The sequence below is a fragment of the Spea bombifrons genome, chromosome 2, assembly GCF_027358695.1.
Source record: "Spea bombifrons isolate aSpeBom1 chromosome 2, aSpeBom1.2.pri, whole genome shotgun sequence".
Classification (NCBI taxonomy): Eukaryota; Metazoa; Chordata; class Amphibia; order Anura; family Pelobatidae; genus Spea; species Spea bombifrons.
In genome coordinates, this window is record NC_071088.1 from 114931823 (window position 1) to 115069378 (window position 137556).

Genomic DNA, 137556 nt, shown 5'->3' on the forward strand with positions numbered 1-137556 from the left:
GGCTACTTTGCATCTCTTGGCACTGGAAACCTGCAGCGTGTGGGAGGCAAGATGGATTCACTGAAGTCTGGAGTAGGAGAAAACGTCATGTCGTCTGTGAAGAAGCTGAAGCTTGGGCATCATTGAACCTTCCAACAGGACAAAGATCACAAACACACATCAAATTCCACCAGGGCTTGGTTGCAGAAGAAGTCCTAGAATATTCTACAGTGGCCATCACAGTCACCTGACTTGAACCCGTAGTAAATCTCTGGTGGGATTTGAAGAAGGAGGTTGCAGCTTACAAACCTAAGAATTTTACTGAGCTGGAGGCCATTGCCCATGAAGAATAGGCTAAGATTCCTTAGGAATGCTGCCAGAAGCTGCTGTCTTGTATGCATCTCGTTTGCAGCAGGTCATGAAAGCAGAAGGGTGATCAGCTAGTTACTAAAGATGCTTGCCAGTAAAGGGGTTGAATAATTTTGAGACTGGAGAAGTCATTATAGGTTGCATTTTCAGATGAATTTGGGGAAGCATTGGGGAAACATTCATTCTGTGTAGCTATTTCAATTGCTTTTGTTTGATTTGTTCATTGCAAACAGCTGAAAGTCTGTACATTTTGACAATAAACCTGATTTGCATTGGGAGTTGAATCATTTCGATTGTAATTGTGAAGTACAATGAATCGGTGGCAAGCTTCCATCTTATGTCCATAAGATCAACTAAACATTTACATTAGAACTAGCATGTATGTTTAGTTTCTATTTTTTATGATTGTCGGTCTCCCTGTCCTTCCCTTTGGTTTACCATGCCTCATTGCCATCTGAATTTGCCTTGGCATCTGTACCATTGGACCAGGCCTATAAATCATTCAGGCATGGCATGCACTTATCCTTGTTTTTGCACTGGATGCCTACTACTGCAACCCCTCTCCACACTGTACTCCCACTCACAACACCAGACCCCCCCATTGTAAGGGATTGAGTTAGAGAATGAGATGGTATGAGAGTGAGTGAGAGAGGAAGTAAGAGTGGAGAGGAGTTTGTATGTATATATGTATGTTAAAGTGACTGTGTATTTGTGTGGGTATTAGTATGAATGTTTATGTGTAAGTATGTGTGTTAACATGAATATGTTAGAGGGAGTATTAGAATTAGTGTGTGTTAGTATGAGAGTGTGTAATTGAAGCGTTAACATTAAGGGTACCATAACTAGGCCCAGATTATGGGGGCACCTGTATCAGTAAGCCTAAGGGGTTAAGGGGATGGTAGGATGGCCTGCCCTCTATGACAGGATTGGAGTTGGTTAGTCAGTTACTTTGATGGTAGTGGTAATAAAGAAGGTTACTTAAGGAGGGTCCCTACATTGTATGCCATCCTTCCAATTTATTTTACCTTGGTTGTTTCCCCTCCCTTCCGGTTTTTCTAGGTGATACCACTGTCTAGGTTCAGTGAGAATTTGGGCCTAGAGCAGGGGGTAGCGCTATGCTAAGAACAGTAGCCGAGGGGCTATAGTGCACGGTCTCCTCATGGGGAGGGGACCCTAAAGAGTTATGTGGGTCATGGCGCAACCGTGCTAGGAGGACTTCGGCTGGTGGTTTACCTAACATCGGTATACACTGGTATGGGACGCCTAGGCCAATTCTAGCAGGATCCTGCTGAAGGTTTAATAGTACATGTTCTTGTGTGTTGTGTTGGTACAAAGAAGTGTGTTTTGGTTCATGATAACTTATTTTTTGTCTGTTACAGTGTGTTTTGGAAATAAACGCTGTGGCCTCTTCGAACGTCAACTCTGTGCAGTGTCTTTACTGGGGTTATGGTGATATTTAGCTTGAGGGCAACCCAGGTAGATGATGCCTGAGTCATGTGTAAGTGTAATTAGGCTTGTGTACATCTGTTATAGTGTGTGTTAGCGTGACTGTGTGAGAGAAAATGTGTGAATGTAAGGGGTCAACAGGGCCACTTGGCTTTACCTATCCACCAGCCCATAAGGCGCCAGCCTTCCCCTGAGAATAAATTGATTAATTTTAAAATTCTTCCGTAAGGCTAGGTTTCCACTTGGGTTTTTGTCCTGCATTATTGTCTTGATGAAAAACGTCAGGAGTTTTTTCTGGCATTTTAGCCTTTATGTGGAAATTGCTTTTTTTGACCTTAGGCAGTTTTTCCAGCCTTTACACGTTGGAATTTTCACCCAGCTAAAAGGGATTAGGATAAATGGCAAGTATCTGCCCCCTCCTGATGTCATTTCCTTGGTAGAGTTCTAATTAAACACGCCTGTGTTTGTAAGGCATGCTTTATTCCGAATGTCTGCTCCTCTAGGAAGATTGGCCCCAAATGATGGTGCAAATTGTTTGCTGTTGCTTTTGGCACGCAGGATCCAGTCGGGTATGTTTGTTTGTAATGGCATGTTTGTTCCAAATGGTGTAAAATTCAATATGAACTTTGTTTTGTGTGAAACTGTTTGTTTCCAGCCTATTTCTCGTAGGACACACAGATACTGGGTCCATCCTCTGCATTGTAACTGTGGAAAAAAACGTCATAAAAAATGCCAAGGCAAAACCCACATGGCTTTTTCATGGCGTTTTTTCTCTCCCATAGACTTCTATTGGAGAAAAACGCCAAGATTTCCTTGCAATGTTAACATGCTGCGATATTGAAAAACAACAAAGAGGACTGAAAAAACGCCAAACAGAAAAACGCCAAGTGGATATAGCATTGTGCGATTTCCTATTGAAGAACAGCTAACTAAAAAAACACTGTGTGGCTGAATTGGCGTTAGTATGGGCGTTTTTAGCAAAAAAAAACCCAAGTGGAAACCTAGCCTAATGCAGAAAAGGGGCTGTGGTCTGAACAAAAAATTACCAATATGGCCACTCTATTTATCTTCCTAATAATAGGATGGAACGCACGGCATCATGCATGTGTAGAAGAAAGGCGGTGCAGCTGGAGATGGAGATCAGTCACTAGTAGTGAAGGAGCAGCGTTTCTGGTGAAATACCGCGTTTCTGGTGAAATACCCGTCACATACTGATAAACAGGATCCTGTGAAATTGTAATTTTATCCTAATAAAAGTGAAACACCATAAATAAAACAGAAATGTTGTTTTCTTATGCTTTTAAAGCAATTCTTACGCTTAAAAATGTACTTAAACAAAGTTACAGGATCTACACAAATTAGCCCAGATATCTGTTCTGAAGCCCATTGCCAACCGGAGTTCCCCCCATAATCCCAGAGTTCGGGTTGAACCTGATTGCTTTTAATCTCTGTACAAGGAGACAAAACATGTATTTCATTTATTTCAAAATAAACCCTAGTCTATTTGTATAATTGCAAGTGCCATTACCTTAAACTGCCCCTAAATATTATTTTATTAATTTATTTCCCCGATAAAAATAATCCACAAAAGATCCATTTCTCTTCATAGTGCAGTTTACGCCTTTTGCTAAAATTTAGCAAACCTCCTCAAGTTTACATTTAAAAATATTTTAGGAAATTTTGTGGCATTCCCAATTCATTTTTTAATATTTAACCCTAATGTATCAGTTTGTCTCTGTCAATTTGAGTCGTGTCATCCCTAGAATATATGTATTGTAAGAAGATAATAATAATTACCATTTCATTATATACATCAGAGTCCATTTGCATTATATGTTAAAAAAACCCAACCATCCTCAGGTTATGAAAATACCACACATTTCCTAGAAATGAGGCCGGCTGAGGATGATGGGAGTGGAATTCCACAGTTGCCTGCAATTGCCCTGATGCTAAAGCCCCTTTCCCAAACCCTAGGTGGGCACTAAGCTTTTTTTTGTTGTCGCCCCACTCCTCCCTTTGCTGGTCACTTTCACATCTCCCGCCCCGCTCCCACGTGAATAGAGCACGTCAGGTCCCTCCAGATCCTCACCCAGCTGCAGATGCGCAGCACAGGCTGAGCTCCCATCCCAGCTCGCAAACACACTCTCTCTCTACAATAAAAAGAATAATGTTTTATTTAACATGCCATACCGGAAGAAGAAGCCATATTTATCCAGCCCTCACTTCATAGCCATCCATTTCTGCCTGTGCTGAATGCAATAATAAATAAAGACCCACAGACCTACATGTATGTATATATTTTTATGGCTAGTGCGTGTTAAGAATGCATCCCTGGAGCATGCAAGCGGCGAATGGTAAGACATCTTATTGTATTCCAACCTCTTAAACCTCTAATGCATGCAGATAGAACATTGCATGGATTCCATTCATTTATGTCAAATATAAGTGGAATGTTAGATGTCAGTTGATTTTGTTGCATGATCATCTTTCATTGTTCCAGCACTGCTGTGACATCTGCTATATATATATTATATATATATTATATGTGTGTGTGTGTGTGTGTGTATATATAGATATATATAATTATATTATATTTATAATTATGAGATGTATTTGTGTTGCAGTCAGGTGGCTGCCCAGCAGGAGCCTTGTCTGATCTGGTGGCAGTGCAGGTCCATTGGATAGGTCTGGAGTGGATGGATGGGAAGACAGAGCAGGTTGGGGATGCTGAAAGCTGAGACAAAAGAAGGAGCCTTGTGTGTTTCATCCGAAGGAAAGAGAGAGGAAGCAAGGGGGAGGGAAGACAGAGAAAACGACAGCTGGAAGAAAACCATCTCCTTATCCATATTTTTGCCTTTTTTATTACATTGGATTATAAGCAACTGCATTTTTACTTTTTTGCCTTTTTTTTGCCTTATTTTAATTTTTTTTTTTTAAGGGAGAGGAGGGGTGATGTCTGCTGATTTTTCAGAATTGCTATTTTTTTTGTTCTTTATTCTTCACCTGGGAGCTTATAAAGCTGCACTCTTTCCCTGATAGGATGGGCAGTGAGATATCATTATCCCAGGCAGCCAGGTCTCTTCCTCTTCCTGCATCCATGTTAATTGCATTCTTGTGATCATGTGTATTTAACCCTTGGTGTCCAGATGCATCCCTTCTGGATTAGAAGCAGAAAATCACAGCACACACTTTATGGGGTTTGAATTGCTTCTTGGCCTTAATGTTGCAGGTTTATTGATTCTGCACTTATAAATGCATGTGAGGTTATCTTGAGCCCAATTTAAGTCCTTGTCACTTGATCCTCTTATAGTGTCTGTCTTGTCTGCAGAGCATTTTCCTCCTGGTTTGGAAGGTTTTTTGGGTGCGCCTTACTGTTCAATTATCAGAACCTTTAGATGAGAAGAATTGCACTCAGCTAACTCCATGCAGTGCAGCCCTCATTTTGGCATACAGGGCTACTCAAAGGTGACAAGACGCTTAACCTCACTGGGTCACCTGGGGCCTGAGTCCATGCCTCTGCTGCTGGGATCTGCCTGGCTTTGCACTGGATCCATCCAGACCCCCGGACCTCCGGCTGGTGAATGATGTTTAAGTATAGGCTACGCATGTTCTTCAATGAACTGAAAGTTCTGGTGTTGACCCGTTCCGGTCGAAGTGAGCCGGAGCCGGGCCAGGCCATGCGGGGTTTAGGAGTGGGGGGCTGCGGATGGCCTCCCTTTGCAGACTGTTCCTCAAGAGATGATGAGGAGGAATATTATGGGGCTGAGCCCAGACCCCGCAACCTTGGGCTAGAAGAGAAGGATAGTCGTCTTGGGGCTGCGCTGGACGCCGTGTCCCTTGGAAGCAGCATTGACAGCGGCATGAGGACCCCTCAGTGCAGGATCTGCTTCCAGGGTCCTGAACAGGTGAGACCACAACATGGCTTTATCCCTTTATGGTCAGTTTTATGTTTCGTTAAATGGCTCACGCAAGGGAGTCACTTGAGGTAAAAGGGTCTAGGGGAGATCATGTTAGGTAAGCCTAGAGCCTTAGGATATTTGCCATGTATCTAGAAGATAGCATGGATTGCGTTCTTCAGATATAGAATCCATTCTGGCATGTCAAGGCTATACCAGGGTTGAGATATAAAGGATTTTGGCTATAATTTCATGTCACAATATGTGTCATCTGACAACAGGAATGTCATGTTTTTATTATTTTCATCTGTGAAGTAGTATAATCATTGTATCAGCTAAAAACTACTGATTGTTCTAGAGCGCTTGGATCAGCTGACAAAATTATATCATGGGGGAAAAAACAATCAATGTTTCAATATTAAGTGATTTTAGAAATGTTTTTTAAAGCGGTCATAAATCATGGGATCCTATATCAGCGTTAGTAGAATTATATGGAAATGATGTTGGTGTCTGATTTAAAGTAACCTGAAGTTGTTTTTTTTTTTGTTTGTTTGGACTTGGATTGTGCAGTCATAGTCATCTCGCTAAAAATCCATGTTAGAGATACCAGTAAAACTAGTATTTTGAGGGATATGTGGAATTTTTAGATGGCTTCTTCCTTTAGGACTCGGATGTTGCCGTTATTTCCCATTAATTTTAAAACCTAACGTACTATGTAGTTTTGCACAATAACAAATAATTCAAACATAATTTTGGACACAGGGAGCTGGATTTTTGAAATCTGTGACATATTTAGTAGGGTATACATTTTTCAAATGTCTTCTAGGATTCTCATAGAATTTTCTTTAGGTGTGAACTGCTGGTGCTACATTTATCACAGTTAATAAAATTCATCCCTAATGTTGGTAATTGTAGGCAGCTGATCTGCTTCAGCGATAAATGCTATTGATTTAGGAATATTTAATGCTCGATCAAGTTGTAGTGCTTCAGTGTATTAAGTTGTATTGCTTACTTGGGGTTTAAAGGGACAGTTTAATGTCCCTAACAGCACCAGTAAAGAAGAATGACTATTGAAATGCTTTAAGAGTATGCATTTTTTTTTTAAAAAAACTGTAAATATATATATATATATATATATTGTGCATGAATTACTTAAGATTGAAGCTGCAGCTACAGAGGTGAAGCTGCCTTCCTACCAGTGTAGTCCAGTGAAATCACTTTCCACGCGTGTGCATGGTGGTCTGAAAAGACCGCCATCTGCAGACTTTGTTGGGCCAGCGCTGGAGCTGCCTGGTGGTAAGTATATCATGTGCAAGGAGAGGTTTAGCCAAACACATCTCCTGCATTGAAAATAACTGGAGACGAGGAATGGGGCAAATACATATGGGGTATTCAACAGAATACAAGGGGGCACCACTTAAAGGGACCTCTCAGCTTTGTCTCCTTAACGATCTAGTGATTTCTCGCACGAAGAGGTGTCCAAAATGTTTGGATTTCTCCAGTCCCAATGTAATTGATTGACTAACATTGTACATTAGTGAAGGACTTGTTCTGAAAACCTGTTCCCTTTGTTGCCCTTATGTGCTGGCAATGGAACCCCTACTGTGCCGTAACTTGCTAGATTCCTTTATGCAATATTTCATATCTCCTGCAGTTTACTGTGCAAAATAATTGTGTTTTGGAACATTCTATGAGATAGTACTTCTGGAATCCGGGTCTCATAACTTGAGAATCATTACAATTCTTGTTTAAATGGTATAAGACCTTTTTGTGGATGTTGACTAATAATTCAATTTACAAAACTGTGTAAGTATATTGAAATGAAAATTAATTGAAGGTCAAATGTTTGTTTTTGGAAACAGTTTATCAATGTATTAAATGTATTTTAGGGTGAACAGATGGCTCCTTTAACCAGGAACACAATGTATAATTCAGGAAAGCACTAAATATAGCATACGAAAACTGTCTATATATTGTGATTTTGTTGTCTTCACCAGAGACACAAAACAAAAGACAAGGAAGTAGCTCTAAAAAGATAAAAATTGAGTGCTCTGACCCTGATGAAGCTTAACTTCTAATTACAATATTCAAGAATGCTAGAAAGTGATATATATCATCGAGGATTCCTAGCATTTTAATGTACTAATAGCTAAAAGCTTTTATCAGGGTTAGGGGAGTTCATTTTTGTTTGTTTGAATACCAGATATAATACTTTATAAACAGTAAAGGATTAAAAAAACATTGGAACATCTTATAGACCAGCTTGTTATGGGTCTGGAAATTAATGCTATATAACATTTAACATGAGGTTGTTAACATTATTATTAAGTAGTCCATAATAACAATCTAACCTGAAGGTCATTCTAGGTATCTGACCTGAAGGCCATGCTAGATATCTAACCTAGAGGCCTTGCTAGGTATCTGAACTAGAGGCCATAGTAGGTATCTGACCTAGAGGCCATGCTAGGTATCTGACCTAGAGGCCATGCTAGGTATCTGACCGAGAGGCCATGCTAGGTATCTGACCTAGAGGCCATGCTAGGTATCTGACCTAGAGGCCATGCTGGGTATCTGACCTAGAGGCCATGCTAGGTATCTGACCTAGAGGCCATGCTAGGTATCTAACCTAGAGGCTGTGCTAGATATCTAACCTAGAGGCCGTGCTAGGTATCTAAACTAGAGGCCATGCTAGGTATCTAAGCTAGAGGCCATGCTAGGTATCTGACCTATGAACACCATACTAGATGTGTGGCATGGAGGCTATGTTATCTCACCTGGGCACCATGCTAGTTATCCTATTCGGAGATGATATTTGATATCCCACCGAGAGGCAACGGTAGGTATCAAACTTGGAAGCCACAATAGGCATCTAACCTGATGGGTATACTAGCTATATAATCTGATAAGATCATGCTAGTTATCTCACTTCCAGGCCATGCTAGCTGTCTCACCTGGAGGCTATGCTAACCATCTCATGTGAAGGCTAGATCTTGGTATCAAACATAGAGGCCATGCCAAGTATGAAATCTGGAGGCTTTGCAAGGTATTTAACCTTTTTTTTTTTTTTTTTTTTTAAATATTCTTAAACTTCATCCATTTTCTACATGTAGGAAATACAATACAGACACAATATTTTATTTCTAGAGTATAACGTTGTGTGAGCAGGTTTACAAATTAGTTACAAATTACACATTTGAAGAGGTGAATTCAGACGCTAATGTGGGATACATGCTTGGAACCACCTACAGCTTAACAATAACATACACCAGACTAATAATGGCACTTTATCACTTAGTGTTTTGACACTAAAGAATTGTTTTTTCCCATGGAATCTTGTGACTGTTTATCATTCAAGTAAACTGTATTTATGTTTATTTACCAGTTACTGGAAGATTAGCGGATCTGACTTCCAGTTTCCCACTGAGCACAATCCAGTTTCCAAGAGGTTGTGAATGATAATCTCTTAACAAGCACAATTGTGCAAAAAACATCTACCAAAAAATGTAGATAGCAATGGAGTGGTTTTTTTTTCTTTCTAATTTTGGTAACGTTGGCTGACAATGAAGCTTGCTGGCAAGTGACAGGAAACATGAATCATGCTTTTAGAGGGAGGTCTAATGCATGCATGTTTATGGAATCATTACCTCACACTTCAACGGAGGTTGAATTAAAGGCTTGATTCTGTAATTTACAGGCACTGCTCTTTATTGATATTATCTTTAATTTACAGTATACTGTATATCACCGACAGTGTCGTCCGTACATTAAAATAGAGGGAATATACGATTCCATGTTTTAACAGAGACATGAGTTAAGCTTGCTAGAACTTACCTTACCTAAAAGATAAATCTCCAAAGTTATGCACTCTAATTTGCTAGGAAATAGCCAAGTTAACTACTATAATTCACATTGGGTTTTTACAGCTCAAATGTATGTATACATTGAATCAATACTGGTCATATCAGATTCTTTCTTCTACCTTTCATAATTAAGTCTTATTAATAAATTTTAGCAGGACCTCTCTTCTGAAGTTGATATCAATACATTATAAACACACCGATACCCAGCCAAAGTTTAAGAAAATACAATTAAAAATTTAAATGTTAAGGGGCTAAAAGCTATACAAGATTTTTTAATTAAATTAATTTTTGAATATTTTTTTATAAAAAAAAGTGCTCGTATTTTTCTGTTGTGATGTATTTCGTCGTATTTAGGGTCGCAAGTTTTAAACGTCTGTCCAATCCTTGCATATTAATGAGAAGAATACATGTATAGAGGATCTCCAAGGCTGTAAGAAATCTGTTCTAGATCATGTCTAAAACATTGTTAGAATATCAATATGGGATAAAAAGCAATGTACACAGAGAGCATGTTACAACTTCCTATTTGGTCTGAATTCCAATAATGGATGAGGGTAAATTAAGAATACATTTTCATGAATTACCCTGTATATGCCTTTAGTTGGGGAATCTTTTTATGTAAGAGCTGATAAATATAATATCTTAAAAACACGACATTAAATAAAAATAACAGTGATAGATGGTTTTCAGCGCTCAATTCCAGTATGTTTCCCATTTAATACTAATCGTATATCCTTTTTTATTTGTTTTTGAGGACTATGTCTAAATCAAGGCTTGACAAATCCCAGAAGCAAGAGAGCTATGTCTCCTGAAAAGCAGTAATGCTGGTGCCAGGATTTTGGAGTTGTTTATAGAGAATTATATCCACACACTGCTTTCCTGGCTCCAAAGTAATTTGATAAAGTTTGCTCCGAAATATGCCTGCCTTACTGCTAATTTTAACAAACCTAAATAAACTTTAACTGGCCCGCAGAACAAATAAAAATGGTGCAAAGGTACTCTAGAATTAACATTTAAAAATATTTCTTATACAGATCATTATTTGGTGGTACATCTGTCCGTCTCTGAGAATAAGAGAATCAAGTGAAATAAAAATATTAAAATCAAGTTTATTAAAGCTAGATTGTGCTTGAGAGAGGCAAAGAACACGATTACACGCCGCTATGTGTGGGGTGATGATGTCATAATCCAGAACTCTGCCTCTTAAGGATGTCAGGCACAGCGTGTTATGAATGCTGCACTGGCTTTGCTGACGGACTCTGGAGATCCTCCTCGAAACCATCCCAATAAATAAATTCCAATATTTAACAATAGCCGTGAAATGAATGTCGAATCTCTCCGGTTTCTTCAAATATGTAAGGAATCCCTCCTAGGCTCAGGGTTTTCTACCATCCCACTATTCAATCAGCTAGTAAACAGACAAACTGTTAAAATAAATCCACTGTACAAATTGTAATTAAAACATAACACAGTTCTAAAAACATATGGTGACAAATGTCCCAATGTTTCTGCCAACTGCATGAGTGTAGGTATCTGTTATTTCCATAAAAAAAAAAAAAACCTTATGTACTTCCATCTACGGATGACTCATAAAGCTACCAAAGAGAAGCATGTTGTATTTTCTCTGCTTTCCCTATTTTACCCCTGGTGTCCTTAATTTCCCAGCTATTAATTTATCAGCTATGAAGATATCTACACAGTCAGTCGTTCGATATAGGTAGTCCTGTTGACTTCTCACTTACACCATGCCCTCAAAGCTTAATTTATGTTGATTTATATAATGGAGGACTTATATTGTCTTGCAAATAATGTGGTTTTTGACTGCTTACAGCAATACTGCTCCTTGTAATTTAGCTGCAAAAGCATCACAACACTGCTTTGCCATGCGTTATTTTGCAGCGGTTAAAGAGACAGTTTAGTGTCCCTGACACTCTCGCTATAGAAGAATGCAAATTAAGATGCTCAGTGAGGACTTTAGTACACATTCTTCCAAGATGAAACATGAAATAAAAATAAAGCCCGTATCTGACCTAGAAATCGCAGTTCTGCTGCAACATCTGCCCTCCCTCTCCATAGCCTGGAATGTCTGGCCTCTGATTGGCTGTTTAAAGCAGTCCGTTAGTGGCAGGGAAGTGTGGCCAACACATCTTCTGCAGGGCTTTAACTGGGGTGCGTGGAAAAGGACAAATGTATATGGTGGCCACACAGCTATCATATTCATTAAATATGATAGCTGATGACTAGAATACCCCTTTTACTATGTAAAACAGTGCATTACAGAGTTTTTATATAATTAGCAACAGTCTAGTACTCAAAATTGTATTATTTTTGTTAATGCATGTCCGAGTTCATTTCACATGGATCCGTTTTACTTTATGTAGTTTGTTCCTTGCAGTCTTTGGTTATTGGGGTTAGCAAATAAGACTTCTGTCTCATCTGGGTCCTCTCCCAACTGCGTTTACTTGAACCAGGAATTGTACTGACAATGCTTCCAGCAAAATGGAATTCAATATGCATTTAACTTGGAAAGAAGGCTCTTTTAATTAAACATGTCATGATAAAGACCTGTGCAGGTCAATTTTTTGGCATGTAGTTATTTTTTTTTTCATATTTGACTGCATTGGAAATACACGTTAGATATTAGGTGCATTGAAAGTCGAAAATCCAGTCCTTCCTCTCCCTTACTGCCCGCAGCAGTAAATTATTACACAAATAAATCTACCCCGACCACATTTTCTCAAGTTGTTCAGGACAGATCTTCATATCTTCATATCTCTTAGAAATATATAAAATATAAATCTATCATCATCTCAACGGAAGGAGGTTTGTTTCCAATTTCTTGCTATAGTGTATAAGTAAGGGCTCCTATAAATATATGCACAATCCTTTTCCTGGACCCCTTTGGCGCTTCGGAAGGGAACATTCCAAGCAGCGCGGTCTACACAGCCTTTGGGTGACCGATGTCTAGAACATTAATAATGACACAAACATTTGCCCCCAAATCTGATGGTTTGATGCAACTCCACCGAACATGCAACATGGATAATATACACCCACAACCCTGAGGGAACTTTTCAGCCAATTGGACCGGAACGTTGCATCGGTATAGAAGTTTACTACAAATTTCCAGATGGCTCATAGTTTTTTGTTCATTCTGGGACCTCGACCTTATAGTTGTGTTAATTTTTTTTTTTTAAATGGAGAGTTCATTTATGAAAGTTGATTTTTGTGTGATAATTTGAGGAACCTGCAGGTATTTCTCACTGAGCTGCACCACAACTTTGTTTTTCTTTGTTATTCATAGGTATTTGCTCCAAATTGTTGCCTATAATTAGAAGCGAATGTTTTTTTTTCCCCAAGGAGGTATCCCAAACGTCTGACGAGACAATGTAGCTAAAAAGTGTTATTAGGTATTTAGTGTTTAGATGCATATTGGGATTATAACGTAGAGTCTTCAGGATGGTTCCCTGGTCACTTTGAGGTATAGCATAAAAGGACTAACAGCCCAGACTATATTCTTCATATCAGTTTGGTCTAAAAGTGAATGTTATATATCTTGTTTGAAATGTATTGTATTCCCATATATTTTTTTCAACCTATAATGTTCTCTCCAAGTATGCATTGGAGGCTAGTACCACAAGCTGGTGAGGCCAAGCTTCTAAGTCATGCCTATGATCTTACATGACTAATCCAACTGGCTTCTACATGAGTATTTATTGGTATGGACTCCAGATAATTTATGGAAAAATAAACATTTTATCACCTTAATCATAAATAGGACTCTTAATAAGATGATACAATTGCCTTTTCATGAGTGGGCTGAATGAGATTGTGAGAGAAAATCTCTAGGACAAAGAAGTGTGCAACAATAAGGACAAAAAATAATATATTAATTAACAAGAAAAATAGAGATAACGATGTAATGGTTTAATTCACGTTTAGACCAATTTGATTTTTTTAGTTCCAGGGGAGCCAGAAACTTCTATATCAATAACAGCTGGCAAGCTTCTATGATATTAAAGAGGTTGTCACTCTCAATTCATTAGAATTTTATTATTTTGTTGTGTGAGGTAAATTAGGTTTCTGGCAACATATTTAGTTCACTGTAGATGAGTTTAAAAATAGCTTTCATGCCCAGCCATATTTCATGTTACAAACAAAGAGATTGGATGAGGCTGACCCAATAGTAATCAATGGTAACCTTGATTGATATTTACAGGGGCGTTTTGGTCAAATGCCCGCTTTAATTATACACGCCAAAATTAGTTCTTGCTAATAGATAGATGGATAGATAGACATGTAAAGTTTTTCCTTGATTTATCTGCATTTGATTAGAACCACCCTTTCCACTCCAGGCACCTTACTGCATATATATATATATATATATATATATATATATATATACTACAGACTGAACGTGTTGGCGCCCCTGACCAAACTGCAAACCAGATTTACCTGTTCTAGATTCAATCAGACCTTACAGGTTTAAAATTGTGGCCCTTCGGGTGCAGACTTCCTGATCTAATTTGCTATTTAATTTTGGTTTGTCGGTAAACACCGAATACTCCACAAGCCCTTAAGCAGCCCAAACTCTCACATATCGGGTCTCACGCGCAGCCAACCTCAAAGTCATAGAAATAGGGAATTATGTCTTTAGAAAACAGCAGGATGATGCTTGGGGCAAATATTAGTAGTGCTGATACAAGCAGACTGAGCTGAAGCGTTGAGTATTGAATTTAACAAACAAACCGTGCAATTAATTTGCCTGTTTCCTTGATCTTTTTTTTTTTTTTTTTTTTTTTTAACTGATTTTAACAATTTCTATACCAGACTGACTAAATTGAAATGTCAAGTTGGCTTTTTTGCGAAAATGGCTTAGGGCAAAAAAATATCCTTGACTGGTATTGTCTTTGTCCAGTTGGAGTGAATTTTGAGACGTCACAACATCTGTTCTGTCCTTTCTGTTCTGAAATACAGAGTTTAAGGATGCTTTGTGATTTACTGCAGTGTAACGTCACACCATATCAATACTATTAAATGTTAGCCACATAACAAAAGAGCCCAGGTATCTCCATTTCACAGGCTAAGTTTGATAACAAGTCAGGGTAACAATCCATTCTACTCAATATTTTTGTTATTTCCGTTTAAAGAATAAAGTCCAGGGATTCTCAACTTCTGATCTAGGGGTATAGTCACTAACAACAGAGTCTGTACGATTGTTGAATGTTACTGCCAGGCGTTATAAAAGAGCATTTATACCGTTCCTGCAGAAGAATCTTGGTGGGGTTGGCCATTTGGAGTGTGTAGTGATATCAAGTAGTTGAAACATTTGATGGAATCCCAAAAATCCTGAAAGCTATCCTTTGCTTCCTAAGGGGGAAGGAGACTTTAAAGAATCCCCCAAAAAATAGCACATGGGATATTTTCTGTATGCTGCAGGCCGTGGGCGCAGTGAATAATTGTTGATGCCCAGTTCCAAAAATGCTCAGGCATTTCCACTAAAATAAGTGGACTGTTGTGATTGTCTCACCTGCTAGAAAAGTTCTATTTCATTTTTGCAAGTGCTTAACCCCAGAATCAGGTACAACCATTCCCTTGCTTTCTGGAAATACATCTTATGGTGTTGGTGAAGATGATGAAGGTGGATGGGGCTATTGTGTGCTTATGGAGTTGTTTTGTACTCAAGTCAGGACCACACCAAGCACGTCAGTAGTCGCAGTGCAATTGATCCGTTTTCAATAAATTTCCTATATTGTGGCTTGCTGGGAGTAAAAGTGTGGAATGGAAATCCTTAATTCTCCATGTTCAGTACCTTGGACAGTGGAAAAATAATAAATACATGAAATAAGTGTAATCCCTGCTGCCTTGTTATGCTTATGAATAACAAACATATTCTGCAGGTTATAAGGTTATCGAACCTTTGTTTTTTGGTGGTTGTACAGATATATGCTTTTGAAACTAAACTACACTTGGCTTTGAAAGGGCTTTGAAAGGCTGTCACATAAAAGGATGGGTGCTACTATCCTAATCCAAAATTAATCAGATTCCCTTGAGTATGAATTTAACTGAAGAGAACAACAATATAAAACATTTATATTTTATGGCTGTACTGTTCATCTTGGGTTGTATCATTTGTGACTGTAAAAAGGAACACCTTCCCATCATAGCAGAATCTGTATGAGGATGTGGTAGCTGTAGCACATTGATGTGGCTGGTCCATTAGTCCACTGATGAATAAGGTCACAATTGCTTGGCAATACTTATATAAACTTAGATGGATTTACACGTATCTCACATAACCTGCATGCTTATTTGTGCTCCTGGTCATAGGACAGCCAAGTGTTTCCACTGTATAGAAATACCATTTGCAAGTACACATAGTCTTGTAACACTAGATTGTTTGGAGTCATTTGAGAACTTGGCACACTTTGCAATATGCCAGGTCGCAGGGTCTGATTACAATGTAAAATCTGATAGCATGGAGCAAGCGCATTTCTGAGTAGCAGGCAGAGCCTCTATTTAGAAACCACTCACAAAATAATTCAGACAAGTATATGTTTTGCCCGGCCAAACCAATATTGACTGCTACTTTCCATATTTTGGAGAGTTAACACAATCAGAATTGTATTGGCTGGGTTTTAGAAAAAGCCACAACTGAGTTTCTACTATATAAAAATATCCAATGTATTGATAATTCAAGAAACAGATATTCATTTACTTTGGAAAAATCATTTGTGTTTTCTGCATATGTTTGTTGTACATGGAACTTGCACTGTGCTTACTTTTCATTCTCTTTTTAACATTCTACATTTAGAACACTTATCAATACTATTTATTCCGTAGCAGAGAAATTGGAAATTATTCCATCGTAGTTTGATGTTGCCCAAGAGACATTTATACCACTATTATAATAGAGGACAAAAAAGTGGGTTTATTCAATCAATTCCCTAAATGGAAATCCAGGTCGGCAAGTTCACTTGTGTTTATTCCCATCAGAATATAAGATTGGTAAACTACGCTGCCATTACATGGCTGTCTGAACTGGTTTCTGTAACTGCAAAGTAGATCAGGGCTCTGTCAAATGTCTCTACTGGTTCTGCTTTCATCCCATTTAATGCATTGGTTCATGGACTCCTATGTATCTAGAGTTTCTAATCCCTAATTCATTAATTCAAGTTCTAGAATTGAAGATTTTTTAAGTCATCATACAGCTATTTAATTCAACCAGGATTAAGCAAATAATAATAATAATAATAATAATAATATATCATGGTTACTTGGTTACTTCTTTGATTTTTCATTAGACTTTACTATTTCGTTCTTACTACTGGTTTGGTTTTAAACTGTGGCGAAGACCGCAGACCTCCTTTAGACTACTCTTACAGTACCACCGACCCCAACCCGGGGTGTAGCCCAGGTCGTTTTAACACTGGCCGTAGTAGCCGTATCCAAGAATTACATATATATAACAGCCAAATTCTTTAGGCTCCAGGTCTCAAATAAACATATTCCATTATTTCACGGTTGAAAGGGGACATTGATGTAAGGGGTACCCAAATACCTCTATAACCAGCAGCTGGCTTTCGTTTTACTTTTAAAGATATTCCATATGGCCATCATTTTGTCCACGCTGGAAGGGTTAGGTTTTTGTGAAGTCCATCTTAAGTTAATAAAAAGTGTGATAAATCCCACGACACATTTGTTCATATGTCTTGAAAATTGTTGAATGACTAAAATTCATACACAGCATTTACATTAAAAAAAAAAAAATTACATTAATTAGCATAAGATATGTAATAGTTTACCATTGCAGAGAAAGCTTGATATACGTATAATTATGTTGTAGCGATATTTACTAATGCAAAAAAAATGTATGCTTAAATACATTAATAGTCTGGATAGTTAACAAACAGCCCTTGTTTTCTTCCCTTTCTGCCTTTTTCCCCCAACAACGTGCTTCACATATCAGCTAATGAATCATTCTCCATATGTGAAAAGTTGAGTCAATGGCAGGAACAGATTTGGATTCCTGTTAACCTCTTTATTGTAAGTCACACTGTTGCGTTGATTACTATATCATGAAACGTGAAGTCGGGTGCCTGGCAATCAATTGTAAAACAGAAAACAGCACAGGTCACTGCTTTAAAGCAAAATGCAGTTATGGGATTTATTTTATAAATTCTAACATTTTGAAAAGGAGCTGTCATATTTACAAAGTAAAAAAATGAGTGAAAAATTGAAAAAAAATCTCCAAATGCCTCCCAGTATAGATCATGAAAAAAAGAACCCTGGGCTGCCAACCTACCAAAAAGTATAAAACAATACATATAACACACCAGTGCATAAGGAAGCATTTTAGCTCCTTAATCTCTTTCAGATCTTTGTATGATGAGTATGAGTTTACTCTGGGAAGGTTGTTGAACACAAACGTCTGCATGAAAAGTGGTAGAATGACACTTGTCAAGTAAGCTGGGTTGTCTTTGCTTCAGAAACATACATTTTTGGTGGGCTGTTTTGAATTGTCTGAGTGAAATTAAGGCTACTGTCCCAGCCAGGGCCAAGGGGGGGGGTGACGAGGTGATCCTGACACATAAAGGCTAGCGGCTTAATGGCGACAGACGTGTTTTTATACTCACAAAGTGTGCGGCCACTCACACCACTTTTGAAAAAGGATGTGCGCTTTATAATATTTGCCTGGAAATATCAAGGATAGATGAGAATCCTACTCATACAAAGAGTTTTCACACCTAAGCCACGTAAATGAACCTATATCAAAAGGATTTTTTTTTTTTTTTTATTGTAGTACAAATGAGTCAAACTGAAGAATATATTATGTTATTTTTTCTCTAATGTTCACAACCTTTCTTAGCTTTTTTTTTTAACCAAACAATCACATTGGTTGCTGTTCTGTGATTTTGGGGTAAATCAGGCATTTTGACTACCAGACCAGACAAAAGGGACATATACTAAAAAAATACAAAATATAATTTTTGTGGTCACAATAAAGGGTTAATAATACATATCACCTGAATTCAGAATGAGTGTTTACTTTTTTCGATTTTTTTTTATATGAACTCATGTCCAACATGATTTCCGAAGGTCAGAGAATACATTTAGAAGCAGACAGGCTAATCAAGCAAAGTAGATTTATTTTTTATTACATAGTTTATGTGCAAAAGAATTATCTAGCCAGATCGACCTAAAATTCAAAAGATCAGCCACAATGTTCGCATGGTGGACAAAGGTGAGTACAGTGTTATTCCCCATTAAAGAGAATTTGTCAGTAAACTTATTTAAAAAACCATAGGTATTAAGCATGCGTTTGATGACGCCCCACAGATGCTCAGTAGGGTTTAGGTCTGGAGACATGCTTGGCCAGTCCTCAGCTTCTTTAGCAAGACAGTGGCAAGCAAGTTGGCATTCATGGTTCCCTCAATGAATTGGGGAGTGCCATTTCTGCAGTGTCGTCACATGAAAAGATATAATAAAATATTTACAAGAAAAAATGTGAGGGGTGCACTTACTTTTGTGAGATACTGCATTTATATATATCATCATTCTTTGTATTTACAGGGAGTTTTAGATTAGTACTGTGTCTTAGTATCCGTGTCTTTTCTTATTAAATAAATGATACATTTTTTAAAAGCCATAGGGAAGAGAAATGTAATTTGGCATTGTAAATTCTGTGTAATTCACAAACCAAAACATGTTACAATGTTAATGCAATTAATCCAATTGCTTGATATTCCCTGAACCTACACACAAGGTCCTCTTTTTTTTGTTTTGCTTGATTTGTTTTCTGTACTAGAAAACATCTGTTTTAATTGAGTAAAAAACAGAAATACCAGCTGGCTTTTTTGTAAATAGGGAACACAGACACATCTGTAGCTGTACATTGACCACCAGTGCCAGATAGTAGGCGCAAGGAACATAGCAGTGTTACACCAGATGTACGTTATAGAACATTGCGGCTCTGTATTGAGACCTGACACAATAGTTTTTGAACATGAATACTCAATTGTACAGTCAAGCCTCTGTGAAGAATGTATACATATTTGTTGATTTATTCAAGGTACTACAAGGTTAGCATCCTCCCTAAAGATTTTGTTAAGCAGAACAATTCAAAATGGAGGCCAGGAATAGCGAAGTGTCATCCAGCTTGGAGGTTGTTGCCCCAGGCACAAGTACAGATACTTTATTTGGTTTAATGAATGGGCAAGCCATGTGTACATTCATGATCCTCTATGGTGACTAGGGCTGCAACTAACAATTATTTTCATAATCGATTAGTTGGCCGATTTTATTTTTTCAATTAGTCGGATAAAAAAAAACTATGTGCAAATTTTTGGTTTATTTAAAATAATTTAATGAACAAAATGGGTGTTAAAAACAAACAGCAGAAAAAAAACCCTTAAAATTTACATTAACATGTGTCATTATATCTCACAATGGCATTTCTCTAAACACCTTCCTATTTACTGACATAAAAAAGCTACATTTTAAAGGTACAAGAACCCAAACATAATATTTCTCAAACTAGGTTTTAATACCTAAAAAGTTTTACTAGTAAATATTAATTCACAGGTAAACTATTTTTTTCATATTTAATAAAAACCATGATTGAGAAAAATGCATTTTTCTTTTTTATTTCCTTTTATTTTCCAACCTGCTCCAAGTTATGCACATCTGACCCCAGATATGCCACGCCACCCTCCCAGATATGCCTTATACCCCCAGCTATGCCTTATGCCCCCATATGCTGCTGTGCCCCTGATATGCCTTATAACCCTTGATATGCCACTCCCCCCAGATATGCTTTATACCCCCTATATGCCACTGTGCCACCTGATATGCCTTATATCCCCTATATATATATGCCTTAAATCCCTGATATGCCACTCTGCCCCTTAGATATGCCACATGCCCCCTCTGATATGCCACTCTGCCACCCCCAGACTTGCCCCCGTGCTCCAGACTCCCTGGTTTCTAGTCTCTCTGACAGCCGGTGTGATGCGTGTAGACAACCTCCGCTGCTGCCGGCACTTCCGCTGGGGACTTCTGTGGTGGAGAACCGGCATGACAAGACCTTCCGGTGCTCCATAATAGAAGCCCCTCGGAATAGCAGGCAGTAGCGGAGGTTGTCCGCGCGCATCGCGCAGACCCCCACGGCTGTCAGAGAGTAGGATCCAGGTCTCTTGCAGGGCTGCGGGGGGATCTGGATATTAGACTTAAGATCGATTAGTTGTTGCAGCCCTAATGGTGACTACATTAGTCCCCCCCCCAAGGATACATATATGTTTTACGCTTTGCTTACCAGCAGATGAAAAGTCCCCCCCCTGTTGTATGTAGGATGTATGACTTAATAATTTCCTCAGTGCGCATGCTTAATAAGGAATGGACCATAGGCATGCCTACCCTTACTGTGTTCCCTCACCCCAGTGATACCTGTCTTCAGCAGTCGGGTCCCATAATACCCCTGACCCTGCACACAATGTTAGGTTGTGGGGCAACGGAGGAATTCTGAAAAATAAAAGGTTTGGAGCCAGAGCTAAAAATCTAGAAGCCAAGGCTGGTTAGCTCCTTGAGCTCAGGACAGCTTCTTCATTTTGCCTCACATTGAAAATGACACTGGAATTTTTTCAGTGAGTTTACATATCCCAAACAGAGCAAGGCAGCAACATGTGCTTGTCAGCAAAATAGAAAATGTATATGTGTCCTAGAAAAAAGATCAATATAATCACCCCGCTATCCTTCCACAGACACCATACACACGTTCAGTTTTCTTCAGACACAGAAAGGAACATGCTGCATGACTTGTCTTATAATTAGTGCTGAGGAAGGTTAGATATACAGTATGGCGTCTATGGCAGGCACTTATATCATAAAAATATCATTGAAACTGCTGAACAGGTTTAATTTTTTTTTAGCACATTTTTTTTCTTGTTGTATTGATTAATGTAATTTTCTTTCAGCTGACAGACCCAGTTTAAGAAGAGCTCCATTAATAAACAAATATCGCATAGTCCATTAGCTGTGTCATTCAGGGCCCTCAGGCATTTATGTTTAATTGCAACAAATCGTTTTAAGTTTCGATACGTCTGACATCACATTGGTAAAGTTTGCCTGAACAAACAGAGTAAAAAAAATAGAGAAGTGAAATAATAAAAATGGAATATAAGCTTTACCTATACATCTGTCTCTCAGCTCTCTTTTTCATCGACTTATTATTACCATCCCCTGCTTTTTCAAAAATGAAAAATGACTTTTAGGCAAAATTGCCAAAAAAGTAATAGATGTAAAAAAAATCTAAAAAATTGATGTATGAAACGATATAAATATATGTAGTAGAGAAAGTATGATTTGCAGGATCCGCATTAACCCACATTATTGAAGAATATGGTGTGCTTTTTGGAAGCTGTTTGACATTAATGAGCTGTGGCTAAGTGACAGCTACAGGTATAACTTTACAGTATCCTTGATCTTTTCATCTTTCTTTACTCTTTCCAAAAAGCTTATCTTAAAGGGAAACTTTAACTAGTAAAACCAAACGGAATGTAAGACTGCCTTAAGAATTAAGACATCAATATATTGAACCTAATATATATATATATATATATATATTAATGTATAATTATATATTATCTCCTCATTAATTGTCTTTTTGTTATTTTTAAAATAGACCTGATACCATTATGGAATGGGAGTCACAAAAGCCGTAAATTTGCTCCATGGATACTTGTTTGAGTCTATAGAAATTCAGGGTTCTCTGGAGATAGGGCTGTAGATCAGTGTACGCTATGTAGTCACTTGTGTTCCCTGTCCTTTTAATCAATACAGATAAAAGAGTGTAATAACCACTAATAACCATCATGACAGCTAAGAGGACAATCCTGGCAACTTGTGAAAGTCTCCAACTACTTTAGTGAAAAGACATGTTGAAAGCAATAAATTCTATGTTGGCTCACATAAAATTTTCATGGAAACAGATTTGTGGAATGCTGGTAACAATAATCTTCAATACATCTTCAATAATTTGTGATACATGCAGTGTATACGGTAGATTTGGGGGATGATTTAAGTATAGATTGGTAAAATTGGCTTCTTGGTGTGTCTATTTAGAACACTGGCCTGTGGTTACTTGTGGTTCTGTTGATCTATACGCCTATGTCGATCAATACCAATATGAACCAGTGCTATTCTTAATCTTTTCAGCTTAGTTTAGATTGGAATCACCTGTTTTAGATGTATTTTCTGTGATGTCAAATATAAGGAGAAAGTGATGATATGAGATATAGATGACCTGTAAGAAACGTTTGACACTTTTATAACTAAGTACTGTTTTAAAACTTCAGTCTGCGTACTGTTGAATGCCCTCACAACTGCCAAGAATCAGATTTCGCCTCATTTATATTTTTGCCAGGAACACTTAACTGTCATGTGAAACAAAAGCAGGCACATATTGGTTGTTGCCATAGAAACTGAGAATGCTGTGTCTGTTTGTGTGATCTGACCTTCAGAAAAAGGCAAGACCTGGTAGGGTTTATTAGACTAACAAACTAGAGAATGAAATTAATATTTTGCCTAAGTAGATTAGCTCCTTTAACCATAAAAGAAAAAAATGTTAGAATTTCTGTATCATCTATATATCCCAAACCAAACACGTGCAAAGCAACTGAGATTGATATATAATTTAGAGGTACAAACATGGTCCTCCATAGTCCTAAAAAAGTGCAGGCTTCTCCTTATCTCATCACATACCATTGACTTATATGCACCTGTGCTAATAAAAGGGTGACCTTGGTCTTTGTGGACCTGAGTTGGGACCATTGACCTAATTTATTCACTTAATGTCACCAGAAAACTACAATCTTCATATTTAATCTAGTAAACGTCAACAAAAAAAGTAAAAGGCTTTGTGTCTATAAGCAAAGCCAATGTTTGTGTTATAGTATAACTGTCTTTGCTGATTCTGTTTACTTATGGACCTAGAACTAGGTCTTTATTATCGCCATGTCTTGCATTGAAGGAGTACACCGCTGCCGTTGCCAATCGTGACTACTGAAACGTGACACTCACTTTAATCTTTGTTTATCAGCAAAGCCCATCAGATTTCAATTGTATTGAGGCAACCAAAAACATACATTAAGGACATTAAGAGAAAATGTTAGACCTTTACTGAAAGGTCAGCATTTCAGGGGACAAGCCATTTCATCAGGTGCGGGAGTCAAGTTGACGTGTTCTCTGCAATCGTTCTGATATACGTACAGTGGTTTTCGATACATTTTGTCAGACTCCTGAAGGACTGTTTGTCTTCCATAAAATGAGAGAGATATTTTATAGGTGAATCACATTGTGTTAAGGATTAATGCCATTTTGCTCCTAGAAAAATAGACGTTTTGTGGAGAGATATAACACCTTCTATAGAATATATTGTCAAGCTTAGATCAAGTGGTTCTCTTTTGGCACAAACCTATTCCACTCGCATTGTGCTCTAACTCGTCCAAAAGAGAGACTGTGATACTGACCTATTTCTGTCTCATAAAAGAACTAAGACACAGACGTCATTGTCTTTCTCCTTTCAAAGGACTATGAGCAACCTACTTCTCTGATTCACATGCCAGAAAGTTGCATCGTTGATCGGATTTTTATTTTCTTGTGTGGCATTGTTAAGACTTGACACTGGCCTCATTTCCCTGTCTTTTCTGGAAAAAGTTTTTGAGTTCCTGACAAGATTCTCTTTATTAGCTCAAAGTTCTGTTCTGATTCCTTTCTCTTTATCATTGATATTTCAGCTTTTTTTTTCTGTAATCCCTTACATGCCATTGTTCTCTGTTCTTCTCGCCTGTCTCTCTCACTGAAGGCATTAGTTTGGCATGCGAACTATAAAGTAAGCAAGGAGACATCTCATGTGCTAATATTAATTGACACCCGGCTACATTTTACAGTTACATTGTCCTATATCCCAGAATGAATGGAGATAAGACACATGGCTGATAGTGTAAGGACAGCTTGAAGATGATAACGGGACTGAGGTGCCACAAAATGAATTAAAGATGATCCCTTATTTGAAGAACTATTACACTGAAGCTGATATAAATGAGATCCAAAAGGCTACTTATGTGTATAAGATTGCCAGAAAAGAAGTGTAATGATTATAATAATATGTTTGGTAAAATCAGATACCTTATACTTGATTTTCAGTAATGATTTTGTATCTTTTTGCAGCCTGATATCTGCATAATGTGTAAGAATTGTACATTTTTACAATAGTGTTTTACTATACTATGGTGTATTCACTATTGGAATAAATACAATATACAAACTTTAGTATCGAAGCTTACTAAATTACGCTGATCTACGGGAATTCAGAGGGTTTCACTCTCTCAAGTCTAGTCTTCAAGTATCTCTGAAATTGTACATTTTTTGTTTTTTTTTGCTCATTGGGTTGATTCCGTTACCAGCTCTGACAAATAAAATTGTTAAAGATGACTTCAAAGGCTGTGTTTGCTAGTGTATTGCAAACGTGCTCCAATTCCAAATGCCATAAAATTCCACTTCTTCTGCTAGATTTATAGTCCTAGAAAGCAATGCGAAGACCATTTGCCATTCTGTTGCAATTCCTCTGATAACCTGCAATAAATTGTTGCTTTTCTGTTGGTATTTTCAGAGCCATAAAATCCATGTCTCAAAATAAGTAACACTATCATGCTAAAAGCCAGACGTGAGTTAAAAACACAAAGGAATCATTCATGCCCCAACACAACTGCAATACAAAATAAAAGGTAATGTCACTGAAAGGTTGGTGGATAAGGGAAACGAATTTCCAACAGAAGCGCTAGTGGTTATTTACAGTGAGGAAATGTAAATATGCATGGGACAGGCATACGGTCATCTTAAACATAGGACAAGACCTGGTACCAAATGAGGTTTGAGGATTTTACAGAAAAAAATGGCAGATATGTCTTATCTACTCTAGGATTCCCTGTTTCTAACACACTGTAGATGCAATTCCAAGCCCCCCCGGTGCTCCCACGCACTTAAAATTACCACCTACTATCATCAAAATTGCATGCCATGCATTACCATTGTTCCAAACAACAAGCACGCTATAGAAATATGAAATAAAAAGAAATGTGTAATTATATATATATATATAGGTAATGTAAAAGCTTATTGATTAATACCAATCCAGCCAGTCTTGTGGATTACCAGTTTCTCCAATGCACTCCTCACTCCTCCTGTGCGTAAAGAATGGGATGTAACCCATTTACAGACACACCAATGATGAGTGCACATTAAGGCACATTGTAAGGCAAGTACTTTCATGTACATTGTTTACTTGTAAAAAATAAAAAAAGCGCTTACCTTAAAAGCTTTAAGCAGCCAGTAACTGGCGGGGAATGCACTCTTTCTGCACATGCACATGGGGGGGGGGTCTTTTGGAAATCTGACATGAGATTTCCTCTGACGACATTGAATGCTAATAAGTTTTCCTTACATTTTTTAAGTGCTAATACAAATTACTCTTTAATTAGCACCATTCAGAAAGTCACACACTTGACCTATAAATTACTCCATTACTCCATATTTAAGGACAGTCCCTCTTGTACCTAAATTATTCTGTGCTTCTTTCCTCCCATTGATGTCAAACCTTTCTAGGAGCTCACAATGTTCTGCAACCCCTAAATGCTGCAATAAAGTGGATAGAATATAAACAACAAAATGTGTTATGAATTCAGTTTTGTAAGTAAAACACAGTATTCTTCTGCTAAACGCCTTACCCAGTTACATAAATAGTTGGAAGGTCATAAAGCCACGTAAAGTGTCTCAATATTATTAGTAGCTCCCTTAGTTGCACCTCCACCCACACCTGGTGTCACTTATTGGCCATTTAGGATGTATATCTATTTAAAAAGACGTTCTTTTGGGTTTACTACAGGATTGACATTGTTAATCTGCCCTGCAGCTTCTAAAGCTACTTCATGAAACTCCAAACATTAAGTTGTGGATGGTTTTAATGTCTAAGTCTGCTCTGTATATGTGAATGCTTAATAGAACAGTTGTGATAGTTCTATATCTAATTCACAGGGCATGATATATATCTGCAGATTGCTGTAAGACATGGTTTTACGGAACATTAAACATATTGAGTTCCACATCAAACAGAGAGCCCAAACATTTATTCTTGGAACCATTTAATGGGGATTGGATCTACTTATACAGTGGGAAATAATGGCCACCTAATCATCTAAAGCTTTCCCAGAATCATCAGAATACAGTGATCACCAGAGAATCAGCCAAACACGGTGATCAGTCATGTGTTTAAGCAGCCCCCAGGAGCTACCTTGCGGGGTCAGCTGTCATCTCTAGATAGTACCAGGACATAGCTTTATATCCCTGCGCTGCCTCGTAAGGTTATGGAGTGTAGGGCAAGAGGTACTTTGCAGACATCTAAAGTGTAATTGGACTGTTTACCGGAAAAATCTCTCCCGCTGGCCCATGGAGGTGCGGGCTGTGCAATCTTCCACTGGTAAGGTGAGACAGGCGCTGACGTCTCAGAGACGTGCCACCCGAGGCTTAGTCATCCTAGTCTAAAAAATGTCACTGACAGTGATCATCATAAAATTAATCAACATAAATGTAATATGTGCTTTGCCAAAGAATGATACATTAGCATAAGACATTTGAGAGCTTTTAACTGTGTTCATCATTGCTTTGAAGGTTGCATATTATAGTATTCAATTTAATAGGCTTAAACCAAGGCATTTTCACTCAGCCTGCAATAAAAAGAGAAAAGAGAAGTAGTCAGCAACTTGGTTTACTCTCACTTTTATCCCTTGTGGGCCTGTGAGATCATATATCAGGCTTCTATTTAAAGAAATGATGCAGTTTCACGTTCAAGATGAAGAACTATGTGTATTATGCTATACTGGATGGTAGACCAGGCCACATACACGGTTATTCACTAATATAAAACAAACATCACTGGTTATAGCACAGTTTAGATTAACATGCTCAGCCCCTCATCCCCCCTACTAGCCACTTCCAACGTCATCTGCCCCCTCACCACATTTCAGCTACATGAGACCCTTTCCTGCTCTCCCCTATCTTGTTCTTTTGCTGCTGGCGTATGACCTCGTGTGACCCTACGCCAGTACACAATGTCACATGACCAGAGGGAACCCAAAAAACAGAATGCATAGTTTTGTGGGAAAAAAAGAAATCTCATTTCTGCTTTATGTGTCTGAATTCAGTGACAGAGTTCTTCTGATTTTGTGACCAATGTAATGGGTCAGTAATCTCTGGCGCTGAAGGGTAATTAATCTACAGCCTGGTCACTGAGGCGGGCAGTTGGGGAGATGAGAGCAAGTAAAGGAACTGAAGCAGCTTGCCCGTTGGGTCAGATTAAAACTACAAACAAAACAAATACCCCTTCATTGCCAAAGCAGCTCTCTGGCACTGCGTGGGTTAATGACTCTTACGTAAGGTCACTGCATTTGAGGGGTTGAGGTTGCGAATGGCGGGCTGAAGAGGGCAGGTGAGGGTGATGCGGGAGACTGAAGGGGCAATTTGGGATCAAGGGACATGGGGAGTCAGAGGGCAGATGTTGGGTGAAAGGGGGCAGCTGTGGTGGGTGAAGAGGACACTTAGGGGCTGAGGCACCTAAAGCAGCATTTAGGGGGCTGAAGCAATTGAAGAGGACAGTTGGGTGGTCAGGGGCAGATACGTGGCTGAAGCAGGTAGGTGAGGCTGAAGATGTGGGGGCTGAGGTGGCCGATGGGGAAATGGCACCAAGGTACCCGATGTCTGTGATCCGGCCCTGGTAGAGAGGCAGCAGCAGGCAGTGCAGACAGGTCTCCATGAGGTAAGAGGGAGAGGTGGAGGGAGGGGGAGCAGTGAATGTACGTGTTTACTGATCTATAAGATGATTACATATTTATAAGCCCTAATATATTTGCCTGCACAGCATATGCTAGAGTTTAAAGAAGTCGAGGTAAATAATATTTATTATTATGAATATGGTTTAATATGAAGCCTAATCGTTGGCAGGTACACCAAAACACAAAAAGAGGAATAATGGTTAAACATACAAGCATGAGTCTTTATGGTGCAAAATAACCCATGTCTTGAAGGGGTTAACCACGGTAGTGTACAATGTGGTGCAGCATTGAAAAAAGGTGAACTTTGAACAGCAGACCAGGGTAATATATGTAAATAATGTTTAAATGTCATCCAAGTCTATACCATGTTCTCCTTACGCCTTTTCTTGCGGTTCTATGACATTACTTGATACTATTTGAGTGAGATGGATGTCTTTCCTGTATATAACACACACAGTTTAAAATATGTTCTAATCATTAACCCAATTTTCAAGGCACACTGCAGTTAGGGGTTAGTGATCGCAGTGTTGTGTTCCAATACAAATATAAGCTAGACCATTGGTGAGCCTTGAAGACCACTTTTCTACTTTAAACACCTTTTCATATGCAATGCGTATAATAGATTGTAAGCTGGGACCCTCTTTCTGTACCAGTATGTTTTACTTCTGTACCAATATATCTTGCTATAGCCCTTCAAGGCCCCATGCTTGAAGTGTGGAGAACATTGCGAGGACTCTCCTTGGTGGCCTTATATTATTGTTAATTTTATATGTTATTGTTCAATTTCACTCTCTTCTTGTAATTAGCTATGAAATCTGCTGGTGCTCTAATTGTAAAATGTGATGTAATTAAAAGGAAGGTTTAAGTTGAGGCGGCAAAAAAAGTTGCTTCCATATGTTCTGACCCCTTCAGACTTCCATACTCAGTTTTTCCTTTCATTTTTTGGCTGTTTTTTGTATATTGTAAGAAATCAGCTCTCTTTATGTCATTTCAGTTCCCTTGATATAGATGCTCATTGCAGAATTTGAGATAACAGAGGTATAACGGTTTGATACAGCTATAAAACACTATCATTTTTTTAATTAAGATATGATTCAAAGGCTATATCTGCAGTTGCGTTAAGGGAATCGTGCTACACACCCACCGACCATATGGCTGTAAAATAAAATGCCACCATTCTCAAGTCCTCAACATGCAGCAGTCTCTTTGATTAAGTATGGATGTTATCATTATGCTAATTTACCCTGCATTTCAAAAAGATGAACTAAGAGTAAAAAAAAAAATAATCTAATTACAAGGCAGTCGCTCAAATGGCGTTGAAATAGGCCTCTAACCAAAGATCATGGGTGAATACCAGATATTATTCCTTTACATCTGTAAGTTATTCATTATCTACGTGTCATGCATGATTTTAACAAAACTGTAATTAAACAGAAAAGGGAAAATGTTATTACAAAGGGATTCCAATACAATATTGTACTGAGTATGTACATGTTGAACCATTCTCTGTGTTGGTACAGATGGTTTTGAACATAACATGTAGCAGCAACAAGTGGTGGTGTGACTAAGGGTCTCCAGCTGCTCCCAAGACCTACATTTAGAAGAATGCACAGTGCAAAGGAAGAGATATTATGAGGATCTTATCATTCTGCGGTAATTGGCTAGTTTTGGTCTACTCAATAATACCATTCTGCATACCAAGGAGTGGGGGGACCTTTCATCATACTGAGGTATAGACGTTATTGTATGTGACGAAAATGTAAAGTGTGCATTCTTTTTCCTCAGACCTGCTCAATGAATTAGACTTGTTTAGTCTGTTTAGATAAACACATCACAATCACCTCCAAACATACTGGTAATTACAAATGCCTTAGTCTGTAGATGTTCAGAAAATACTCATAGAAATATATGTATGCTATTGGAGGGGGCAGAAACGTGTCACCATTGTCAGTCCTGGAAGCAGGAAATCATAGCCATAGCCTTCAGAGAGTAGTGAGAAAGGAGCTAGAGAAACCAGTGTTACAGTTTCATGGTTGTTAATCACATAAACAAACAGACTTCCCTGATGCTGGTTCATTCAATGGCAGGCATGAGAGGCAAAAGGCAACCTAGTAGGTGTTCCTGTGACCATTTCCAAATGGCAGATCCTGTAGAGTGCCCCCTCAATTTCTAGACAGGGGAGCAGTATTTTTCATTGCCACTTGCTGCTCAAGTTCCAACTGCTCTTCACCCACATGACCTTCTAACTGGGGCTAGCCTCTATACACAACTAGCCTTCCCCTTTTATCACAGCCTAAACATGTATGTGCCTACTACAAGGAGCAAGAGCTCGGGTATGCCTAATGATCTTCATGGGCTCCAAAGGCTACAAATTTACATCAGAGTGCATTAGAGAGTGTCTTTTGCTACTGAAGCCCGGGTCATCTTTAGTTGGCATGGAATTACTTTTGGAAAAGAAGACACATTAAAGTGGCTGATGGGGGAGTTTGGGGATGGGTAAGAGAGGGGGAAGAGAAATGTGAAAGGAAGGGGGTGCAATAATTGTCTTTGTAGAAGACTGCATCAGAAGTGGACAATAGTGAAAGATGTTAGGAGGGAAAACAGAAAAGAAAGGGGGCCAGAAATGGACAAAGGGACCTAATAAACAACAAAGGGAATCCAGGGACAAAAATAGTATTTCCACTGAAAAAAACATAACTTGCTGGACCTACATATCCTTCACTTAACAGATGCAGATCCTCTGTACAAAAGCAATTACAAATTAATTAAACTAACAATTAAGCAAAAGTTAATGATAATCCATATTATCTGCAGTTAGTATTGCTTACAGCACTAGTATGTTTTTCCCCTCTTCGTTATGTTATTCCTTACCTTTGGTAAAAGCTAACTGGTATTTTCATAATTTAATCTGGCTTTTTAAAAATGATGTATATGAAGTTAAAAAGAATTCAGATATAGTATAGGCATTTAAGAAATCATAGGCTCTGGCGCGCAACCATTATCATAAATAGAGCCCCAGGAGTGCCAATACCACAGTACGTTGATTTTGCATTTTATGAGAAAAGTAAAACTTAAAATAATTCAGATACAAGATCACAGACATTGTGAATGTTTAGTCCTCTAGGAAAATGACCCTAGGCTGCTAGGATCAAATGCTTCAATGTTAGTTCCAAAATACCATTATAGCAAAAAGTGCCTCAGGCATATAGAAAATTCAGTTCTCTTATGCCTAAAGCGATGTTCCCTATAAGATGAGCAGCCCAGCATGGAAACCGTTACATGTCCTTATGTCCATACTGGGTGGTGGGCTTTTCTAAGTACTTTCATAAAGGTGATCTTACTTGAACTTGCCATCTAGCCTTGTGGGAGCAGGTATCTTCAGTTCATGTTCAAAATCTGCATGACTTTAAGTGGCTCATTTTATCGATTTTACCCCCCTTTTGTCTTAATTACTGATATAATTCCTTTTAGATTGTAAGCTCACATGCAGGGCCCTCAGAAGCTCGCCAATCTTGGCAAGAATTTTGCAAGTACCATAATGCTAGATGGCAAGCTCATGGGCAGGGTTCTCAGTGCCTGTTGTATCTGTTTGTGTAAAGGTGTATTTGTTATGTGTTTGTTAACTACCCCATATTTATATTTGTTAAGCATTGCAGAATATGTTAGATCTTCAGGACTAGAAATTGATTAGATATGTCACATCCTTTGTGACAAATCTCGGCTTCCCTGGGAGTAAATACATTTATATAGCTCCTGACTATTTAAATTGCCAAAGATGGATAAGAGGGAGGCAGTGCTTTATTGTGACTATTTACACGCTGTTGTGGCCCCCTCGATGTTTCTAAAAAAGCATACTGCATGTTCCTCATATAGTTTTATATACAAAAACATTTTCGGTTTAGTTTACTATTGAACACTAGATAGACTGAGCTTGTAGAAAAGATGGACACCGGGAGAGGAAAAGGGGAGAGGTGGATTTCAGTAAAAAAATCAGGGACTGTCCTTTCTAGTTAAGGACACCTGGATGGCATGCATTTAAAAAAATATCTCTAAAAACAACTACTTTCTGCAACTAATACGTAGTTTTCATAAACAAATATAGTTTGCAAATATTGAGTTTCTCTCAATTGTTTCATTGCATAATTGCTCACCTTGTAGAGTACATTGCCCATGGGGTATACCTTTGCTGTTTGCCTGGTGGATCAAAATGGGAGTTGTGTAGCTGACTACTACACTCAGAGGGGGGGGTCACTTTTTGGCCCAGGGGACAGGCAAAACCAAGTGGCCCCTTGCTCACCCTCTTAGTAACATACACACTAGCAGACATTTTCCATATACTAACACTAACATGTTCACACTCACATGCTAAAAACATATGTACACTCAAACACACATTTACACACTTCCTTCCTGGAAGCTTTTTCCTTCTGGAATGGCCTGGGAGGGCTTGGCCACCACTCCTCCAAAGTCTGTAAAACCAGGACAGAAAAGAGGGAGATTTCCTGTTTCTGTAGACTCATGGGACTGAATAAATCTTTCTATCACGAATAATAAATATTTGCATTTTGCTAATTAGACACGTATTTACACTTCCGTAGCCTGACTGAACTTCTACTGGAAATGTGGGGAAACGATTCACACAGAATTCCATAATAAATTAGCAAAAGCACATTTATAATGACTCACATGTGAAGTGTGTTAAAAACATGCATGGCACAGAGTGGGAACCAAATACTCAAATAGAAACAATAAATAGATTGTGTTAACCTCAATTGCGTCTTGGTACTAATTAGTCATCAGCAGAAAAGTGATACATTTCCACCGACATATAAAGAATAGTCAGCTGGAGAAATCATTATGCGTCGAGGCAAAGAGCATTGTACATGTTAATAAATCCTGAAAAGCGTATCCAAAACAAACGTAGGTGATACATAAAAGAAAGACTCAGGGCAGCTATCATGGTAAAGTCTTTGTTACACTAGACACCCAGGTGGTTTATGCTGAACTACAAGTAAAACACACAAAAAATAAAAGAAGGCATATGGTAGTAGTCCAAAATTTTCAAACAAATATGTAAATTGTACGACTGTGCATGGTGTTCAGAGTTCAGAGGTCATAGCATTGTCCCAAATGCCTTGGTATGTCCCTTTCAGCATATCAAGGCATTTTGGACAATACTATGCTTCGTTTGGGGAAGGCCCTTTTCTATTCCAGCATGAGGGTGCCCCAGTATAGAGGACTGCACTGGGAGACGGGTCCCGCGGGACCCGCCAAAAAACTTGCGGGCGGTCTTGCTGTGGCTGCGGGCGGGAGCGGCGGTCAGGCACTGTACCTGCGGGTCCCGGTAATCCCGCGCAGTCCCGCAAGGCTGCCTTCTTGCTGCTCCCTTACAGTGTCTCCTAGCTTGCTCCGCCCAGGAACAAAACTGAGTCACGTGCTGTGGCGTCACTTCCTGTGACTCCGCCTTGTTCCTGGGCGGAGCAAGAGAAGAGACGCCGTGAGGGAACAACTCGAGGGCAGCCGCGTGGGACTACGCGGGTAATCAGGTAAGGAGGCGGGCATGATTGGCCACAAATGTGGCGGGAGCGGGCGGGATTGGCCACAAATGTGGCGGGAGCGGAACACCCACATTGCGGGAGCGGGATTAAAATCCGCGGGAGCGGGCGGGAGCGGGATTAAAAAAGTAGTCCCGCGCAGGGCTCTACCCCAGTACACAAAGCAAGATCTATAAAGACATATAGATCTTGGTTGAGTTTTGTGTGGAAGAACTTGACTGTCCCGCACAGAGCCCTGACCTCAACCCCATCAAACTTTGGGATGAACTGGAACGGAGATTGCGAGCCAGATCTTCTCATCCAACATCAGTGCCTCAGTACCTCACAAATGCTCTACTGTATGAATGGGCAGAAATTCCCACATAAACACTCCAAAATCCATATAGTGTACGTATGCACCATTTTGCATGAGGCAAAATGCACAAAAGCGTAAAAAATAGTCCTGGATTTTACTTTTGACATCATTTGAGCTACTGTAAGTTCTTCAAATATGATTATGTGCTAGATTTCAACCTTTTACTCTGCATATGTGATGCTTTCATTAAAACCTAAAAAAGTGTGGCAGTTTTGACCTTCACATTTATAATCATATTTTTAGTCGTGTGTTTCTTCTTAGGTCCAGATGTACTGACCAATATCAAACACTTGACTGTGTTTGATGAGGGCTACCATTTATTCTGGCCTGGATTTCCTCATGAAAGCGGCATATTTTTACACACCTTTTGTTCATTAAAAATGCGCTAGTATTTTTTTAGATCTAAATCCTCATAAAAAAAGAGAAATACTTGTAACATGAAAAGTGTTTTTTTAATGCAATGGAGTTATTTCATTTTTACTATATTGTTTCACATAAATAAAATATCTGTAAAGTGACTGAATTTAGCTTTTAGGTCTTTACTACTATATAATAATGAGTTTATACAACCAGCCAACCGCTGTACATTTAATTTAGGGTGGCAAAAATCAGACCAAATATATATATTGTGACAGTGTGAACCCCAGGGAGATGATTAGCATGGCATCTGGGTACAGCTGCTATGCAGAGTATACATATGGGTCCCTGGGGTGGAGCAATTGGAGAGCAGGGTGGGCCAATGCTCCATTCCCCCATTCTGTGGAAACTCCATGCCGGGGTTTCCAGGAGGCAAGAAATCTGCAGGATCCGGTCCGGGATTTCTATGAGGCCGGCGTCAGGCCCAGGTGCTGGGCATTAAAAACCCCTGGAGCCTGATACTCAGGGAGACTGTTGGGGGAAGAGGAAGTTCCCTGTGCTCCCAGGGCAAGGAGAGGCCCTGAAGAAGACAATCCCTGAGCCAAGTGAGGCACTACCTGCCTGGACATTTTGTGTGCTGTCTGGGGGAGGTTTTCCAGAGCCTGGCGTAGCTGGGTCTGGCTGGGAGGTTGAGTTAGTGGGTGATTAGGCTGGTCAGTCTAGACCAGCATAGTTTAGTTAGAGAGGGCTCCAATTAGGAGCTAGGTTTTCTTTTTATGATTTGGTTTTTGGGGTTTGAGCAGTTAAAAATAAAGCACTGTTTTGCTTCAAACTATTGTTCCTGACTCTGATTGCCCTAGAGGACTGTGCTTAGGACCCCTAAAAGTGACATGTATGGCCCTCATGCTATAGGGTTTGTCACAATATATATATATATATATATATATATATATATTTATATATATATATATATATATATATATATATATATTTATATATATATATAAATATATATATATAAATATATATATATATAGCCTGTTGTTTTCCCAGACATTACTGAAGTATGTAATGGCCTTCATTATTTCACAGCTGCAAGTATGAATGAGGATGAGTCCAGCAAGATTGTCTTGTGAGAAGGGAAGTGTTTTGTTGGCCCTACACAATGGCTGGTTATGTCTGATTATCTCACCATATTAACTATCCATTATGCAGGGGCAGTTCACCCCCCAAAGCATAGTTATGGCCTTTAGGTAAAATGTTCTTGTCATCTACAACCTGCGGTTTAGTGGAGAAAGTTAGGATTAAAAGTGTCATTACTAAGGGTAGTGAGGCAGAGGAATTACCAGTGTGCTACATTGGTGGTACATATTGGACAAGCCAGCAAATACTGAAGTCCAACTCCTGGCTCAATTTAAGGGGACAATGTATACCAGAGCTGATCTTCATAAGACACCTTTCTCCCTTAGTGGGCAACTTTAGCTTGGTTCTTCTGCAGCTTTTGTGGAGCTGAGCCTGCGGTCTAGCTTGGCCATAGGTCATTCCGCACCATGGTTGGCTTGCCCAACCTCTAGTGAATCAGCAGATGACTGTTTTATTAGTACAGTATGTGCATTAGCAATTGAATACAGAAATGCTGAGATGGATTTTTGCACCCAGAATTTATCACTTGTATAAGACTTAAGTATTCAGACCTGGGGTTTATGTAACTCTGTAGTTAATTAAATCACCATCTTACATGACCTTGCTTTTTCTACTTGTGGGAGAACAGGTATAAAGTATATAGCCCATTTGTTTCAGTAATTATTCATTTCTTACATATTTTAAATCACCATCTGACATGACTTTACTCTTTAAGCCTGTGGGTTTTAAGCGTAAAACATTTTTTTTTCATTCATTTCTTATCGTTTTGAAAATAGTTGTATATTCTTTTGATGAGCATGCTTGTTATGCTAACTACATACTACTCTGTGAAATATAATGGATGGATGCATGTGCCTTTCTTGAAAAACAAGGAAAGTACAGCACAAAATGTATTGCATAAAATGTATAAAAGGTGACTGTTTTGCAATACGGCTCATACATAGCTATCCTAGAAACCCACAGGAAAAACTAATCCGAACAGTATGTTATTTTATGATGTTACAACCACCTCTTCTTTGGTTTTGCTGCGTAGTAAGAGAACATTCTGGTAAATTATGGTGGATTCATGAAACTGAAGAATCTGGCGCTCGTTCAACTAAAAATCCCAAGAATTAAACCAGTACATGTTTTATTCTGCAACATGGCTAGTGTGTTTGAGTAAAACGTTAAATACAGTAAAGTGCTTTAGGCTTCATGAATATGATTATACAACAGGTTGACGGTAGGTTTTCTTGTAATGCCGCCAACTGCAGAGACGTTCAGTTTTAATGGCAGGATTTACATAACAGAAATGCAGGTTGACAGTAAATTAGACTATGAATAGGCAGCCCAGGATTGTGACAATGGATTGTAGCCGTTCAGGGCCTCTCTGCTTGTATTACAAATTCAGCAAGCCTTCAAATTATATAGTATTTATTCACTAAAATATTCCCTTTCACTGATTTAATTGTCCTTTATTAATAGACAAGGTTGAAAGTGTTTCATGCAAGACTGGCACTGATATGAATTGGGCTTTACAGGTATTTGTTAGTGGCCCCATTGGCACCAGCAGGCTTCTGGGAAAATACTAGCGTTGGACTCCACAAAGGCACCACAAAGTTGGAAGCATACAGTTGTGTAAAATGTTCTTGTATTATGCTGTAGCATTAACAATACCGTTCATTGGAACTAAGAGGCTCAAACCCTGAAAAACAGCCCAAGACCATTATCCGTCCTCCATCAAACTACAGTCGCTCTTTGCATTCTGGTAGGTAGCGTTCTCCTGGTATGCACCGAGCCCAGATTCCAGATAGTGAAGCTTGATTCACCACTCCACATTTCCACTGCTCCAGAGTCCAGTGGTGATGTACTTTATACTACTCTGCCAACGCTTGGCACTGCATAGCGATTTTTGGCTTGTGTAAAATCCATTTCATGAAGCCCCCGACTGTGCGTTGCTTCCAGAGGCGGTTTGGAAATCTGCAGTGAGGACAGGCAATTTTTAAGTGTTCCAGCACTCATTAGCTCCACTCTGTAAGTGGTCTACCTCTTCGTTATTCCTAGATGCTTTCACTTCACAATAATAGCACAGTGGACAGGGGCAGATCTCAGAGGCATTAATTTCATGAACTGACTTATGGCGCAAGTGGCATCCTATGACAGTGCCCTGTATAAAGTCACTGAGCTCTTCAGTAAAACATCCAGTCTACTGCCAATGTTTGTCTATGGAGATGCCTGCCTATGTGCTTGATTTTGGTCATATTGTGTATATGTGACTTGTGACTGATGGTCAAAAACATTATGTATACATGCACACTACTATTCAAAACTTTGAGGCCGCTTGGCTGTTTTCATGGAAAACAAGGACATTCCTAGTTGTAATATAATTGCAAAATGGTTTTCCAAAGATCCATTAGCCTCTTAACAAACACAACTTGCCATTGGAACTCAGGAGTGATGGTTTCTGATAAAGGGCCTCTGTATGGTTATGAAGATATTCCATTAAAATCCACAGTTTCCAGCTACAATAGTCATTTACACCATTAACGTCTACCCTGTATTTCTGTGTTTCATGTTATTTTAATGAACAAAATTTGCTTCTCTTTCAAAAACAAGGACATTTCTAGGTGACCCCAAACCTTTGAACATGAATGTGTAAAGATAGAAAGATACATAGATAGATAATACATACTTTATGTTTAGCTGTATTACAGGGTAACTTCCACCAAATTATTTTGCTACTAATATCATATTAAAATGGTTTTCAAGATATAAAAAAGGTGCTTTCTGCTTTAACAGTGCTAGTTTTTACATAATATAACGTGTCCTAGCTGCATTATCTTAGACAAACACTCTGACTCTGTACAGTACTGCCATGTGGTTAACAATGAAATAGCTCGGTCTTAATCACCCAGACTGTGACACACTGACTAATGAAAGTCTGTAGAAGGTTTAATTAGATGAGCAGGACTTCATTAGCATTGCCATAAAGAGTTGGCTTATTGTGGTGTTTGAGTAGGGAAAGTCACCCACAACATCAAATGCCTGACAATAATGGCAGCCTGTAGGGGTGTAAATCAGTTTTTTGGAACAATAGGAAATCAAACCAAGGTTTTTTCAATGTTGACACATTGCTATATACAGCACTATATTTAATGCTCAAAGAAAACAATTTATTTTTCCATGAGACTTCCTTTACATAACTGATTTTCACGTTCACAGCTTGTTCATTGCTTCCATATAATCACTATTGTAATTTCCTTGACTTAATCTTGAAGGTAACTGACAGGTATGTTTAAAGGTATAGTTAGACTTTCTCAGCTGTTTGGAATTCTGACAGCCTTTGGAACCCTTTGTGCTGTAAGGCGTGAGACTTTACTGTTTCTTTAAATCATTTTTCTGTTTTTGCTTCGCTTTGAATAGTTGCATGTAAGCAGTTTACCCTCCTTACCAATTTCTAGAACGTCTTAATACAGAGCCAATGTCACACTCCATTGCTTTCGCTGACAATAAGGCAAAGTCCTCCCCACCACAGTGTGAATGACAAAAAATATATAGAATGAGTCCACAGGAACTGACCAAGATGTGAGTAAGATCTAAATAATATGTCAATGTGGTTTGTGTGATAATTCCAGTCTTATCTGGGTAGTGCACTTTCTATACAGTTTAAGATTAATAGGGTAATTTATCAACGTCTTGCAAATGTAATGGACGTACCAAACAGTAGGTGCAATGATTCTGCAGGTCTCCCTTAACCTAATACTGTTTGGCACTGCATACGGTTAAAGGGCAATGGTCAGTACTACGGAGAAAGATCTAAATTCGAGAACTGAAAGAATTGGCACATGACACAAGAACTGCATGGCAGCAAAGTTATAGCTAAAGTTATACCCCAATTTTGGAAATATGTTGTGTGTTGTGAGCTAGTTGTGAAGATAAGCCACCAGCCGTTTCATTTTGCTTGTTCTTTTGGGATTTTACAGAGGGTTTTCCAGGTAAGCCTTGGTTAGGTACTGAGTTGATAAATAGTAAGATAACCACTTGACAATATTATTGCACTTGAGAGGTTTTGAAGAGGAAACGTACATAAGCAGGTAGACAACTTAACTACTGGCCTCCTTGCAGAAGGATCTATAATATGTAGCAGACATGAAGTGGAACTGATACTTCTACCACTCTTCAGTAGTGCCCAAGAGATTTCCAGGAAAATAGTTTCAATGCTATGGAGTTATTGCTTAGATTTTTTCCGAAACTTACCATATGTTAATGGCGTCAGCAGTAACAGAGTTTAATAGTATCAACTATAATGGTTGCCTTTTTAAATGCTATATCAGATCCTAAATGTCCTAAGCGTGTTGCTAACCAGTCCAACTGGTTTTACAGTAATTACTTATCAGTGTTTATTTTTGCAGTACTGACTTGATAGATTGCTGCTTAAAGGGTATTACAAAAGTAACAGCAAAGGAAAATATCCAAACTATGTGTTATAACATAAAATTAATGTATCATGAAGCATATTTTAGTATATTGTACTTTTTAAACGTCTGCTGGTCATGTTGTCTGGTTTTATAGCAATTGTAAGTGCCAGGTTTATTATCTTTAAAAGTTGTATTGATTGGAAACCCTGCTTGTAGGAGTACATAATTACCTAGTTTCAGTAAATGTTGACACTGCGGCAGTATATATCCAGCCCTGTGGTTGGAATGACATGAGTTGGAACCATCACTGACATTGCTTTATGACATCCTTTTATTAAACCACTGTTTACTGATAAGGTTCCGTTTAAACCATGAACTACATTGTAATCACACTATAATTCATGTTTCATATACTGGAAAGTATGCAAGTAGAATAATGCATGGAGGCAGTTCATTTTAGGTTTTTTAGGTACACACATAAAAAATTACATTTACATTACAACTATTGTGTTTAAATAGAAGTGTGCCAGTCATTTAAATAATAACCAAGGGGTTTTTATAATAGAATTGTTGGAAGTGCATCTAGTATTTTGAAAAGTGCACGCCACTTGGCTAGGAAATGTACCAGAGAAACATTTGCTTATCTTAACCCCTTAAGGACAATGCGCGGTCCCTAAACCCATAGAAAACAATGCATTTTGAGGGCTTTGTCATTAAGGGGTTAATCTCCATGCCATCATACATTGCCCACAATAACACACACTACAAATCCATGTGCACAAGCACACAAGATGGGATGCCACTATGTACTGCAATTCAGTATGCTTTACCAAAAACAGTTTGCTTTTTACATGAAAAAAATAAAACATGGGCATAACCGCCCCTTTAATATTGCTTAAAAGCATCCACGGTGCTAATGGTGTCTTACAGTGCTTTATACTAGCACTATAAAGTGTTTGGAGATGAGCTTTGGAATTATATGCAAAACTGCCTTTGTTGAAACACAATGAGTTTGTCCTTAAAAAAATATGACAAGCTGATATTTTGCTGTTTGTCTCTGCGAGTCATATTGAGAATGAAGATATATACCAAAAAATATTCAGTATACATATTAAAAGGAGTTAGATAATATAACACAGCTACTATTCCCTGATGCTTTGTGGCCAGCGTTTCCCTGTATTGTAATGTTTGTGATAAATTGATACTGGTTTTATCTTTAGACGTCTCATACGCTATAACAGAAACAGAGAGATACAGTACAAGGCTATGTTCCATTTACCAACGATAATAGAATTCCGTATTTAAAATATACAGCCGAACAGAATATTGTTACAGATTAGATGTACTTTTCTTGGACAGACCAATAGAGTGTAGAAATTTCATGGTATTAGTCTAAATGGCAAAGGAGTCGGTTACATTACCTCTATTTGTAGAGCGCCAGCAGATTTCCTAGCGCTATTATAATGAGACAGTGAAAATGAACAATAACATTAAAATAGACAATATACAAGCTGACAATAAGATTCGCACATGCTAATACTGATACAGAAGGAGAAGCGGGGCCTGTAAATATATAGTACCCATTTGGTCAAACTAAGCCTGTTATTATCATGTGATGTAATATTTGTATAGTTGTTCATTTTCAAATATTACTTCCTTCCCCTAAACTAGCAAGTATAAATTGAATTCCAAGATGCTTGTTGTAAATCATAATTGTATTAGTTAACATAATATCGGAGGACATATTAAGAATGTCTAGCTTGACTGAAACATATTTGTTACCAAAAAGAGTATTAGTGTCATCTGAGCAAGAGATAACACTAAACAGCATTTACTGACGGAAGGCTGAGTATAGAAAAAATAGGTGGGAGGTGTAAATAAATGATTTCACTATATATATATATATATATATATATACATATAACCTTTATATATATATATATATATATATATATATATATACCTTTTTAGAGATCTATGCCATGTTGCTTACACTTTGCAATTTTTACAGACTGCACATGGGATTCAAAGTTTTAAAAGGGGGAGGCCTATTAGCCATAAAAGTGTTTGTGCGATTCTTAGCTGTAAATGCACTATAAATTTGCATTAGCAATTTTGTTAAAAAGAAAAAAAATAGAAATGAATTTCAACATGCAACAACAATAGCTTTCATTTTTTTTGTTCCATTTATAGAATAAGCTACAAAACTCAAAGTAATATAGAGTAATCCCCAGGGGCATGCTTATACACCCAGGCGCCCAGTAACCAAGGTATCCAAGGTAAAAAGGAGGTGGCAAGCTGCAGTGATGATGGGAGAGATGTGTCTGGGTGCAGTGACATATTCTGGACTAGGCCTACAACGGTAGGTCCAAGGGGACAACAGCCTCTTTGTTGCATTACGGGGTGTCTCAGGTTGCCTGCAACACCATTACTTAATGGGCTGGTTAAAAGGGAGGTCACTGATCTCCCCTGCCGCCCCATTAACATTGTGGAGTGCTGTTGTTTTGTTCCTTCTGCTCCTTTTAAGGTGGAGTGCTGGGATATGGCATCATAGTAAGGAAAGTGGCGTGGAGGGGTTAACAGGTGGTGCTAGCTCAATTTGAGCACTTACTAGACTTAAATGATGTCCCTTTCTAACCCCAAGGTAGTAAACTAACAAAACTAACAAAATAAACACAGGCTTCACCAACCTTTAGCATTCTCTTAGCTGTGCTGCTCCCAGCAGGTCGGATTTCATACTGGGTAACAACCCCAGGTGGAGCCTGGGATGTTAAGCAATTGCACCAGCAGATTAAGAGCAGGGGAGAGGGTAGAGGCTACGGAGGATTGTGGATCCTAACTACCTCTCCTCCACAACTCTCCCATACACTTTGTTACAGCGTGTATGGATTTTTGTGTATGGTGTTATGTATATATGTAGTGTAGTGTATGTATATATGCGTAAGTGTATGTTTGTGTGGGTATGGTGAACGAATGTTAAAGCATGTTTATGTATTATTTTATGTGCATGTTTTAGTTATTTACAGTAATACTGTACCCAGGCACCACTAACTCTAGCCTGGTAACCCCAGACTGTCAAAGACAGCAGTTGAGATGCATACTGGTATATTCTAAACACAGGCTATAGCAAACTGAAGGGTGAATGTAGTATTAGCGTGTCTTACAAACTGCTGCTTTCAATTTTCCAGGTCAGCTTCAAAGATAAAACAAAAGATTGGATTTTACACTTAGTGTGGTTCTAGTGCAGGGATTTTCCTTATGTTCTGCCCGATCTGTTCTTATTTAATATCTGCTGTCCATGGTCCTGAACTAAATGTTATCTAGTCATAATTATGTGGTCAAGACAATGTAGGTAAACAGTAGGTAAACACAGATGTTGGGCACACTTTATACATCAATGTGAGCAGACTGGTCAGATAGACATACGGACCCCAATATGTGTCTGAATGTGATCACTGAAGAGATAGGACTTCTATGTATTCTATTCCTTGTGAATAATTGAGGCTGCAGAAGGCAGGTGAATAAAATTGTACAGACTATGTCTAGAGCAGTGCGCTAGGAGACACAGTGAAAGTTCAATAAGCTCTGTAAGAAGAGGGGGTACATTACATGTATTCACACCTTCAAAAGACTTGAAAACCTCTAATGTTTCTTGTAAGAATACTGAAGCACATCAGAAGATTAGGAGGTTTTTAGCCAGAGTTTTTCCTTGATTCCCTTCCAATTTAATTTGCCGTTAACATTGTTTTGCTTACTGTGCTGTACAACAGTCCTTGAGCGATACTAACAAACTACAATTTTGGGATATTCAATGCTTGGTACAGGCATCTCAATTTAAAACTTCATGGCAAGGATACACCAAAGTCCTGGCCAGTTTGAGGTCCTCGAGGACTGGATTTGTGTCTACCTGACTTAAGGATACCATAAGCATGTTTTTCACTGTGTATATAGCAGCTTCGAGGTGTAATGGAGTATTGTATCCCTTAAACACCTGTGACTGGGTAAATATGTCACTTGCAGGAGTTAGGTAACTGAGAAATTACCTGTTCTGCAATGAATTGCGTTCCAAATTATTTACATCACTTCATCTTGCTGTCCAAATACTTTAGAATGGCAAGTAATACTCGTAGTTAATGGTCTGCATCAAAGTGAGGCACTTTAACATTCTCTTTTATAAATAAATCACTTGTACATGGGTTGTTTTCTGTCGTAGTCCACCAGTCACATTATTTTTTTTCTTTTATTATGTGAAACTTGATGTTTGTTCTATATAGTGGATTTGTGTTTGTCTTGGATGGTTGGCTTGTGCTACACACGAACAGATATTTCTGACTGAATACTGTTAAACCATTGGGTCTCAACGGAGCTAAACTTGTCCTCCTCCCTGCTTGAGGAACGACAGCAGAGTTTACGGTCAATAGGGCCACATCCTCTTAAGACATGTTTGGGTTCACGTCAGATTATTACAGGTTCTTTGAAACATCTGACACATTTTGCCAGACGTGGCTCTGGTTATACAGAACTTTGATTGCAGAACTTTTATTTCACATCCTCCATTTGGTACAAACATTAATAATAAATATTGTTAGCGTTTTTTAATAATTTGCCTTTTATGTGCTCTGTATAAATAAAAACACTAATAAACAAGAATAAGTTATTCCATATTAATAGGATGGCTTTCAGAATGACTCAGTATATGAAAAAGCTTCCAGGCACTATGGTCCATTAAGCAGATATTTACATAGTGCCTTTATTAGCCCTAACTGCATGTCGGCTTAATGTGCGCGGTGACAAGCAAAAAGAGTAATTAGTGTAAATATTTTATGCCTTTTGACGAGAAACACCGGTTGTGCTGTTGCATGGTGTTTGTTAAGATCTTGTATAGCTTGTTACTTGGCCACCGTAGTCACAGGGGAAGCGTAGTGGCTGAGCTGTGTGGAAAGTATGGCTCCTCCTTGCGCATTTCTCATAGGCTTGCATAGCAGGGCAAAGAGCTGTTGCCATGGGTATAATGTAAGAGTGGGTTTGGGAGGGAGAGGAGTGGAGTGGGTTTGGGAGGGAGGGGAGTGGAGCTGGTTTGGGAGGGAGAAGAGTGGAGTGGGTTTGAGAGGGAGGGGAGTAGGGAGGCTGGTGTGTGACAGCTGGGTTACTTTGTGTCAGTGGAAGCAGCTGACATGCGTGAGGTCTGCTGCAATAACTGGGATACTGTATGAGAGCTTTTGCATTGCATGTCAATTAGTGGGTATTTGTTGTGTGACGAGCGTAGCATTTGTTCAGGATTTAGCCAGCGCTTTACATATGCTGTGAATAATTGAAATAATAAGTCGGAACGATGATTGTATGATAAGGAATGCTTTATTGTGGCACCGGGGCAGTTATCAGTCTGCAGCTGGAATGACCAGTCCAGATCATGATCTGTGTGCTTGATACATTATATTTTACTGCAATTTATTATTATTAATAATATTAACTTTTATTTATATAGCGCCAACAGTATATGCAGCACTTCTAACAATACATACGGTATATTCAAGGGTATGATGAGATAGAATAGACAAACTGACTGCTTGGAAGACATTCATGATTGGCTCTAAAAGGGATATTGCATTTTTGTAAATTTTTACTGGTATATTTTTACATTTAATACATGGTTAGACACTTTGTTTAAATGAATGGTCAAAATTGTATTTTAACTTATAGGGGGTGCTTTACTGTGGTGCTGGTGCAGTTACCAGTCAAAATTGTGTTTTGGTTAATAGGGGTGCTTTATTGTGGTGCGGGGCGGTGTTATTTTATTTTTCAATGCATGTTGGAGTCCATTTTGAGTGGACTGCGGTGCATTTTACTGCATGCAAATTGGAGCATGCATACTTTCATTTTAGGAGTTAGAAACTGAGAATTAGTTTCATTTAAGTCCCGACAGCCACTACTGAAACCAGGAAGCATTAGTATGTAAATATCTCAGTAGCATTCTCATTGAAGTTCATGAGGCACCAACCAATCACATGTGTACTAACAAAACATCAGCGTTCAGATACTATACATGTGATTGGCTGCTGTTACCCACATTGATTTTAAATGGAGCTCAGCTGTCTTTGACCAGAATAGGAGTTTTGTACAAGAAGCATACAGCAGACAGAGGAGTTAAATGACAAAACATAATGTTTGTACTGATTTGTATGCATTAAAGTTATTAGCTTTTATGTAGCACCAACAATTTACTCAGCGCTTCTTACAATACATATATTCAAGGGGTATGACAAGACTAGAATAGACAGACTGAGACATTAGGTAAAGAGGGCCCTTCGTACTTCAGTATGCATTTAACATGTGCCTTAGCCATAAACACTACATACAGCAGAAAACCTTATTACTGTAACATAAAACTTAAAGGTACTGGATTATTTTAAAACAATATAAATGTGATTATTGAATATTGTTAAAATTGCAGGCATGTCGCAACAGCATTGTGCATGATATAGGGCCCTTCAGCTCCACGTATAACTAAAATACACAACACACTCATCACATAGGGCGAGGGAGAAAGTCCTTCATTGCATCTTCCTCACCAAGGCCAGGACGGGCTTGAAACAACATCCAGGCTGCAGGGAGGCGCGCTGGGCCCTCTCTGTTAACATACAGCTGCCTTGTTGCTATGCATTGTGTGGCAACAAAGAAGCACACATGCACGTGTCTAGTGCAGAGCTGCTACGCTGAAATAAAGCATTCATGTTGTGTACGCATTCTACATACTGAATGTTGGAATAGTAGACATGACATAAAATCCACACGAATGGTCTGTTCATATTAATTGTGTTTTGGGCTTATTAACTAATTTGTCTATTGTGGTTCCGCACGCTGCACAATGTCTTCATTTCAAGGGGCATTGTTAGTCTGACAGGTACAAAGACTATAGCATATACATGTTCTGCCATTGTAATACACAAAGACACTTTTACACGTATAAACTGAAGCTTACATTCTATTCTGACACTCTGGCATTGGAACACAATGGCACACCTGTGAATTGTGGCATTCAAACATATTACTAAACATTGTATCACTCTATACATAGCATTGACGTGCTAGCAGTGTTTGCAGACTTCTACACACACAGAACTCCTTGGTTGTCTGCAGTGAAGCGTCGGAGGAGTACAGAGCAGCCTGACTGCAGGGAAGAGGAATAGGAAGCTGGATTTTCCTCTGAGGCCACCGTAGGCCTTCTGCTTGCCAGCCATCTGCAGTATTGTAATCTGTTATTGCTTCCAGCAATTCATGGCGAGATCATTATGGATGACAAATCAACAGACCATAGCTGGTTTACAATATCCAAAGACAAATATAGTCAATTATCATGCATAGTTAATACTTCTCACTTACAGCATCTGTGGCTGTACCATTTAATCCACAGAAATGTTTTAAATCTGGTGGTAATCTTGCACTATGAATTTAGGAGATTGGGTTAATTTATATGTGTTTAGTGGCTTTTAAGCAGCACAGAGTTGTGTTGTTGTGGTGATGTTTATGCTGCCATCTCAGCTGGATTGCCAGTCACACAGTGATCATACACAGCATAGTTGCCTTTTCACTGTAGTCAGCTCCTTGGGCACTGTGATGAAATGTAATGTGTCACTAGATAATAATGTATGTGCTTGTGTCTCTTACACCTGCACTATTTTAAGGTCTCGTATTAAGCCATATTAATGCTAATAAATACTATTTATTGGGCATGTACCTGGACTTGTTTAAACTCTCTCATAGGCTGTGCAGCTGAATATGTCAGTGCTTATAAATATGTAATCATCTTATTGATTAGTACACATATACAACCATTATGGGGTCACATAACACGGGCATCAGGATACTTTACAAGGGGGGCAGTTTCCCGGGGCGTCAGGAAGTGAATTATAGTCTCCATTGGACCTGGTAATACACTAACATACACTTACACACTTTAACACCATAGAGTAACAAACACACACTAACATCTTATGTTTACAAACACTAGCACCTTACAGTAACACACACGTGGTAACATTCTACGTACTTGTACACACATGCTAACACCATACACACTGTACACTAATACACACACTCTAACACTATACACACTCATGCTAATGCCATACTGTAACATACACAACGCAAATACACACTAACGCCCCACTCTTATACACATGCACATACTATCCAACAACATACACTCCCACAAACACACTGGCTAACACTATGCATATATAAAATACACACTATTCACACATACTGACTCTGACACTATATACAGTTGCAATCAAAATCATTCAACCCTCGTTGCAAATCAGGTTTATTGTCAAAATCTCAGACGTTCAGCTATTTCCAATGAAGAAATCAAGCAAAAGCAATTCATATAGCTTCACCACGAATGCTTCATCTAGTTTCCACAAATTCAACTAAAAATGCAACTTATACTGACTTCTCCAGTCTCAAAATTATTTAACCCTCTGAGTAGAATCCCTCACAGCAGCACAAATATGCAAAACAGATGTTGTCTCATGCAAACCTGATGCAACTAATCAAGGGCTTGCAGCAAGACTTGGGGCAACAGGCACGGAGTTTTCAGTGAGCACAGTAAGGAGCATACTAAACACAGAAGGTTTCAATGTAAGAACTCCAAGACGTACACCAAGAAAAGTGTGCTCAAAATCATATAAATAAGCCACAGAAGTTTTGGGATTCTGTTCTGTGGAGCAATGAAACAAAACCGAAACTTTTCGACCTGATGGATCAGCAGCATGTCTGGAGGAAGAAGAATGAAGCATACACTGAAAAGAACACTCAGCCTACAGTTCAGCATTGTGGTGGCTCAGGGATGCTCCGGGGCTGCTTTGCATCCTCTGGCACTGTGTGAGTGTGAAGGCAAGATGGATTAATTGAAGTATCAGGAAATCCTAGGAGAAAACGTCATGCCGTCTGTAAGAAAGCTGAAGCTTGAGCATCATTGGATCCTCCAACAGGACACTGATTCCAGCAGAATTCCTGGAAGATCCTTCAGTGGCTATCACAGTCACCTGACTTGAACCCCATAGAAAATCTCTGGTGGGATTTGAAGAATGCAAACCCAAGAATATTACTGAACTGGAGGCCATTGCTCTTGAAGGATGGGCTGAGATACCTCAGGTGTCTTGCTATGCATCTCGTTTGCAGCAGGTCATAAAAGCGAAAGGGTCCTCTACTAAGTACTAAAGATGTTTGCCATGGAGGGGTTGAATAATTTTCAGACTGGAGAAGCCATTATAAGTTGCATTTTCAGTTGAATTTGGGGAAACCCTTTTTTTTTTTGAAGCATTCATTGTGTTGAGCTATTTCAATTTGTTTGATTTGTTCATTGCAAACAACTGAAAGATTGTACATTTTGACAATAAACCAGATTTGCAGTGGGGGTTGAATAATTTTGTTTGCAACTGTATTTACAATACAAATACAATATATGCCAGTATCTGTGAAATGTAATACCAAAATGTAAGAGATTAAAAAAATCAATGTAATGCTTCCAAGATGCAAAGGTGCAACACAATCAGAGCCTTCATACTCAACCAATGCAAGAAGACAAGCAAAAAATGCTTATGCAAATAGGAAAAAAACACAATACACAAGCTTTGTTTTTTGGAAAGTTCAAGTAGAACTTCTTCCTCTGTAAACACACATGCTTTACACGTTTCTCTGTTTTTCCTTTCTAACTCCCTAGATCCCTTCCGTCCACCTTCCTCTTTAAAAACTGAGTTGAAATATTTACCTAGACAGTTTGCTATATATTTAGCCCCATTTATATAACTCCCTTTATTTGCCTTTAATTAAATTGTTCCTTGGTGGCTACTCTAGAATTGTCATAAAACAATCCGAAAAAGCTTTAGGTAGTGGCCCAAATGCTTTAGATCAGACCAGCCCAGGGGATAATTGTTCTTTTGTCTACCTTGCCGATTCTGATCCGCCACCCGCTACATCTCTCTCCCATGTATATAATATTAATACAACAACAATTAAGCAAAACATTTCCTGGCAAATTCCTACAAAGAGGAACTTTTAAAATCTTTTTTTATACAGGGCCGGCCCTACAATGGAGCCGACTGGGGCAATTTTTTTTTAAGCGGAGGAGAGAGAGTGGTTTTCGCTTACCCGCTCGGCGCCGAGTGGTTTTCGCTTACCCGCTCGGCGCCTCTCTCTCTCCTCTGCGGCGAGTCTCCCTGTTCGGTCTCGGTGCCGGTTTGAAATGCCGAGCGCCGGAAGTGACGTCAATTTCCAGCGCTCAGCATTACAAGCCGGCACCGTGGCAGAGCAGGGAGACTCGCCGCAGGACTGTTTAAAGGTAAGTACCTTTAAACAGGGGGGGGGGGTTAGGGTAGATAATGGCGTCAGCGAAGTTTAAAATGCTGCCCCCCCGGCGTCGGCGAGGGGGGGCGGCATTTTAAACTTCGCCCCAGGCGGCATTAAGTCTTGGGCCGGCCCTGTTTTTATATGTGTCTACTTTTAATATTCAGCAAAAATTGCAAAACACTATTTGCAGAGTACTAGCCACTGGGCATTGAACTGTAGACATAATCAGAATTACTGTTACCATTTTGCAATGTATTAAGGCTACACTGAGAATTTGGTAAATGTTTCTACTTTGCTACTAATGGGTAGAATGTAATAGAATAAGTGCTTATCTAATTTAGTTAGCATATGCGCTAATTAGCAATCAGATAAGTAGAGGCGCTTATGTTATTTGGGAATACATCACATTTACATGTATTAAGTGCAACAGGGAAAAAATAGCTGAGCGTTCACCCTTTGAGTGCAGCACAGCCAATACTGGAACAAGACAGTAACAAGACATGCCACCTATATTCAGAAATATATCATGAATACCTGTTGGAAAACGAAATTACTGCGGAAAAGGAAAATCTGATTTAAACGCGTGTCATAGTTTTTTTCTTTAGCCCTTTTTTATCCACTTACTGGAACATCTGGAGTAGTACTCCAAGATCCTCCACAGTGTCAGCGAGAATATAGCCCAGGTGCGCTTTATTCTTGTCTTCTTTGTCTCCTATAAAAGCAGATATAAAAAACTAAAATAATGTAGCTTTCCCTGTCCTGCTACTACACCTTCTTCGAGTGAATTACAGGTCAAGAATTTGACTTCAAGCGACACGCCAGTGTCCCAGGGAGCCCCCTGAACAATGAATGCATATGAAAGTACGTTGTAGGTGCTTATGTATGCATTCATTTAACAAAAAAATTATAATAGCTTAGAAAGAAGCTACAGCTCCATATTAGTCCATGCACCGAAAAGGGAGTGCTTTCAATGCATGTGCACAGGGGTCTTGTAAGCAACCTCTGTGTAAAACTCACTGAGCTAGCATAGGCCACCTTTAACATTGATTGGACCCTGGTCAAACATTTGCTTGACCCCCCACTCCCTGGGATGCAATCACACCCTCCACGCAAAAAATCCTGCAAAAAAACCCAAAATACTTGTCGCTCTGACTCTACAGATTAGGAGGAGACCCACAGTGCGGTCTTCCCTCCTAGTGACCCTAGCGTGACTCCACATGAGACATCCTCATGCCACACACGCAAGAAAGGGGAGGGGGTCATAACTATTTAGACTGCCTAGCAAATGAATGTTGCAGTTCCCGGCAAGTGACCTGAAACCGATGTGCAAGTCGCAACCAGGGCCGGATTTAGGTGTTCAGGCACCCTTTGTGTGCCACCCCTGTAGTGTCCCCTCCCTAGTCACCACAAGAGTTCCTTTGTCCCCTCCTTAACTGTGCCGCACTTCCTCCCTCATATAGTTCAGGTATATATATATATATATGTATCAAACAAACACATGGAAACACAGCATTGCTGGTATAGATATATAGAAACCCTGAATTTGCAGTTATTAATAAATAACACATGAAACATGGCATTGCAGGTACAGAGCAACCAAATAACACAGAAATCCAGGCTTGCAGGTATAGGTCAAGTGAAAAATCACAAGCAAACACAGCATTGAAGGTATAGATCAAATAAATAATGCATTGAAACCCTAAATTGCTCAAGGGGCAGCTGCTTTCTGCCCCTAGGAATGATGGACCTGTGAGCGAGAACTGAATCTCACTGGCAGTAAGTATATCACATGCCAGGAGATGTGTTGAGCCAGAAGCATCTCCTGCAAAACAAAGCTATCATATGCATTAAACCAATGATTGACACATTTGGTTTAGGAGCCAGTCAAAAAAGGTAGCTTTTTTGTTTGCTCTCCAATCATGTTTTTAGTTTTATATGTTACACAACCTGGTGTACATGGTTTGTCAAGCTGTGCCATACACTAACATGCATTTACACACTCTAACACCATACAGTAATAGACACACACACTAATATCTTATTCTCACAGCTAACATTCTGCGCTCATGTACACACATGCTAACACCACTCGAGTACACACACTCATAGTCTGACTCAGCACTATAAATAAGCACACAAACACACTGACTCTGATACTACAGTATACACACACACACACAGTGATTCCAGCACTATACATATTTACACTGGCTCTAGTGTACATGTACATACATACAGCACACAGTAACTCTGACACTATAGTATACACACACTCACATACACTACTCCCCCTCTCCCCTGCCACGCTGCTATCTTCTGCCATCACAATTCAAGCACACTATGTTGGTGCTCCGTGAAGCGAGTGACGTGAGGCACCCAGCGAGGTGACATAGCATGCATTATGTGACCCCACTGGCCGTATCATGGCACTGGATTCATGATGGCAGCCCTGCAAAAGGGTTTGTCGAGCCCTGCATTAAAGTGTGTATGATGGCTGGACTGGTCCTTTCACGTTGGAATTTGGTAACATTATTATGGCAGTGCAAATAAGGAGAGGTTTTTCTATAATGCAAAACACCTGCTTTGTATCAGATTTTTTTTTAAATATTCTAAGCAGCGTCACTATTACCAAGCATGTGCTACAGAACTCCAAGACCTTTAAGTCTTTAAAAAAATGTTTTTGTATTCAGTTGGATGAACAAAATTGTTCACCATTTTAGGAGATATAGTATACAGTTGTGATACAAAGTGGTGTAAGAACTATGTATATATTGGTGCTAATAGATGGCTAGGTGTCCAGAGCCTACAATTTTCAGATGATTGAAAAATTGCGTAAGGCAGGGAGTGAATGGAACTGGATATTGAGTTGCAAGATGGTAGTTTGATTCAAGAAATGAGGTATCAGTGCTCAGATGTGTTCAAATCAAGATAGGAATAACAGGCTTTCTCTGTGCATTAGTTAAAGGAAAGCTTTTAAAGGGACACTCCAGCCTATATAACACGGTTTAAAGGGATACATTTTATTGCATGCAAATCACTGTGAGTATTTGTACTTGTATTAGTCTCCCTGCCTCCTATGTTCTGCTACCCTTGTATTGCCTTTATTTCGTCAACGTGCTCATCCTTCAACATGCTTTTTGCTTCTATCTTTATCTTTTGGTCTCTTCATGTCTGCCTCTTTGTTTCCATCCTCATCAGAAAGTGTTCAGCTCTCTTCTCACCCTCCTCCTCTCAAAGGTCCCCTGTAGCTTCTAGCTCACTGTTGAAACATGGTGCATGTCTGCTAGACAGACTGGCAGTGGCTCATCCAGCCGCCTATTAGTCAACTCTCGGGACCCGAATATATCACATGTTCTATGGTATACTGGGTGCGTTGTTGCTCTGTATTTCATAGCAGCCCTCTTTGCCAGTTAAATAAGGACATCTCAGTGAATAGATATTTTTGCAATAACCCAGACACAAGCCCGCGGGCTATATTTGTACCTGAGATATATTTGTGTATGATCTGTATTTGCTACTGAGAGGCAGCTAATCAATTACTGCAGCTCCTTGTTAGCAGCTTGTTATCTCACTGTCATTGCTGAAGGAAAAACAGATAGGAAGCTGCGATATGTAAGGCTATTCTGTCCTTTGATTACTTCCCATCATAGGAGTGGTAGTGATAGTAGAGGAATTAATGGGTACATCTTTCACTGCTCATTTTTTTGTATCTCTGCAACATCGAAGAGTTTTTCATCTTCTTTTATTCACTCCTTCTTCCCGTAGGGGGAGCTGTTGAGCCCATGCCGCTGTGATGGTTCAGTGAGATGCACACACCAACCCTGCCTAATACGATGGATAAGCGAGCGGGGGTCCTGGAGCTGCGAGCTGTGTTATTTCAAATACCATGTCCTAGCGATCAGCACTAAAAACCCCCTCCAGGTAAGTCGCCGGTACTGGTTGGCAGTGGTGACAAGCTGATTTGTTTTTGATTTGATTGACAGCCTTTCCTTTTCAGCAAATGTAGCTACAGAGTGGCCAATGCCCTATTGGGGCACATTTAATTGCACTTAACAGACCAGAAAACTGCACTTGGTGCAAGTGATCACAAACGGTAGGCAATATTAGGGTCCCTCCATCATGGAAAACAACAGTGATTATACTTGTCACATAAAAAGGCGTTGGACCTGATTTTACATGTAAACTTTATTAATAACTGGCAGCTGTACATCAGAACCTCAGACAACACAATGTATGCAGATGTTGGAAAGGCTAATACAATGATGGGATAAAGCTATCCTGAACCGAACAGAGACCAAGGACTGATTATTATTATTATTATTATTATTATTATTATTATTATTATTATCTTTTATTTAATTTACGCAGCGCTTAATACAATACATATATTCAAGGGGTATGACAAGACGAGAATAAGACAAACCGATACAAGCTTACAATCTTGAATAAGGTCTAAGTCTCTACATCAGGAAAAACGGACATACCAGTTGGGCCAAATGGTTCTTATCTGTTGTTAAATTCTATGTTATACTGTGTTGGGGACAGAGCCCTCTGGCAAGTTTTGTCATGTGTCTAGATGTATTATAGACAAATTATAGGCACATCTCTATTAAATAAATAATAATGATGCCTATTCAGCAACTTCACCATTTAAATGTAACTCTCCCTTAAAGGGATAAGACTGAGAGAAATAAACAAAGATTCAAATTAAGGTTGATTGTACAACATACAAAAATCTAGCGTTACTATAGTGTGATACAGAGACAGGGTAATGTATTTGCAATACTTTTACTAAATAGTGAAAGCTGTGAGACAATTGGTGACTCAGTCTTTGAAAGTGTAAATTTCAATGGAAAGTGTTTAAAAAAGCTTTTTGCAATTAACTATTACTGAAAATTCACATGAAACAAATAAAGAGCGTTATTAACTTATTTAAGTTTTTTTCTTTGGTACTAAGACAGTTGGCAGAAGCCTAATGTCTAACATACTGTATGCAACCTGGTGCTATCAAGGTGCACATGTTTTATGGACCCCCCAACCCAATATAAATCCATCTAGAGATTAGGAGGTCTGGATTTTAATGAGGTGACTACATTCAGAGAAGTTATGGAAAACACTCTCCTTTGTAAATATTGCATCCCATGTTGAAAAGCAGACAGTTTGATGCTTAATGTGTTACGGGGAGAATAGGGCCTTACAATCTGTTGGGAGGTTGAGAGGGAATGAGACAGAACATGACGGACTGCTTGGGTGTACAATTTCATTGTAGCAAGGATCATGTGTATGGGTCAGTGGCGTGGAGGTCCTGGGAGTAGTAGGAAGGTTGTGGTTGTGGGTTTAAGGAGGACAGCTTGTATGGTTCAACAAACAGGTGGGCTTTATTGTGCTCTTAAAGTTGGAATAAATAAGGTAGAGGCTGACAGAACAAGGTAGGGAATTCCAGAGGAAAGATACAGCAAGGGTGATATCTTGGATACACAAGTGGGAAGATGTGATAACACAAATAAGACATCTGGCCATTGACCGATACTGTTAATTTGCATCACTCCAGTAAAAGGCATATCCTAAAGTTTATCATTGGTCTGTAAAACATTTGATAGTTTAAAGCCATCCTTGACTTGATATATAAAATATTACCTTTCCTTAGTAATTTTGAGCTTTGCCATAGCAGTAAAAGTAACCTAAAGGTGGCCTAAAGCAGCACATAATTAGTGCATCATTCCTTGAATCAGAACCAACATTATCTCAGTTTAAATGTTCTGACATTCTGATTCAGCTGACAATATCTGAAGCATTTTCACGGTGTACATTCTGTAGTCAAAGTGCTTGCCATGTAATCAGCTGCTGACTCACCGTCTATGAATGTCTGTTCCATTAAAAAGCTAAAGGCTCAGAAAGTCCATTTAAAAAAACAACATAAAAGAAACATCAGAAAAAAACGAAAACATCATTTTCAGCTACAACTTTGAAGCAAATAATTGTGCTTTTAACAATAAAGTCATGTTTTAATTTTTAGCATTTTGATATGTAGAATTTACTCTTTTTGCGCCTGGGGGACTGGTAATACAAAGCTACCAACAATAGCACAGCTGCTTAACTGCGTTTTCAATCTTCCCAGTGATAAAGGTGTTAAAGCATTTTAAGACCAGATGTGAGGAGATTTGGCAATATGCCAAGAGCCATTTCTTCCTTCATGGTTTCAGAAATAAGTTGTAATTGGAAGTAAAAAAAATTACAAGGATAAGTATAAAAGAAGAAAAACATGATTTAGATTAAAAACGAATTCCAACGAATAAGTTATGTATTTTCGAATTGTTCCTTCAATCTTCAGACAATTTCATATTTTGTGCCTTCGTGATTGCATGAGGGATTTAATTTCCCTTTGAACTCTTGATATTCTGATTTGTTACATATTAGCATACTTTAGGAACTTTTTCTTACTTAAATGTAATAAAGATGTTATGACATTAAGCCAACAGGTGCCCTCTGCATAGTCCAGATAAAGTCCCCCCATTGAGTAGCCTGGGCATGCAGCTGTGGTTTCCAACAACTAGGGGGTCACAGTCTAACCCTATGGCCCAGCCATTGGCAGTTTATCCATGTAGACAACGACACCTTGGACAGTCATGAACCAAGCCACAAGGTGAATAGCCCTTGTAGCACACTCATACAATACAAGAGCACACTCATTGACCAGTCTCATCTACTGTTCCTGTACAGGAGGCTGCCAGGTACATCAACAAGCTTCGCTGAAAGGGACTATATGCAAATTGTTTAGACAAACAGGTATGACTGCACCTGGCCATTTAATACCTATAAGGCAAGAGTGAATATGAGATTCTGTTCTTTCAAGCCTGCAAACTACATGTAGTATTTATACTGACCCAGAAAGATAAAATATGAATTTAAGAAGACAAAAACATAAAAGGTAACAGATCTATGTGATCTGGTTTAAACATCATTTCCAAATATATGTTACTACTCATGGCGATATGAAGAAGTCAGCTGCTATAATACAGCATTGGGATTATACCTCATATAGTGATAGCATTTATAGGCACCATCTAGCAAGGGTATTAAAAAGACAGTTTAACCAAATAGTAAAAAAAGTAGCTTGGAGCACAAACACCATTCAAACATAAACAGCATGGATATCATGTAAAGGCTACACTAAGCTGATATAAGGTATGGATAGAACCCTAATGCTTTAATGGCAATGGCAAATAGTACTTATCTTTACAATGGTCACAACCTATTCATGAATAGATGTGCTGTCCAAGAGCCAGTGTATAAAAATCTTATGGTTATGTGATAGGAATAGTAATCTATTCAGGTTTAAGAATGTTTTTATCTCTCTTGACAGAAATTGCCTGTTGAAGTTTTATCAACAAAATAATTACAGAGCTCCAGCTGAAAGCAACTTTGATAATGATAATTGTTAAAGTAATTGTACCAGCAGAACCCACCTCAGAGGGCCATTTTTTTAATTTGTGTTCTTTCTCCTTTACAGGATGGGTATGATTCATGCTGTTTTGTTCTCTGTATTAAAGTCTTGTGAGTTGGCCATGGCCAGCGGAGTGGCTATAGCCCAGATAAATGATGTATATTTGTGTGTTTTCCGTTACAGTGGCAGGCCATTTCTTTGACTGTGATCGAGAAAGTCCAGATTGCAGCCATAATACTGGGCTCCCTTTTCCTCATCGCCAGCATATCCTGGTTAATTTGGTCTTCACTCAGCCCCTCGGCCAAGTGGCAGCGGCAAGACTTGCTTTTTCAAATCTGCTACGGGATGTATGGATTCATGGACATCGTCTGTATAGGTAAGCAGCAATTGCAAAACACTCAGGAAGCTCGTTGTACAATAAAGAGCTCAACTCCAGGTAGATATGTTTGTTGTTTGCTATTCCGAGCAAAAACTCTACTTGTAAGTGATTTTTAAATTTCCTAAAATAGAGTTGTTTAACTAAAGCATTGACCCACGAGAACCTTATATGAACATAACCAGATGCCATCATGTGCTCTAATGATAACATCAGACATATCACAAGTCATATGCTCATTGCCATGCTGACAAGATTACATCACAGATTATATCATAAATTACAATTACCAAAAAAAATTTTTTTTTTACTGTTATTTAGTTTTTGTAGTATCTTTCATGTTTTGTGTTACCTCCATACTAGAGATATCAATGCCAAAGCCGACAGTTTGTTCTTTAGATGAAATGTATGGGAGTTTTACTTCACTTAAGAGGGTGGTAGGTAAGAGACAAAACTGTTGATACAAATAGCAGCTGTGATCTTGTCCAGGTTAACATGATTATTCCCCTAAAAGTAAGTTACTCCTATTTTTATTATTAAAAAAAATGCAAAGCCATAACTATGTTTTCCCATGGCAACATTCATATACTTCCAATGACAAATTAAAATCATTTTCTACATCACTGCAATTAGAAACATTCAGGTCTAAAGGATATGTTAACGATGGGGCAGTTGTTCGAAAAGATTATTGGGGGACTAATACTTAATACACTGTGAGCAATTGCAAAACTGTTTTTGTCTAAGTGAATATGCTTCACTTGTGCCTATGTACTAACATACATGTTACATACATATGCACATTGTATAGTTTACTACACACTATGGAGTACTGTACACATTGTACAGGTTTACCTTGATGGTTAATATGCACTCCTCCTTCAGAAAGGCATAACTTAAAGCCATTTATATAAACTTCACTTGTATAATCACTCTTAAAACACTTCCAATGTACTGTGTAAATCAAATAGAATATGTTTGATCTACCATATACCTGACCAACAAGTTTCTTTGTATAGTATGAAGTCTTAGTTGGTCATTCAGGGCAACTCAGCTGAAGTTGATGAACTTTGGAGGGATCTTCAGAAGTGTAGATCCCCACAGGTCAGCTGAGGATGCAAGAACGCACACATAAAGCATCCATTTAACAATTCCATTGGATCTGTCTGCCTCAAAGAACACAGAAAGGATACTATGGTACCTCTTCTGCAGCTTTTTCACTGGGCTTAAAAAAAGACAACTGAGCTTATTGCATATAAGATGCTACGCAGAGAGATGTGAGGTGTTTATATATTAGCCGATCATGTTTTAGTATTAACACTGTATAAGTAACACATCTATTGTGCCCCCTGCTGCCCTCCTAGGTCCACTGTCATTACTGCCATTCACCTCTTAAGGGCATGCCAGGTACAGTGTTCTATGGACACCAAGCACCGTCCTCCATGGTGTATATGGGCTACCCAATAGAGAAATTTGCCCTGGGCTTTGTGGCAGAGAAGCTACAACTTCTCGACCTAAGCTAGGCTGCAACTCGGCCTGTACTAGTATTTGAACTTACATTATGAATACAATATGGGCATATCATAAACGCACCAACAATGTCACAGTTATGATTTTATATGTTTGGATAAAGGGCTTGCTAGTTTGTTGCCTGCATTGACAAGTCAACCATGATACAGCTACTGATATCATGAAATTATCCACGAAAGCAGTGGAATATTCTGAACTAGCCTCGCCTGACCTGGCAGCCTGCAGATACCATAATGTTCTTGTCTCCATTGTTAAGTAGTTTTCTGTTGCCATCAGCATCCAAGCTTTACATCCCCCTAGTGATGTGTGACATCATGCTTGATCATCACACATTTATCAGTTTAATGATTCAGAACTATCTGAAAATAACATGGCTCCCAGGACCTTTAAATCTACTTAAACACTAATTACTGTGTTAAAGTAGGGTTCAAAATGAAAACTTAAACACAGAGGGTAATATAAGATACTGCCCTTTCTAACAAATGTAAAGTATGAACAGATTACGAGTCAGAGACATCTAAATCTGCTCGCCGACCCTTCTGTAAAGAATGGTGGCCTTATCTGCAGAGAACCTTTGTTACTGTAATAATTAAAAAAGCTATTGCGGGAAATAAGCTACAAACCACATAACTGAAAGTCATACATCATTTTGTAATATACGGTATTAATAGTCACACCAAATTCTTTTAACAGAATAAATAGAACATTTTTTCACAGACTTCCAGTATGTAATAAAATAGAAATAAACACCCAATTTACTTGGTTTCCTTTTTGTGTGTTTAACTTTTAGTGATTATTAAATGTGAAGAAAATGGTGCGAATTATATTTATTTTTTTCCTTATAAGATAGGCTCTTTGTACAGCTTTCCCCCATATTGTATGGGCCTTTTATGTATAACAAAGCATGTCGGACGTCATTCCTGAATGTGAATTGAACACTTTGTCATTAGTATGTCAGGTTACTATTATTATAATACAACCGTATATTGTATTAAAAATGATAAGGAATTTAGATGTGGCTATAATTATGTCCTTATTTAAATTGCCTGGATCTGCCTTTATGATGTCAGTGTAGCTTATACATTTATATCGATTTGAGATTTTATACTAAGTTACGCAATTCCCCTTGTACCCTTAATTGCCTACTAAAATTAAAAAGCTTAACGGTGTTTGGGTTTCCATTTTTAATATTATTTGCTTACATTTGTGTCCATGTTTGGCAACACAGGTTTAATATTACTATATAGGGACATTTCCCAAACATTTAACTGTCAATTATCTAATAATTATAATTTTTTACATAGCACTTTTTCTGCATTTTTTAAAGCTACTTAATTTTCCCATTACTAATAATGAAAAACAGAGATAGAGATTAAAAAAAACCTGTCCCATGCCATAACTGTAGCCACACTACATACTAATAAATGTGTGCCATACTGGCAATTTTTAATATTGAAATATATTCGGGGGCTCAGAACATAGAGCTCAGGGGCCAAGCCTGGACAAGTGGCCCAGTAGTATAGAGGCTGAAATGTGATTTACCAGACCCAACCCCTAGAGACCTGTCCATTTTGTGAGTTGAATGCTCTTCTGATGGCAAATGTTAGTGAATTTCCAGGCCTTTTTTTTCTTGTGTAGACAATATTAATGTCTGTTGCATAATATAGATGGCTCTATTTGTGTTTTGTTTCCTTTGGAATGGTGACCACTCGTGCATCTCACCTGTCTCCTGCCCTATGTGATGGAAGGCATAAACAGTAGTAGAAAATTAAATCAAAATTCCCCTAGGTGGTATGTATGAGGTGAAGTCCATCTATTGCACTCTTTGAGATCCAGAAGGATGGACGATGAAACTCTGTGTCTGCCCCCTTGGCACTGCAAAGGATGCAACTCATAAATAATAGACGTTTGTTACTTTAGAAGCCATCCAGCGATGGTAAACAAAGCCATCGAGTCCTCATTTTCAACAAGAAGAAACGGGCCTTCCAAACATAAATAATATATGTAACGTATACATAATGAAAAACAAAACGACCAATAAATATAAATAAACCCAACAGAAATAGTTTAATTTGTGCGTGTGCGGAATCCTGCATATGCCTCTTTCCCCTGCTCCCAGCCGCTTGACTGTCAGCTCCAGCTCTGGTTCGACAAGGGTTATAGAGGGGCTATCCCCCCTCAGCCCAACCCACATAATTTAACTCCACCCAGTTATTAGGATGCAGATTAAATCACCAACACCACTATACACCCTAGGGATGCGGTAGATACATTTGCGGCACAGCTTAAAGGATACTGTCATTTTTTGTCTATTTAAAACAATACTAAATAGTGCTCCTGGGTTAAATGTGTGCTAAAGTGAATCATTCTAGGTCCAAAACAGTAATAGTATGGATAGACTGCCAAAATACACACACATACACATACATATACTGCCCTTACAAATACCTGCCCATACAGATATACGTACACGTTCAGGCTTGCACTGACACACAAACATACTGACTCACACTTGTCCTTGCAGCCACACACTTACTTACCCTTAGACACACATTCCCTAATATACAAACACACTCTTATCTCACTCCTTTCGCCCCATTTGTCTTCTTTCTCTTCCCTTTCTCACTGTCTCTTTCCTCATATCCTGGCACTCGGCATCAATTGCCTGCATGAATCGCAGTGCCTGGTACTAACACCGTCCCTCGTGGTTGCCGGGTGCAATGCGCCTCTCACACCTGCCTTAGCACGGCCCTGCCGACACCCTCAAACCCACAGTCGAGTCCTGAGGCACTGGAAGTACTGGAGCAATCTCCAAGATCCCTGGACTGTCCTGTGAAAAATGGAAACTACGATATGTTCACAGTAGAAAATACATTTACAAGCATACCCCACATTATTGTACACAATGGGTTCAGAGCATGAATGTAAACTGAAAATGTACTTAAAGTGAAGCACAACCCTTTTTCACTTATTAATGCATGTACAGCACTGCGATCATCAGGTCATTTCCACCACAAAACACACAAAAGACAAACTGATGTAATGGCATCATACTTGTATGTGTCCATTCTCACAATGTACATAAATAGAGGAATGGTTGTACTGTAAGTATGTACTTACTCGCAATTGTGCTTAAAGTGAAGGTACTTAAAGCAGGTTATGCCCGTATAGAGTAACAAGGATCCACACAATTCACATTGTCGTTCCTTCCACAAGAAATGTGTTTCTTCCATCTGTGATAGGAGTCATAGAGAAGAGGGAAATGTGGTATAGAGAATGTCACAACTTATTTGTCACTTGTGCAATTTTGTTGTCTACTAAAAACTTCCTCTTTTTATCCTTTAGCTATATTTTATATTTATTACAGGCTTATAGCTACTTTAGATATATATGTTTTAATATTCTTGATCCGTTATGGCCTGCAATCGCTGGAAGGAGTCATTTTTTTCCATTCTGACTCACATTTCTACTGAGGCTCATATCCTGTAGCCTCAGAGTATGACCTCTAGTAGCTGAACCTTTGCTTCCATGAAAAATGTTTCCCTTCTGTATATTCTTAAAAAAACCTTTTGTACTGAGATGCAAAAAGCACAATTCCTCTCCCATTCGTTTGAGGCTATTGATCAAATTATATAAAAACTCTTACTGCAAATGAGTATCCATTAAGTAAGATATCATACCTAGTGAACTACAGTCTACCAGGGAATTGTAGCACATCAACAGCGATAGCTCAACAGATTCCTGGCCTTTATCATAATCTGAGAAAAGAAAAAATGTCGGTGCGCTAAGCTAGTCACAGGCTCAAATAATACAAATGAGTAAAATGAGGCCTACCAAACAGGTGTAAGCATGCTGCAAGAAACAGTGTATTGGCTGTACAATGTATACAAGAAACAAAAACTTTATAAACTGCTTTGTGTGCCCACTATGTAGGAGGTGAGAGTAGGTTCTCACCCTATTGAGAGTGTGCCTTGACGTGGCGGGTGAGCTTAATTATGCTTTGGCCAATTCATATAACCAAAACCTCTCATTTACATTATGTTTATATATTTGTTGCCAACTTTATTAGGGTAAGAAGCGCAGACAGTTTTTGTTCCTTTATCATAATCTACCAGTTGATATATGATAAGATCATGGCGCGAACAAGGGAAGCAATTGTGCGTGTGCCAGGCTGCATGATCTCGGCACCAGTTTGGGTGTAAAAAGCATGAAATCCAGAGTCGTTCTGCTTGTTGTGTTCAAAAGAACACAAGAACCGAACAATATTTATCTTCAGCAGCATGCTATAGACAGTGTCTAGCGGTTATTATTGCTTAATGAAGTATGACAGTTGTAGTTCTCAGTGGATTTGGGAGACAGGTTTAAACATTTTAAACGACATGCACACTTTAAACGATGGCAGAATTCTTATAATAAATGTTAGCAGGCCCATAATACTGGGTAATGGAAATTGTTTTTAGCAATTAAAAAAACTAATGTTTTCGCTTTATTAGGTTAACAACTCCATTGCTCACTATCCTGGTATCTTCAGTGACAAGCTTTTAAACATTCTAGTGGTAAACACAACTTCATCGCATTTTACTGCATGCAAATCAGTGCACACTTTCCTATTTTACAGGAGTAAGAAAATGAGACGTCTGTCTCATTCCCACCCCTCATGGCTGTTTCTACTGAAGCTGGCAGCATACTCAAGGGAGGACAGTATACTGCCCTAAACAGTCTGGAACACATGGCCAAAGAAATAGATTTATAAATAATACAAAAATGAAAACATAGGTGCCCAAACACTTTGTACATCTCACAGTAGAAATATGAAAAAAAAATAAAAAAACCCCACAGAATTTCAAAAATAATAAAAAATAATGCACTATGTAAAGAAGCATTTTGCTCTCCTATAAAAAAAAATACCTGCCTGCGGCATATTATTTTATTCAGTTATATTATTATATTCAGGTGATGCTTCTTAACATAAATCAGTTTTTTTTCCATTAGTGGCTTGTGGAAGAAATCCAAAGTAAAATTGCAAACATTTAGCTTTTCTATTATTTGTTTCTGGTTTTTGACATATTGTTGATACAAAATGATAGACCTATACATACAAAGAGTATCAAAAGAGCCCTGTCTGCCCTTGAAAAGCAATATATAAACTGAACAAAAATATGGCTAAAAGAAAAAGCTTCAGGAGGAAACCCTACAATGTACTAAGCAAGGCAATATCTGTAGGGGTGTATATATATATATATATATATATATATATATATATTGTAAGTGATAATAAGTAGCTTTTAAATATTGCAAATGCATGTGTGATTATTACAAAGTAGATCTCAGGCCGTTGTGAATCGAGATTATGAAATGCAAAGTTACAGGCATTTTTATGGCACAAATAACAAAATAAACCTGCATTACAGTATACGGGCAATAAAAGTTAAACCTAAGTGTGGTTTATGTGAAAGTAGATAATGTAGCCTCTTCAAATGTGTTTCCTAATCATAGAAAAGCTTTTTAAGATTTTTACTATTTATAATTTAACCAGCATGCCATTTGAAATGTTACATTTAAAAAGACAGAATAACTGTAAAACCTTGGTAACGCATTGGTAACTTACCCTGGGCTTAGCCTTAGGCCCCTCAGCGGCCGCCGTGATATGAAGTCATACCCAGTGCTCTGTGTCCTAGAGACAAGCAGTGCCTTGCTATTTATCCTATGTCGGTTGTGCCCACTCAGCACAGTCCTACACAGTGTTAATGGGGTCAGTTGGGGAGATCAGAGATCTGCCTTGTAAGCAGCTCATTGAGCAGAGGCACAGCAGGGCGACTGGATACGCCACTGCGGGTAGACATAAAGACCAGTGGGTCCCCAGAAGAGGTTTAATCAGATTTACACTGTACATCTGTTGCTGGATTTTTGTTCCAAGATTGCCTTCCAAACTAGCAATAGCAGAATTGTTAACTGAGTTCTAAGTGAGTTACAAATTAACCTGGATGTCTCTGCCTATTGTTAGTACAGACACCTTATAAATAAATGAATAATAATAATCATTGTTATCGCATTTGTAGGCCCAGGTAGCCTAGGCAGCCGAACGGCTAAATGAGAACCCCCTCTTGTTTCTGATGTTTCTATTTTCTATTCTACCTATATCATGCCCACAATGTCTTTCAATAACATTATTCTGAAGTTAACTTCCTAGTATTTGTGCACATGATGTAAATCGAGACCTGTGTATGAATCATAGATAGTAATTTAGTCTATCATTTAATTATTTTTTTACAGTGGGAAAGAGGAGGGCCAGCCCTAGGGTTTTTAGGGCTTTACCTCCTGCTTGCACTTGTTTAGTAAAATAGGAAAGATGTTTTTGACAGCGCCCCCCAAATACTTACTTACTCGCCATTGTCCCTGTACAGTAAGGCCATCCGCTCATGATAGTGCGCTCTATAACTGATTGTTGTCAAGTACAAAAAATATTAGAGATTACTTTAAACCAAATTTATTTTGCATTTGTACCACTTGACTCACACAGTCTAATGTGGGGCATAAAATTGATTGTAACAGGGCTAAGATTACGCAGTGGCCTTCATCAAATCTTAGTATTTCAGCATGCGTCAGTAACATTATTAACCCCTTGGACAGATAAATGTTTTCTTCCGTAAATAAGCATTTATATAGAGCTCTAATTAGCTGGCTTCTGCATTTCTTTACCCAGCGCAGGAATCAAGATCAATTTATAGAGCCAGACTAATTAATTGGCTCAGACGTTTTCATTGCAGGTGCAAGCGAGGCTAAAATCATCACAGAAGCCTTTGTTTTCCTAATATCATGATAAACCAGAGACGTAACAGAAAATATCATCAATAAGAACAAATATAAGTTATGGGAATTGGCTTTTATTTGTATCTCTGGTACTTTAGTGGAATCCAGAGACATCCGCAGTGAGGTATAGATGCCAGGTGCTTTCTGATGTGATCTGTCACTTTCCCGTACCATTCACGTTAATGCTCATCATGCTTAAAACCTCCCTCCCAGCATCTTAAATAGCCGGAGACATTTATTTAAGGGGTGTGGTTAAAGGCGTGGTTAAGTGGCGGTTTTTACCATGACTTTAGTGCGAATGATTGACCTATTGATTTATTTAAATGAATGAAGAATGTAGTTTGTGCAAATTCTTTTATAAACATATCATGCTTATTATTTACTTAAACATTATTGTGACTTTTGAGGCTGTAGATAATCGTGATACACTGGTATCCAACAAACATTCCAAGCTCCTAGAAAAGAAGGAGCCTGGGAATTTAAAGGATAGAGGGCTTAAATCCCAAAAGAAGATCTGGTCCTCCTGACACTTCAGCCGTAGTTATGTTTTGGAAGAATTATGTCTCCACTTTACATTTACCCTCCTTTTATTGGAAGTTGAAAGCATTAGAAAGAGAGTTGAGGTCATGGAAGTAATTTCTACACAACCCAGCTATATAAAATAGTCTTCAAACCAAATACCTCTCAATTACCTTGATCGAAAAATCCAAATGGGCAAGTTGGAGGCAGCTGTGACAGACCTATTTAATAATAGTCATATTGGTGAATGTGACAAGTTAAGATTAAAAAGGTGGCTTAGTTGCCGCTGTTACCATATTCATTACAAAGTAAGATATACCTAAGGCATTTTTAGAAATAAACAACCAAGTTCACCAAATACGGGTATTTTGGGTGGAGACGAAATGTAAGATACAAGTTAATTTTGTAAGTTACATTTATCTCCAGAGGGTTATTTCCCATAATATATACTAAACATGTAATTTAAGATAAATATGTTCAATATGCTGTTTGTCTAAATAAAAAATTACATTTTAAAGATTTTAATATTGAGAGTTGGAGGTTAAAACTTGTTCACTGATGCCCATAGTGCAAAAATAGTACATTTTTTACAATTACCTAAATGAAAGCATGTTCAACAGTCTGTTGTTTTAATGAATATGTATCGTAAGTGTTATCCTGACAAAATGCTGTGTTTGGAGCCCTTGTGAGTTGGACATCTCTGTACCTGGGGTTGGGCAGTTTCCGGCATGCTCACAGGAAAGAGCTGTCAGGATGGAGGTCAGGCCCAGCTAGGCGACCGATAGCAGCCCTAAAAAATTGCAGACAATGGGCTTAATGTGAATTATCCATATTCAGCACCAGTAGGGGCCACACATAAAGTTAATTGAAGGAATAAGTCACGGTGTAAACCCTGCTTAAAGCCTATGGTAAACTAGACATCCTGTTGGCTATATGTGGAATTGCAAGTAAAATACACCCAAGAAGAAAAAAAAACTAACTTTCTTGCAGTTCATTCATTAAAAATCATATGTGTATTTAAGCAAAATAATGTTAAATGCGTTTGGTAGACGTAGCATGGATATTTACCAGGCAACACATTATCCGTATGTGCTCCTCACTAGTCTAGTTCTCGGCACGTCCCCTTGTTGAGGTATTATCAAAGAGATGGGTCAGAAACATTATGCAAGTGATTCTGCTACCTAAATGAAGTTGTAATTTATGGCAGTAAAGCAATTTTCTGGGTAGCTGATTACTGCATGAAATTTTAATTAGATGGCCATTGGGATGTTTGCATAGTGATTTCACTTCCAGTAAAACTGCAGGAAAGATACTGATTGTAGGTTTGTAGAGTGTGGAGGATATTTCTGCTGTCGGGCATGTTTGGGGAATCCAGCTTAACTTTCCACATGCAAATTAAAGGGGAAGGCACGTAATACAGCTGTTTTTCAGAAAGAGTGCTTTAACATATTAGTACAATTATTAGTCTTATACACATATGTTTGGTAAATTTTACACTTTCAACTCATAATTTTTGTGTTATTTTAATACAATAAGACAAGGGAAAAGCTCACATAATCATTATTAATATTTTTTACATCAAGTTTTCTATCCTGTATTTCACTTTACTTGTAGAGTACCACAAGGGAGAACTGGGACCTTCAGCCCTGGGGGGGGGGCAATTTTAGCTGTGTGGCTCAGTAATAAAGCGCCACATTTGATAGAAAACACACTCAACATGCTCTGTTCGGTCCTGTCCAAAGCACATTTATACTAAAATCACTGCCCAGAAAAAAACAGCACAAAAAGCATCCTGTTGGGCTGTTGCCAAAAGTCCTTGATACTGGAGACCCTCTGGTGGCTAGATGTGGAACTGCAAATAAAACCCCAAATAAATTAATTAGTAGCCTAAAATTGTTAAGCTGGATTGTTCCACTGCCCCCGTAAACTGTCCCATTGGTGTTTCATGTATACAGAAGAGCTCTGAAGCAAATGGTGAAAGTGGTGAAATCACCATGTCAAACAACAGAATGTTCATATATTAATTCCATTGTGTCCTGCTGTAGTCTTTGCTACCTTATCCTTGTGGTAGCTTGAGGGTGCTTTCATCAACAATCGGATGTAGTGTAATACAGCGATACAGAGCTCGTTACATGGCCTTGTGGGGTATAGAAGTTGCTTCCTCCTGCAACTTTCTGTAGAAGCCTATGGTGGACAAATAGTGATTTCTTTGTGTGGAAAACTAATAAACAAATCTATTAAATATCATAGAAAGAGTAATAGTTGAAATAGTCCATAAAAGGTTTAATTTTGTGTGGTGGCTTCTGATATGCTTTTTATTTCCATATGTTTCTTTAGTGTATTTGCTATTGAAAGCATCAAGATGTCAAACATAATATTACATTTTAATGGTTAAATAAAAAAAATTAAGGCATGTGTAAGTTGAGTTGTATATTTACTCACAATCACAATTCTTTTTTTTCTTATTCCTGTTTAAGTTCTATAAAATAAGTTTTACTTTTTGCTTAGAAATAAAGTTTTCTTGTTCCTATATAATACTTGCAGTAAGTGTGGTAAAGGAACCATTGTATTAAAATATTGCCTGTTTTAACATCACAGAAATCCTTTTAATAATTAAAGACTGCAGCTGTGCTGCACCTTATTTTTTGTTTCTCAGTCATATCAAATGTTAAGGCAGACGTCTGGTCCTCTGCATACTGCATGCAACTGCATACAGGTCCTCTGGATAAAAGGCAGATATCTGTAGCTCATGGTGGGGGTTAACTCTGGTCAACAAATCTGATCAACAAACTTCAATATTAGTCTCAGGATACAAAAAGGCTGTAAACTCTTGCTGTAGAGTTTTGCATATTTAAAGGTAGTTTAAGGTAACATCGGTAAGCAGGACACTGAGAATTTATAATGAACAAAATTTGCTTGTGAAGTCTGTCTATAGTAGAAGGAGGGCTAGGGTGTACATGGTATTAAGTCCTGGAAGTTAGAGTAAAGTTTAAGTAAATTTGAGTGAAAGGTCATTAAGTAGAAGTCATGAACGAGAAAGAAAGTGTTTAGAAATAAAGGCAGACATGTCTCTATTTGTTCTCTTTGGTCATAGTCTAATAGAATTATTTCTGTTCTTTCATTTGATCAGGTCTGATTATCCACGAGGGCTCATCGGTTTATCGGATATTCAAGAGATGGCAAGCTGTGAATCAACAGTGGAAAGTTCTAAACTATGATAAAACTAAGGACCTTGGGGAACCTTTAAGTGGGACTACTAAGCTTGGGGGAAGGAATTCACGGACGAACCATTCCTCTCACAATGACAGAGGACCCGGGCGGAGCCAGCGGGTTAGGACTATTTTAAACCATCACTGTGGCTATACTATCCTACACATCCTCAGCCACCTGCGGCCTAATGAACATCGAAATAGCTCAAACTCCAACAGAGAGGTGGTGATGAGAGTGACAACCGTATGAGGAAAAATCCTGATTTTCAGCAGGAATGCAGGCACCGCTGTACTAAACTAGCTCCTAATGACATCACCATTAAATGGTATAAAAAAAGGGAGAAGATAGAGCTTTGCTTTCTTGGGGAACACAAAAAGTTCCATGCCCCTATTCCATTATGAGTAGGCCTTTCAATGCATTCTGGCCAACCTTGTTAATATATGCCCTGATTTTTATTTTGTAGAAATTGGGCCATCCTTTTTGTCACACAATACTTTTGCTGTGCGTCTTATCGATTACAGAATAACCCAACCTCAAGCAGAGATGAGGGTATAGGGTTCCCTTATGAAAAATGTTATTGTTTCAAAGAAATCCCACTTGATCCATTTCCTTTTGAGCACATCGAAAGCACAAGCCAGCGTTTAAAAACAAAAAAAACAACCAAGTCTTAACATTTTTACCTCAGTTTATTAAATGACAAAACAACAACACAATAAATCACAAGAGAGAAATTCAAACATACCTTTAAAAGTTTTTAAAAAAATATTGTAAGAATTGCATTAAGTAAAAAAAAAGGTTAAACTATACAAAGGAAAAAGACTATAAAATGGTTCAGATGTTTCTAAGTGATGAATAGGTGCAATAAAAAATTTTTACGGCAAAATGGGATCTTTGCAATAAGACGCTTGTACTTTCCCTGGTTTTACATTTTTTGCATGAGTAAATGTACATTTTTTTCCTCTCTTCTCCCTGCGGGAGGATAAAGAAAAAAATATTTATATGCAAATTGTCTCCAACTACATTTCTTTATTTCTTCTTTTCTTACTCACATCTTGGGATGTAAAAGTACAGATATCAAATGTATCTTGTAATTATAACCTAGGTGTGCCCATATACATATAAATATATATGTAAGTATTTGGTATGAAATGTTCTGACTTTGGGTACACGCCTAATCATAGGGTGTTTTTAGTGTTCTAATCCCAGAACTTCAATACACCAACAAAAAAGGAGTGTAAAAATCAAAATAACGTTTGAGTGTTATATACTAATAATAATGTGAGACAGAAGATCCATTGATTCAGATGGTGCAAATTGTTTTTCCAAATTGTTTTCCAATTGCTCAAGAAAACCCGACAGTGTTAGCGGGTAGATGCACTTGTCATCAACCTGCTAATTCTGTCAGATTTTACTGTTTTAGCTTGTGACTCCATTATACGTCACCCCTAATGTATTTCACCTACGATTAGCTGATCTCAGTTTATTCATACAACTGGTTAATAGCCACTAAATTCATTGCCCCTTTTTCAGTTGGATACTTTAAAAAATCTCAGCTAATCTGGTAAAGAAAAAAAGACAAAGGTCATCTATATATAAATATATAAAGTGTGTTTCAGAGGGGTATTACCAATACTTCAAGAGCAGACGGACAGTAGTTATGTTTAGCGTGTACACACTAAATTGCAGTTTGAGCTGGAAGTTTATCTCGTAAATTCATTGCGTTGTTAAGGGCCAGTTGTCTCTCTTGCAAAAAAGAGCTGCCTTTTACTGAATTAGTGAGATGAAATTTGAAGAAATCTGAATGAATTAATCCTGAGTAATGTATTTCTGATTCAGAAGTCTTTGCAGGTGAAATCGGGTTTTCGTTAGGAACATGAAATGTTTTATGTCATTGCTGCTTATCTACAAAACATACCCACTTGTGATGATTAAAGGATGTTGAGGCGGATCTGCGAAGATGTTTTGAAGACAGAAGATAACTAAATTCATAAAATCAAAACATAGAAACTGAGAAACCCTTCTGCTTTTTGTCTGTTAAGAATTTACCATTTAACACAAGATCTAGCAAATGAAGGAATAAATACCATGAGTCTATCAAAAGAATCAATAGATGGGCAAGCAATAGGTTTTCTTTTGGCACTTCGTTGCTTGGATTCCCATCCACTTACTCATACACTGTGTGTGCACAATTATAGGCAAATTAGTATTTTGACCATATCATCATTTTTATGCATATTTTCCAGCTCCAAGCTATATAAACTCGAATGCTTATTGGATTTAGGTGATGTGTATTTGTGTAATGACGGAGCGTGTCGCCTAAGGAGATGGGCACCCTATGTCAAGGTGTGCATAATTATTAGGCAGCTTTGCTTTCTCAGGCAAAATGGGCAGAAAAAGACATTTAGCTGACTCTGAAAGCTCAAAAATTATAAAAAGTCTTTCAGAGGGAGGCACCACTCTTGAAATGGGAGATATTGGGGTGTGATCACAGAACCATCAAACGTTTTGTTGCAAATAATCAACAGGGTTGCAAGAAATGTGTTGAGAATTAAAGACAAATTAACTGCCAGAGATTTGAGAAGAATCAAACATGAAGCTACCAGAAACCCATTAACCTCCAGTGCTGTCATATTCCAGATCTGCAACCTACCTAGAGTGTGTTCAGTGCTCAGAGACATGGCCACGGTACAGAAGGCTGAAACCCGACCACCACTGAATAAGACACATGGGTTGAAACGTCAAGACTGGGCCAAGAAATATCTGAAGACAGGTTTTTCAAATGTTTTATGGACTGATGAGATCAGTAACAGGCACAGAGCTCCACTTTGACCCAGCAAGGTAGAATAGGGGTACTGGTATGGGCTGTTAATATCAAAGATGAGCTAGTAGAGGGACTCAAACTCTACTCTGAAACCTACCGCCATTTGTTAGAAGAACCTTTCTTCAAGCAGGAAAAAGTCTTTCAAGAAGACCGTGGTTTTTATACAGCCCAATGCTCCATCACATGCATCGAAGTACTCAACTGCATGGCTAGCCAGTAAAGGCCTTAAAGATAAAAAAAATAATGACATGGCCCCCTTCCTCACCTGACCTAAACCCTATTGAGAACTTGTGGGCCCTTCTTAAAGGTCAGATTCACGCTGAAGTAAAACAGTACACCTCTCTGAACAGTGTCTGGGAGGCTATGGTTGCTGCTGCACAAAAAGTTGATCGTCAACAGATCTAGAAACTGAGAGACTCCATGAATGGAAGGCGTATGACTTATTGAAAAGAAGAGTGGCTATATTGGTCACTGGATTGTTTTTGGAAATGTCACAAATTTTAAAACTAGTTTATTTTTACATTTTGAGTTGTTTGTTTAGTATTATCACTTTAATAGATGAAAATAAACACGTAAGATTATCGTTTTTCATTTAGTTGCATAATAATTCTGCACACTAATAGTTGCCCAATAATTGTGCACACATAAATATTCTCCTAAGAAAGCCAAAACCTTTCTTTTGCTTTATTAAATATTCAGGTTTAAGGTTCCTTAACATTTTGGACTGATGGAGAGCATTGCAATAATAAAATGAATCCTCAAAAATACACAGTGTAGTTATATTAAGGTTGCTGATCCAGGGATTATTGCCCATTGAGTCATGAATTGTAGTTCAGTTGGAAGTGCCTAGGAAAGAAGAAAGAAAAGGAAGAAATTTTAGTTGATCATGAGGCAAAGAAGATTCAAAAACCTGTGCATCTACAATGTAAGACCAGGTTTTACCATGTACCATGATTCAATTATGAACTTGGCGTTCCAAATCTAATCAATTGTAAAGCAGACACTACAGGAAATCAGAGGTGAGACTATAGCCAGAGGGTCTTGATTATGTAAGATTGAATGAAGTATCTTCTTCAGAAACAAGCTATGTTTCTAAATGTGTTAAAACAGTGTTCCTACTAAAACTTGTATGGAATAAAGGACTGGGTTGTCCTCCTGAAGTGGATCTGGTTGTGGTAAGTTGTTCCAGAAGGACCACAATACCATTTGAAGATTGTTTGTGACTTAAAAATCCCATGGATCAAAAAGCCAGTAGTGCTATGAAACAGATGCAGCTCAAGATGCTCTAAAATTAAACGCCCTGGGTCTGTCAACGTATGTTAGAAGAGCTCCCGGGTTGAAGGCATGGAAGGTGTGTCATCCAAAAAAATAATTTCTGCGTACTTCCATATAAGGGCAAGCTGATTGGGAAGTTATCTGTCAAGATAATGTCAACGACATTGTGCAGAGGCACAGAAGTATAAGAAACCTTCCTTTACATCAACAAAGGCCAGATTAGTCAATTGCCGAAGGAAAGACCATGAGGCACAAGAAAAAAAAAAAGATTCTGATGTCAAGAGTTGACTAAAGGGCAGATTGAGGGGAATAGACCGTAAAACACATTTGGGTCAGAGATGTCAACAAACACAGTTATATGTTGTAGTTGTGCCCTTTTCATTTGTATGGTTATTGACTAGATTGTAAAATCACATGAGCAGGGCCCTCTTCACCTTTTGAACCAGTTTGTTATTGTGTGTAAATTTTAATTTATTTTACCGACTATGGAATCTGCTGGCGCTGTATAAATGTAATGTAATCAAAAGACAGAAACATCCTTTAAAGAAGAAAAATGGGACTGGGAGAAGAATTTAAAATTAAATGGCGATTTCTGACCAGCGTTGGATCTCACAGGACTAAATACTTTCCTAACAGTACCACATTTCAAAATAGATGTGAAATTTTCTACCATTGATGTGATTAGACCAAGATAGTATTTGAGAGATGTATGTCTTCATGTCCATATTCATCAAAGGCACAGAAAGTATTTAAGATTTGCCCCGTCACCAGCAGATCATCTCATTCATTTTCAATTTTGGGCTTTCCCTTTTGGTCTAACAATGGCCCTGACAGTGTTTGCAAAGATTGTGGTCACCCTTGTAGTACACCTGAGAGAATGAGGCATCAGACTAATACCATATGTGGACAATTGGTTAGTGTTAGTTTCTTTCAAAAATCTGATAAAAGTCAATTGGCAATGTACTGTCTACTGTACACAGGACTACAGGATAATGGGTGGGTAGTTTATTCCTGGTCAATGGTCAGATTTCCAATCAGGTTGGAAAAAGTGGTGGTGGTGGTGGTGAAAAGGGCAGGTTTAGGGTCATTAGCTATTAATCGTGTCAGACAACGCTGATACAGTGGTCTATATCAACAAACAAGGTAGAACAAAATCATATGGAATAATGAGGTTTTGTTGCCAGATTATCGGATGGGCAGAAACCTATCTGCACAGCATCTCACCTGAACAGGAGGAACAGAAAGGATAGAACAAGAATCCGTATCGAGTCAGTAAGTTTTCAACCTGTTGTTTCAGGAATTTGGTTGCCCTCAGGTGGACCTGATGGAGATAACAAATAATTCAAATATTGTATGGATTCAGCTCTCTATACAAGGCATACCATCCAGGCATACTATTATACAATGGCAAGAAAAAGTAAATTAACCCTTTGAAATTACCTGGTTTTCTGCATTCATTGTTTATAAAATGTGATATATAAGTTAAAATTATAGTCAAATACAATGTGCTTAAGCAAACACACAAACAATGATACTATTTCATGTCTTTTGAAACACACCCATTAAACATTCAAGGTGCTGGTTAATCAAAGTGAACCCTGCGCCTTTAATAACTGGCAGAACCAACTTTGGCAGAACTGCGGAGGTGCTCATTGTCAAAGTTCAAGCGCCCAGCAGTGGCTACCTTTGTGGTGTCCTGCCAAAGCTTTGCATACAGTAGATGCATGAACAGAGATGTCAACCAGTTCCAATGATTCCTTCAGGCCTTCAACTGTTACTCTAGGGTTCTTTTTCACCTCATTGAGCACACTTCTAGGTAGCCATAGTACTAAATCATCTCCATTTTTAAAGAGTTTGTTTAACTGTGGGCTGATGGATATGTAAACTTTTTGATATCACTTTGTAACCCTTTCCAGTTTAATGCAAATCAGCAATTCTTGATTTTAAGTCTTTTTTTTTTTTCACGAGCCATGGTTCACATCAGCAGATGATTCTTACGAATAGCAAACTCAAAATGTTTGAGTGGTTTTTTTATGTCAAAGTAGCTCTAAAGCACATCTCCAATCTAGGCTGACAACATTTTATTTCTGCCATTCAGGGACACAATATGAAGCGCATGAGATTAGACACACATGTGTATATGTATATATATATATATATATATATATATATATATACACGTTAGACATGCATTGTTATCTACATAATATGTACTTCTTTGAAGTAAAGACTATGATTGAAATATGATTTATAATGCATTGTCCCGGACTGAGGCTGCCCATGACCCGGGACTTAAAGTCCCATTGTGGGACTGTCCCGGGCAATCCAGGACGTATGGTCACCCTACTCCGATCCCATTTCATTGATTGGACTCCAGCTTTGCTAACTCCTGACTCCAATTAGCTTTTGTTAAAGTTATTTATTTGACATACATTTTCCAACCCACACTGAACCCTAAAAATACAGCCTTTGGTCAGAAGGTGCACTGCAATTCAATGACAATTTTCTCTTCCATTTGCTTTATTGGTACATCCCATAGTAGGCTGCGGCATTAATGCTATGGAAAGAAAAACTGTAAATTACTGGAATTTTATATTCCCCTTAATTAATGCAGCAGCTGGGAATTTCTTCCCCATATTTTTATTTCTTTGCTATAACCCCTTAACGACAATCCACGTACATGTACGGGGTTGCCGTGCAACGGGTTAACGACAATGCCCGTACATGTACGGGCTGCCGTTAAACAGCTGCATCGCCGCGATCGCGGCGTTTTCGCCGCGATCGGCGGCTTTGCAGCATCCACGGAAGCCTCCCAAGTGAGGCTGACCGTGGATCCGGGGAGGGCAGCCCTCGGCAGCCCTCCCCGGAAGAAAAATGGCCGCCGCCGCACCGATCATGAAAGATCGCGGCGGCGCCCGGCTAAAACAGCTTAGGAAGCGATCTGAATCGCTTCCTAAGCATAAATGGTGTTACTGACATGCCTCGATATCGAGGCATAACAGCAACACTAGCCCCCGACCCCCGATCACCTTGTGATTGCTCCGAAGAGCAACCACAAGTGCCATCCTATGAATGACGTTGCCGTCATTCACAGGATGGAATTAACAATAGATCTTAGTTCACAGAGGGTCTATCCAGACCCTCTTGTGAACTCTCGAGCTCCTCCTGCAGGTTGAATGCAGGTACTGCATCCAACCATGCAAGGTCAATGGAGCCCAGCTCACTAATGAGTGATTAGTAAAAAAAAAAATAAAAAAAATTTAAAGAAATTTTTTTAAAAAATGTTTAAAAAAATAAAAATAATATGGTAACATATAAAAATCCCCACTGTCACCAAAAAAAAAAAAAAATAATTAATAAGCAAGTCCTGAAATTCTTTATCTTTACAAAAATTCCAGCATGGAAAGAGTTAAAATATTGGCATTACAAATGCCCATAGGGTGTCTCGTATTAAAAAATGCATGAGTGGATGGGATAAATTGAATTGGCCGGGTTCAAAGGTGTCCCAAATATGGGACATGGGGGCAGTAGGATCAGATGTCTAAATGGCCAAAAAATACACACCTCACAAAGGCGGCCTTTTACCTCCCAAATAACCCAACAAACCCATGCATGTGGGGTATCACTGCGCTCAGGAGATGTTACTGAACACATATTGGGGTGTTGTTTGACACGGACATATACCAGGAGCGATAATTTTATACCTGAAGTACAACGTGTGTGGAAAAAAATACAAAAAAATTTACTACCATAAAGTTTCACAAAGGCTGGTGGTAAAATTAGTGCATGGAAAGGGTTAAATTACCAGCATGTGAAATACCTTGGGGTGTCTAGTTTTTAAAAATATATGACTTGATGGGGTAAATTGCATTGGCCGGCTTCAAAGATACCCGAAATGGCACATGGGGGGAAGAATTACCAGATTTGGAAAAAAAGGTTTTGAAATAGCAAAACGCTACCTGTACTTATTGCCCCATAACGTGCAGAAAAAAGCAAAAAAACATAAAAACATTAGGTATTTCTAAACTCAGGACAAATAGTAGAATCTATTTAGCAGGTTTTTTTCATTCGTTTTTGCAGATGAGTAAAAGTTTTTTGTTTAAAAAGTGAGAAAAAGTAATTTTTTAACAAAAAATCCCCATATTTTATCATTTTTTTTATAGTAAATTAGATGATATGATAAAATTAATGGTATCTAAAGAAAGCCCTGTTTGTCCTGAAAAAAACAATATATAATATGTGTGGAAACATGAAATGAGAAAGAAGAAAATCACAGCTAAACAGGAACACCGAAAAATGTTAAAATAGCCATTGTCCCACAATATACTACGAGTAATAACCCCTATTGTCCTTAAGGGGTTAAATATATCACAGCATTATTCTTGTGCCTCCTCTTTTTTGCTTTATGACATTATTGCCTGAGGCAGAAAGCAGGTCCCCTTAGAGATTGTGGGCTAATCAATGGAATGAATTTGATGGCATATGTCCTACCTACAGGAGAAGCTACCCTAAATAAGTTGCACATTGATTAAGAGAAAACAACATTTAAGAAAACAACATTTACAGGAAGTATACATTTTTTTCATTCAACCGCACATTTGCACCCACATTCTGTGTTTTTATCAGTATTCTATCTGTTCGTCTTTTGGTTTGTAATTATTACTCCCAACTTTGTAAGCGAGAAGAAATAAAACAGCACTTACAGCATCAGTAATACATAAAATGTCATATTGATTTTTAGCCTTGACATCCACTACAGTTTCAATGGAAAATGTTTGTCTTGTTTTTTTTGTTTTGTTTTTTTTCAAATATTTTCCGCTCTCAGCAGTATTTTTAAAACACACTTTTTGATATAGTTCGCAATGCAGTACAGTAAGGCCTGTCTTCTACAATTGATGGACAAATAGGTGTGCAAGAAGAAGGGAAGACATTTGAGCATTATCAGACGCAAAACAAGCTGGGGCCGTTTCTGCATAATCCACAGCTTCTGTTCCGTCTCCACTGGCTGGCAGAGTTAAACCCGTCTGCATATAGACTTTAAATGAACTTTGCCACCGAAGAAATAGACAGCTGACCATTCGTTAAGAATTAAAAATGTTAAGATTAACAGTTTTTGAGGAGCAGCCACAATATTTAACTTAAACTACTTAAACTAGCTTTGTATAAGTATATTACTGAGATTTTGTACTTTAACAAACAATCATAGCTGTGTATTTTAGAGGAAAAAAAATCAGTGCCTTTAATGAAAAGCCTATGAAAGAGAGCTTTGCAAAATCAGATCCCCAAATAGGAAGTTTGTAGGAGAGTTTCACCTCCCTGATATCACTATGCAAGGGCAAATGCATCTTCTGCAAGGCCTGATTTTGCTTTGCATAATGGGAGATTTGTTAAAACGCTGAACTCTGAATCTATTCACTAAACTAGAAGTGCTTCTACGTTCGCAAAAAATACAAATAAAACTGCCCCCCAAAAAATCCAATAGGAATTCAATAGGAATTAAATACAGAATTCTAACACTGGAAGCCACTGGTGCGCATTAGTGTATGTATATATATATATATATATATATATATATATATATATATATATATATAATATGCCTGTGCAGCAAGCAGCCATTTTAGAAGGCCAATATGGCGAAGATTTTTTTGGGGATGACCCCTTTTCTAGGCTGAATATTGAGGATTGGGACTAGTTTTTTTATGTTTTTTTAATTACATTTTTAATTAATTTTTTTCATTTAATTTTTTTTAAGGGTTTTTTTTATGTTAACACTCATCCCACTAAGAACAGGATTGGTTTATGGTAAGCAGGAATGCTGGAGCTTTGTACCTCCATTAAAGTTTTTTAAATATATTTTTAAACTCCAATTCAAAGGGCATATGCCTCCAGGTTTATTTAATTACCCCCCACACAAGGATGAAGACCCCATTTGTTTTTTTTTTATGTATTTGTGTTTTTAAATATATTTTAGTTTTGCAAGCTACAGTTAAGAACATGCAAGTTTGCTTGCATACCCTTGAATGAGCTCACCTGTAACACGCAAAATTTAAAGATGCTGATACAAGCCCTCACAAACACAGATCAGGGAATTTGCAAGCTGTTTTGCAAGTGTTTGCATGCATGGGCATGCAACTGAAGTTCAATCTTGTCAGTCGAGTTAACCCAACTTATTAAAGTTTTTACTTATCACCTGCTACAAGCCTATTAACACATATGAAACATTTCAGGTATTTAAAAATACTTATATATAGATAGGTAGATAGATAGATAGATAGATAGATAGATAGATAGATAGATAGATAGATAGATAGATAGATAGATAGATACATAGATAGATCGATAGATAATCATGTTGTGAAACCCTGCCATTGTTTCCTGGCACCTGTTATGTACATGCAGGTTTTTGGGCTGTTTCTAGTTCAGCCTCTAGTGGCCACCCTGCCTCTGTTTCTGCTAGCTTCCTATTGTTGTCACCTGGCCTCGTTACCTGCAGCCCTGCAGTATAAAGGACTGTAGCTTCCTGCAAAAGAGGCCTTTGCATTTTTTTGGCTTTGGTTAATTTTAGTCTGCTTGCAGCCAATGTACCATGTACTTCATTCTGATCTCCTGTGCATGACCTTGGCTACGTACACAATCCAGCTGTGGCATTACAAGCCATGTGCCCTGTCTATGGCCTTCCAAGCTGTGTGCCCTGTCTGTGGCCTTCCAAGCCGTGCACCCTGTCTGTGGCCTTCCAGCCGTGTGCCCTGTCTGTGACCTTCCAGCCGCGTGCCCTATCTGTGGGCTTTCAGCCATGTGCCCTGTCTGTGGGCTATCAGCCTTGTGCCCTGCCAGTGAGCTTACAGCCGTGTGCCCTGCCAGTGAGCTTACAGCCATGTGCCATGCCAGTGGGCTTCCAGTATTGTGTCCTGCCAGAAGGCTTCGGTCTTTGCCAGGTTCTTTCTACCTTGTACCATGAATCACAGTGTACAAACAGACAACACTATCCCAGCACTGAGGCTCCTCGCTAACCTGCTTACCCAGTGTGTGACACACGTGGCTTGGCAACTGTCTTGAATGTTTTTCACTTTTGAATAACCTTTCTAACTGTAGAATGATGAACTTGTTTGGAAATGGCCTTATAATCCTTACCATATTGATAGGCAGCTTCTCGTAGATCATTGCTGATGTCTTTTCTCCTTGGCATTGTGTGGACACACACCTTCATGCTCCAGACCAGCAAACTGCTAAAACTCTGTATTTTATAGAGGTGGTCGCACTTGCTAATGATCAATTAATCAACGGCATATGATTAGCACACCTAATCTGATGGAATATGATGGAAGCAGTACGGGTGTACTTTGTTTTTCACACATGGCTTCTCCATTTTGGCTTTTTTAATACATCATGATGTGGTGTAATATGTCTTATGTTGTTGTTTATCTGAGGTTGTATTTATCTCATTTTTTGACCTGCTAAGGAACAGATGATTATGTCATTATGTCCCGATATGTAAAACCATAGAATTAAAAAGGAGGGTGTATGTACATGGCTGTATATTCAAGAAAGGATTTCCAAAAGTGAAAAAAACAACAGTTGGCATTTTTTAAATATCATTTATTCTATCATTTTTTAGGGAACCGAATTCTCAAGTTAAAACCCCCCAAAAAGTTGAAACAGAACGCAATCCATAATTCAAGATATTACAGAAAGGATTGAAAATTAAAGTTGTGTCACTTAATATACCTAAACTTGAATCCAGTGTTTATTGGGAAAAGTGATTTTAAAATGCAGTTCTCCCATGCTTTTAATCGGCATACAGCTTCCCCAGGGCCAACACAGCTATTGGTCAGTTGCTGCAGGTGATATTGTGTCAAGTTTGCCAATAAACAAGCCAAGGGTTTTACTGAGGTCAAAAGGGTGGTATTGCGGCATTAGGTTCATAGTTCCTGTAGGGCACCAAGAACTCTGGAGTAAGCCCCAAGGTTCATGCACAGCAAACTAATAAAAAATGACAGCAAAAGAAAATCCTAGACCTGCTCCTGAGAAAAGCACACAAGGTTTCAAATAACATAAGTAAGATTAATATAAGAAAAGTATTAAAGGTCAGATCTATGACTATAACAGTACATTCCTAGAAGCAAATTAACATCTCAGTAACCCCAGGGCAGAAGTGTGCCAAAATAAATATTCAGCCGTCCAAATGCTGTTTCATACAGAAGAAAATGCTTCTAAATTTTAGATTTCCACTGGGCACAGACCTTTGTAGGTTGATTTGAACAATTCTAGACTGTAGGACACTTTATGTAATAAGTATAAGGCAAATTTCAAATACTTTGCAAGTTATATATAAAATGTGTTTGTGGTGAAAAGTTTGAAAAGCGCTCATAACACCAAGGCAAACCCTAGAAATGTACCTGTAGATTGGACTATTTCATTGGTTTCTATAGCAAAATACAAATAGCTGGGGCCTTTTGAAAGCTATATTATATTGTAGATGTGAAGGCTTGTCTCGCCATAGTGTCAATTATGTGCAGTTATATCATATTATGGTGCTAATAAAGCCCAGGTGTAAATTTCTCACATAATAAATAATACCCAATCACAAAATTCATTAGATGTTATTAGTGCCAGCATCAAAAGACCCTGTTGCCCACTTAGGTGCCTTTGGGAGGAATTTCGAATTGCATCATTACTGGTGGTAAGACCATTTTTTAAAACTGTGCACCATAATAATTTTATACTTGATCCCCTCCATCCTCTGTACACACTCACATGCACATAGACTTTTTATGCTGCCTATACCAAGATAAATGTTTAATTTGAAGCATGAATAATGGAAGTATACCATTAGGAAGGGGAAAAAAAGATTCTGTACTGCAATTATGTTAAGCTTTAAAAAATGCAGTAAATATGAGAGAAAGGATCACCAAATCCCATCACGTAGTGAGCCTGATCCTGACCCAGCTTGTGGTGTAGGCTTGCAAGTGAAAACAATTCTAAATCAGTAGGCAAAGGTCCCTGTGAGAATCCAGACACCATAAGACTCCACTGAAGGAAGGTAAAGTGAGGCTTCAAGTTTGGTCTGATTATAGCTAATGGACCTTTTATTATTTTTCACCTCAATCCTAGCAAGAGATACGGCTCAAATCCAATCACAGCAATCTGCCGGACCTTGATTAAAGTAAGGTTTGGATTTAAGTAGCTTTCTGTTTCTGTGTTTATGTTACGTCCATACAGCGTTTACCTTTTAGATTTCACTCAGCCTAGAAAATACTTGAAGGACTTGTCTAGAAATAGCTCCGTAAGGATCCCACTGAGAATATTCTCTACCCAACAGCGAATACTTAGTGACCACCTGACTATAACCCACAACAACCCCCACATAGCACGGGCCCTTCAAAGCATTAGTCACGATGCACTAAGAATAGATATCCAGACATTTCTTGGAAGTAAAACTTAACCTATGAGCTTCTCACAGAACCTGCAATTACATGATGCATTAAGCAGTTCTAAAGAGGCAACATTAGTTATATTTGGTGCGCTTTTTGACATAGACACTTAGTGGCATAATAATGTTGCTGTATATGCATCCGTTTTCCATATGATTATAGCAATAGTACATTATAATCTTAGTCACCAAAATTAGTACATTTCAATACAGGATTTTAGGTTATTAGTTAATATAATTTAATGCCCTCCTGGTAGTTTTTTTGTGAGCAATACACACTACTGAATGTAAATGACAGAAAATGTGGTGGTGTTTCTTTTAGCATAATTAAAAAAGAAGATATGTACATTAAATACATCCCAGCCAAGGTAATGAAAGCAGAGAAGTGAGGGACACATTGAAGAAACAGTTTTACCATGCTATGCATTTTGATTCCCTAGCAGGACATGTCTGTGTCTATGACCTCCTAGTAAGCATGTTTAACCTATGGGTGGGCAAGCGCTGTGAAATGTATAACATGTGATGTTCACTGCTGATTAACACTTTTAAAACAATTTTATCATCATAGCAATCAATGGTTTGTTACTTTTCATTGGGCCATACCACTAGTAGGTATCTATGTCAACATAACATAACATTGGTTGGCTGGGTCGATGACATTGATGGGCGAGGTTGATGGCATCATGGGCGAGGCTAGCCCCAAACGCTCTAGTTTTGTATGGGGGTGGGAGGGGAAACAGCCATGGGCTGGGAGTTGGTGTTTCTAAACACTACTCCTGCAACCCGGAAATTTCAGGCTGTGACCCGGAGACTCAGAGAAGTAGCACACACACACAGTCACCCACAGTCTCTATGAGTCCAGGAGTTTTTTTCACTTATGGTGATAGGAGCCCCTTTTACATTTTCCACCAGAATCCCCCTTTATAAATAGCCTCCATTAAATAAGTGTCTGTTGTGCCATATTTTTCACATAACAATCAAGGGAATATCAATAAATTCTAAACTCCATTTCGTTAAGAGGATGCAGGGAAAACAACATTTGTACCTTTTGCACTTTTGGTTTTCTCTACAGTAACATTAACATTAACAATCCTTTATACAATTCACTGGAGTAAATGTAGTATAGTCTCCTTTTATATTAATTTATTTAATCGGCACAAGGGTAATATTGTAAAACAATAACCAGGAACAGATTGTGAACTGGAACTTTAACTGATACCTCAACAGGCAGACATTTCAATGACCCCCATTGAGTTCTGCTGGTATTTGACATCACATTACAGGGAGCTTGTTTCTGTATAAATTATTACTTATACCTATACATTTTTTTTTGCTGATGCTCATATTTCCATACTCAGGAACTTTAAGAATAAACCAACCCGCGATTTATTGGTCCATCTCAAATATTATATTGTAGTGGAATGAAATGGTTATAATAGTCCATAGAAAACTGTTACCTGAAATCCATTTAAATTAAGTCACCTGCATTAAAGCAGGGGTTTTAGATGTGATAATCCAATGGGAAAGCACTAGTCGTGATACCTAGATATTGTTAGATTAGTTTAGAATAAGGAAGTGTCATCTATAGACAATTTGTATCTTGCCGCATCAATACAGATACAGTGCTTGTAACAAATTAAATGTCTTAAATGTCATACATTACAGCAAATGAAGTCACAATCGGTGAAATCAACATGAGTGACAGCTGATAAATCACATCTCGCTCTAGACTGTCTTATAACATGTACTAAACATGACATGTCCTATAAAATAAAATATAGGAAGCTCTAACAGAATAAAACAGATAGTGATGCAGGTTATCAAATAGGTTTATTATTCCCATTATGTTTTTGCCATTAATTCATCCACAGTGACATTTATTATCAGTTTAAGGTGAACTAATTTTATTTAGACACGCAAAAGAAAAACATGCTATTTCTAGCATCGCCAAACTGAAATTGAAAAAGAAAAAACTAAAATTGACAAAGAACAAGCAACACCTCTGACATATTGGCAAATACATTATGTATAATAAAATCACATAAGAATACATTATATATAATACAATAACATCCAAATACATTATGTATAATACAATGAAATGAACCAACATTCCGTAGGGCTTGGGAAAATATTTTACATGAGAAAATACACTGAAAATCAGAAGCCAGAGTTAACTATATTGAACTATATAGTGGGTGTTAAGGGGGGGGGGCTTACAGTAAACCTGGATCCAGGACAGCTGACCCTTTTGCCCCACAATAAAAATGTCCCTGCTTAGGGAGACCAGAAACCCGCTTATAGCCCTTTGAACTTGATACTATTCAACATTTTTAACCCCTTAATGACAAAGCCCGTACATGTACGGGCTCAAAATGCATTGTTTTCAATGGGTTTAAGGGGCTGTCCATTGTCCTTAAGAGGTTAAAAGGGTGGAATGGGAACCAGGCATCCATGTGCCACGGTATGCCTAGACTGTGACATAGGGTGTACAAAGCAACTCATGCATATATGTAAGGTGTTGGGTCCTCCTACTGCCATCCACTTTTATTCAGTCCAAAGAACCACTTGGTCCACAACCAATCCTAGATGATTGACACTTTTAACACTGGTTCACGGTTAAAAACTACTAGTGAAATATATTGAACTATTTATATCAAATACTGGCTAAACATTATGTCATTTTCAGGAAAATAACACTAGGGGTTATTATTTAATGTCTTACAGTGATTAACCAATGATTTCATTGAATCAGAACATGAAATTAAAAACAACAGGCCCTACTACTACGCAATTATATGTGCGATGAATTTCCATGTTTTTAAATTATATGAAAAATTAAGGGGAAGCATGACCTTGGCTTCCATAACATATTGTACTATAAATCATGCATCTGACAAACTCCTACTCACACATGTCCATTACGCATTCTCCAAATGTTTGTGGGTGAAAACATCCATCTACATACAGATCTCTTTTTTTTCCCCAAACACGGGAAATTTCAATCTGTTGGAGTAAGAAAAAAATATGGCTGTAATTACACAAACATTATATAGTTTCTCCACTAAGATAACAAAATGAAGCCGTAAATATCTGAAAATAGATACTTCTGTTTAGAATATAACATCTTTGTGTTTATATGAAAACACGTTGCACATTATTAAGATGGTTTCTTTTCATGACACTGATATAATGACATACCACCCAATAGTCCTGTGTTTTTGTAGGACACTCACGATTTTGGTCTTGCTCTCCCAGATCTCCCACTTTTGCCCAGATCTGCAACAGAGGAATTAACACAATTTCACCTCCAGCTGAGGCCCGCAGTTCACTACTTTCCCTGAGCCCAACCTGCCCCACGTAATCAGCAACTGGCCCACCATACCCGAACTTCATCAGGAACCTCTTGCCCATCCTCTTTGCCACCCGGAACTGCCTTCCTAGTCATGGGTCAGAATACTCTAATGTGTTAATGGAATTTTGTCAAAAAATGTCACATTGCTCCTTTGTTTCTTCTTTAGGGACACAAGAAATCTGATGGATTTACCTTAATTAAAGACGGGTAAATTACTCTGCACGTTATAACTGGAATTATTTCCTTATCTTTTGGGGTTTTGGTGTGCATTCCACGTTGGGCTTCATGTTCTTAAATGTGGAATTCCACCTATTCTGCTGAATTTAACATGGTAACTAACGGTAACTAAAATTAGAATTAGAATAGTGCTAAATGGCCAGATCTTTCCTAGAAACAATGCTATAATAAAGTCATTTTACCCCATTTGTAATTTTTGTTTCCCAGGAACACTGAATGCTTGTTGCCGTAGAAACTGCATTTAGTGAATTTGGTGAAAGAAGAAAATGATAGGTGTGCTTAGGTTTATTTGCTTAATGGTGAGGATAATGTTTAAAGATGTTTGATAACAAGCCAGAGGAAGGCCAAAAAATGATCTCCAGGTTCAGCTGCCAGACCTATTGACAGAAAACCATTTTATTTTTAGCCTTGTCATTTCAGCCCTGTATGGCCTGATTATTTCTTGAGGCTAGACCAAAACACTATTTGACCAAAAGTACATGAACAACACCTATGGCTAACAGGTGTACAAAATCAAGCACTAGGCCGTACTGAAGAGCTCAGTGACTTTAAAAATGGCTCTGGTAATTCCTCTCAGATCTGTCCAGTCCATTATAAATGCTGTTGTTGTGAAGTGGATAGGAGTAACAACAGCATAGCAACATAGAACATGCACACTCATAGGCTCAGCCCCTTAGTTCCAGTGAGGGGTGATGTTAATGCTACAGCATACAAAGGCAATTTAGATGGTTGTACGCTTTCATATTTGAGGCCCCAAAGCACAAAACATGGTCCATAAAGACATGGTTTGACAAGTTTGGTATGGAGGAATTTGAGTGGCCCGCACAGAGCCCTGACCTTGAATTGTAATGCCAATTGTGAGCCAACATCAGGGCCTGACCTCACAAAATCTCTTTTGGCAGAATGGTCACAAATGCCCTCAGATACACTGCAAAATCTTGTGGAACGCCTACACAGAAGAGTGAAGGTTGTTATAGCCACAAAAGGGGACCAACTCCATATTAATGCCCATAGTTTTGAAATGGAATGTCCAACAAGCTCATATAGGTGTGATGGTCAGGTGTCCGCATACTTTTGCCCGCATAGTGTATGACGACCTAAGCAGTTGGGACTCCTTATATAATAGATTTCCAAGAAATAAAATGTGTGTGTGTCTATATCTCTTTTTGCTCATAGTTTCTAAAGAAATGGTTTAATGATTAATTTCTAACCTAAATAATCTAGCACACTGAAATGTTTTAATTTTTAACTCACGTCATTCCACTTACCAGTAGATGGCAGTAAAGGCACACAATATTGAATATTGACTAAAACAACGTAACAAACAATAATGCATGGGAAATAGAATTGCTTATTGGACATTTGAATTAAATTCGGCATACAGTTGTATCTTCCTGTAATTAAAATTGAGTAGTTAACACTTAAAAAAGTTAAGTCTGTTCAGTGCAATTATCTCCAACACTGGTGATCAAATCCTCTGTTTACATGAAATGAAATGAAAATGCACACATACCCATACACACATATACACACACTTATTTTACACACACACACACACACTCTCTCCCCTTTCATATGATCTCCTCCCTTTGTAGACTTCTGCATTTGGATTCTTACATAAACACAAGGAGGGATCCCTAATGAAACATATGAAAACAAAGCAAAGAGCTCTGAATTTTCATTTGAATTTCATTGCTTCTTTCATTCTCACTCATGCTCTCTCACACCGTTTCATACACTTTCACACTCTCACTCATGCTCACTCATGTTCTTTCATACATACAAGATCACTGGGAGGCTAGTGTTGTTGCATTTCTCTTTCTCCTCCAGCAGTGGGCGCCCTCCTGCCAATACTAAGACCAGCCCTACATTAAATCATTTTAGAATATAAAGTATCCAATAGATTGCCAGACTGAAAGAGAAGGACCCCCTTTCTTCTCCTATACCAGTATGTCTTAATGTGCACTAATGTAATTATCAGTTTTTTTTGTTTTTTTTTTTGTTTTTTTTTTAATATAATTTATTGGAATTTTTCAAATATATAAAACACATATAAAACACATATAGAAAAACATACACAGCATATGAAGAATATACACAACAATTCGTTAGTAAACTAGAGTTACAACTCTTACTGATACAAAGCCATTATAATTAAGGAATAAAATGAGCTACTCAGGTCAGTTTTAACATTGCTCTTAATTTTTAATCTCTGTTATTGTAATTGTGCTACAAAATATTCTGGTACTTAAAATAATGTAAAATCTAACTTTAAGCCTTCCCACGAATGGCTCTTCCTATAGGGATAATAGTAATCTGATTAACACCTAGAAGTAATACTGCTATTTGTCACTTTCTATTTTACAGACAGAATATTGTATATATAAGAACTATTACAGGTATAAGCTTGTCTTGTAATAAATTTAGTGAGACTCTTAACTCTTGAATTCTTGCAATTATTCTCCGCAAGCAGAGTGCAGCATCATATTTTGGTAACCACAGACTTGCACGTAAGCAGTAACCAGTAGACTTGTGCATTCGTCTTCGGGCGAACATGAAAACGAACACGAAGAGCGCGTTTTCGTTCCGATGACATGAAGAAGAGAAGACAGCGGTGGTAAAACGAAGACACACACACGAAGAATCTTCGTGATCGTCTTCATCTACTAATCTCCCCGGTCCCTTCCCCATCTAGCCTACCTTATCGTCGTGGCATCGCGGGAGTTGACAGAAGCGGAAATCCGTAGGTTCGACATCAGGGGTTACAGGGCAGTGCGAGTGAGCCTATTGGTCGCCTACAGGGACCTCCTCTGGCATCAACCAATTTAACAAACCAATAGGCTCACTCGCACGGCCCCTTAACTCCTTAAGGTGCAACCTGACCACTGGCCCAGTGGTCTCTGCTGGACAAGTTGCTGCACCAGGATTTTAAAAGTCTGTACGAGCGGCCAATAGAGTCGCTCGTTCAGACTTTTAAAATCCTAATGCAGCAACTTGTCCGGCAGAGACCACTGGTTTCCCTTTATTTATTGGTCGTTCGTACGGACATTTAACTGATAGAGCAGGGAGACCAGCGGTCTCTCCTGGCCAAGTTACGGCACCAGGAGTTTAAAAGTCTGTACGAGCGACTCTATTGGTCGCCAGCAGGGGGCTCGTCTGCCATCAACCATTTAAACTCCTGGCGCCAGAGCTGCTACGGTACGCGTTAGTACCCGTATTAACTCCTTATAAAAAACTGATAAAAAGAAGAAAAATCGAACACAAAGAATGTCCATGAATATTCGCCCGAAGAGAAGACAGGAACAGGCGAATATTCGCGGAATACTTTTTTTTTTTTTTGCTGAAGACGAACATGAAAAGCCCCTGGTGCCCAAGTCTAGTAACCAGACTTCCAAGAAGCAGGATTTCATCCACAGATATTGCTAAAACAATTTCACAGGAAACCTGTCATTAATTGGAATGCATACCAGTAATTAAAGCATAGATACATTATGTACATTCACAGGCCATTTATTTTACAGCAGATAATGAGTTAGCATGGCCAGCCCTAAATAAATACCAATACTCATATCACTGTTAAATACTAAAAGAAGCTCCTTAGGGTAACACAAAGTAGTTCCAAGTTTTTAAAGATCGACTTGTGGATCTCAGCTATGGTTGCAATATGTTTAAGGCAGATAGAAATATTTAAATACTTCAAAGAGAAAGTGCAGGAGGGAAGATTATTTTATGAGGATCAGATGTTTAGATGTAATGTAAGGAAATTTTATTTTACTGAGGATTGTAGATACCTCTTCCATCAAGATTTTTATTTTTGCTAGGAAGGAAGATGCTTTTAAAGACATTGTATTGTAAAGACATTGTATTGTATTTAAAGGAATCTACACAATCTTCACTTAAGCAAAACTTCCAACATGTTGAAAGAATGCTGTACAGCAATTAGTTATGATGCAAGGAGTTTAGTCGTTGCTTAAAAGACAGGTATACGTTATGCTAATTTAGCAAACGGAAGATGAGAGAGGGGAAATGTTATTGTTTCTGGTTATAATGACTCACACCATAGTTTGTATGTATTTCACAATTTATCTTGTATACACCAATGAGGTCACATCCTACACTGCTGTCCTTCCTCACGTTGTCTCAAGTTGTTATATTTATATGCCACTATGATCATTTCATTTTTGGATGAAAGCGTCTGCATAGGAGACAGACTTCTAATAAATTACACAGTCAGGCTGAAGATAGTGTTTCTCAGCTTGTCTTGGGTAGTATGCATAACTGAATGCTGAAACTTCCTATGACCATTATCATTAATCTATGCCAATTTCAAGAGGATTTTCCCATCTATTCTTTTGGATACAGGAGCAGTCACTAAACTTGCGCATATGGACCTAAAACAATTTAGACACATTTTCTGTTTCGTTTTTGGTGCATTCGTTTTCTAGACAACAAATTTAGTTTCCTGTGCTTTCCGTTTGGACACAAAATTTGTTCTAACTCACTCTCATTCGCTCTTTCACACTCTCATTCTCTCTCACTCTTGCTCACACTCCTTCCCATTGTCTCCCTACCTTCTCCGACAACCGATTCCATGTCTCTGCTTCTCCATCTCATTCTCTGTAGTGCCTCTTCTTGTTCTTCTCCTTTTTCTTCTTCTCCTGGCTCTCCCCTGCATTATTCTGGCCTTTTGAGTACTTCAGCAATAGGGCAAGAGGGTGTGTGTGTGTGTGTGGAGGCTCTGCTATTTTGGGGAACCACTTGCAGGAGGCCAGGATAATGCAACGGAGAGCCGAGAGAACTTGAGTGCCTGGAGAAGAACAAGAAGCAGAGAGAGGACCAAGAAGACCAAAAAGCAGAGAAAAACATGAAGAGGAGCGGAACAAGAAGAGGAGGCACTGAAGCGGTTGTCAGGGAGACATTGAGAGAGAATGTAAGAGAGTGTGTGAGAGAGCATGAGAGAAAAAAAGGAATTCAAAATTCATAGCTTTCTACTTTGTTTTTATTTGTTTTGTTGGGGGCAAGTCTAGTTTTCAAAAAAGTGGCCTGCACCATCTAATATTTGTATTTAAATGCCAAGAATACATAAAAATCTTAAGCGTACGTGGTGTCTCCAGAGTAAAGTACTGTAAAGTAAGAATGCTACAAATAATAAACATATCTATTTTTGAAAGCATAGTTACTTTACATCATTTTTACACACTTGCCTAAAACTTTTGCGCAGTGCTGTAAATCCTTTACAGCATTTTGTTTTCATTTGCTTAATCTATGTACAATTTATGTATTTATGTATGCATGGTCACTTGTTTTACATTTTACTCCCAGTACATATTGTGCTTTATGTATGCATGGCACCAATAAAAAGCCCTACAAAATATAATTTGCTTAGGTATAACACAGTGCCCTATAACACTGCCCTATATAAATTTTGTGGGTACGCTAAATGGGAAATTGGGAGGTAAGTAAAAGATATAGCAAAAAAAAAGGTATTAGTTTAAAATAGCCTTGGAAAACAATAGATAAAACAAAGTATGAATAGTAAAAATATATAATGACTCAAGTAGCATTTAACATCCACTCGCCAGGTGGATATCCAGCGACTGACCCACCGGGGTGGAATAAAAAAACCTAGGCACAGAGCTGGAAGCACTGCATCTCTCCACCGAAGCTAGTGGCTTATTTTGGCATAGGCATAGGGTAGCAGGTGATCACTATATAGGGTATTCAGTAGGGGAGGTCTGGAACCTTTTGGCCTGTGGGGAAGCTAAAGTCAAGTGGCGCCCCAGCCCCTTGCCTCTCAGGTAACAAATACACACATTAGCACACACTCAACTAACACACATATATATTCACTCTAACACCAACACTTAAACATGAACACTCGCACTAACATGCGCTCACAAATGTACACATAAACATACTTACAAATACACACTTAAACATATCACACCATTCTCTCACAACTCAATCGCCCTTCTCTCACACTTCACTCTCTCACGTCTCTCTACTCACTCCTCTCTTTCACACTTCACTCTCTCATACGTCTCCCTTACGAAAAATTACTGCAGTTTTTCTGAAGTAATACTGCTATTTTTTGGACATGAAAAAACTGCAATACTGCACCTTTACTGCAGTATTACTGCACATTTACTGCAGTTTTACTGCATTTGTACTTCACTGTACTGCAGTTTTACTGCACATTTACCGCACTTTTTTTTTTTATATTGCAAACCTACAGTTGTACTTCAATGTACTGCAGCTTTATTGCATTTGTACTTCCGTACAAAAATAACTGCAGTAAAACTGCAGTACAGTGAAGTACAAATGCAGTAAAACTGCAGTAAATGTGCAGTAATACTGCAGTAAAAGTGCAGTATTGCAGTTTTTTCATGTCCAAAAAATAGCAGTATTACTTCAGAAAAACTGCAGTAATTTTTCTCTCTCATACATCACATCTATAACTTATCATGCCTTTCCGTCCCTGCTTGCATTTGACTGCAGGGACACATAACATCACATTACATGGCCCCACTTTGCTCCCGTCTCCGTGAGTGGGGTGGTCCCAGTTAGACTGGCCTCCTGACCACCAGGCCTGCTTATTTTGGGAATCAGTCACCCATGGGCAGTTTACAGGGATATCTCTGATATATATGGAGAACTGTGCCATGCTAGGCAAGGGCAGAACAGGACATAAATATACTGATGGCCACTGTATGAACATAAGACATCCTAGTACAAAAGGTAAGCGTACAATCTTGTAATTGGATAGTGCACGTTTTTATATAAATCTCAAATCTCTCTTAAAGATTCTCTTAAATAGAATCTCATGGTATACAATGTTTGTAGACGAAAGAAACAATTCTAAACATTATATCGCAAGATTCTAATATTGTAGCCACTGCATGCTAATGCTTTACATAAAAATGTAATAATTAAGGCATTTGCTTAACATTTATCAAACAAATTATAAGACCAAGAGCTCCGGAGGTTGCTCATGGATGTCAAATAAAAGCCAACTGTACAACATAACAACCATTTATGAGTTCATAAAGAGAAAAAAAAGATATTAATTCATGCAAAGCATCTATTATATTGCTTAACAATGTAGTAATAAAACTGTAATAGATTTATAACTCAGGTACTAAATAAAAGTAAAAAAATAAATCGCACACACAAATAATACAATTGCCTTCCATTAAAAAATGTCTGTTTCCAGGAACATGTTTTCTTTACACACATGAATTTCCTGCCATATTAGAATTATTAGTTAGATTTTATTAAAAAAATAAAGTTTATTATGCCTGAAGAAAATAATCTGTCATAGATGGCCACCTCCTATAGTTTATGTGGATTTTGCTGCAAGCTTGACATTAACAATAACAATAATAAATACATAGTTTTTGCAGTATTTATTAGTATTAGGATTTTTTTTGATCGAGCTTCTGAACTAGAAGTACGGTAGTTAATGTATATTACACAAAAGGTAAAAGTGGTGCTCTTTGCCATGAACCAGCCACAATAGTGTGTGGAGGAGAGGGAGTAGGAAAGGTGAGCTAGAGATATGTGAGAGGAAGGGAGTTATTGTGTCGGTTGACAGTCATCCCTAAAAAGTGGTAGCTGCATTATAGTAGCTTTAGTAGTCACTTACCTGGGACTTCACCAAAAGTATTGCTGGGTACAGCCTGGGACAGCAGCAGTGCCATGCAGCAATGCATTCTGGTCTAGGCTGACTATAGGGCAATCAAGTCTTTGATCTCCCCAAGTAGCCCATTGACGCATTGGGGAGGTAAAGCACCTCTGGTGCCATGTTCTTGTTTTGCTTCCTATCTTTCCTATGGTTTCAGGAATAGCCCGGTAAAACAACCAGCTCACCAATACAAAAGGAGCCAACTTCAAAAAAACTTCCTGTGAAGACTAAGACTCAGGCACCAACTGCACTGTAAAAAGGTGATGTAAACAATGCGCAGATATTGAGCAATAAATGTGGACACCACCGTCCATGTGCAATGGGACCCTCACCATTCTCAGACCCTGAACCAAATGCTCTGCTTACCCATGGTTAATGCAGCCTATAGTCCTAAATGCCAAATTAACGTATACTAAGTGCAAAAATTAGCTTTACAAATTAAAGTGTGTGTTTTTCTTCTATTAGGTGTTTTTACTAAATAATAGCTTAAATTAATGTAAAAATCACATAATGGTCTCAACAGGTCACAAAAAATCTAGGTAAAGTCCTGTCCCCACATCCTCAAAAGCAAAAGAGTCCATATGTGAGGAGGTATGATATGTTATGTTTTAAACAACATTACCCGTGCTTCTTTTTTAGAAAATGTAAAATGTGGGATTTAGGCAAATTGGCATTATATTTTATACACTTCCACCTTTTTTCCCAGCGCTAACCATGCTAATGTTTCCTGTTTCCTGGAGGGGGAGCGTGTCAAGCTTTGTACAAAGGACAGAACGCACAGGAAAATACTGCAGAGTCTAATATTTGTGTTCAAAACATCTTGTGATAGCATTTCATGCCTGGGTAGATCCTATCGGTGTGGGCTAGTCTGAGAAACACTGCACGGAATCTCGCCAGGTTAATTCTGCCACTTAAGAGGTGAAGGGTGAAGCATCTGCAATAGAAAACTACTAGAAGCCCATGCCACTTGTTAGAGGATTTCTGCATGAAGAACCTGCCAGCTGACTACTTGGTGGAGAAACTGGTTATACGTTAAAGATAGAAGAGATCAATGACCCATAGAGTCTTACTCTGCGTGACGGCCAGCTGGATTGATGCCTAACTTTAAAAAATGTGCAGGTTCTGACCAAACCTTAGGATTGAGGAGTCTCACCTGTAGCACAGGTGCCTTAATAATGGTGTGTTACTGAAGGTGTTTTGTGCCCCAAAACCTGAGCCTTTTCAGCATTTCTACACTATGTTTACTCAACCATGATTCTCCTTTTTGTACATTTTTGTGTATCCACACAAATTATATATCCTTTTTTCAAGGACAGATAGAGCTTTCTTTTGATACCATTTTTAGATGTACAGTCAAAAGATTTAGTATGAATAATACATTAAAACAATGAAAACGTTTAAAAATAATCCCCAAACCAGGTCAGTTGACCAAAATACCATAAAATATATATAAAATTAAACATGCATAGGGTTTTTTATGAGTTTTGGAAGTTACATGGCACAAAACACGGAAGAACCTTTTCAAAGCTTGACATTTTCAAATTGTATTTTCTTTATTGTGTGTATCCCCACAAATGTAAATTTTTTTTTTGGAGAGATTATTATTTGTGTTTTGTGGTTTATTTTATAGAACAGCTGGCAATGTGTTGGCACACTTTTTAACTTTTATTTTACTTTTTTTTTTTTACTTTTCTGAGGCTCCTCTGACCAATCAGCAGCATTCACTACATGAATGGAGCATAGTGTTCATTGAGAACGATATGCTCCATTCATTATGAATGGTAGTTTAGGTGCAAGGCAGTCCCCTGCACCGGAAACCGTTGTTCACAGTGATCCAGCCTGCCAATGGATAACTTTCCCTGCACCGGGAACTGTTGTAGTGGTTGGCTAAGCAATACATGGCCATGTAGTGTGACGGAATCCCCAATATTTATGTCTTAGATAGGTGTTATTTGAATCATGTTCACTGAGTATGCACTGATGTCTAGCTCTGTTTTGATGCTTAACTAGCCAATTGATTCAGTTCTAATTTTTTAATGGCCTGCATTTCATCTCATTATCCAATTTTTTTTGTAAACACTTAGCTAGGAAAATGCAAACGAATAGATAAAATTACCTGCAAAAACTCTATATTTTAAAGATACACTAATTTTATTTCACCTGAAGAAAATTTTGTTTGTATGATACAGTGGAGTTGCCTCTGACCGCAGAATATCTATTGGCTACTTGGTTATAATTGTAATTAATATGTTAGGCCCATAGGTGGCGCTACAATACAGATAGATTAAGCAGCTTCTAAGGGCCCTTATTCCTTTATGGAGCCTCCTTGTGAGAATAGGTATTAACGGCTTCATTACTGAGGGTATTTTGTACCCCAAAACCTTAAACTTTTTTCTAGTTTTAAGATATGTTGTCGAACCACATTTACCAGCTCTGTAAGCCAAATTCATCTCCTGTAAATGATCTATAAAATCAAATTTTATAAAAATACTATTTTCTCATGCTCTTAGCCTAAACTTTACTTATGAGAAGTAATGTTTCTATTATTCCATTTTATTCCTATATTTTATGGGGTATCTGTAATTTATACTTCAGGTTCACCAAGAACAATAATGACAATGTTTTATCAAAGTATCCATCCACCCATAAAAAAACAAAAAGTAAAATTGTTTGCTGATAAGATGGACAACATGTTCTGTTTAAAAAATAACAAAGTAAAATGTAAAAACATAATGGATAGGTTTGGGAATTTATGATTATACATTCACCAGTGTTTTTTTCCATTGTCTTAAACAGTTCTACAGTTTTCTGGAAAAAAAAACAAAAACATGTTCTCTTGAATTTAGTATTTAATGATTAGCATTGTGTGGGTGTTTGTTAATAATAAATAATATAATCAATTTTTAAATAATCCGGTCAGGATGTTTAAATGCAGCACTGCTGATACTAAGGGCCATGTCATGAAAGTCCACAAGCTTAAGCCTACACACGTAACATCATGTATGGCACAGGGGACACTTACTGCCCACCCATTGACTGCATGCATTTTTGAGTTTTGAAATGAAGTTGTGTGCTTTAAAGCATAATGTGAACTTCTGCAAATGCCTCAATTCTACTAGGCAAAATGGGGTTACCATACCATGCCACTGAACTTATTAAAAAATATATTATTGTTTTTATGGTGAAATTTCTGTTTTCCTAATCCTAGTAGACAACCTAGGATTTTCCTAATCCTAGTAGATGACCTTGACAGCCTCCCATCAGTCACCCCTATGTCAATAGTCTAGGGCTGCAACTAACGATTATTTTAATAATCGATTAATCGGCCGATTATTTTTTCGATTAATCGATTAATCGGATAAAAATAATTTAATAAAATGCCCTGCACCCACACACACTCTGCCCCATGAGTTTCCCACCCGGCAATCATATATATTCTCTCTCTCTCTCTCTCTCTCTCTCTCTCTCTCTCTCTCTCTCTCTCTCTCCTCTCTCTCTCTCTCTCTCTCTCTCTCTCTCCTCTCTCTCTCTCTCTCTCTCTCTCTCTCTCTCTCTCTCTCTCTCTCTCTCTCTCTCTCTCTCTCTCTCTCTCTCTCTCTCTCTCTCTCTCTCTCTCTCTCTCTCTCTCTCTCTCTCTCTCTCTCTCTCTCTCTCTCTCTCCCATACGTACCTCCGCTACCGAATCCTTCCACTTACAACGTGCAACCGCAAAACTTTATTCAAATCTTCATCGTACACGCGCGTCACATCCGTCATTACGTAACTTCAAGCAGACGGACACTACAGAGCTCTGCAGCAGAAACGGGGGAACGCCGGCGGAGGTAAGTGAAAGGAGCCGAGCGCTCCAACGACGAATCGATCACTCGATTAATCGATAACGGAAATCGTCGACAACGATTCCCGTTATCGATTATTATCGATTTTATCGATTCGTTGTTTCAGGTCTACAATAGTCCCACTCATCAATTCGCCTTAAGATCCTCCCCTAAGCACACCTTATGAGAACAGGAGCAAAGCCTAGGGTTAGTGGCGTCTGGATGCAGTATTTCTTCTAGGCCCACCTATAACTAACACACATACATACTAACACGCAAACTCTCTGTAACACCCACTCACTCTGTCACCATACACTTAAATACACACACATTCTTCCTTCTCCTCCTCTCCCCTTCCCAGGCCCCCCTAGATTCATACCTGACACTTCAACACCATATGCTGACACACAAACTCACAATAACATCATGCGCTGACACCACACACATACCCCAAATACTAACAAGCATACAGACATGCTTACATCATATGCTCACAAACATTAACATCTTACAGTAACTCACACTGCTAACACCATACGCCTATGCACAGGCATGCTAACCCCATAAACACTCGTGCTAATGCCATACAGTAATACACATAACAGCATACGCACACACGCATACTTCCTCTATGAACTGGCCCATCCGCCTACTCAGCAAAGGAATAGATGTCTATACTGTATAAATTCCTGAAAAAATGTGAATTTAGAAGTAACTGTACACATTACAGGATGTGGTGACTTTTAGAGTTGATGTTCCATTTTATAGCAGCTAGGAACTGTCATTTTATTTTCCTCTGTCCATACTTAATTTTAAATTAAGTAGGATACAACACTGTGATAAACCAAACTTTCTGAGCTCGAATACAGGACGATCAGCAGAGGAAAGATGGACAGCAGGATTTGGACCCAAAAGAGGGACCGTGCCATCGGCTTAAACTAAAGTACTAGTTTTCAAAATCATATATGTGTAAGAAGATTGTAAGGGATTAAAAAATAAATCATAGTACGGAAATGTACTTTATACTGTCTGCCATTAACAGACCCTTATCACAGAATCATTAGAGCCTTTCTATAGCTTCATACAAAAACAACTTCATTTTCAGAAGGTGCTGAAAAAAATCCCAAATGCTGATAACAGGAAGTAAGTTGGAACTGCTCAAGAGTATCTCCGAAATCCTAAGTGTGCCAGCGCAGGTTAATGGATCAAGTAACGTGCTGATCTCTTCTTAACCAACTCCAGGGTTAATATTTAAGAAGAGATAGTTTCCTGTCAACAGTTTAGTTGCAAAGTAAAGATGATTTTATACTTGGCACGCATACCTGTGTGTTGTTAACTCTGTGTGCTGTGTTCTTCCTCACATTTGATATTATTTATCCAAAAATAAAAATACAAAATAGTTATCTACTGATTATATATCCCACTCCCTTCATTTGTGCTTTTTGATCGAAGGGATTTGATTAAATTACACATTTGAACCTCAATTGATGTTGTGGTTGGTTGAAAACAGTTCAACATACTGACTAAATCCTTTATTGCAGTCCCTGAGTCTAGAACGTGATTTTTTTTAAAATATACATTGTAAACGACAGAAAACAATTTCTGCCAAGCAATTAATTGGGCTGTTCTACTAGGGAAACTTTAATGGACATATCTTTACGTGTACGTTTCAGACCATAAAAACTTGGTGTACAATCTACAAGACAAGTCTGAAGAAAGTCTACACTCTTGATAATGATAATTGAACACTTCCCATGTCAGGATGTGGACCCTAATGTAAAAGCAAAGACGCAGTTCTACAGAAGTACAGCTATTTACAGAGGCCTCACTTCTCATATAACAGATTTTCATTCCAATATTTCACACATAAATGTAATTCTTTTTTAGCATTATATAATATATTATTTTAACACAGGGGGTAAAGAGACATCAAAACAAATACCAGCAAACTTAAATGTCCAGACAGTACCAATAATACCACATTGGTTGTAATGAGCTTCCTTTGTGGCAATGATTTGTGCAAAGTTCTCGTTTCATATTATGAAGCACATTACAGTTCAGACTTGGAATCAACACATGCTGTGTTGTAATTGTGAGATAAACTAAATGTGTGCATTCAAAATGTTAGCAATCATTTTTTGGAAATGTTCTCTGGGAGTTAAACTTTCATCAAAAGTCTGAATTCTAGGCATGTAACTAATATACCTTAATAGTCTTAATAGTCTTTCGTCTTGTGCACGCAACCAAAAATATAATTGTAGAGAAGCGGAGCCAAACAGAAAAACACTGTGTCAGGGATTGGCAGAAAGAATTGGACTGAAAAAGAGGTGATGTCACAGAGTATTTTACGTGTATTTCCCAACTTGGAGAGGGTGTGAATATTCATACATACAATGACAGTGATACAATCTGATACAATAACACTCTTTCTTTTGACATATCTTTTATTCTTTAAAGGGTTCTCTAACCAAAAAAACTTGACATTAATCAACAGAGCAGAAAAGCTGTCAGTGTGTTGCATTTATTTTTTTTAAAGCATTTACTTTTCCTGTCTTTCCTGTATCCTGGCATGCAACTGATATTCATCTTGTAAGTGGAGAGCCTCAAGGTTTTTTAGGGGCTAAGCAAAATGATTTGTGCATCCACTAACTTTTACTCAACCATTTCATGACAATGGGCAAATGTATGTGATCTGTAGTCATCAAAGGAATTACAAGGACCAACCCTGCCATATTGGAAAAATAATGCTTTGAGCTGGTTGGGTGGGGTGGTGTCATCATGAATTATTTTATGTGTCTTGTCCACTAAAAACCATAGAGTCAGCCAAGCTGAAAACATGACACGGACCCACAGCTACTTTACAGGCACAGTTTCATGGTGTCATTGTAGACCTTATAATGGTATGGATTGTCATAAGTGTATTAAGAGGTTAACACTGACCTGGACATCAATTGGTCCTTGACTAATAATCCACAGCCTATGTGCTCAGCAGCTGGCATAGTGTGAAGGGAAAAATGCTGCTCCTTTCATTGCAGTTTTATTGATGCCATGGTAACTTAATACTCACAGATAAACCCAATTTAAGGGATGGTTAATGAATAACTATTGATACAAACCAATTATTAGTTTCTTATGGTTTCATGGAGTGCAGTCAAATTCAACATTTAATGTATTTATATATACACACCGATCAGTCATAACATTATGACCAACTGCCTTATATTGTATAGGTCCCCCATTTGCCACCAAACAGCTCTGACCCATGGAGGCATGGACTCCACTAGACCTCTGAAGGTGTGCTGTGGTATCTGGCACCAAGACGTTTTCAGCAGATCCTTTAAGTGCTGTAAGTTGTGAGGTGGGGCCTCCATGGATGCCATCCTGGTGCCATGTGTTCTCCAGGTAAGCGACGCACCCGGCCATCCACAGGATATAAAAGAAAACTTAATTTATTAGACCAGGCCACCTTCTTCCACTGTTCTGTGGTCCAGTTCTTATGCTCACGTGCCCATGAGACATCCGAGAGACCCTATATATTTTGAATAAATGGACAGTCAGATCATAATAAAATGACTATTTAACTATATTACACACCCATGAGTCATATAATTTAACTCACAAACTGTTGATTAAAACCTCAAAGAGTTTTTGATCATCAACAGCTTCTAAATTTTTACTATCCTTTTTTATAATTTAATATAACTGCTAGCCTGAGGTCAAAAGAACTACAAAGGTACAAGGAATGAGGTGGGAGGGTGTGGTTCCCACGATCACATATTCTTCAGGATGTATATGGCGTGGGCTTTGTTTTAGTGCGTCATCACTAACTCACTCCTTATTCATGACTGTGAAAGGTAGGAGGGGTGGGCTGGATGGTAAAAAGTGCTACAATAGGAAAGGAAATGAGTGTCAAAACTCACTTACCGTAAGGTAGTGAAAACCTCCATTTAAAATAACATTGGTGATACACACTGTGGTTACTTTATTTATGTTTAAAGTTATGTTTATACCAAATCTATTCTGATTAAAATTTAATGGATATGTTTAATTTTCCTTACAATACTATATGTATCACCTGCTGAATTGCGTAATATAAATAAGGCATTAAAACACGCATGGACTTAAACGATCAGTTATTACAATGCACTTTAATGTATGTGTTGAGTGTCACCTTTAAATTCATGTTTTCCAGTGCAAATGCATAGATGTGTTTATCAGAACCCCCTCAATGCATGTGCCTACACCCCCAGCTCCTTGGCTACAGGGGATTGGTTGAAATGAGGGCCCAATGGGCGCATGGCGTCTCTCTCCCACAGCAATGTTTTTTGCAAAGACATACATAGTACAAACAGTGATGGCAGAGGGAACTTCTCACGTCATGTCACGTGACAGTATCAGTCGGAAAGACATGTTGTACTCAGTAGGAGTGGAGCCCTACGTGTAAAAAAAAAAAGCAAGGGTCAGAGTTAATGTGTCAAGATTCCTCCATCCAGCATCCTATAGTTACAGGAGCAGAGATACCCTGTAGACGTAGGAACTGGGATCCGTGTGCATGGTAGTCAATGTGCATGGATGTGTGTATGTGTTTAGGATAGGGACGTCATTCATTTGGCCGTGCCCCTTATGTGGCTGCATATCTGTGTACGTGTGTGTATGTGCACTGTTTTCATGTGTCTATCTTTAGCAGCATAAGAAGCCTCAGTGAATATGAATTGTCTCTGCTTCATTGAAGATGACATAGCAAACTCGTTTTGTTTCTACTGCTTTGTATGACGAATACTTGTTTCTATACGGACATTCAACTGTTATAACTAACTGTTTTGCATGTCAGTCCCCTTTCTGGAGCTGTATACTTTGCAGGATAAAAATCATCGTGAAAGACTAAACGAGCCTTACTATGTATAGTTCGGGGGGGGGAATGGAAAGAGGAGATGTGAAGGGGAGTTTTTTCAAAGTAGGAGAAATGTTAGAGCTAGAGGTCAAATTCTAACACTAGATGGTCAGAGGCTTAGATGTAATGTCAGGAAGTCTTACTTTACTGAAAGGGTGGTTGAGGCTAATACAGTAAGGTAATTTAAACATACATGGGATAGCCATCAAGCTATCCTGAATCTAAGACTAGTTATCTCTGGTCAAATCCTAAATTTCTGGTTTTACACATTTACAACCATTGGCTTCGTCACTAAGTCTGATTCTCTTTCTGTCTTACAGTTGGCTCGCTCCTATTTTATATATGAAAACATATAAAAATTTGATCTAATTTTAGAGTTAAGTAGATAGAAATGAGGGTTGGCTGCTAAATAGGGATAAAAAAAGACAACAGAAATGAGTTTTAATGTTAGTTTTATAATGATTTGATGAGTGGGCTTAGTGTGCGTGCATAGATTAGTGGGTGAAATTGGGGATGCTTCAGAGGGGTCTGTCTGAATTGAAGGCTGCATGCAAGCAACTCTGAAAAAAGTGAATTCATGTGCACTACTGTGTGAGTGTAAGTGTGTTAGAGTGTGTTTGTAGATGTACGCTAGTTCAGGGGGGTTGATGTTATCAGGGGCTGGGGGGAGAGTACTTAGCTTCATTTGTGTTCTAACTCACCCCTAGCCATTTTGGTTTCTGTGAGCACTATTGGCATTAATGTGCTAGCACACCAGGGTCATGTGCACACACAATATTTAATCATATTTTGAGTAGGGCTGCAACTAACGATTATTTTAATAATCGATTAATCGGCCGATTATTTTTTCGATTAATCGATTAATCGGATAAAAATAATTTAATAAAATGCCCTGCACCCACACACACTCTGCCCCATGAGTTTCCCACCCGGCAATCATATATATTCTCTCTCTCTCTCTCTCTCTCTCTCTCTCTCTCTCTCTCTCTCTCTCTCTCTCTCTCTCTCTCTCTCTCTCTCTCTCTCTCTCTCTCTCTCTCTCTCTCTCTCTCTCTCTCTCTCTCCATACGTACCTCCGCTACCGAATCCTTCCACTTACAACGTGCAACCGCAAAACTTTATTCAAATCTTCATCGTACACGCGCGTCACATCCGTCATTACGTAACTTCAAGCAGACGGACACTACAGAGCTCTGCAGCAGAAACGGGGGAACGCCGGCGGAGGTAAGTGAAAGGAGCCGAGCGCTCCAACGACGAATCGATCACTCGATTAATCGATAACGGAAATCGTCGACAACGATTCCCGTTATCGATTATTATCGATTTTATCGATTCGTTGTTTCAGGTCTAATTTTGAGATAATTGTTTCAGCTGCCTTAGTGTGGAAATGATTACATTTACTTTTGTACATTTCTAACATTTTGTATTTTTGTACTCAGATTAAATGCCTGCTCATATACAATGTCTAATATCAAAAAGATAGCCCTACTTGCTATGGGAAAAAATCAATGTATAATATTTGTGGGTATACTTAATTAGAAAGAGGTAAAATTTGATTGAATGAATATACATGAATGTCAAGAAAATATGATCTTTTGGATAAAGAGACCTGGAAGCCTGACCAGGAAAGCTCCTAGGAGAAGAAAACAAAACAACAAATATGGATGCCATGTAGATGTAAGGTACAAAACTCAAATCCAATTTGACTTACAAATGGCTCTTTTCTGGAACACTAGGTGATTTGGATAAAAAAGAAGCAAATTGCAAGCTATAAATTAACATTCTGACATGATTTAATGATTTAATACTGTACAACTTGCCTGAGGAGTGTTGAAAAATGATGATACATTTGCAAAGTACTGCAAATTGTGATTTTATTAAAGGCACTTTAAGAGAAGTTTAGCGCATATTGATTCTGTTACTACGTAACTGGGATCCGTCGAGACACGTATGTCTGTAAGGTTTTTTTGTTACATTTTTCTTTTGTTATGTGGCATCATGGATCGGGATTTTACAAGGCTTGGATTTGGCACAATTAAAATTGTTATTAGGGTCTGATTTTTAATAATGATCAATTCTGTAGATTACTATAGTAAAATATTCTCCAATATTTTGTGTTACTATGAGGACCACTTCAGTAACCATTATCGCCCCACTAGAGCCTAGTGCAGGGTCTCAATGAAAAGTGGCTATTGGCACCTAGCCATTTAGCCATCGCCATTGCCCTCGGGGCAAATGTACAAAGAACCTGTGGGTTATTCACAGCTGTTGTAAGCAAGTTGGGGATAGCAGTAGAATTGGACAATTCATATTGTTGGTATTGGGGAAGTGTAGACCCACGTTATGCAGGGCCTCATGCTGCAAAACTTTAAAAAACATAATGTGCTGCTGCACGTATCCAGTTATCATGCCTGGGAACTCTCCAGGTTCTGCCAGGAGGCTGCGAGTGAGGTGTCACTTCTCCATGTTTTCAGGTCACTAAGGGAAAACTCCGGGTCTCCGCTACAGCATGGTTTCCTGCCCACTTCCCCATTAAAAAAAGCGCGTGTCCCGCAATGCTGGCGTGACTGCCCATCATACCTGGGAACTCTCCGGGTTTGACTCGGAGATCTCCGAGTGAAGCATCGCTTCTCTGGGTCAACACCCGAATCCACCGGGTCGCAGGAGTGGGGTCTTGACATGCCCCTCTCCCCGCCCATTTGCCCTTTAACCCCTTAATGACAAGACTGTTTCTTTTTCGTAGTACACTTTGGGACAAAGGCTCTTTTAACATTTTTCAGTCTTGCTGTTTAGCTGTAATTTTCTTCTTTTTCATTTTGTGCACCCAAACACATTATATATTGAGGTTTTTTTCAGGACAAGCATGGCTTTCTTTAGATAACATTATGTTTATCATATAATCTAATTAATTCTAAAAAAAAATGATACAATATGGTGATTTTTCCTTAAAAAATGACTTTTTCTCACTTTTATTTGAAAAATCTTTTACTCACTCTGCAAAAACTAATGAAAAAAACCTGCTACATAGATTCTACAATTTGTCCTGAGTTTAGAAATACGTTCATGTTTTTTTGCTTTTTCTGCAAGTTATTTGGCAATAATTACAAGTAGCGTTTTGCTATTTCAAAACCATTTTTTTTCCGACATCTAGTTATTCTGCCTCATGTGCTATTGCGGGTATCTTTGAAGCCAGCCAGTGCTTCTACCAATTCTACCAATTAGCCTTTGCCAAACTTTTTTTTCACACATATTGTGAATGAACCGCTCCTGGTATATGTCACTGTCAAACAACACCCCAATATGTGTTCAGTATGGGTTATTCGGGAGGTAAAGGGCCACTTTTGTGAGGTGTGCATTTTTTGGCATTTGGACATCTGGTCAGTCTGTGCCCAGACATTTTGGGACATCTTTGAAGCCGGCCAATTCGATTCACCCCATCAAATCATACAACTAGGCACCCCATGGGCATTTAAAATGCCAATATTTTAACAGTGACAGTGGGGGATTATTTTGACATTTTACCATTTTTTTTTTTTAAATGTATTTTACTAATCACATTGTGATTAGTAAGCTGGGCTCTATTGACCTGCATGGTTGAATGCATCTATGTTTGTGGGGCCCCCTTCTTGAAATAGGGCCCCATTTAATCACCATTTCTATGCCTAGGACTCCTCCAACAGCATTACTGGACATCTTCAGGAATTAATCCTTTAGAGCTAAAGAATTGTCCCATAAGAAATCCCCCCTTAGATGAAACATGGCATATTTTGGGATCTTCTGTAAATTACTGACTCGTGTTATCTCATGCTTTGGTTTGCTAACTATACTGAACTATGAAAATGTAGTAGGCTTATTTTTATTAATAAGACCATTAATGAAAATGAAACAATTGTTACAACTGAGTTATGATTACTGCCAACCATATCATTTAAGACAACTGGAAGAAGTGTAGTGGGAGAGAAATAAGTACGAAGTAGAAATAAACCCAGAATTGGCCAAAGGTGGCCCAGGAGATCAGGAAGAGAATGGCCTCCAAGTTACAGTTGTTCTTTCATAACAAAAACAATATTATTCAATGAAAAATCTAACTGCCATTATGTTCTACTAGAATCAGTCTATTATAGGGCTGATATACATAAGATACTTGTACTTGTTCCTGTTGTGAGGCTTTGGGTCCAGTTGGGACTCACCTAAACCCATTTCCCTATTTTCAGAAAATATTAGCCATTCTGTTGTATCAAATTATATATACGCATTAGTTTTCTGCACAACATACCACTAACATTATATATGAACCGTTTCCTCCCAACTACTGATTTAAACCATAAAATTTAATTTTATATATCCTTACATATACAAGACAGGTCATACAGTTTTAAGTCAAATATTTATTAATAAAATAAATATATTCAAATATAAAATGTTTACTTTACAAAAAAACATAATAAACAAATATGCATTCAAACATAATTTAAACATGCACATTGCCATTAAAATATGCAATATTTCTTGCAATGACCATGTATGTATGTACAAGAAAATAAATAATATTTAAATAATTGTATATACATATATAAAAAGCCATGAATTATGAAAATAACTTATTCATATGTACAGCCCTAACTGAATTAATGGTGGTAATGACATTCTGATAAAATCCATAAAAACAAAATATAATACGTAGCGTTTCATCCAGAGGAAGCATTTCAATGTATACTAATGCCACTTGTTTTCTTGAAATTGGTTAATATGTGAAACTGAGCCTTAGGGATAGCAATTGTTTTTTGCTACCTAAAGATCATATCTTGATGTCCCAATCTACCAACAGAAAGCTGAAGCCACCAATTGTGATGACAACAAAATGGGGAAGGTGTACTAGATATTCCAAATATCAGGGTTCTGCATTTCCTATCCCCCGAATAACTCCTTCTATAATTGCCATATCTCAGTACTTCCGAAGTTCTTAATTTTAGTACAAAATAATATGAGTTTAATATTATGAGCACCGTTTGTAATTTCTGGCTGAGTTTTGCCCTCTTTGTAAACAAAAAATGAATCGTGTCGTGATGTTGTGGTTTCCATAACTTGTGATGGACCTGTTAACATACAGTTCCAAAGGATTGTATGGATGTTGTTAACAGCTTTCTCTGTAAAGGTTTCTGAAATAGTTTAAGGCACATGGGACAAAGACTCTTCTTAATGTCATGGAATTACTGATGTACGCCATCTTTGCCAGTTAAATAAGACAATGGCAAAAGCTATCGTTCCAGAAACTGCAAGTTGATTTCCTTCTCTGGTACTAGAAGCGTTCTTGTCATGGGTTTCACCAAACTACCAGGATGTTCGAGTTTCACCTCAAAGTGAGTGAGAATCTGCAATAGAAATCATGGTCATTAACCAGTGTATATGCCACAGATGTTATACAAAATTAAGATAGTTATCTCTGAGGTCCTTGAAAGCGTATCTGACTCTACATCTTCTTCTTAATTGGCCCAATGAAAGGCATCACTTCTGACTAAAGACTTCATACACAGCTAATGAACAAAATATAGCACTGTGGACCCAATGGTTTTATTCTCATCTCTAAATTCTTTGGTTTTCATATGTTCTATGATATGGATTATATTGTTTTAATGTAATCTGAATAATTTAGTCCTTTATTTTGTTTCATACATATATATATACATACGTGTATATAGGCAAATGGAATACTCTGTGCTGGATGACAACAGGAAAAAAAAAGTTTTATAGAGGGAACTATGATATGTGTAAAACACACTCAAAAATGTGCAGGATATGGCTATGTGAGTGAGTGTTAGGTGTTGCACTTATTCTAACACAGGAAGTGGCTGATTGCAAACTCAGACGTCCTACAGTGACATCACTAGTGATCTAATAACCTTCATTTTGAAACATGCTGAGCCCATTTCCCCCACTCAACAATCAGTAAAACGGACTGGACATCTGTGATGCCACTCACCCTTGTTAATGCCAGATAAACCTCCAGTTCAGCTATGCGTCTTCCAATGCAGCTCCTCTTGCCGAAACCAAATGGGAGGGATGCGTATGGGTGATGGGACTCGTTTTTTTTCAGCCAGCGTTCTGGGCGGAATGCATCAGGATCTTTGAAGACCTTCTCATCTCTGGATGTGGCGTAGTGACACAGGGTGATGAGAGTCTACAAAAGTAAAAAATGCTCTTAATTGCCTGTACAATCAAACGTTTTTCCTCGTATGGTAAAGTAACTGCACTAAATAAAAATAAATCCCCTGATATAAAACAAAAACCCTGTTAGTCTCTGTTTCTATTTGTGGCAACCAACAATAAAGAAAAATGGGCAGACTAGGGGGATCGACTGGCTCTTTTCCATCAAATTCTGAATTTATATATTTATGTGTCTGTGTGACATGAAGAATGCCATTAAAGCCAATAAATGAATAATAAATGCTCACTTACCTTCTTTGGTATAGTATATTCTCCCACTTGAATATCTCTGTCTGCTACAACACGGGCATTACCAGGAATAACAGGGTAGAGCCTGAAAGGGAAGCATAATACGCAATCAGCTTTCTCTGATATTTTGCATTACTTTTGTATTCAAAGTACATTAGTAGGCTTATGAGAATTAACATGTCATTTATCTCTTAACACATTCATTTTGTGTACTGTAAGCGTGACCATAGCAAGATTCTGGAAAGGGTACCCTACTCAATATATAAGGCAACTTTATGATAGACAAACTTCATTCAAACTGTTATATAATCTAGATTTACTTCTTACCTTAACACCTCTTTGACAACAGCTTTCATTAAAGGCATCTTGCCAACGTGGGAGGCTGATGGGATTAGTTCTCCTTGTAACACTTCCTTGATTTCCATGTACAAAGCAGTCTGGATATCTGGATGCCTTGCTAGTTCATACAGACTCCAGGAGAGTGTGCTTGAAATCTAGGATAAAAAAAGTAAAAAAAGGGAGTTCAATCATCAAATTAAGAGAAATGAACTAAAGCTCATAGAAATGGTATGTTTAGATCGCTTAAGTCTTTAACCTAAGGTGGTAATATTCATATAAAGAGAATAGGTCTTACTGTATCTACGCCGGCTAACAGTAGCTCTGTGACATTGCCATAAACGCATTTCATGGGAATTTTCTCCTGTGCCAAATAATAGGTAAGGTATTTCCCCTCCACCTTTTCGCCTTGTTCCAGTTTCTTTGCAACTTCGGCCATTCTTTGGTCAATATGACCTTTGGCTGTAAGACAGAAAAATTACATTAAAACTATAACAATGTACCAAATAGGCATGCGTATAATGATGCAACACTATCAATGAGCTTCTCGGCAGCACATGAGCAAGCCGGCTCGGGAGATAATATACATAATTATTAATAGTATGTCCATGCAACTTATATCTCTAAGCCACACAAAGCCACTATCGGAAGTGCTGAGCTCCTATGAAGTTAAACCTATACTGTATTTGGTCTTATCAATATTTGCTTTCATCATCACCTTGCCCTACTGTTTGCCTGATAAAGTTCAATAGACCACGACGAGTCAAGATCCAAAAAAAGCTGATGAAAACTCAGCTGTGTCCTTCACAAAGAGGAAATCATCAATAGACCTTGGAGTTTTAGCTGATAGTGTACATGAAAATGGAAACACCACAGGGCTTACAGCTGCTTAACTGAGTAACACATTATATAGCAGAAGTTCCTGCTGAATTTATGTTACATTAAATAATAAGTCTTTGTATATCATGTCAATGGCAGCAATGTATGGCTTTGAAGATCACAATTTATTCAGAAAACACATGTTCTTGCAAGAATTCGTATTTTAATTACCTAGGAAAACTTTTATAACAAAATATTCTTTTAATAATGCGCCTTTTTATTGATTTATTTTACATGATTTTTATTAGCTCGTCAAAGATTTGTAAACATTGTGGTAATTTTTAATAATTTTAAATCTTTTTAATATAAAAAAAAAGTCCTCACCAAATGCAAACATGTAGTCCCAGGATTCACAGAACTTTTGCCATGGTTTACGGAAGATTCTGTGCAGGAACTTAGGCATGGCCATTGTTAATAGGGTCATCACAAACATGGTGTTGATGGACTGTATGAACTTTTCTGTTTCCTTGGGTACGGTGTTCTCTAAACAACCGATCCGTGAATCAAACAGAACAGAAGATATACCTACAGAGGGAGAGATGAAAAGATGTGGCTTACCACTAAGAAATGTGGCTACATTCCACTTAAAGACCAATAGAAAGACCATATTGCTTAACATAAGATAAACTAGTATCTATGTGAATATATACCTTCTAACCCAAACATGTAGAACAGATTGGAGATATCCTTGACAGTGCAGTTTGGGCTTTGATCACGATGGTAGTTAATCTTCTTGATGAGGTCACCAACAACATCGTTCAATACACCACTGTAAGATTCCACTTCCTTGGGCTTTAACATGTGTTTCCCCAAAGTGCTGCGAAGATGCTGCCATTCCTCCCCCTCTCTGCAATAGACAAAAAAAACCCATAAACAAATGGTAATCTATACAAAATGTCACACTACTTGTCATTCAGAAAAAGTGCGATACTCCCATACTATTCAAAGTACAAATATTTGAAATGACAAAACGCAGTTCTGTATACAATTGTGTGCATTGCCACGATACCCACCTACATGGTCTACAGTGGGATGTGTTCTAAATCCTCTAATGTGTAACAATCAATATATTCTGCAAACATTCTTCATTCTGCAAACATCATGTTGTTATGGAATATAAATGGCATTTATTAAGTTACTTACGCTGTAAGTAGTCCATATGAGTGTCCTCTGCACTGTCTGTAGTCTTTCCATGAAGAAAGATCTGACCGGATTGGGTGCTTTCCTTCTTGTCTTAAGACTTGCTCGATTAAAGCTGGATCTGCCACGTGAACTGTCAGAATGGGGCCAAAGCTTGCCTTCCAGACTGGACCATACTTAGCTTTACCTTCCAGCTGAGAGAACAGACAAAAAAACATTATAGAGATTCTGTACTTTTCTAAAGAGACTTTATAACTCTATGGGCAGACATGGATTCCTTCTTGGTTGTTTTCACCATTAAATCCTCACATAAAAATCAATTGAAAAAAATGTATGGAAATGAATAGGATATTAAAGCATTTACACCAAAAGTTCCAAGGCCAATAATTAGATGGCAGCATTGAAGCTCTTTGTATTATGTGAATGTTGAAGGCATTGAAATACTTAATATTGGATGGAATGTAGAGAATTCATGATGTTTAAACAGACATAAATGTGTCCAGGTTACAAATGCATGATCACTTCTTTTATATGGAAGTATAATTGCCACCCGTATAATGGAAGGGATGCTCGTCTAAATGTACACCAGGGCAAATGGTGATTTTTATTTTTTTTTAGCTATTAGGTTTGTGCCTTGTAGAATATTAATTATTTTGGACCCCAATAAACAGAAAATAATAGGTGACTTAAAAATAAATAATTATTAAAATTAAAATAATATTTAAAAAAAAAAAATGAAGTTCACAGAAATGAAATTCCGATGAAAACTGATCAAAAATAAGAAAACTGTCTATAATACAGACCATGCAATGATAAAACTAAAAATATACCCTAAAATATAAATCACAGTATATCGTGCAGGTTTGTGTTTAATTACTGTCAGGCATAATTAAAACAACCACCTTTCCACAATATAAATTATAGCCAATTTTAACAGCCACTATTTCAGTTTCTCGCGCTCGGTGAATGAAATAAATCAATGTCAATGATCATCATTAAAGACTTTTTCCAACAGCTGATTTCTTGCATCAGAAAGCAGAGGGAAGGCAGAGAGGCGCATTCTGTGTACAGTAACTGATCACTGGCCGCGGTATGTAACACGTCTCTCTTCTGATTGCTTAACTGACAACCTCTGGCTCCTCAACCTGTGTGGAATATGACTCTCATAATGGTCAGTCAAGGCTGATGATCTGCCAGCCTAACCTGTGCTGGGTTCTGCATTGCCAACTAGACTTTGTAGTACAAGCAGTACCAAGATGCCATGTTAGCCGAATGTAGAATACATAGATCTGACAACAAGAAAAATGCAAAGGGTCTATTTTGAAAAGCCTAATTTAACTCTTTCACATTAATTCACCCCAACCAATTTGTTGGCTGTTCTGGTGCTCAAAGGGTTAGATCTGTTTCTGTTACTCCAGCAAAGACCTTGTCCACAGGTAATGGTGCTGAAAAGAATCGCTACACGTCAGGGGTTTTCACATACTTAGGTCATTAAAAAGGATATTAGTAATAAAGGAAACAGATATGATTCAGATCTGTAATCTGTGGTCTAGCCAGGGGATAGGAGCACCCAACAGGTTATTACTGTACTTCTGTTGCAATCTTTCCAGTTTAACCATGGACAAGCACTATTACTGGACTAATCTGAGTCAGTTTCCACAAACCCCTTTTACATGTATGGATGAATGGATCATTAATAAAAACAAAATAATATAGTAAAATATCCGTACATGTCAATTGCTATGGACTACAACTCCTATCATGCTCTTCGTGGCAAATTTGTATTTGGCAATATAAGTGTAATTGCATAAACATCTACAAGCAATGCAATGCTAAAAAGAATATTGTATATGTATGTAACAGATCATTACTGTACAAATAAGTGTGATCATTACCATTAAATGTCTTAAATAGAACAAGAAAGTATGAACGAATGAAGTGATAGATAGATAGATAGATAGATAGATAGATAGATAGATAGATAGATAGATAGATAGATAGATAGATAGATAGAGATAGATAGATAGATAGATAGATAGATAGATAGATAGATAGATAGATAGATAGATAGATAGATAAATGATAGACAGATATGGATAGATGATATACAGATTATAGATAGATGATAGATACGAATAAATGATAGATAGATAGATAGATAGATAGATAGATAGATAGATAGATAGATAGATAGATAGATAGATAGATAGATAGATAGAATTTAGGAATTCATTCAATCGAGTCCATTCAGTAATCCAATCCGATTTATATGAACATTCTATATACCTAGACATCCTTACCTGTAGCTCATGCAGACGGGACAGTCCTCCCTTTACGAACAGATCAGCGGCGAAGCTGACTGCAGACGGTCCCGGTATGTCTGCCAGTGACTTGTGCCTCTTAATGATTTTCTCTGACTTGTTAAAGACGCACTCAGCCCATAACTCTGGAAACATTCTCAAGATGGGCGCAGATCTGCCGGCCAATTTGAGTGACTGTGCCATTGTCCCTTTCGGATAGACGGGCAACGACCAGGGGGCACCTTTCTCTGTGGCATCTTTCGGCTGTGCCAACTCTATTTATACTTAAACACTCGGTGAGACCCCAGCGCCAGAAAGAATGGATTTGTAAAACAAGCCACGCCCCCAACCCGTTTCATCATCCTTCAAGCTAAATATTATTCTTTTTTTTCCTGTAGTCATTTATTAATGGCGAGGGGGGTGACTATAATGCAGGAGAATGAGCGCTTATCCAATGAGAGGAAAGGGGGAGTGGCCGTAGGCGTTGGATGTGTGTTTGGGCTGATGCCAGGAGCCTGCCATGCACATGGGCACCTGATGATACAGGCATTAGAGAAAGTGTGTGTGTTGGGAGGGGAGGGGGATGGGACACACTGCTGGGTTAATATGTCCCTAAAACATTGATTTGCTCGGTAATGATTTGGGGTTAATGACCAGTATTTGATTTTTAGGCTTAACCATTTAAGTGCTCAAGCACTAATAAAGTAGGGTGACCAGATGGCCAGCTTTGCCATGTTCCTATTTCATACTATACACGTTGGCTGGACCATGCTTAGCTTTACCTTCCAACTGAGAGAACAAAAAAACAACTTTATGGAGATTCTGTACTTTTCTAAAGACACTTTATATGTGCAGACATGGATTCCTATCTGCCTGAATGTAGGGCTAGAGTTAGTGCTTTTACTTCCCATCCTTCTTCTATGTCAGGCATGTCCAAAGTCCGGCCCGCGGGCCAATTGCGGCCCGCGTTCCGGACTGATGCGGCCCCCTAGTGAGCCACGGGACTTGGCGTCATCAGCCGGCGCAGGGAGAAGGAAAGCGCGAGATCTGGGCTTTCCTTCTCCCTGCGCCGGCACACACAGCGGTGGGCGCGGCTTCAGTGTTGTGCGCCGGGATCTGTCAACAAACCCCGGCGCACAACAGCTGTTGCCGCGCAGATCGCAAGGGAGCAGTATCGGAGGTATTTACCGGACATCCGGCTTAAAATCACTCAAGGGAGCCGGATGTCCGGTAAAGACCTCCGATACTGCTCCCTTGTGATCCGCGCGGCAACAGCTGTTGTGCGCCGGGGTTTGTTGTCAGATCCCGGCGCACAACACTGAAGCCGCGCCCACCGCTGTCCGTGCCCTCTGAACCCCGTGCCCTCGGAAGAAGACAGAAGAACTGAAGAAGAAGAGGAGCGAAGAGCATGAAAAGGAGCTGTAAGGAGAAAAGAGGAAAGGTAGGAAAGCATACAGTGAGAGTGGATTGGTGTATGTGTGTGGATTGGTATATGTGTGGATGTGTATGTGTGGATTGGTGTATGTGTGGATTGGTGTATGTGTGTGGATTGGTGTATATGTGTGGATTAGTGTATATGTGTGGATTAGTGTATATGTGTGGATTAGTGTATATGTGTGGATTGGTGTATGTGTGTGGATTGGTGTATGTGTGTGGATTGGTGTGTGTGTGTGGATTGGTGTATGTGTGTGGATTGGTGTATATGTGTGGATTGGTATGTGTGTGTGGATTGGTGTATGTATGTGTGTGGATTGGTGTATGTGTTTGGATTAGTATATGTGTGGATTGGTATGCGTGTGGATTGGTATGCGTGTGGATTGGTATGCGTGTGGATTGGTATGCGTGTGGATTGGTGTATGTGTGTGGATTGGTATGTGTGTGTGGATTGGTGTATGTGTGTGGATTGGTGTATGTGTGTGGATATGTGTATGTGTGTGGATTGGTGTATATGTGTGGATTGGTGTATATGTGTGGATTAGTGTATATGTGTGGATTGGTATGTGTGTGGATTGGTATGTGTGTGGATTGGTATGTGTGTGTGGATTGGTATGTGTGTGGATTGGTATGTGTGTGGATTGGTGTATGTGTGTGGATTGGTGTATATGTGTGGATTGGTATGTGTGTGTGGATTGGTGTATGTATGTGTGTGGATTGGTGTATGTGTGTGGATTAGTGTATGTGTGTGGATTAGTATATGTGTGGATTGGTATGCGTGTGGATTGGTATGCGTGTGGATTGGTATGCGTGTGGATTGGTATGCGTGTGGATTGGTATGCGTGTGGATTGGTGTATGTGTGTGGATTGGTGTATGTGTGTGGATTGGTATGTGTGTGGATTGGTGTATGTGTGTGGATTGGTATATGTGTGTGTGGATTGGTGTATATGTGTGGATTGGTGTATATGTGTGGATTGGTATATGTGTGTGTGGATTGGTGTATGTGTGTGGATTGGTGTATGTGTGTGGATTGGTGTATGTGTGTTGATTGGTGTATGTGTGTGTGGATTGGTATGTGTGTGGATTGGTGTATGTGTGTGGATTGGTATGCGTGTGGATTGGTATGTGTGGATTGGTAAATGTGTGAGAGTGATGGGTGTTATGCTGTACCATTTCCAATGTATTTTTCATTATATAATTATGCTCTAAAGTACATCATAACTCCCATCACTCTATACTGTTCCATACAGTGGCAGAGCTGGGAGACAGAGGCCTTGCACCCCCACCGCAGGACTCCTGAAAGGTAAGTGAACTTCAAAGAGGGAGAGGGTAGATAGTTAGGAGGGGTAGATAGGGAGAAGGGAGTGAGAAGAGGTAGATAGGGCAGAAGGGAGCGAGAAGGGGTAGATAAGGCAATCATACTCCTATCATGCCAAGTCTGCGACTGCCTCCTGGAATCTGGGTATGCCTGGGCATGATAGGAATGTGATTGCTGTTAACAATTATATATATATATATATATATATATATATATATATATTGTTATTTAATTGTTTTGTCCTATTTTGGTGTGTTACTTACTTTAAATAAGTGTTAGATTTTTTTTATGGTGTGTGTGGGGGGTCATATTCAGTTTCGGCCAGGTAGTTTTAAAGTGTGTGTGGGGGGGTGCCACATACAGGATCCGCCCCGGGTGCCAAATACTCTAGGTACGCCCCTGCCCTCTCCTACACAATTTCTTCATCAGATGCCCTTGTGGCTGTGTGTGCCGGCGCAGGGAGAAGGAAAGCCCAAATCTTGCGATCTCGGACGTCGCTAGATTTGGGCTTTCCTTCTCCCTGCGCCGGCACACACAGCCACAAGGGCATCTGATGAAGAAATTGTAGGCAGTGGCGGAACTACCGGGGTCGCGACTGCGACCGGGCCCTGGAGTTCTGCCAGTCAGTGGGGCCCAAGGGGTGCCGAGCGGTTGCTGAAAAAGGAGAGTGAGAAAGGGATAGATGTGGTATGCCGTTTTCAATAAACTTTGCATAAAATAGTTAATTTGCATTTCATTTTAAGGGTTCAGAAAATGTCAGGCAAAATGGTCGGCCCTCGCACATGTTCACTTCATCAAATCTGGCACTCTTCGAAAAAAGTTTGGACATGCCTGTTCTATGTCCTCCTTGATTGTTTTCACCATTATATCCTCACATAAAAATCAATTGAAAAATGTATGGAAAATAATAGGATTTTAAAGCATTTACACCAAAAGTTCAAAGGCAATAATTAGATGGCAGCGTTGAAGCTCTTTGTATTATCTGAATGGTGGAGGCTTTGAAAAATGTAATATTGGATTAAATTGGATGGAGTGTAGAGAATTCATGATGTTTAAACAGACATAACTGTGTCCAATGTTACAAATGCATGATCACTTCATTTATACGGAGGTTAGGCAAAGTATAAATGATAGATAGTCTTGCCATGTTATTACCGTATTTTATTATTTCCACTATATATATATATATATATATATATATATAGGCAAGACTGGACTGATGGTAATGGGGCTACCCTGGCACTTTAAGGCCAGTGGCCGATTTATGACGTAAGTATGGCTGCCGGCTGAATATGCGTGGCATATTCACATAGCAGAAATAAGTGAAAAGACAGTGTTTCTAAATGAAACTTTGTTCCAATTTCACTGAAAATTAAGCTTTGATTTACTGACGCTTGAGAAAGAAAAAAACCTGTCCCTTTCATCAGCGACACATAAAAAGTTGCATCACACAGGGCATCGATCATTTTATAGCAGCCGGGTACAGTGCCTATTCACTTGAACCTGAGTCGCATGGCTTACAGGAGTGGGATTGGTGTTAGAACATCCAGAACTTTATGTCGCTTTAACTAATGTTTTGAAGTTATGTTTTTTGCAATTGAAAATATTTTTTATTAAATCCAGCTTTATACAATTTAAAACTGGGCAGGGGTTAATGTCGCTACTGTTGAGGTAGACAAATTTAAGGTAAAATTTAATAACATTTATGTTGTTATTTATTTTTTAAAACATTTTTTGATTTAAGGCTCTACCCCAGCCCAGTCTGATCAATACTCTTAAAGGGCACTCCAGCCATCATATGCATTTTAATGCGTTTAATGACAGAAAGGTCCCTTTAAATTTTCTGGTGGTCTGCACTGCAAATTCATGGAGGGATTCTGCAGAATATATGGTTGCTTTTTTTCCCGTCCCCCAGCCTTTTGGGATGCAGAAGATCTGTTCAGCCAAAGACCCCTCCTTCTGCCGTGGCAGCGGCTTGGCATGGCTTAAGTAGAATCAGTCCCGCAGAATACTTGCCAAGGAACAGCACAATGTTCAATATGTATGGCGATCCCAAAACGTAACGGGCACACACACTGGACCAGAAAGCTCAACTGAAAATGAATTTCGCTACAAAGAAAACCTGTAGAGGGAGCACAAAGACGCTGCATAAACACCTCATCCCGGATAATGCTTTGGGATATCTATGTTTAATTACAAATAAAATATGAGTCTGATCTTTATATGTCTCCTTAACATAATATATGGTGTTTACAGTAGCTGACCATGTAAATGCTCTGTGCTAACGTAATCGATGACTTGAAATAAATTAGTTCATATGCACAATGACTTTTTTTGTGTGGGAATATGACAGTTTGCTAAACCAGATCCAAAAAAACGTAGAAGAAAATAACACCCCTCTTAATAAGAAATTAGTGTTAATAGTAATAAATTACATAGTATTTCCTGTCACATTTTGTTTACATCATATATTTGTAAACAGCCATTTTGCTTATATATTGTCTATGTGTAAGATTCTGTGACATCATTGTACAGAACTCTTACATCTTATCTGTTTGCCGGGCTTTTATATGAGAGGAAGACTTTGTTAATTTGAAAAGTTTACGGATATAGCACAAAATAAACCTACTTGCTACCTCATATTATAAGATGATACAAAGTATAGGTGACTGCTATATACAATATAGGTGACTGATCTCACGAATCATATTTCACTGCACATAAGGATCAGACAAATGTATGCACTTGGAGATCCGCTAAACATACCCACGTTAACACAATATATATCTTCTGTATATTGATAAATAAGATTTCATTAGTATTATGTGTTCAATGTGTATTAGCGTCAAGTTTTTTTCTGTGAAGAATTGCATTCAATGTATGCTTATATTCTACACAATTTACAATAATGCTCCAATGAATCCAGATTACCTATTAAAAAGCGTAAGTAAAAGATGAGAACCTTTAACCCCTGTGTCTTCAGAAGAAATTTTTCCTCTCATTTTCTGTTCACTCGCCGTCTCCTGGTAACAGGCCTTGTTGGTTTATGAAAGTGTTTAAAATGGAGGTCCATGGAGAAAAATCTACGTGCAGGAAGATGATGAAGAAATGTAACATTTAACAGGTATGAGCAGGCAACATTTACATGACAGACATTCAGGGTTTACGTCAGGGCAGATTCTCAGGGTCACGTAGTCTAGACATGACTCCAGCCTTCAGATTGATTAGCTGATATCTATACTTGAACATCAAGATATCTGCTTTCACACTATTATGAGATATCACTGACTCAATTAAACATATTATTAATTGTATCTGTCAAAAAGGCAGCTGCCAACACAGTAGTCAGGTTGACATTTATAATCCCTGAGATGAGGAATTAAGTGGTTAATCAAGGTCAGCGCTTTAAGATTATAGATGGAGAACAAAGATTTTTGTTAAAATATGCGCTTAATAAAAATAAGCTAATTACCGGTAGTATGAATAATATTGTAATGATGTTGCTTTAGGTCTGTAAGTCTTGGATCTGGTTGATGATTAAACATTTTCCGGGACCAAACCAAGCTATCTGTGCAGGCTCAGCCCTACTATATAGAGTAGGCAACAAAGGCTGCTGCTTAGGGTGTTGGGCTGGTTGGGGGCAATTAAGTGCATGTAGATTGGGGGCACCAAACACAGAGATCTCTTAGGCCGCTAGAAGCCCATAGTGCCAGCCCCGTATCTGAGAACGCTGGGATCTTATTGCTTCATTTTATTTAAATATATTTTTACTGGTATTCACGGTGTGAAAATTGCAATTTCTTACCATGTTCCAAGTAAATATTCTTTTTCCTTTATTTTTAAATACTGCTCTTTGCCCCATTTCCTTTATTATTTTATTATAATTGACTAATGTAGGGAAGGAATGATTGTCAGCAATGGCCTGTTTGACTAGTAAGAGTTTGTGCACAAGTGGCGCTACCATGTAAGCAGATTAAGCACCCACTTAGAGGAAGCAGTATTTTGGCGTACTGAAGTCCTTTCGTTTGCGCAGAAATCTATGTGACGACTCACACTTCATGTTGGCCATGGATACTGAGCTCTGGTACATAACATAATATTCTAGTGCTTGCAAATAGTAAGCGATGCATGGTGTAAGAGAGGAGTAAAGACTTGCGCTCCCTGCTCATCGGGCACTGCACCATGAGCGCTGGTCAGGAAAGCAGACGCTCATATTGGCCTAACGCATGTGTGCCCAGGAGAGCCTCACCACTTGCCCCCCTATAGATACACGACTGCTCCTATATTAAGGCGTAAGCAGGGGGTCCTTCATAATGTCTGAGGAGGAAGCGATAAGCAAATGTAGATAGGAGGACACAATCTTAATCAGGCCTAAGACTGAATGAAACCTAAATACATCACTGCTTAGGTGTCCCATCATGATTGTAAATATTGAATTCCTTAATAAATGCATTCTTTTTGTATTTTGTCCATGGATAATGGCCACGTAGTCCCCGTGATATGTAAGGAGAACGATATTCTCCCAAGAAGCTCAGCATAATCCTTGTATTGTATAATGTTCTCATTCCATTAAAGATTAATAGTAAACCATCTTTCAGTCTGCTGATGTTTGTAAAGTCAGATTTGACAAAGGTCGTCTGCCACAAACATTGGGGACTTTGGGGAAGTAGCCACCGTTTTAATAGACATAATGTTAACGGCGTGTGCCACTGTCCTGTATATGTACCCAGCTTTACCAGAGCCTCAGATAGTCTATTAGACCTTCTTTTAATGAACTGCTTGGACCAGGCTGCGGAGGCAAAGAACCTCTGCTGTGACAACACTGGAAAGAGAAGAAAAGGAAGAACAAAAAAAAACAATACCCATAAACAAATAATATTGTAACAACAATGAAAACCGCAAAAAAAATTGGGTCAGGAGGGCACGACATTTGTTGAAGCGCAATCAAATTTATGGAATTTGAAGCTTGACCCCTGTTCGCTACACCCACCCAAGCCAGTTATTCCACCCGGTGCAGTTCAGTCATGGGCCCAGGTGCTGATGGCACAGATACAGTATGCTTATTTTGAGCCTGATGCATTGTTTGTGTACATGTTTTTACTGTAAATGGTATTCAGCACTGCGGTATTCAGCACTGCGGTATTCGGTATTCAGCACTGCGTTCATGTTATTTTGTTGTGGACAACTATTACAAATATGAAGATGTGAAAATATTAGCTAACTAACTAGGGATAAAGACATAAGAATGAAAGAAGGGCATTTCATGATGACCATACCTTTATTATAGCCTTATATTATTATTTTGGAGTCTCTAAAATCTTCCTTGTAATGTGATTGTGACGGAGACCCGTACTCGGACTGAGTAGCTTCGCCGTAGAGATCTTCCTTGCTGCTGAAAGCTTGATTGTTCATGGGATTAACCCTTCATATTCCCCATGCACTAGCCAAGACTTAGTGTAAGGGTAAAACAGAACTCTTTATTGAGGATGTGTATCATAGCATTAAAGGCATAATCCCATCAACCACCAGACAGCCCAGCGCCGCCATACAGTTCTATGGCCAGCAACGCCCACCCGACAAAGATTCACTATTTCAGGGTGATCCCGAAGGAGCGGCGTCAATCCCGGGGTACCAATAGCAGCGTCGGAAATATCCCCGGGAATAGTCCGCGCGGTAGCCGGGCCAGAGTTCCATAGCCGCGGCTGAGTAAACCCCAGTCCAGGGTTCCCGAACGAGCTCCCTCTCTGTAACCACCACCGCGTATTGCCCACCACGTGCTTAATGTACCCTCAAAAGAGCGACGTGGTGGGGCAAAGGGCAGGCATCTCAGTGGTTCCTAACCGGTGCACAGTTCCATGAATTTGCAGCTAGGTCCCGTCAGGCACATCAAGCATTTCCTGGCTTGTAGAGCCTGCTAGTCCATGGGAGTCTGGTTCCGGCAGACCAGATGGGGTTTCTCGGTCACCCTGTGCCACAGAGTTACTAAGACATAAGAAGGGACTGGGCAGGCAGGTAAGGCGTTTTCCCAGAAATCCAACAGTGCCCCCCTCACCAACTCAAACATACCCCCATAAGTCCTCGGCCTTAAAGGGTTAACGTGACATTGATGACTAAATATTATTTCTAATCAAGGGAAGCAAGCAAACGATAACCCTCCTTCCTCCCGTCTACCGCTGCCTCAACTGCAGATGCGATTCCAACCATACCTTCTTACCCTTCAGTAATATTTGTACTTAACAATTTTCATACCAATGTTTCTTAGTACCCCACATAGGGTATGTTTTTTTTACCATATGTTGGTTTAATCAAGATTCCCCTTTTCCGTGTTTGATGTACCCACACAAATCAAGTGCCAGTATGTAAGAACTTATCAACGCGTATTAAGATCAACTTTGCTAATCTTAATACGCGTGATTAGCCAGCAGGGGAAAATCGAAGAGCCCAACATGGTCTAGCAGGAGTCTCTCAGCAGTGACACCTACCTTAAGGGAATGCCCGATCAGGCATTCTTTATGTACCAGCATTCATGCAGAGCTCCGTTACACACGACCAGTCAGCAGGGGGGTCCAGGCTGTCCACTACTTTTCCTGTTTGTCTATTATACAATGCTGCAGAACATGATAGTGATCTATAAATCAATAAATGATGAAAATAACTTTGCTTTTACCCAGGATGCATATCATTAGTTGATTTTATCCAAAGTTAATCTTTTGCAACCTCCTCTTCACCAGCATATTTCCAGATATAGGTGTCACATACCCAAATGCATTGTGAACTCACCCAGCCCAGCCTAAACCTCACTCTGCTACAGCCACAGAATGTCTGGCTATGCCAAGGAAGCAACGGGCTTTGTCCATTTTCATGACGGTTTGTTACATTTATTGGAACAGATAGTCAGCTGGGAAATAAGTAGATTTGCACTTGGGCTGCCACCCTGCCTTAGGCAACACTAGACAGATGCTTATGGTCCAACGTGTAGACACACACTTTAACAAGCCCTGTTTTTACCAAACAAAAAAGTTTTTGGGACGTTTGGGTTAGGTACCATGAACCTGTTGGACATCTCTGAGATCATTGCATCACTACTGATGATGAAGTGACAAAACTAAGCAACTCATAAAACAACTTAGCACTGACAACATACTGAAATATTCAACCAAACCTACCTATTCCCATCGCAATCAACATTTAGGGGCTCTCCGAAATACAAAGTATTTTTTGGTGAAGTGCTTCCTGTATTACTAATGCCATAACAAAAGGGCAAATTCATAAATTCCTTGTAAACATTTTGATAAATCAGACAAAAAAGACCCTCAATTTTGTAAAGCTGAGATATATGAAAGGAATTGTTCCTCAAGTTAAGAGTCTTATCATCTTTATAAGAGCATGTGCCCTTGCGCATATTCATGATCTCCCAATATATTATCCTTGGGGACTGAACCCGGCCATGACGTTATCTGTGCATATTATTTCACAGTATTGAAGCTTTTCTTACCCATGATAAAAGCATCAGGAAAGAAATGCTGAAAGGGGCATTTCTTAGTTATTAGATACAAAAAATAATAATTTCTGATACATTTTTATTGTTTTACACTTGGTATTTTACCAAAAGCATCTCATTAATCCTGCTACTATAATTTATATAATTGTTTTTATTAATCATTGATCACTGATTATGAATATACTGTACGTGTTTACTAGAGGGCCTGATTTCACACTGTAAATTTTACAGAAGTATTCCCGAATAACTAGGCTAAAGATCACACTGAGGATGATAAAGCATTGATCTTGTAGCCTGACAAGTGATAAGATCTGCCAGTCTAGTGGTTTCTAACCTTTTACCTATTTAGCCTTTCAGTCAAACACTTTCACTACACTATTGTGAAATCTATTCACTAGTAGTGAATAGCAATAATTTCATAATTGTATAGTAATTTGTGTGCCCATGGTGGCAGAATACAGTCCATGATCCATAACAACCGAAAAGATTCTAAAGAACAAAAGTAGCAGTTCTCTGGGCTGAGAGAGAGGAATAAAGGGAATATCGATGAGGAAAGAGAGGGGAAAAGGTGTGTGTGTTTTGAAATTATTTGTGTGAAGGAAATTTGTATGTTAGGGCAAGTGTGTCTGTATAAGGACAAGTAATTGTTTGTCTGTAAGGGCAAGTGTATGCTAGGGTGTTTTTGTGTGAAGAAGGCATGAATATGTATGTATGTGTGTATGGGCAGGTGTGTAAAAAGACAAGTGTTTGTTTTGGGCCCTTTGTAAAGGGTATCAAATGATAAATTCTAGCACATTGTAACCTAGGGGAACAATTTAGTATTATTTTAAATTTAAAAAAATGATAGTTTCCTTCATTCATTACAGTATCTTTCAAAATGTCCACCATGTCCGTGCCTATCAAAGGTGGAGGACACCTTAAATATTGGAGGTTTGCAATAATATGACTACCTGTGTTGATAATAAAGTGTGGGGGATAGGATTTCATCAGCACACAGATACAGTATGCTTTTGGACTAAAAAGTAACCAAAGCCCACCACCATACAGATTAAAGCCAGTAGTTTATAAACAATGCTACATCAAATCTTTTCTTCTTTTTGTTTTCTTAGAAAAGCATGAACTGAAAAAAAGAAACGGCATTAACCTTCATGAGCAAAGCAAGTATTCATTTGCTGGTCTAGAGATTCTCACACATAGCAGAAGGTGAGGCTTATATAGAAACAAAACGAGATCCTTTGTAAGTACAACATTCAGACAATAAAATCATAATTGCTATAACTCGGGGCTACACAGCACTACATCTAATGTTACAAACAAAGGATTTCAAATGAAGAGTGCAATAGAAAGCCTATGTTTTCAGCATGTATCTGCATTGTACCGGGCAAGTACAGTAACTGAAAATCATAACTATGAATAAACAATACAACAAGCACACTGGGATTACGTAAGATTTCCAGTATACATTAGAAGAAGGGAGTGGTGTGTATATACACGATGCATTAACTGATCCCACTTGTAAAGAAAGATGTGTATGAATTTTGTAGGGCTTATCAGTTGAAATCTGCAATGGGCAATCACATTTTTTTTTGCAATGAGACTAAGGATTTCTGAAAGTCGTTTAGTTGTTCAGCACGTCATTACAGCAGAACTATTGGCATGTATTATTAAAGTCGAAATATAAAAATCTTGGGGTCTTTGTAGAGCCACCTTTTGCAGCAATTACAGCTGCAATTCTCTTGGGGTACGGCTCTATAAACTTGGCACCTCGTGGCACGGCAATTGTTGCCCATTCTTCAAGGCAAAACTCCTCCAGCTCCTTCAAGTTGGGTGGGTTCTGCTGGTGTACAGCAATCTTTAAGTCGTACCACAGATTCTCAATTGAAATGAGGTCTGGAATTTGATTCCAAGACATTAAAATGTTTCCCCTTAAATCACAAGACCAAAACAGGTTGTCCTTAAGACTTTCCCTGTATTTTTAGCGCCATCAATCATCCCTTCAATCCAACCATTCTCCCAGTCCCTGCCAATGAAAAAGTGGAAAAGAAAGAGAGTGATATTCCGCGCCTAAAATAAAAATGCCAGATATCTGGTGTAGTAACACAACTTAAACAGGTATAATACCTTGGTGCTGCAGAACCAACACACTGACCACAAAAAGATAATACACAAAACAAAGAAATAAAGTGCGCACCACAATATGTGCGGAAATTAAATAATACTTAAAGTGGACTCAATAGGTTCCTCTGTTGGAAAGCCCATAGAGCCCCTTCTGGGGAATGGAGTTTCTTCTTTGTACCGGTATAACAGAAGAAGACCCGGAGGAGAGGTAGTTAAAAAAAAAAGTAGTAACTTACATATAAAAATACTTTAAGGCTCCCGTGGAGAGGAGCGGAATAGTGACGTGCTGTAGCAGTGACAGCTTGGTTCTCACAAGATTCCTTTGTGCCCACTTCATCAATGGGCGTATTCAGCGCAACGCGTTTCACCAATCGGCTTCCTCAGGTGCATCTGAAAAACCAATGAAACACATCCCCACAGCAGGGTGTTCTCGGGGTGATGAGGTGTTGGTTTTGCACCAGACGTAGCATTTTCCTTGATGGACAAAAAGCTCAGTTTTAGTCTCACCTGACCAGAGTACCTTCTTCCATATGTTTGGGGAGTCTCCCACGTGCCTTTTGGCAAAGAGCAAACATGTTTGCTTATTTTTTTCTTTAGCAATGGCTTTTTGTGGCCATTCTGTGGAGTGGTCTTATGGACAGATACCCCAATCTCCGATGTGGAGCTTTGCAGCCCTCCTTACCTGGTCTGTGAGTTTTGGTGGGCAGCCCTCTTGGCAGGTTTGTTGTGGTGCCATATTCTTTCCATTTCTTAATAATGGATTTAATGGTGCGCCGTGGGATATTCAATGTTTAGGATATTTTTTTTTATAACCCAACCCTGATGTTGGTGCCTCTTGCTCAGTGGTGTTGCTGACTCTGAACAGGTGTGTATATAATGAGATCATGTGGCAGATCACATTTGACTTAGATTGCCCACAGGTGGACTTTAATTATGTGACTTCTGAAGGTAATGGGTTGCACCTGATCTAATTTAGGGGTTTTATAGCAAAGGGGGTGAACACACACTATTTTTTTGAATTTTTTTAAGATGTTATTTTCTTCATTTTACTTCACCAATTTGGACTATTTTGTGTATGTCCATTACATGGAATCCAAATAAAAATCTATTTTAATTCCAGGTTGTAATACAACAAAATAGAAAAAAAATACCAGGGGGGATACTTTTTTTAAGGCACTTTACCTGGAGTCTAGTAACATTAATCAGCAGGAAAGGGACCAGTGTTTGAATACACCTATTCTGCTCAGGTTTTGCCTACTTCTGCCTACTCTTTGTACACTGCCTGAGCATATTAAAGCCTAGCGGGGTCTATCATCACTTCTTCATGCAGTGATCCCCAACCCTTGATTGCAGCCACACCACGAGGAGACTGGGAACTATGGACAGCCAGAACTGGGAAGTTATGCTTAATGTATTGCATAATATTTTGACTACATGAATCTATTCTTTGGCTTAAAAAAACATGAGATGTGTCAGGCAGTTTGTATTGTTCTTTATATGTAATTTAGTCTTATTTGTCAGGAGTGATCCAATACATTCTATTAAATGGGGACTGACCCATTAAATGCCAATGCATGCCATTTATCAATGGGAAAAAAGAAGTGCCATGCTTGGTTAGTGTATTATCAGACCATCGCTCATCTTCTCGCTTCTAGAAGGGTTTGCATTAAGAAGCTAAGTAACGCATTGAATGTTCTTCTGATAGTAAAGAAGTTAATAGTTAATCTACTTAACATGTGCTTTGGTTTTTGGAGCATGACATACCTTTCCCACAATCACTAGATTCTTGGAAATAAACTGTCTTTGGGTGTCCACATTCTTTATGATGAAGTTAAGAAATGTTATGAGTTTTCTTTGCTGTAACAGCAGGTCACATGTCTCCATGTGTTCCTTATAAGACCCCAGAAGTGGAAATAAGACCTCCTTTGTACTCTGGCTACTGAAAACAGCCTGATGCGCATTTTGCAGATATATGAACAGGCTTCTTCAGGGGAACTGAGTTGGGTTGTTTTTGCTATTCCTGTTATATCAGATAGCAATTATATTATATTTCAGTAGTGTGCTTGTTCCCCTTCGTTTATAGGGGCTTGGTACATTTATGTTACATTGTATTTGTTTTTTTTAAAATATTTTAGGGAATTAGAAGTAATATGTATGTTTTAATACAACTATTTAAGGAATTTATATAAGAGCTTTCTGTCAGATACATATTGGTGATTCCTGTTCCCATGACACTCTCAGTAAGGCTGGTGTCAAGCGCACTAAGGAAACATGGAATTTTTTAAGGACTGACAGAGCTGGGTTTAAGTGAGCTATGGAGCCTGTGCCAACTTGGAAAAGTCATATCTATCAGTAATCTCCCTTCTAACCGACCCATTCAAGGCTGCCCCCCTAGACCTGCTGCTCTGGGTCCTAGGCCATAAAAAGTTATTGCGCTATCCTGCTTACCGACTGCAAGAGTACTACGGCCTACTTGTTCTATACTACTTCCTTATTGCTAGGGGTCCGGTGCATGGTATGTTGCAAGCCTTTGTGGCCACCGTGCACTTAGAGGCTGATCTCAAATGGAAAAGGTGAATGTCATACCAGTAGCATTAGGCATCCTTGTCCAATGGTTTATTTCAAGACAAATACATTCCACCAACACAGTCCAGTTTTTTTTAATAATATTTAGCTGTAAATGTGCTGTTTTCAGGTTTTTTATGCTTAAATTTGGTGCTTTTCTTACTGGTATATCAGATTTGAAATACCAGCTTAAATACAAGTAATGTTATGCCAAATACCTTAACCACAGGAAAAGTGTGTGCCATATATACTAGTGCTCTACAGCCATAAAAGACACTATAAACAGCAAGAAATGGTTTTAGAAATTAAATTGTGTACATTTCTTCTGGAAAGTAAAAAATCTACCTAAAAAGTTTTGCATCTAACCACACCCCCTAAAACAAGAGCGTCCCTACTTTTTCTTATTTGGAATGGCGAAATGTAGACAGATATGCACTCCAGGGATGCTTCTCATCACCACTAACCGGGAGCTTGTCAGGGTGAACAGATGGTGCAAAGTACAGGCAAATTGTTCAGGAAAATCTGTTTATGTGAGTTAAGACTTTGGAGGAAACTCTCCGTCCAGCAGGGCAATGACCTGCAGTACAATGGCACACTGGAGTAGTTGTACAATTAGGTAATTAACTTTCTTAACTATCCAAGTCAAAGTTCCTTAATTTTTAATTGTAAATCTGTGGCTGGACATCAATCTGCAGAGTCTTACGGAAGAAGGCTGGGAAGTTTTAATTCTTAGATCGAAGCCCAACAAGTGGTCATGCAACACACACTCTCAAAGTTTAATTTTATGATAATTATAGAGGGTAGTAGAAGTATTATTAAACACTCATCTACAGACAGCAGACAAGCCAGAAGGCTTGTTTTTTTCCCTCCGAAATCTCATGGTGCTGCCACAACCACAAGGGATTATGGTTAGGCACAAGATTGTGTGTGAGATGAGTGTTTAATAATGCTTAATTTTAAGTGGAAGGGTTTTCCATCACCTTTACCCACCATAACTTATGTAATGGTATTTTTCGTGCTTCCCCAAGCCTCAAGTATTAAGCCAGTATCACAACCTCATGCTGACGAGTCCCATTAAAGATGAAACAGCTGTCCATGAGTGGTGATCTGGCTACTGCACCTCTTACCCGGGTTTTGTCTAAAGGCTGTCTTGTACAGCGGGCATTTCCCTTCAAGGGTTCCATGTATAAAGTGGATACAGAGGCAAAAGGTGATAATTGTTGACCTTATTTGCATGCGCCTACCCAGAATCCCTTGTGGTTGTGGCAGCTCCATGAGATTTCTGAGGGAAAAAACAAGCCTTCTGGCTTGTATGGTGTCTGTAGATGAGGGTTTAATAATACTTCTACTACCCCCTTAACTTTAAGTGGAAGGGTTTTCCATCTCCTTTACCCACCATTGCTTATGTAATGATAATTATAGCAAAGGGAGAAAAGCAATTCTGGTGCAGAGTGAGGCCAGGATAATTATATGGTTTTCTATGGAGATTGCTTACCATTTAAAACTTTGCTACAAAACTGGTACTTAGAAAAATGACCAATAGTCTGAACCAACAGCAGCTCATCCATAGTCTTTATACAGTTTTTCATAGATTGCAGCCATTTATGTAACATATATATTGATTAACAAAGTGTCATTTTATTCCCCAGCACTGTGGAGTGGGCAAACAGGACAGCAACAGTATACAGCAGCCCTCACTGCTCTAGCCACTCTTGAAACACCAACAAATTGTCCTGTCAATACTGAAACAAAGCTGTGTGGTAATACCTTTTGAGGAAAGTTATACAAAACAGTGTAGCAGTAACATTCTAGTATTGACCTGAACAAAATTAATAACGTATACAATAACCAAAGTTGCTATTCTCAGTTCCACCTGCTTTGTACAATTAAAAAACTTGTATAAGATATATAAATAAAATAGAAATAAGAAAACATTTTTCCTACCCCTGATTGTGAGCTGGTGTACTAATTTTTCTGCTGTGTAAAATGTAATACTTAAAATGCCTGGGGAAGTTCAACTTCAAGCAGAATTGCTTGGAATTATTTTTAATTTAGATCTGTGCCCAGCAAGATTTTTATTTCCACGTATACAAATTCATTGGGTTTGGAAAGTGCATTTCTAATTAATGTAACAAACTAAACGTGGGGGTCAAAGAATTCTGATAGGTAAAGTGAATGAAGCGAGTACCAACTGCAGTGAAATCAGGAATTCTTAACTCCAGACAGGCAACAAGACTGGCTATTATTTCATTCCAGCTGAGTTTTTAATTCTTAGATAGATTACAACATGTATTGTTGTCTCTTCACTACATTATCTTTGAAAGGTAACTTCAACCCTGCAGCTAGATGAGTTTAATCTGCCGTGAAATTCTGTTTCAGTGTTCCTTCAGGAAAAGCACGCCCATGTTGTAATTTTGTGAGGCATAATGGATAAAAAGAGACACCATTAAGCCATGGGAGCCAAGTGGACATAAACTGCTTGTGTTGATTTTGAGCGTTATAGAACCTGCATACATGATCAAGTAGGGTCCACACTTCTTCTGCTCTGGATGCCTTAGGATCTTTCCAATTTCTGTGAGCCCCTCAAAGGCCCCCAACCAATCTTCTTTGCTTAGCTTAACTTTTTCTCCCATGCTGCCATTTACTTTGGTCTACTAGCAAGTGCTTCTTGTTACCCATACGTATAACAGCTTCTTGGACAATCCGTTTCAGTGTGAGGCAATGCATTATCTCATTCTGCATGAATTCAAAAGCAGACATCTTTATGAAATGAAATCAGCATTAGAATATTGTTCTCCATCTGTGGTACAGAATTTCCCTGTATTAACAAATGAGTTTAGATGGATAATTTGGCGGCTGCCTTGTTGTGTTTTGAAGAAGATGAAGGAACAGCACATTCCTGGAAGCAGGGGCATTATCTGTGTTGGGGAATCCAGGGCTTACGTCAGTGATCAGCATTCTAGATTAGTGTTCGTCACCAAACCACAGCTTTCTGTGTCTCACCACTTCCCTTGAACATGGATTATTGAGAAGTATTACAAAGAATCACATGGACGTCATAGGCAATTGCAGTATACAATGATGTGAAATTATACAAGGCTATCAAAAAATATTGTTGAAGTACCTGACAATGTACATTCAGTGTTAATAGTTACACATGCAAGACGTTAACAGCTCAAGTCTACCACAAAAGTAAATACACCTTAGGAAAAAAAACATGTAAGGGCCATCTTTACCGAATGTATGGGTTTGTCTTAATTTGTCAATTCTAGTTTTGTCATACTCTTGGAATATATGTATTGTAAGAAGCGTTACTTAAATAAATAAAAAGTAATGAGAAAAATAAGCACATCAAAATAATAGCCTTTGATACAGTATGTGATGCATTACATTTAATGTAGACAAGAGGCATTTGATCCATCTTGTTTCGCCATTTTTCTAGCTGAAAAACCTCAAATATTATTTGGTCCCTGGTCTTCTGGTGGAGGTTTACCTAGGAATTTCCAAGGGTTTGGTGTCTAGGGCATCTTATGGTTATGGGGACGGGCTACCTCCTGTTATATTTTGGTGGGTAGGAACTAGGCAGATAGTGTCCAGAACCTGGATGGGGATGTTTATGACCAAACACCGATTCACTAATCAAAGATTAAAGAAAGTTTCCCATACAGTAAAAGAATTTATAATAATTGTAAAAAATAAAGAAAATAAACAAGAGTTTGCTGGGGAGTTGTGGTTTCAGCTCATTGACATCACTATACAGTATGAAGATCAAACCCCAGTGAGCTTCTGCTGCAGGAAGATTTTGGTTGGCCCTCGATAATGCATAGTTAAATTGGTGAGATTTCTTCAAAGTCTCCTTAGACATTAAATGACACATTCTACAGGACCAGCTCACCCTTCTTGCTGGAGAAACCTGCCAGTGTTGGCCAATCATAATGAATAGTGAAGTTAGGGAGTTGAAACAACTACTCGCCTGCCTCCTCTCATTTTGGTGAATAAACACCCAAGTCTCGTTCACGAATTTTTCTTTAAGGAAATACCTCAATGATTTATTTTAACACATAAAACCACAATCAGTGTATTCCAAGCCCTTCATTATTGATGACTTAGCATAAAAGTGTCACCACGTTGTATGATAAGGTCATAGGCTTTTAAATCCTTATCTTGCAATATACTACACTGTAAACTGCAACTTTACTAAAATTGTGCAATATATTAAGTGTTAAAAAAAAGTTGACTACTGTGCACAACATGTAACATTCCAAGTAGGCTTGCCTCATCAACAATTTTGATGGTCGGGGCAGATTGAGACCATCCAGGGCTCTCGGGCAGCAAAAAATCCATTAGCTACACCCTATCATGACCACACTTCTTCTTGATTAAGCCCCTCCCTTGTGGTTACACCACCTCATATCTATTTTTCAGTATTTTAAACAGTGTAAATCAATTTTACTATAACTATAATTAACATGAATTAATTTGGGCAGCAATTGAAAAATTCTAATCATAAATATATAAATACAGAAAATCAATCTCAAAAATATAAAAGTTTATATATTTACTATGACATAACTGCCATCACTATATACTGTGCTAGACATTGACAGTGGTACAGCAAAACTGCCATTACTATATATTGAGCCAGACACTGACGGTGGTACAGCAAAACTGCCATCACTATGTACCACTGCCAGACATTGACGGTGGTACAGCATAACTGCCATCACTATATACTGTGCCAGACATTGACAGTGGTATAGCATAACTGCCATCACTATATATTGTGCCAGGCATTGACGGTGGTACAGCATAACTGCCATCACTATATATTGTGCCATACACTGAAGGTGGTACCACAATCAGTGCCTGGCTCAGTATATAGTGATAGGAGTTAAAGTGCACTGTACACCTTAACTCCCATCACTTTATGCTGAGCCAGTGATGGGAGTTATTGTGTACCACCAGAGGGCCATCACACACATGCTTTCTAATGCTCTCAATGTTTCCTTACCTTTCCTGTGTCTGTCTCCTCTCCTGCAGCTCCTCCTCCTCCTTCACCTTTTCTTCTTCTGTCTTAGTTTGTTTTGCCTCCTCCTCTGACATTCATGCTCACCTGTGCTTTTGCAGAGACAGTCATGCTCACGCGCGCTTATGCAGAGACAGTCATGCTCACGCACACATTAATGCTCACGTGCATTCAAACATACATCCATTCAAGTAGTGTATAAACTCGATTAAGTGATTAACTTTCTTCTATGACATTGCTTTCTATGGAGTTTATACATCATAGGAAAGACTTAACAAAAATAGCCAAGATGCCAATCTTAATCTCATGCCGTTTAAGAGTTACAGTTTCTAAACTAACACAAAAAACCCCCAAAATAATCTAAAAAGTTCCTGCAGTAAAACCACTTACCCCCAAACAAGCTAACCCATGAGAACCCAACAATCTGATCTTCAAGGTCCATGGAGGTAGGTAAGTTATATTCTGGACAAATGTAAAAGTAAGAGTTGTGAAGCTACTTTAGATGTAGACTTTAGTATCTATCCAACACAGCACACAAAAGGTACAGGCGAGATTGGCACAGAAAGCAAATTATCACATTAAGCAATTATCACTCTGTTAATATGCAGGAGTAGTTCTGCTCACTTGAAATGAATTTAATGCATTCCTAATAATCACAATAGTTCTTCCATTAAATGAACAGAACATTTTCACAAAATAACTGCTTGCCGCGAACAAATGAAGCCCTTCGGCATATGCATTTAGTCTTCAATTAGAGGCACCATAGCAACCCCAGCTTGTTTTCCTTGGCCTCTGCTTCCCCAGAAAACAGATCCAGCACATAATACATCGTTCATACACATGGTTCATAAGAATTGTCACAATAAATAGTTCCAGAAAAATCAATTACAATTAAAAAAATCACTGCAGTAATTTAACATAAAATATTTATTTGGAGACAATTTTGCATGTAAGTCTGCATATATTTTTTAGTTAGTAGTTATTAGACTTCTGCCTCCTTTAACTGCTTCTGCTGTCTTTCCGAGCATGCGCAAGGTGGGTCTGAACAGCGCTCATCTGGAGGCATAACTGGGAACTCTCCAGGTGAAGCGCCACTGCTCTGGATCACTTGCCCAGTGCAAGAAAACCCCTAGCGTTACTAAATTGTCATTGAAATCACTTTTTACACCTGGGTAGTTCTCACCCAAAGAATTAATAGCTCTTTATCCGCTAAGCTCTTGGGTGGGGCTGATTAATGCAAAATGACAGGCAATATTCTAACCGGCCGAGTTAATTCAGCAATTTTAGTCACCCAATGAGTCAGGGATTCTAGAACATCCTTAAGCTGTTCTTTTCATGTAGCACCTGAAGAGTAGGTGTTTCCAAAGAAGAAAGAGGCTCTTTAAATAAGAACATCTATTGTTTTGTGTCTCGTTCTCAGACACGCAACCCGGTTCTCTTTAGCGATCACATCCCGTGCATTCTAGGCATGTGGAAGCCAAACTAATCTACAAACTAAAAGTGAGAGGCTTACATCATAAATGCATGTAGCAGAACCAGTGATGCGGGCAAAGTGGGATGGGAATTAGAAATCTACATTAATATGTGAATAAAATGAGTTATTCCTCTAAAAATTCATTTTATTATTATCTTGTATTAAGCGCCAACAAATTACACAGCATTGTACAATTGAAATGGGGCCGTTAACACACATAACAAATATACATTAATACATAGAGATACGTTACGAGACGGCATGACCTGTCAGCGGTCATCTAGCCTTCTGGCATTGAGGGGCCCGTTTGTGGACTTACAATCATTTTATTAAATAGCCAAGTGGAAAAGGGTTTAGATATATAGAGATACTCATCGGGCACATGTCCGAAGCAGACAATCTCATTTGGTCAAGTGGGCTACACTATAGGTTTAACATACATTCTGCCATTAATCCCTTCTTACTAAAGACTGAAGGACATCTGAATAGCAAATATACCTCTGTATGCCAAACGTTTCACAGTGCTGTTCCGACAGGCTTTGCCCAAAATACGCTTTGAATTTAGAATAATATTTACTTTAAACTTTTACCTACATAACTGTACAATCATCCTCCATCCCAGCATTTATCTCGACATAGAATCACCCTCCCTCCCACCATGCAATGCACACATCTTCATTAGACGGATATATCCAAGAGCAACTCGTGCTATACATTGCATCAGCTTTTTCCATAGCTTCAGAAATATATCTGCTCGCTTGTTAGGAGTAACAATATCCACTATGGCATGGATCCTGCAACACACGCTTTTTAGGCTCAATTTACCCGCACCTGTCACCATACCGGGGAACTTTCGAAATGGACTGACCCTGAGACGCTTCAAGTATTAACCCTTTAATGGCCTATCATGCAGATTCTTGTAGATGTTGTAGAATCGTTGACTTGCCATTATTTAGATACACTTGAGTAACATTCATTCAAACAGCGGTATTAATTAGTAGCAAAAGCACTAAATATGAGTTTAAG

At 38.5% G+C, this 137556-nt stretch overlaps 2 protein-coding genes across 2 annotated transcripts; one reads left to right on the forward strand and one right to left on the reverse strand.

The window, feature by feature from the left end:
* The first annotated feature begins 3902 nt into the window (after window positions 1–3902).
* MARCHF9 (membrane associated ring-CH-type finger 9) lies at window positions 3903–71480 on the forward strand. The gene is made up of 5 exons (XM_053455782.1): window positions 3903–4148; window positions 4419–5699; window positions 54354–54509; window positions 58216–58408; window positions 70395–71480. Exons 2-5 carry the CDS (start codon window positions 5376–5378, stop codon window positions 70721–70723), a joined length of 1002 nt encoding a protein of 333 aa, XP_053311757.1. The 5' UTR covers window positions 3903–4148; window positions 4419–5375; the 3' UTR covers window positions 70724–71480.
* Window positions 71481–108998: 37518 nt separating this feature from the next.
* Window positions 108999–115366, reverse strand: LOC128475232 (25-hydroxyvitamin D-1 alpha hydroxylase, mitochondrial). The gene is made up of 9 exons (XM_053457701.1): window positions 115094–115366; window positions 112797–112987; window positions 112304–112500; window positions 111978–112178; window positions 111073–111236; window positions 110766–110932; window positions 110442–110523; window positions 109966–110163; window positions 108999–109357 (listed from the first exon to the last, which is right to left on the reverse strand). Exons 1-9 carry the CDS (start codon window positions 115295–115297, stop codon window positions 109244–109246), a joined length of 1518 nt encoding a protein of 505 aa, XP_053313676.1. The 5' UTR covers window positions 115298–115366; the 3' UTR covers window positions 108999–109243.
* Window positions 115367–137556: the final 22190 nt, after the last annotated feature.

Bases quoted from the DNA above. Each gene is read 5' to 3' on its own strand.
- MARCHF9 (XM_053455782.1), top strand. From the start codon at position 5,376: ATGATGTTTAAGTATAGGCTACGCATGTTCTTCAATGAACTGAAAGTT. The intron at 5,700-54,353 runs GTGAGACCACAA...TTCTTCCCGTAG, and splicing joins GCTTCCAGGGTCCTGAACAG to GGGGAGCTGTTGAGCCCATG. The intron at 58,409-70,394 runs GTAAGCAGCAAT...TCATTTGATCAG, and splicing joins CATGGACATCGTCTGTATAG to GTCTGATTATCCACGAGGGC.
- LOC128475232 (XM_053457701.1), bottom strand. From the start codon at position 115,297: ATGGCACAGTCACTCAAATTGGCCGGCAGATCTGCGCCCATCTTGAGA. The intron at 112,501-112,796 runs GTAAGTAACTTA...TGTCTATTGCAG, and splicing joins TCATATGGACTACTTACAGC to AGAGGGGGAGGAATGGCAGC. The intron at 110,524-110,765 runs GTAAGAAGTAAA...CTTCCCTTTCAG, and splicing joins GTTGTCAAAGAGGTGTTAAG to GCTCTACCCTGTTATTCCTG.